Source organism: Nymphaea colorata, chromosome 1 (genome assembly GCF_008831285.2).
Source record: "Nymphaea colorata isolate Beijing-Zhang1983 chromosome 1, ASM883128v2, whole genome shotgun sequence".
NCBI classification, from domain to species: Eukaryota; Viridiplantae; Streptophyta; class Magnoliopsida; order Nymphaeales; family Nymphaeaceae; genus Nymphaea; species Nymphaea colorata.
The window spans coordinates 38,207,748-38,351,926 of record NC_045138.2 but is presented as its reverse complement, the minus strand read 5'-3'; the positions used below and the strand labels follow the sequence as shown (position 1 = coordinate 38,351,926).

Here is a 144,179-nt window from a genome sequence, read left to right as displayed (position 1 = left end):
GAGAGGGAGGGAGAGGGAAGAGGGAGAGGGAGAGGGAGAGGGAGGGAAAAGGGAGAGGGAGAAGGAGCAGAGGGTGATGGAAGGGAGAGGGAGAGGGAGACGGAAGGGAGAGGGAGAAGGAGCAGAGGGAGAAGGAGTAGAGGGAGAGGGAGAGGGAGAGCAGAGGGAGAGGGAGAGGGAGAGGGAGGGAGAGGGAGAAGGAGCAGAAAGAGAGGGAGACGGAAGGGAGAGAGAGCGGAGAGGGAGAGGGAGAAGGAAGGGAGAGGTTGCAGAGAGGGAGTAGGAGCAGAGGGAGACGGAAGGAAGAGCGAGCAGAGAGGGAGAGGGAGAGGGAGAAGGAGTAGAGGGAGAGGGAGAAGGAGCAGAGAGAGAGGGAGAGGGAGACGGAAGGGAGAGCGAGCAGAGAGGGAGAGGGAGAGGGAAAAGGGAGAGGGAGAAGAGGGAGAAGGAGCAGAGAGGGAGACGGAAGGGAGAGGGAGAGAGGGAGAAGGAGCAGAGAGGGAGAGGGAGGGAGAGGGAGAAGGAGCAGAGGGAGAGGTTGCAGAGAGGGAGAGGGACAGGGAGGGAGAGGGAAAAGGGAGACAGAGCAGAGAGGGAGAAGGAGCAGAGGGAAAGGGAGACGGAAGGGAGAGCGAGCAGAGAGGGTCGAGGGAGAGGGAGTAGAGAGTGAGAGGGAGACGAAGACGGAACGAAGAGGGAGAGGGAGGGGCCAGGGGAGTGAGGGCGGAGGCCAGCACGACCGCCTGAGGGCGGGAGTCGGGCAGGGCCGGGTCGCTGCCTGGCCGCACTATTAGGCCCGGTTTAGTTATCAGGCCGGGTTATCAAGCCCGGGCGCGGCCCGGACCAGGATTTCCCCAGCCCAAGCCCGACGCCCAGCCCTACTCACACATGACCCTCTAAAACTAACCATTATGTTGATGCATCTAATTTGCCATGCATCGACCATGTCTTGAGTCAGCCATTTATTTGCAGTGCATTTGATTGACATTTTGAACTTAATAGTAAAGACGTAGCCTCATCAAGATCCATATGCAGTTCTCATGTCTCATGGTACTGCTTCCCCTTTCGATGTATAGGGTTCATCGCATCTTTCCAAACCCAGTTTTTTCAGAGACAATGCTTTTGTCTCACACATAACCTCCTAAAACGGATCATTATGCCGATGCATCTAGTTGGCCATGCATCGGCTATATCTTCAATTCACCATTTATTTCAAAAGCGTGTAATTGACATTTTTAACTTGATTGTGGACACGTTGCCTCAACAATATCCATACGCAGTTCGCATGTCTTACGAAACTGCTTCACGTCTTGTTGTACGGGATTCATCGTATCTTTCCAACCATAGTATTTTCAGACAATACTTCTGTCTCACATATAACATCCTAAAACATGCCATTATGTCGATGCATCTAGTTGGCCATGCATCGGCTATGTCTTCAGTCCGCCATTTATTTAAAATGCATGTGATTGACATTTTGAACTTGATGGTAGGGACGTTGCCTCATCAATATCCATATGCAGTTCGCATGTCTTACGAGACTGCTTCCCCTTTAGTTGTACGGGCTTCATTGTATCTTTCATACTCAAGGTTTTTCATAGTCAATACTTTTGTCTCACACATGACCCTCGAAAACTAACCATTATGCTGATGCATCTAATTTGCCATGCATCGACCATGTCTTCAATCAGCCATTTATTTGCAGTGCATTTGATTGACATTTTGAACTTGATAGTAGGGACGCAACCACATTAAGATCCATATGCAGCTCCCATGTCTCACGGTACTGCTTCCCCTTTCAATGTATGGGGTTCATCACATCTTTACTACCCCAATTTTTTCAGAGTCAATGCTTTTATCTCACACATAACCTCCTAAAACGGATCATTATGCCGATGCATCTAGTTGGCCATGCATCGGCTATATCTTCAATTCACCATTTATTTCAAAAACGTCTAATTGACATTTTTAACTTGATTGTGGAGACGTTGCCTCAACAATATCGATATGCAGTTCGCATGTCTTACGAAACTGTTTCCCCTCTTGTTGTACGGGGTTCATCATATCTTTCCTACCATAGAATTTTCATAGACAGTACTTTTGTCTCACATATAACATTCTAAATCATACCATTATGTCGATGCATCTAGTTGGCCATGTATCAGCTATGTCTTCAGTCCGCCATTTATTTCAAAGGCATGAGATTGACATTTCGAACTTGATGGTAGGGACGTTGCCTCATCAAAATCCATATGAAGTTCGCATGTCTTACCGGACTGCTTCCCCTTTTGTTGTACGTGGTTCATCGTATCATTCATACTATAGGTTTTTCATAGTCAATACTTTTGTCTCACACATGACCTTCTGAAACTGACCATTATGCTGATGCATCTAATTTGCCATGCATCGACCATGTCTTCAGTCAGCCATTTATTTACAGTGCATTTGATTGACATTTTGAACTTGATAGTAGGGACATAGCCTCATCAAGATCCATATGCAGTTCCCATGTCTCAAGGTACTGCTTCCACTTTCGATGTATAGGGTTCATCACATCTTTCCTACCCTAATTTTTCAGAGTCAATGCTTTTATCTCACACATAACCTCCTAAAACGGATCATTATGCCGATGCATCTAGTTGGCCATGCATCGGCTATATTTTCAATTCACCATTTATTTCAAATGCGTGTAATTGACATTTTTCACTTAATTGTGGAGACGTTGCCTCAACAATATCCATATGCAGTTCGCATGTCTTACAGAACTGCTTCCCTTCTTGTTGTACGAGGTTCATCGTATCTTTCCTACTATAGTATTTTTAATAGACAATACTTTTGTCTCACATATAACATTCTGAAACATTGCTATTATGTCAATGCATCTAGTTGGCCATGCATCGGCTATGTCTTCAGTTCGCCATTTATATTAAATGCATGTGATTGAGATTTTGAACTTGATGGTATGGACGTTGCCTCATCAATATCCATATGCAGTTCACATGTCTTACGGAACTGCTTCCCCTCTTGTTGTACGAGGTTCATCGTATCTTTCCGACCATGGTATTTTCATAGACAATACTTTTGTCTTACATATAACATCCTAAAACATGTCATTATGTCGATGCATCTAGTTGGCCATGCATCGTCTATGTCTTCAGTCTGCCATTTATTTAAAATACATGTGATTGACATTTTGAACTTGATGGTAGGGACGTTGCCTCATCAAGATCCATATGCAGTTCCCATTTCTCAAGGTACTGCTTTCCCTTTTGATGTATAGGGTTCATCACATCTTTCCTGCCCCAGTTTTTTCAGAGTCAATGCTTTTGTCTCGCACATAACCTCCTAAAACGGATCATTATGCCGATGCATCTAGTTGACCATGCATCGGCTATATCTTCAATTCACCATTTATTTCAAAGGCGTGTAATTGACATTTTTCACTTGATTGTGGAGACGTTGCCTCAACAATATCCATATGCAGTTCGCATGTCTTACAGAATTGCTTCCCCTCTTGTTGTACGGGGTTCATCGTATCTTTCCTACAATAGTATTTTTAATAGACAATACTTTTCTCACATATAACATCCTAAAACATTGCAATTATGTCGATGCATCTAGTTGGCCATGCATCGGCCATGTCTTCAGTTCGCCATTTATTTCAAATGCATGTGATTGAGATTTTGAACTTGATGGTATGGACGTTGCCTCAACAATATCCATATGCAATTCACATGTCTTACGGAACTGCTACCCCTCTTGTTGTACGGGGTTCATCGTATCTTTCCTACCATGGTATTTTCATAGACAATACTTTTGTCTCACATATAACATCCTAAAACATCCCATTATGTCGATGCATCTAGTTGGCTACGCATCGGCTATATCTTCAGTTTGCCATTTATTTCAAATGCATGTGATTGACATTTTGAACTTGATGGTAGGGACGTTGCCACATCAATATTCATATGCAGTTTCCATGTCTGATGGGACTACTTCCCCTTTCGATGTATAGGGTGATAGAAATGTAGCACCAATATCTGTAACCCGAAAACAGCACTCAAGCAGGAAGATAGAGAGAGAGAGAGAGAGAGAGAGAGAGAGAGAGAGAAAATGAAAACAAGAAGAAACTGAGGAGAAGAAGCCGTAGCCAAAATGGTTTGCACGGCCTCTATTTATAATCTCATTTTCAGAATTCTAAGAGTCTCCAATCGTAGAATCCTAGGAGATTTCACAAGCTTCAAGGACATTAATTACATCATAGAAACCTAAGAGACTTCACATATTACAAGGATATTAACTACAACATAGAATCCTAGGAGACTTCCCATATAACAAGGATATTAACTATAACATAGAATCCTAGGAGACTCTTCACATGTTACAAGGACATTAAATATTTTAACACATTCTACAAGGAGGTGGAATCCTAAGAGACTCCTCTTCAACGTGCTGGTGAAGGATTTATATTTTAACACCCTCCCTCAAGTTGTGCATGGTTTTGCACCATGTACAACTTGCCTTTTAGAAACCAGAATCGTTCCTTTGTTAATCCTTTTGTAAATAAGTCTGCAACTTGTTCATCTGTACGAACATAAATAGGCTGAATTTCCTTGTCTTCCACCTTTTGTCTAACAAAGTGTTGATCAATCTCAATGTGCTTTGTTCGACCATGTTGTACGGGATTAAAGGCAATGTTAATAGCGCTTTGATTATCGCACATTAACATTGATGTTTTAATCTTTTCTCCAATGTCTTCTAGCAAATGTCTAACCCATGTAACTTCAGCAGTACCTGCAGCCATGCATCTGTATTCAGCTTCAGTGCTGGATCTTGCTACTGCCTTTTGCTTTCGACAACTCCAAGACACAAGATTACGTCCAATGAAAATACAAAAACCAGAAATGGACTTTCTTTGATCGGGATCTCCAGCCCAATCTGCATCTGTGAATGTCATAAGTTGATGTCCAGTAGTTATATTTTCACTCTTACCATAAACTAAGCCATCTCCTGCTGTCCCTTTAAGATATCTTAATATTCTTTTGACAGCATCCATGTGAGTATCTCTAGGTGCATGCATAAATTGGGATACTTGATTCACAGCATATATAATATCTGGTCTAGTAAATGTAAGATATTGAAGTGCCCCAACAATACTTCGATATTGCGTAGGATCTTCATATAACTCCCCATCTTGAGCACTTAGTCTTTGATTTAGAACACTAGGAGTTCCAACAGGCTTACAATCAGACATACCTGACTTTTTCAACAAATCCAACGTGTATTTCTGTTGTGTCAATGTGAGGCGATTATTGTGCCTATCAATCTCCACTCCAAGAAAGAATCGTAAATCACCAAGCTCTTTCATTTTGAAGTTTTGCATCATCAAAACTTTAGCTTCTTCTATGTGTTTTTCTGAATTGCCTGTGATAACAATATCATCAACATATATAAGAAGTAAAGTAAATATGTTTTCCTTTCGATAAATGAAAAGAGAGTGATCTAGAGGACATCTCCGAAAACCACATTCTTGAATCTTGCAAGAGAAACTGTCAAACCACGAACGTGAGGCCTGTTTAAGTCCATAAATAGATTTTCTTAGTTTGCAAACCCATGCATGAGAGTCTCCTTTCGTGTATCCTGGAGGTTGTTCCATATATACTTCCTCCCTTAAATCACCATGAAGAAAAGCATTCTTCACGTCCATTTGATGTAGTCTCCATCCATATTCAACTGCCAATGATATAATCACGCGAATTGTTCCCATTTTGATCACAGGGCTGAATGTCTCATCATAATCTTCTCCATATTGTTGTGTAAACCCTTTTGCTACTAACCTTGCTTTGTGTCTTTCTATGCTGCCGTCAGGTTTGTATTTAATTTTGTATACCCATTTGGAGCCCACTACGTTCTTTTCGTGTGGCCTCGGAACGATCTCCCATGTTCCACATTCATGCAAGGCATCCATTTCTTCTTTCATAGCCTTTCTCCAATGATGTGATTTTGATGCTTCATCAAATGAAGTAGGTTCTTTCTCCTTGCCAACTTTTGCCATGAATAACTGAAAATCAAGTGATAAAGAATCATAGCTAACCCACCTGTGAATGGGATGACGAATGCGTTGGGATCTTCTAAGGTGGGGCATGTTGTCTTCTTCACTGTGAGCATCTCTGTCCCTTAGTCGTCGACTGTAGATAAGACCCGAATACCGATGTGCATCGTTGCTCTGTTCATTATTGTTTTCGTGATGACTTAATGACTGTGTTGGATCTTCTTGATTTTCACTTTGAGCCATATCCGACGGTTGTATTGCTCTCTCTGAATCTTCACTTTGAGGCACATCATTTTCTATAACAGGATCTGCATTGAATAACTGTGTACTGGTCCAGGGATCATAAGATTCAATGGTCATAGGCATTTCATTTGTATTATCAAAACTATGTTCATCAAAAATGACATTTCTTGAAGTTTTGATACGTTTAGTTGTTGGATCATAGCATCGAAAACCTTTATATTCATCAGCATATCCAACGAATCTACATTGAATAGCTTTGTCTTGAAACTTGTTCCTCAAGGCAGCATCAACGTGAACATAGCATACACAACCAAAAACCTTCAAGTTCTTGTAATCAGGTTGTTTGCCTAAGAGTGTAAAATATGGCGATTTAGACATCAAGAGTGTCATAGGCAAACAATTTATTATGTATACAGCAGTATGGAAGGCTTCAGTCCACAAGGAAATGGGCACATTAGTATCATGCATCATGCTCATGGCGCTTTCAACTATATGTCGATGTTTCCGCTCAACTACACCATTTTGTTGTGGTGTGTAAGGGCAGGAAATTTGTCTAGTTATCCCTTTTTCACGTAGAAATTCAATAAAATCAAGCGAGGAATATTCTCCCCCTCCATCACATTGAAAATGCACCACATTGGATGAAAATTTAGTTTGAATCATGGCATAGAAGTTTCGAAATATGTGAGGTACTTCTGATTTGTGTTTCATGAAGTAAATCCAGGTGAAACGTGAGTAAGAGTCAATGAATAAGACATAATATCTTGACCCAGACATGGAATCAATAGGGGCTGGCCCCCATACATCAGAAAAAATAGTTTCAAAAGGTTTGGAAGCCCTTTGATTTATATTATGGAAAGGTAAAACATGACTCTTACAAAGTCCACAACTTGAACATTTTTTGACACTTGAAGTAAGAGGTAAACTTGATCTTGGAATGAGACTATCTGTGACAAGTTTTTCAATGAAATGTCGACCACAGTGTCCTAGCCGACTATGCCACAAATCAGACTCCAAAAATTGGTTAGGGCCCCTTACTTTTGATTGAAAATGGCAAGAACTTGGCACTGATGACGCATTATGAGAAAGAGAAAATGTCTTCAATCCTATATCAAAAGTGGATGAATCCTTGGGTAGACATTCCTTGAGGACGTACATATTCCCTTGACGCTCCCCTCTAGCGAACATTTTCTTCGTTTGGAGGTCCTTGACATAGACAGAAGAAGGTGTGAATTCAACAGAAGAGCTTGTATCATCAATGAGTTTAGAAATGGATATGATGTTCTTTTTGATATTGGGAGCAAGAACAACATTAGACAGTGATAGAGACGAGGATGACAATGGAATATGTGCATTTCCAATATGTGTAATAGGATGAGATTTTCCATCACCTGTTATAATGCAACTTCTACCGTAATGAGGGGATAAGTTAGTCAATTTACCTGCATTTCCTGTCACATGGGTAGCTGCACCTGAATCCAAGAACCATTCTCCCTGCTCATTTTGCTTTATAGTCATCTTTGAGAATGCGGCCATCAATAGCTGTTGCATATCTTCAGCGGTGGATTTAGAACTTTGTCCTCCTTGTTTATAATCATGTCTTACTCCTTTGTTTTTATTTTGAGGATTAAACCAACATTGTGCCTTCATGTGTCCTTTCTTGTTGCACTGAAAACAAATTGGTATTTTTCTTGAAGTATCCAAAGGAGACATACCTTGGTTATGTGGTGTTGGTAGAATGCCACGACCACCATGGTTGGAGTTCCCATGGCTCTTACCAAACTTTACATTCATAGCCAACACATTTTGGGAGTTCCCTTGATCAGTCCTTTCAATGACTCTTTTCATATTCATTTCATGTTGGAGAAGTTTACCTTGTAGTTCGTTGAAGGAAGGCAGAACAGGAAGGACCTCAAGAGCTGTAATAAAAGCATGATAATCATGCCCAAGTCCATTCAAGGTTTGCTGCACCTTTTCCTTATCAGAAATGTTATTCCCTGAGGCAGCAAGTTGGTCTGCGACGGCCTTAATACGCCCCAAATAATCCATGATAGACGTTGAACCTTTGCTCAAATTCTGAAATTCTTTCTTTAAGTACATAATTCGAGCTTCTGATATTTGGGAAAAGGTATCAGCAAGGGTTTCCCATAATTCTTCTGCAGTACAATCATCAGAAACTGAAAGTAACACTTGTTGAGATAAAGTGGACAAAATATACGCAACCAGACTTTGATCACGTCTCATCCACATAGCATGTTCAGGATTGTTGTCTTCATGAACAGCAATAACTTCTCCTGCCTCATTTTTTATTTCCTGTAAGACGGATATTGGTGGAGCCTTTGTTGAACCATCGAGATGTCCAAAGAGGCCTTGACTTCTTATGAAAGGCATGATTTGCCTTTTCCAGATCAGATAATTCTCATGGTTGAGTTTTTCGGTAATAAGGTGAGGAAGAAAACTTGAGGACATGCCAGAATGCGAAAGGTTTTCCATGACAGCAGAAAAGAATGGTATATAGGTAGAAGATGAGAGGGAAAGAAGACACGATATAACAAGATGTGTCCTTGGTAAGCAAGAAGAAAAAAGGAACAAGAATTGCGCAAGAGAAAAGTAAATTCAGGATAGAGACAAGATGAGAAAAGAGTTCTAACCAGATCAGACCTGTTTGGGCATTTCGTTTGGTAGAGATAACGTAACCTGGCTCTGATACCATGATAGAAATGTAGCACCAATATCTGTAACCCGAAAACAGCACTCAAGCAGGAAGATAGAGAGAGAGAGAGAGAGAGAGAGAGAGAGAGAGAAAATGAAAACAAGAAGAAACTGAGGAGAAGAAGCCGTAGCCAAAATGGTTTGCACGGCCTCTATTTATAATCTCATTTTCAGAATTCTAAGAGTCTCCAATCGTAGAATCCTAGGAGATTTCACAAGCTTCAAGGACATTAATTACATCATAGAAACCTAAGAGACTTCACATATTACAAGGATATTAACTACAACATAGAATCCTAGGAGACTTCCCATATAACAAGGATATTAACTATAACATAGAATCCTAGGAGACTCTTCACATGTTACAAGGACATTAAATATTTTAACACATTCTACAAGGAGGTGGAATCCTAAGAGACTCCTCTTCAACGTGCTGGTGAAGGATTTATATTTTAACATAGGGTTCATCGCATCTTTCGTACCCCAGCTTTTTCAGAGTCAATGCTTTTGTCTCACACATAACCTCCAAAAACAGATCATTATGCCGATGCATCTAGTTGGCCATGCATTGGCTATATCTTCAATTCACCATTTATTTCAAAATCGTGTAATTGACATTTTTAACTTGACTGTGGAGACGTTGCCTCAACAATATCTATATGCAGTTCGCAAGTCTTACGAAACTGCTTCCCTTGTTGTTGTACGGAGTTCATCGAATCTTAACTACCATGGAATTTTCATAGACAATACTTTTCTCTCACAAATAACATCATAAAACATGCCATTATGTCGATGCATCTAGTTGGCCACGCATCGGCTATGTCTTCAGTTCGCCATTTATTTCAAATGCATGTGATTGACATTTTGGACTTGATGGTAGGGACGTTGCCACATCAATATCCATATGCAGTTCGCATGTCTGACGGGACTGCTTCCCCTTTTGTTGTACGGGGTTTGTCGTAACTTTCATACTCTAGGTTTTCCATAGTCAATACTTTTGTCTGACGGGACTGCTTCCCCTTTCGATGTATAGGGTTCATCACATCTTTCCTACGCCACTTTTTTCAGAGTCAATGCTTTTATCTCACACATAACCGCCTAAAACGGATCATTATGCCGATGCATCTAGTTGGCCATGCATCGGCTATATTTTCAATTCACCATTTATTTCAAATGCGTGTAATTGACATTTTTCACTTGATTGTGGAGACGTTGCCTCAACAATATCCATATGTAGTTCGCATGTCTTACAGAACTGCTTCCCCTCTTGTTGTACGGGGTTCATCGTATCTTTCCTACTATAGTATTTTTAATAGACAATACTTTTGTCTCACATATAACATCCTAAAACATTGCTATTATGTCGATGCATCTAGTTGGCCATGCATCGGCTATGTCTTCAGTTCGCCATTTATTTCAAATGCATGTGATTGACATTTTGAACTTGATGGTATGGACGTTGTCTCATCAATATCCATATGCAGTTCACATGTCTTACAAAACTGCTACCCCTCTTGTTGTACGGGGTTTATCGTATCTTTCCGACCATGGTATTTTCATAGACAATACTTTTGTCTTACATATAACATCCTAAAAGATGTCATTATGTCGATGCATCTAGTTGGCCATGCATCGTCTATGTCTTCAGTCTGCCATTTATGTAAAATACATGTGATTGACATTTTGAACTTGATGGTAGGGACGTTGCCTCATCAAGATCCATATGCAGTTCCCATTTCTCAAGGTACTGCTTTCCCTTTTGATGTATAGGGTTCATCACATCTTTCTTGCCCCAGATATAACATCCTAAAAGATGTCATTATGCCGATGCATCTAGTTGACCATGCATCGGCTATATCTTCAATTCACCATTTATTTCAAAGACGTGTAATTGACATTTTTCACTTGATTGTGGAGACGTTGCCTCAACAATATCCATATGCAGTTTGCATGTCTTACAGAATTGCTTCCCCTCTTGTTGTACGGGGTTCATCGTATCTTTCCTACAATAGTATTTTTAATAGACAATACTTTTCTTACATATAACATCCTAAAACATTGCAATTATGTCGATGCATCTAGTTGGCCATGCATCGGCTATGTCTTCTGTTCGCCATTTATTTCAAATGCATGTGATTGAGATTTTGAACTTGATGGTATGGACGTTGCCTCAACAATATCCATATGCAATTCACATGTCTTACGGAACTGCTACCCCTCTTGTTGTACGGGGTTCATCGTATCTTTCCTACAATAGTATTTTTAATAGACAATACTTTTCTCACATATAACATCCTAAAACATTGCAATTATGTCGATGCATCTAGTTGGCCATGCATCGGCCATGTCTTCAGTTCGCCATTTATTTCAAATGCATGTGATTGAGATTTTGAACTTGATGGTATGGACGTTGCCTCAACAATATCCATATGCAATTCACATGTCTTACGGAACTGCTACCCCTCTTGTTGTACGGGGTTCATAGACAATACTTTTGTCTCACATATAACATCCTAAAACATGCCATTATGTCGATGCATCTAGTTGGCCATGCATCGGCTATGTCTTCATTCCGCCATTTATATCAAATGCATGTGATTGACATTTTGAACTTGGTGGTAGGGACGTTGCCTCTTCAATATCCATATGCAGTTCGCATGTCTTACGAGACTGCTTCCCCTTTTGTTGTACGTGGTTCATCGTATCTTTCATACTCGAGGTTTTTCATAGTCAATACTTTTGTCTCACACATGACCCTCTAAAACTCACCATTATGCTGATGCATCTAGTTGGCCATGCATCGGCTATATCTTCAATTCACCATTTATTTCAAAAGCGTGTAATTGACATTTTTAACTTGATTGTGGAGACGTTGCCTCAACAATATCTATATGCAGTTCGCATGTCTTACGAAACTGCTTCCCTTGTTGTTGTACGGGGTTTATCGAATCTTATCTACCATAGAATTTTCATAGACAATACTTTTGTCTCACATATAACATTCTAAAACATGCCATTATGTCGATGCATCTAATTGGCAACGCATCGGCTATGTCTTTAGTTCGCCATTTATTTCAAATGCATGTGATTGACATTTTGAACTTGATGGTAGGGACGTTGCCACATCAATATCCATATGCAGTTCGCATGTCTGACGGGACTGCTTCCCCTTTTGTTGTACGGGGTTTGTCGTAGCTTTCATACTTTAGGTTTTTCATAGTCAAAAATTTTGTGTCACACATGACCCCCTAAAACTCACCATTATGCTGATGCATCTAATTTGCCATGCATCGACCATGTCTTCAGTCAGCCATTTATTTGCAGTGCATTTGATTGACATTTTGAACTTGATAGTAGGGACGTAGCCTCATCAAGATCCATATGCAGTTCCCATGTCTCAAGGAACGGCTACCCCTCTTGTTGTACGAGGTTCATCGTATCTTTCCTACCATGGTATTTTCATAGACAATACTTTTGTCTCACAATACTTTTATCTTTCCTACCCGAGTTTTTTCAGAGTCAATGCTTTTATCTCATGCATAACCTCCAAAAACGGATCATTATGCCGATGCATCTAGTTGGCCATGCATCGGCTATATCTTCAATTCACCATTTATTTCAAAAGCGTGTAATTGACATTTTTAACTTGATTGTGGAGACGTTGCCTCAACAATATCTATATGCAGTTCGCATGTCTTACGAAACTGCTTCCCTTGTTGTTGTACGGGGTTCATCGAATCTTATCTACCATAGAATTTTCATAGACAATACTTTTGTCTCACATATAACATTCTAAAACATGCCATTATGTCGATGCATCTAATTGGCCACGCATCGGCTATGTCTTTAGTTCGCCATTTATTTCAAATGCATGTGATTGACATTTTGAACTTGATGGTAGGGACGTTGCCACATCAATATCCATATGCAGTTCGCATGTCTGACGGGACTGCTTCCCTTTTTGTTGTACGGGGTTTCTCGTAGCTTTCATACTTTAGGTTTTTCATAGTCAATACTTCTGTGTCACACATGACCCTCTAAAACTCACCATTATGCTGATGCATCTAATTTGCCATGCATCGACCATGTCTTCAGTCAGCCATTTATTTGCAGTGCATTTGATTGACATTTTGAACTTGATAGTAGGGACGTAGCCTCATCAAGATCCATATGCAGTTCCCATGTCTCACGGTACTGCTTCTTCTTTCGATGTATAGGGTTCATCGCATCTTTTCTACCCCAGCTTTTTCAGAGTCAATGCTTTTGTCTCACACATAACCTCATAAAACGGATCATTATGTCGATGCATCTAGTTGGCCATGCATCGGCTATATCTTCAATTCACCATTTATTTCAAATGCGTGTAATTGACATTTTTAACTTGATTGTGGAGACGTTGCCTCAACAATATCCATATGCAGTTCGCATGTCTTACGAAACTGCTTCCTCTCTTGTTGTACGGGGTTTATCGTATCTTTCCTACCATAGTATTTTCATAGACAATACTTTTGTCTCACACATGACCTTCTAAAACTGACCATTATGCTGATGCATCTAATTTGCCATGCATCAACCATGTCTTCAGTCAGCCATTTATTTGCAGTGCATTTGATTGACATTTTGAACTTGATAGTAGGGACGTAGCCTCATCAAGATACATATGCAGTTCCCAAGTCTCTTGGTACTGCTTTCCCTTTCGATGTATAGGGTTCATCACATCTTTCCTACCCCAGTTTTTTCAGAGTCCATGCTTTTGCCTCACACATAACCTCCTAAAACGGATCATTATGCCGATGCATCTAGTTGGCCATGCATTGGCTATATCTTCAATTCACCATTTATTTCAAAGGCGTGTAACTGACATTTTTCACTTGATTGTGGAGACGTTGCCTCAACAATATCCATATGCAGTTCGCATGTCTTACGGAACTGTTTCCCCTCTTGTTGTACGGGGTTCATCGTATCTTTCCTACCATGGTATTTTCATAGACAATACTTTTGTCTCACATATAACATCCTAAAACATGCCATTATGTCGATGCATCTAGTTGGCCATGCATCGGCTATGTCTTCAGTCTGCCATTTATTTAAAATACATGTGATTGACATTTTGAACTTGATGGTAGGGACGTTGCCTCATCAAGATCCATATGCAGTTCACATGTCTTACGGAACGGCTACCCCTCTTGTTGTACGGGGTTCATCGTATCTTTCCTACCATGGTATTTTCATAGACAATACTTTTGTCTCACATATAACATCCTAAAACATCCCATTATGTCGATGCATCTAGTTGGCCACGCATCGGCTATATCTTCAGTTCGCCATTTATTTCAAATGCATGTGATTGTCATTTTGAACTTAATGGTAGGGACGTTGCCACATCAATATCCATATGCAGTTTCCATGTCTGATGGGACTGCTTAACCTTTCGATGTATAGGGTCCATCGCCTCTTTCCAACCCGAGTTTTTTCAGAGTCAGTGCTTTTATCTCATGCATAACCTCCAAAAACGGATCATTATGCCGATGCATCTAGTTGGCCATGCATCGGCTATATCTTCAATTCACCATTTATTTCAAAAGCGTGTAATTGACATTTTTAACTTGATTGTGGAGACGTTGCCTCAACAATATCTATATGCAGTTCGCATGTCTTACGAAACTGCTTCCCTTGTTGTTGTACGGGGTTTATCGAATCTTATCTACCATAGAATTTTCATAGACAATACTTTTGTCTCACATATAACATTCTAAAACATGCCATTATGTCGATGCATCTAATTGGCCACGCATCGGCTATGTCTTTAGTTCGCCATTTATTTCAAATGCATGTGATTGACATTTTGAACTTGATGGTAGGGACGTTGCCACATCAATATCCATATGCAGTTCGCATGTCTGACGGGACTGCTTCCCCTTTTGTTGTATGGGGTTTGTCGTAGCTTTCATACTTTAGGTTTTTCATAGTCAATACTTTTGTGTCACACATGACCCTCTAAAACTCACCATTATGCTGATGCATCTAATTTGCCATGCATCGACCATGTCTTCAGTCAGCCATTTATTTGCAGTGCATTTGATTGACATTTTGAACTTGATAGTAGGGACGTAGCCTCATCAAGATCCATATGCAGTTCCCATGTCTCACGGTACTACTTCTTCTTTCGATGTATAGGGTTCATCGCATCTTTTCTACCCCAGCTTTTTCAGAGTCAATGCTTTTGTCTCACACATAACCTCATAAAACGGATCATTATGTCGATGCATCTAGTTGGCCATGCATCGGCTATATCTTCAATTCACCATTTATTTCAAATGCGTGTAATTGACATTTTTAACTTGATTGTGGAGACGTTGCCTCAACAATATCCATATGCAGTTCGCATGTCTTACGAAACTGCTTCCCCTCTTGTTGTACGGGGTTTATCGTATCTTTCCTACCATAGTATTTTCATAGACAATACTTTTGTCTCACACATGACCTTCTAAAACTGACCATTATGCTGATGCATCTAATTTGCCATGCATCAACCATGTCTTCAGTCAGCCATTTATTTGCAGTGCATTTGATTGACATTTTGAACTTGATAGTAGGGACGTAGCCTCATCAAGATACATATGCAGTTCCCAAGTCTCTTGGTACTGCTTTCCCTTTCGATGTATAGGGTTCATCACATCTTTCCTACCCCAGTTTTTTCAGAGTCCATGCTTTTGCCTCACACATAACCTCCTAAAACGGATCATTATGCCGATGCATCTAGTTGGCCATGCATTGGCTATATCTTCAATTCACCATTTATTTCAAAGGCGTGTAACTGACATTTTTCACTTGATTGTGGAGACGTTGCCTCAACAATATCCATATGCAGTTCGCATGTCTTACGGAACTGTTTCCCCTCTTGTTGTACGGGGTTCATCGTATCTTTCCTACCATGGTATTTTCATAGACAATACTTTTGTCTCACATATAACATCCTAAAACAAGCCATTATGTCGATGCATCTAGTTGGCCATGCATCGGCTATGTCTTCAGTCTGCCATTTATTTAAAATACATGTGATTGACATTTTGAACTTGATGGTAGGGACGTTGCCTCATCAAGATCCATATGCAGTTCACATGTCTTACGGAACGACTACCCCTCTTGTTGTACGGGGTTCATCGTATCTTTCCTACCATGGTATTTTCATAGACAATACTTTTGTCTCACATATAACATCCTAAAACATGCCATTATGTCGATGCATCTAGTTGGCCATGCATCGGCTATGTCTTCAGGCTGCCATTTATTTAAAATAAATGTGATTGACATTTTGAACTTGATGGTAGGGACGTTGCCACATCAATATCCATATGCAGTTTCCATGTCTGATGGGACTGCTTCCCCTTTCGATGTATAGGGTCCATCGCCTCTTCCCTACCCGAGTTTTTTCAGAGTCAGTGCTTTTATCTCATGCATAACCTCCAAAAACGGATCATTATGCCGATGCATCTAGTTGGCCATGCATCGGCTATATCTTCAATTCACCATTTATTTCAAAAGCGTGTAATTGACATTTTTAACTTGATTGTGGAGACGTTGCCTCAACAATATCTATATGCAGTTCGCATGTCTTACGAAACTGCTTCCCTTGTTGTTGTACGGGGTTCATCGAATCTTATCTACCATAGAATTTTCATAGACAATACTTTTGTCTCACATATAACATTCTAAAACATGCCATTATGTCGATGCATCTAATTGGCCACGCATCGGCTATGTCTTTAGTTCGCCATTTATTTCAAATGCATGTGATTGACATTTTGAACTTGATGGTAGGGACGTTGCCACATCAATATCCATATGCAGTTCGCATGTCTGACGGGACTGCTTCCCCTTTTGTTGTACGGGGTTTGTCGTAGCTTTCATACGTTAGGTTTTTCATAGTCAATACTTTTGTGTCACACATGACCCTCTAAAACTCACCATTATGCTGATGCATCTAATTTGCCATGCATCGACCATGTCTTCAGTCAGTCATTTATTTGCAGTGCATTTGATTGACATTTTGAACTTGATAGTAGGGACGTAGCCTCATCAAGATCCATATGCAGTTCCCATGTCTCACGGTACTGCTTCTTCTTTCGATGTATAGGGTTCATCGCATGTTTTCTACCCCAGCTTTTTCAGAGTCAATGCTTTTGTCTCACACATAACCTCATAAAACGGATCATTATGTCGATGCATCTAGTTGGCCATGCATCGGCTATATCTTCAATTCACCATTTATTTCAAATGCGTGTAATTGACATTTTTAACTTGATTGTGGAGACGTTGCCTCAACAATATCCATATGCAGTTCGCATGTCTTACGAAACTGCTTCCCCTCTTGTTGTACGGGGTTCATCGTATCTTTCGTACCATAGTATTTTCATAGACAATACTTTTGTCTCACACATGACCTTCTAAAACTGACCATTATGCTGATGCATCAAATTTGTCATGCATCGACCATGTCTTCAGTCAGCCATTTATTTGCAGTGCATTTGATTGACATTTTGAACTTGATAGTAGGGACGTAGCCTCATCAAGATACATATGCAGTTCCCATGTCTCTTGGTACTGCTTTCCCTTTCGATGTATAGGGTTCATCACATCTTTCCTACCCCAGTTTTTTCAGAGTCCATGCTTTTGCCTCACACATAACCTCCTAAAACGGATCATTAAGCCGATGCATCTAGTTGGCAATGCATAGGCTATATCTTCAATTCACCATTTATTTCAAATAAGTGTAATTGACATTTTTCACTTGATTGTGGAGACGTTACCTCAACAATATCCATATGCAGTTCGCATGTCTCACAGAACTGCTTCCCCTCTTGTTGTACGGGGTTCATCGTATCTTTCCTACAATAGTATTTTTAATAGACAATACTTTTGTCTCACATATAACATCCTAAAACATTGCAATTATGTCGATGCATTTAGCTGGCCATGCATCGGCTATGTCTTCAGTTCGCCATTTATTTAAAATGCATGTGATTGATATTTTGAACTTGATGGTATGGACGTTGCCTCATCAATATCCATATGCAGTTCACATGTCTTACGGAACGGCTACCCCTCTTGTTGTACGGGGTTCATCGTATCTTTCCTACCATGGTATTTTCATAGACAATACTTTTGTCTCACATATAACATCCTAAAACATCCCATTATGTCGATGCATCTAGTTGGCCACGCATCGGCTATATCTTCAGTTCGCCATTTATTTCAAATGCATGTGATTGTCATTTTGAACTTAATGGTAGGGACGTTGCCACATCAATATCCATATGCAGTTTCCATGTCTGATGGGACTGCTTCCCCTTTCGATGTATAGGGTTCATCGCATCTTTCTTACCCGAGTTTTTTCAGAGTCAGTGCTTTTATCTCATGCATAACCTCCAAAAACGGATCATTATGCCGATGCATCTAGTTGGCCATGCATCGGCTATATCTTCAATACACCATTTATTTCAAAAGCGTGTAATTGACATTTTCAACTTGATTGTGGAGACGTTGCCTCAACAATATCTATATGCAGTTCGCATGTCTTACGAAACTGCTTCCCTTGTTGTTGACATTTTGAATATGATGGTAGAGACGTTGCCTCATCAAGATCCATATGCAAATCCCATGTCTCAAGGTACTGCTTCCCCTTTCGATGTATATGGTTCATCACATCTTTCCTACCCCAGTTTTTCAGAGTCAATGCTTTTGTCTCACACATAACCTCCTAAAACGGATCATTATGCCGATGAATCTAGTTGGCCATGCATCGGCTATATCTTCAATTCACCATTTATTTCAAAGGCGTGTAATTGACATTTTTCACTTGATTGTGGAAACGTTGCCTCAACAATATCCATATGCAGTTCGCATGTCTTACAGAACTGCTTTCCCTCTTGTTGTACGGGGTTCATCGTATCTTTCCTACCATAGTATTTTTCATAGACAATACTTTTGTCTCACATAAAACATCATAAAACATTGCTATTATGTCGATGCATCTAGTTGGCCAAGCATTGGCTATGTCTTCAGTTCGCCATTTATTTCAAATGCATGTGATTGAGATTTTGAACTTGATGGTATGGACGTTGCCTCATCAATATCCATATGCAGCTCACATGTCTTACGGAACTGCTACCCCTCTTGTTGTACGGGGTTCATCGTATCTTTCCTACCATGGTATTTTCATTGACAATACTTTTGTCTCACATATAACATCCTAAAACATGTCATTATGTAGATGCATCTAGTTGGCCATGCATCGGCTATGTCTTCAGTCTGCCATTTATTTAAAATGCATGTCATTGACATTTTGAACTTCATGGTAGGGACGTTGCCTCATCAAGATCCTTATGCAGTTCCCATATCTCAAGGTACTGCTTCCCCTTTCGATGTATAGGGTTCATCACATCTTTCCTACCACAGTTTTTCAGAGTCAATGCTTTTGTCTCACACATAACCTCCTAAAACGGATCATTATGCCGATGAATCTAGTTGGCCATGCATCGGCTATATCTTCAATTCACCATTTATTTCAAAGGCGTGTAATTGACATTTTTCACTTGATTGTGGTGACGTTGCCTCAACAATATCCATATGCAATTCGCATGTCTTACAAAATTGCTTCCCCTCTTCTTGTACGGGGTTCATCGTATCTTTCATACACATCCTAAAACATTGCTATTATGTTGATGCATCTAGTTGGCCATGCATCGGCTATGTCTTCAGTTCGCCATTTATTTCAAATGCATGTAATTGAGATTTTGAACTTGATGGTATGGACGTTGCCTCATCAATATCCATATGCAGTTCACATGTCTTACGGAACTGCTACCCCTCTTGTTGTACGGGGTTCATCGTATCTTTCCTACCATGGTATTTTCATAGACAATACTTTTGTCTCACATATAACATCCTAAAACATGCCATTATGTCGATGCATCTAGTTGGCCATGCATCGGCTATGTCTTCAGTCTGCCATTTATTTAAAATACATGTGATTGACATTTTGAACTTGATGGTAGGGACGTTGCCTCATCAAGATCCACATGCAGTTCCCATGTCTCAAGGTACTGCTTCCCCTTTCGATGTATAGGGTTCATCACATCTTTCCTACCCCAGTTTTTTCAGAGTCAATGCTTTTGTCTCACACATAACCTCGTAAAACGGATCATTATGCCGATGAATCTAGTTGGCCATGCATCGGCTATATCTTCAATTCACCATTTATTTGAAAGGCGTGTAATTGACATTTTTCACTTGATTGTGGAGACGTTGCCTCAACAATATCCATATGCAGTTCGCATGTCTTACAGAACTGCTTCCCCTCTTGTTGTACGGGGTTCATCGTATCTTTCCTACCATAGTATTTTTCATAGACAATACTTTTGTCTCACATATAACATCCAAAAACATTGCTATTATGTCGATGCATCTAGTTGGCCATGCATCGGCTATGTCTTCAGTTCGCCATTTATTTCAAATGCATGTGATTGAGATTTTGAACTTGATGGTATGGACGTTGCCTCATCAATATCCATATGCAGTTCACATGTCTTACGGAACTGCTACCCCTCTTGTTGTACGGGGTTCATCGTATCTTTCCTTCCATGGTATTTTCATAGACAATACTTTTGTCTCACATATAACATCCTAAAACATGCCATTATGTCGATGCATCTAGTTGGCCATGCATCGGCTATGCCTTCAGTCTGCCATTTATTTAAAATACATGTGATTGACATTTTGAACTTGATGGTAAGGACGTTGCCTCATCAAGATCCATATGCAGTTCCCATGTCTCATGGTACTGCTTTCCCTTCCAATGTATAGGGTTCATCACATCTTTCCTACCCCAGTTTTTCCAGAGTCAATGCTTTTGTCTCACACATAACCTCCTAAAACGGATCATTATGCCGATGCATCTAGTTGGCCATGCATCGGCTATATCTTTAATTCACCCTTTATTTCAAAGGCGTGAAATTGACATTTTTAACTTGATTGTGGAGACGTTGCCTCAACAATATCCATATGCAGTTCGTATGTCTTACGGAATTGTTTCCCCTCATGTTGTACGGGATTCATCGTATCTTTACTACCATGGTATTTTCATAGACAATACTTTTGTCTCACATATAACATCCTAAAACATGCCATTATGTCGATGCATCTAATTGGCCATGCATCGGCTATGTCTTCAGTCTGCCATTTATTTAAAATACATGTGATTGACATTTTGAACTTGATGGTAGGGACGTTGTCTCATCAAGATCCATATGCAGTTCCCATGTCTCAAGGTACTGCTTCCCCTTTCGATGTATAGGGTTCATCACATCTTTCCTACCCCAGTTTTTTCAGAGTCAATGATTTTGTCTCACACATAACCTCCTAAAACGGATCATTATGCCGATGCATCTAGTTGGCCATGCATCGGCTATATCTTCAATTCACCATTTATTTCAAAGGCGTGTAATTGACATTTTTCACTTGATTGTGGAGACGTTGCCTCAACAATATCCATATGCAGTTCACATGTCTTACAGAACTGCTTCCCCTCTTGTTGTACGGGGTTCATCGTATCTTTCCTACCATAGTATTTTTCATAGACAATACTTTTGTCTCACATATAACATCCTAAAACATTGCTATTATGTCGATGCATCTAGTTGGCCATGCATCGGCTATGTCTTCAATTCGCCATTTATTTCAAATGCATGTGATTGAGATTTTGAACTTGATGGTATGGACGTTGCCTCATCAATATCTATATGCAGTTCACATGTCTTACGGAACTGCTACCCCTCTTGTTGTACGGGGTTCATCGTATCTTTCCTACCATGGTATTTTCATAGACAATACTTTTGTCTCACATACAACATCCTAAAACATGCCATTATGTCGATGCATCTAGTTGGCCATGCATCGGCTATGTCTTCAGTCTGCCATTTATTTAAAATACATGTGATTGACATTTTGAACTTGATGGTAGGGACGTTGCGTCATCAAGATCCATATGCAGTTCGCATGTCTCAAGGTACTGCTTCCCCTTTCGATGTACAGGGTTCATCACATCTTCCCTACCCTAGTTTTTTCAGAGTCAATGCTTTTGTCTCACACATAACCTACTAAAACGGATCATTATGCCGATGAATCTAGTTGGCCATGCATCGGCTATATCTTCAATTCACCATTTATTTCAAAGGCGTGTAATTGACATTTTTCACTTGATTGTGGAGACGTTGCCTCAACAATATCCATATGCAGTTCGCATGTCTTACAGAACTGCTTCCCCTCTTGTTGTACGCGGTTCATCGTATCTTTCCTACCATAGTATTTTTCATAGACAATAGTTTTGTCTCACATATAACATCCAAAAACATTGCTATTATGTCGATGCATCTAGTTGGCCATGCATCGGCTATGTCTTCATTTCGCCATTTATTTCAAATGCATGTGATTGAGATTTTGAACTTGATGGTATGGACGTTACCTCATCAATATCCATATGCAGTTCACATGTCTTACGGAACTGCTACCCCTCTTGTTGTACGGGGTTCATCGTATCTTTCCTACCATGGTATTTTCATAGACAATACTTTTGTCTCACATATAACATCCTAAAACATGCCATTATGTCGATGCATCTAGTTGGCCATGCATCGGCTACGTCTTCAGTCTGCCATTTATTTAAAATACATGTGATTGACATTTTGACTTGAAGGTAGGGACGTTGCCTCATCAAGATCCATATGCAGTTCCCATGTCTCATGGTACTGCTTTCCCTTTCGATGTATATGGTTCATCACATCTTTCCTACCCCAGTTTTTCAGAGTCAATGCTTTTGTCTCACACATAACCTCCTAAAACGGATCATTATGCCGATGCATCTAGTTGGCCATGCATCGGCTATATCTTCAATTCACCATTTATTTCAAAGGCGTGTTATTGACATTTTTAACGTGATTGTGGAGACGTTGCCTCAACAATATCCATATGCAGTTCGTATGTCTTACGGAACTGTTTCCCCTCTTGTTGTACGGGGTTCATCGTATCTTTCCTACCATGGTATTTTCATAGACAATACTTTTGTCTCACATATAACATCCTAAAACAGGCCATTATGTTGATGCATCTAGGTGGCCATGCATCGGCTATGTCTTCAGGCTGCCATTTATTTAAAATACATGTGATTGACATTTTGAATTTGATGGTAGAGACGTTGGCTCATCAAGATCCATATGCAAATCCCATGTCTCAAGGTACCATCATGCATCGGCTATGTCTTCAGTTCGCCATTTATTTCAAATGCATGTGATTGAGATTTTGAACTTGATGGTATGGACGTTGCCTCATCAATATCCATATGCAGTTCACATGTCTTACGGAACTGCTACCCCTCTTGTTGTACGGGGTTCATCGTATCTTTCCTACCATGGTATTTTCATAGACAATACTTTTGTCTCACATATAACATCCTAAAACATGCCATTATGTCGATGCATCTAGTTGGCCATGCATCGGCTATGTCTTCAGTCTGCCATTTATTTAAAATACATGTGATTGACATTTTGAACTTGATAGTAGGGATGTAGCCTCATCAAGATCCATATGCAGTTCCCATGTCTCATGGTACTGCTTTCCGTTTCGATGTATAGGGTTCATCACATCTTTCCTTCCCAAGTTTTTTCAGAGTCCATGCTTTTGTCTCACACATAACCTCTTAAAACGGATCATTATGCCGATGCATCTAGTTGGCCATGCATCGGCTTTGTCTTCAATTCACCATTTATTTCAAAGGCGTGGAATTGACATTTTTAACGTGATTGTGGAGACGTTGCCTCAATAATATCCATATGCAATTCGTATGTCTTACGGAACTGTTTCCCCTCTTGTTGTACGGGGTCCATCGTATTTTTCCTACCATGGTATTTTCATAGACAATACTTTTGTGTCACATATAACATCCTAAAACATGCCATTATGTCGATGCATCTAGTTGGCCATGCATCGGCTATGTCTTCAGTCTGCCATTTATTTAAAATACATGTGATTGACATTTTGAACTTGATGGTAGGGACGTTGCCTCATCAAGATCCATATGCAGTTCCCATGTCTCAAGGTACTGCTTCCCCTTTCGATGTATAGGGTTCATCACGTCTTTCCTACCCCAGTTTTTTCAGAGTCAATGATTTTGTCTCACACATAACCTCCTAAAACGGATCATTATGCCGATGTATCTAGTTGGCCATGCATCGGCTATATCTTCAATTCACCATTTATTTCAAAGGCGTGTAATTGACATTTTTCACTTGATTGTGGAGACGTTGCCTCAACAATATCCATATGCAGTTCGCATGTCTTATAGAACTGCTTCCCCTCTTGTTGTACGGGGTTCATCGTATCTTTCCTACCATAGTATTTTTCATAGACAATACTTTTGTCTCACATATAACATTCTAAAACATTGCTATTATGTCGATGCATCTAGTTGGCCATGCATCGGCTATGTCTTCAGTTCGCCATTTATTTCAAATGCATGTGATTGAGATTTTGAACTTGATGGTATGGACGTTGCGTCATCAATATCCATATGCAGTTCACATGTCTTACAGAAGTGCTACCCCTCTTGTTGTACGGGGTCCATCGTATCTTTCCTACCATGGTATTTTCATAGACAATACTTTTGTCTCACATATAACATCCTAAAACATGCCATTATGTCGATGCATCTAGTTGGCCATGCATCGGCTATGTCTTTAGTCTGCCATTTATTTAAAATACATGTGATTGACATTTTGAACTTGATGGTAGGGACGTTGCCTCATCAAGATCCATATGCAGTTCCCATGTCTCAAGGTACTGCTTCCCCTTTCGATGTATAGGGTTCATCACATCTTTCCTACCCCAGTTTTTTCAGAGTCAACGCTTTTGTCTCACACATAACCTCCTAAAACGGATCATTATGCCAATGCATCTAGTTGGCCATGCATCGGCTATATCTTCAATTCACCATTTATTTCAAAGGCGTGTAATTGACATTTTTAACGTGATTGTGGAGACGTTGCCTCAACAATATCCATATGCAATTCGTATGTCTTACGGAACTGTTTCCCCTCTTGTTATATGGGGTTCATTGAATCTTTGCTACCATGGTATTTTCATAGACAATACTTTTGTCTCACATATAACATCCAAAAACATTGCTATTATGTCGATGCATCTAGTTGGCCATGCATCGGCTATGTCTTCAGTTCGCCATTTATTTCAAATGCATGTGATTGAGATTTTGAACTTGATGGTATGGACGTTGCCTCATCAATATCCATATGCAGTTCACATGTCTTACGGAACTGCTACCCCTCTTGTTGTACGGGGTTCATCGTATCTTTCCTACCATGGTATTTTCATAGACAATACTTTTGTCTCACATATAACATCCAAAAACATTGCTATTGTGTCGATGCATCTAGTTGGCCATGCATCGGCTATGTCTTCAGTTCGCCATTTATTTCAAATGCATGTGATTGAGATTTTGAACTTGATGGTATGGACGTTGCCTCATCAACATCCATATGCAGTTCACATGTCTTACGGAACTGCTACCCCTCTTGTTGTGCGGGGTTCATCGTATCTTTCCTACCATGGTATTTTCATAGACAATACTTTTGTCTCACATATAACATCCTAAAACATGCCATTATGTCGATGCATCTAGTTGGCCATGCATCGGCTATGTCTTTAGTCTGCCATTTATTTAAAATACATGTGATTGACATTTTGAACTTGATGGTAGGGACGTTGCCTCATCAAGATCCATATGCAGTTCCCATGTCTCAAGGTACTGCTTCCCCTTTCGATGTATAGGGTTCATCACATCTTTCCTACCCTAGTTTTTGAGAGTCAACGCTTTTGTCTCACACATAACCTCCTAAAACGGATCATTATGCCAATGCATCTAGTTGGCCATGCATCGGCTATATCTTCAATTCACCATTTATTTCAAAGGCGTGTAATTGACATTTTTAACGTGATTGTGGAGACGTTGCCTCAACAATATCCATATGCAATTCGTATGTCTTACGGAACTGTTTCCCCTCTTGTTATATGGGGTTCATTGAATCTTTGCCACCATGGTATTTTCATAGACAATACTTTTGTCTCACATATAACATCCAAAAACATTGCTATTATGTCGATGCATCTAGTTGGCCATGCATCGGCTATGTCTTCAGTTCGCCATTTATTTCAAATGCATGTGATTGAGATTTTGAACTTGATGGTATGGACGTTGCCTCATCAATATCCATATGCAGTTCACATGTCTTACGGAACTGCTACCCCTCTTGTTGTACGGGGTTCATCGTATCTTTCCTACCATGGTATTTTCATAGACAATACTTTTGTCTCACATATAACATCCAAAAACATTGCTATTGTGTCGATGCATCTAGTTGGCCATGCATCGGCTATGTCTTCAGTTCGCCATTTATTTCAAATGCATGTGATTGAGATTTTGAACTTGATGGTATGGACGTTGCCTCATCAACATCCAAATGCAGTTCACATGTCTTACGGAACTGCTACCCCTCTTGTTGTGCGGGGTTCATCGTATCTTTCCTACCATGGTATTTTCATAGACAATACTTTTGTCTCACATATAACATCCTAAAACATGCCATTATGTCGATGCATCTAGTTGGCCATGCATCGGCTATGTCTTTAGTCTGCCATTTATTTAAAATACATGTGATTGACATTTTGAACTTGATGGTAGGGACGTTGCCTCATCAAGATCCATATGTAGTTCCCATGCCTCAAGGTACTGCTTCCCCTTTCGATGTATAGGGTTCATCACATCTTTCCTACCCCAGTTTTTTCAGAGTCAACGCTTTTGTCTCACACATAACCTCCTAAAACGGATCATTATGCCAATGCATCTAGTTGGCCATGCATCGGCTATATCTTCAATTCACCATTTATTTCAAAGGCGTGTAATTGACATTTTTCACTTGATTGTGGAGACGTTGCCTCAACAATATCCATATGCAGTTCGCATGTCTTACAGAACTGCTTCCCCTCTTGTTGTACGGGGTTCATCGTATCTTTCCTTCCATGGTATTTTCATAGACAATACTTTTGTCTCACATATAACATCCTAAAACATGCCATTATGTCGATGCATCTAGTTGGGCACGCATCGGCTATGTCTTCAGTCTGCCATTTATTTAAAATACATGTGATTGACATTTTGAACTTGATGGTAAGGACGTTGCCTCATCAAGATCCATATGCAGTTCCCATGTCTCATGGTACTGCTTTCCCTTCCGATGTATAGGGTTCATCACATCTTTCCTACCCCAGTTTTTCCAGAGTCAATGCTTTTGTCTCACACATAACCTCCTAAAACGGATCATTATGCCGATGCATCTAGTTGGCCATGCATCGGCTATATCTTCAATTCACCATTTATTTCAAAGGCGTGTAATTGACATTTTTAACGTGATTGTAGAGACGTTGCCTCAACAATATCCATATGCAGTTCGTATGTTTTACGGAACTGTTTCCCCTCTTGTTGTACGGGGTTCATCGTATCTTTCCTACCATGGTATTTTCATAGACAATACTTTTGTCTCACATATAACATCCTAAAACATGCCATTATGTCGATGCATCTAGTTGGCCATGCATTGGCTATGTCTTCAATCTGCCATTTATTTAAAATACATGTGATTGACATTTTGAACTTGATGGTAGGGACGTTGCCTCATCAAGATCCATATGCAGTTCCCATGTCTCAAGGTACTGCTTCCCCTTTCGATGTATAGGGTTCATCACATCTTTCCTACCCCAGTTTTTTCAGAGTCAATGATTTTGTCTCACACATAACCTTCTAAAACGGATCATTATGCCGATGAATCTAGTTGGCCATGCATCGGCTATATCTTCAATTCACCATTTATTTCAAAGGCGTGTAATTGACATTTTTTACTTGATTGTGGTGACGTTGCCTCAACAATATCCATATGCAGTTCGCATGTCTTACAGAACTGCTTCCCCTCTTGTTGTACGGGGTTCATCGTATCTTTCATACACATAATAAAACATTGCTATTATGTCGATGCATCTAGTTTGGCCATGCATCGGCTATGTCTTCAGTTCGCCATTTATTTCAAATGCATGTGATTGAGATTTTGAACTTGATGGTATGGACGTTGCCTCATCAATATCCATATGTAGTTCCCATGTCTCAAGGTACTGCTTCCCCTTTCGATGTATAGGGTTCATCACATCTTTCCTACCCCAGTTTTTTCAGAGTCAACGCTTTTGTCTCACACATAACCTCCTAAAACGGATCATTATGCCAATGCATCTAGTTGGCCATGCATCGGCTATATCTTCAATTCACCATTTATTTCAAAGGCGTGTAATTGACATTTTTCACTTGATTGTGGAGACGTTGCCTCAACAATATCCATATGCAGTTCGCATGTCTTACAGAACTGCTTCCCCTCTTGTTGTACGGGGTTCATCGTATCTTTCCTTCCATGGTATTTTCATAGACAATACTTTTGTCTCACATATAACATCCTAAAACATGCCATTATGTCGATGCATCTAGTTGGCCATGCATCGGCTATGTCTTCAGTCTGCCATTTATTTAAAATACATGTGATTGACATTTTGAACTTGATGGTAAGGACGTTGCCTCATCAAGATCCATATGCAGTTCCCATGTCTCATGGTACTGCTTTCCCTTCCGATGTATAGGGTTCATCACATCTTTCCTACCCCAGTTTTTTCAGAGTCAATGCTTTTGTCTCACACATAACCTCCTAAAACGGATCATTATGCCGATGCATCTAGTTGGCCATGCATCGGCTATATCTTCAATTCACCATTTATTTCAAAGGCGTGTAATTGACATTTTTAACGTGATTGTAGAGACGTTGCCTCAACAATATCCATATGCAGTTCGTATGTTTTACGGAACTGTTTCCCCTCTTGTTGTACGGGGTTCATCGTATCTTTCCTACCATGGTATTTTCATAGACAATACTTTTGTCTCACATATAACATCCTAAAACATGCCATTATGTCGATGCATCTAGTTGGCCATGCATTGGCTATGTCTTCAATCTGCCATTTATTTAAAATACATGTGATTGACATTTTGAACTTGATGGTAGGGACGTTGCCTCATCAAGATCCATATGCAGTTCCCATGTCTCAAGGTACTGCTTCCCCTTTCGATGTATAGGGTTCATCACATCTTTCCTACCCCAGTTTTTTCAGAGTCAATGATTTTGTCTCACACATAACCTCCTAAAACGGATCATTATGCCGATGAATCTAGTTGGCCATGCATCGGCTATATCTTCAATTCACCATTTATTTCAAAGGCGTTTAATTGACATTTTTTACTTGATTGTGGTGACGTTGCCTCAACAATATCCATATGCAGTTCGCATGTCTTACAGAACTGCTTCCCCTCTTGTTGTACGGGGTTCATCGTATCTTTCATACACATAATAAAACATTGCTATTATGTCGATGCATCTAGTTTGGCCATGCATCGGCTATGTCTTCAGTTCGCCATTTATTTCAAATGCATGTAATTGAGATTTTGAACTTGATGGTATGGACGTTGCCTCATCAATATCCATATGCAGTTCACTTGTCTTACGGAACTGCTACCCCTCTTGTTGTACGGGGTTCATCGTATCTTTCCTACCATGGTATTTTCATAGACAATACTTTTGTCTCACATATAACATCCAAAAACATTGTTATTGTGTCGATGCATCTAGTTGGCCATGCATCGGCTATGTCTTCAGTTCGCCATTTATTTCAAATGCATGTGATTGAGATTTTGAACTTGATGGTAGGGACGTTGCCTCATCAACATCCATATGCAGTTCACATGTCTTACGGAACTGCTACCCCTCTTGTTGTACGGGGTTCATCGTATCTTTCCTACCATGGTATTTTCATAGACAATACTTTTGTCTCACATATAACATCCTAAAACATGCCATTATGTCGATGCATCTAGTTGGCCATGCATCGGCTATGTCTTTAGTCTGCCATTTATTTAAAATACATGTCATTGACATTTTGAACTTGATGGTAGGGACGTTGCCTCATCAAGATCCATATGTAGTTCCCATGTCTCAAGGTACTGCTTCCCCTTTCGATGTATAGGGTTCATCACATCTTTCCTACCCCAGTTTTTTCAGAGTCAACGCTTTTGTCTCACACATAACCTCCTAAAACGGATCATTATGCCAATGCATCTAGTTGGCCATGCATCGGCTATATCTTCAATTCACCATTTATTTCAAAGGCGTGTAATTGACATTTTTCACTTGATTGTGGAGACGTTGCCTCAACAATATCCATATGCAGTTCGCATGTCTTACAGAACTGCTTCCCCTCTTGTTGTACGGGGTTCATCGTATCTTTCCTTCCATGGTATTTTCATAGACAATACTTTTGTCTCACATATGACATCCTAAAACATGCCATTATGTCGATGCATCTAGTTGGCCATGCATCGGCTATGTCTTCAGTCTGCCATTTATTTAAAATACATGTGATTGACATTTTGAACTTGATGGTAAGGACGTTGCCTCATCAAGATCCATATGCAGTTCCCAAGTCTCATGGTACTGCTTTCCCTTCCGATGTATAGGGTTCATCACATCTTTCCTACCCCAGTTTTTCCAGAGTCAATGCTTTTGTCTCACACATAACCTCCTAAAACGGATCATTATGCCGATGCATCTAGTTGGCCATGCATCGGCTATATCTTCAATTCACCATTTATTTCAAAGGCGTGTAATTGACATTTTTAACGTGATTGTAGAGACGTTGCCTCAACAATATCCATATGCAGTTCGTATGTCTTACGGAACCGTTTCCCCTCTTGTTGTACGGGGTTCATCGTATCTTTCCTACCATGGTATTTTCATAGACAATACTTTTGTCTCACATATAACATCCTAAAACATGCCATTATGTCGATGCATCTAGTTGGCCATGCATTGGCTATGTCTTCAATCTGCCATTTATTTAAAATACATGTGATTGACATTTTGAACTTGATGGTAGGGACGTTGCCTCATCAAGATCCATATGCAGTTCCCATGTCTCAAGGTACTGCTTCCCCTTTCGATGTATAGGGTTCATCACATCTTTCCTACCCCAGTTTTTTCAGAGTCAATGATTTTGTCTCACACATAACCTCCTAAAACGGATCATTATGCCGATGAATCTAGTTGGCCATGCATCGGCTATATCTTCAATTCACCATTTATTTCAAAGGCGTTTAATTGACATTTTTTACTTGATTGTGGTGACGTTGCCTCAACAATATCCATATGCAGTTCGCATGTCTTACAGAACTGCTTCCCCTCTTGTTGTACGGGGTTCATCGTATCTTTCATACACATAATAAAACATTGCTATTATGTCGATGCATCTAGTTTGGCCATGCATCGGCTATGTCTTCAGTTCGCCATTTATTTCAAATGCATGTAATTGAGATTTTGAACTTGATGGTATGGACGTTGCCTCATCAATATCCATATGCAGTTCACTTGTCTTACGGAACAGCTACCCCTCTTGTTGTACGGGGTTCATCGTATCTTTCCTACCATGGTATTTTCATAGACAATACTTTTGTCTCACATATAACATCCAAAAACATTGTTATTGTGTCGATGCATCTAGTTGGCCATGCATCGGCTATGTCTTCAGTTCGCCATTTATTTCAAATGCATGTGATTGAGATTTTGAACTTGATGGTAGGGACGTTGCCTCATCAACATCCATATGCAGTTCACATGTCTTACGGAACTGCTACCCCTCTTGTTGTACGGGGTTCATCGTATCTTTCCTACCATGGTATTTTCATAGACAATACTTTTGTCTCACATATAACATCCTAAAACATGCCATTATGTCGATGCATCTAGTTGGCCATGCATCGGCTATGTCTTTAGTCTGCCATTTATTTAAAATACATGTCATTGACATTTTGAACTTGATGGTAGGGACGTTGCCTCATCAAGATCCATATGTAGTTCCCATGTCTCAAGGTACTGCTTCCCCTTTCGATGTATAGGGTTCATCACATCTTTCCTACCCCAGTTTTTTCAGAGTCAACGCTTTTGTCTCACACAGAACCTCCTAAAACGGATCATTATGCCAATGCATCTAGTTGGCCATGCATCGGCTATATCTTCAATTCACCATTTATTTCAAAGGCGTGTAATTGACATTTTTAACGTGATTGTGGAGACGTTGCCTCAACAATATCCATATGCAATTTGTATGTCTTACGGAACTGTTTCCCCCCTTGTTATATGGGGTTCATTGAATCTTTCCTACCATGGTATTTTCATAGACAATACATTTGTCTCACATATAACATCCAAAAACATTGCTATTATGTCGATGCATCTAGTTGGCCATGCATCGGCTATGTCTTCAGTTCGCCATTTATTTCAAATGCATGTGATTGAGATTTTGAACTTGATGGTATGGACGTTGCCTCATCAATATCCATATGCAGTTCACATGTCTTACGGAACTGCTACCCCTCTTGTTGTACGGGGTTCATCGTATCTTTCCTTCCATGGTATTTTCATAGACAATACTTTTGTCTCACATATAACATCCTAAAACATGCCATTATGTCGATGCATCTAGTTGGCCATGCATCGGCTATGCCTTCAGTCTGCCATTTATTTAAAATACATGTGATTGACATTTTGAACTTGATGGTAAGGACGTTGCCTCATCAAGATCCATATGCAGTTCCCATGTCTCATGGTACTGCTTTCCCTTCCAATGTATAGGGTTCATCACATCTTTCCTACCCCAGTTTTTCCAGAGTCAATGCTTTTGTCTCACACATAACCTCCTAAAACGGATCATTATGCCGATGCATCTAGTTGGCCATGCATCGGCTATATCTTCAATTCACCATTTATTTCAAAGTCGTGTAATTGACATTTTTAACGTGATTGTAGAGACGTTGCCTCAACAATATCCATATGCAGTTCTTATGTCTTACGGAACTGTTTCCCCTCTTGTTGTACGGGGTTCATCGAATCTTTCCTACCATGGTATTTTCATAGACAATACTTTTGTCTCACATATAACATCCTAAAACATGCCATTATGTTGATGCATCTAGTTGGCCATGCATCGGCTATGTCTTCAATCTGCCATTTATTTAAAATACATGTGATTGACATTTTGAACTTGATGGTAGGGACGTTGCCTCATCAAGATCCATATGCAGTTCCCATGTCTCAAGGTACTGCTTCCCCTTTCGATGTATAGGGTTCATCACATCTTTCCTACCCCAGTTTTTTCAGAGTCAATGATTTTGTCTCACACATAACCTCCTAAAACGGATCATTATGCCGATGAATCTAGTTGGCCATGCATCGGCTATATCTTCAATTCACCATTTATTTCAAAGGCGTGTAATTGACATTTTTACTTGATTGTGGTGACGTTGCCTCAACAATATCCATATGCAGTTCGCATGTCTTACAGAACTGCTTCCCCTCTTGTTGTACGGGGTTCATCGTATCTTTCATACACATAATAAAACATTGCTATTATGTCGATGCATCTAGTTTGGCCATGCATCGGCTATGTCTTCAGTTCGCCATTTATTTCAAATGCATGTGATTGAGATTTTGAACTTGATGATATGGAAGTTGCCTCATCAATATCCATATGCAGTTCACATGTCTTACGGAACTGCTACCCCTCTTGTTGTACGGGGTTCATCGTATCTTTCCTACCATGGTATTTTCATAGACAATACTTTTGTCTCACATATAACATCCTAAAACATGCCATTATGTCGATGCATCTAGTTGGCCATGCATCGGCTATGTCTTTAGTCTGCCATTTATTTAAAACACATGTGATTGACATTTTGAACTTGATAGTAGGGACGTAGCCTCATCAAGATCCATATGCAGTTCCCATGTCTCATGGTACTACTTTCCCTTTCGATGTATAGGGTTCATCACATCTTTCCTACCCCAGTTTTTTCAGAGTCAATGATTTTGTCTCACACATAACCTCCTAAAACGGATCATTATGCCGATGAATCTAGTTGGCCATGCATCGGCTATATCCTCAATTCACCATTTATTTCAAAGGCGTGTAATTGACATTTTTAACGTGATTGTGGAGACGTTGCCTCAACAATATCCATATGCAGTTCGTATGTCTTACGGAACTGTTTCCCCTCTTGTTGTACGGGGTTCATCGTATCTTTCCTACCATGGTATTTTCATAGACAATACTTTTGTCTCACATATAACATCCTAAAACATGCCATTATGTCGATGCATCTAGTTGGCCATGCATCGGCTATGTCTTCAGTCTGCCATTTATTTAAAATACATGTGATTGACATTTTGAACTTGATGGTAGGGACGTTGCCCCATCAAGATCCATATGCAGTTCCCATGTCTCAAGGTACTGCTTCCCCTTTCGATGTATAGGGTTCATCACATCTTTCCTACCCCAGTTTTTTCAGAGTCAATGCTTTTGTCTGACACATAACCTCCTAGAACGGATCATTATGCCGATGAATCTAGTTGGCCATGCATCGGCTATATCTTCAATTCACCATTTATTTCAAAGGCGTGTAATTGACATTTTTAACTTGATTGTGGAGTCGTTGCCTCAACAATATCCATATGCAGTTCGCATGTCTTACAGAACTGCTTCCCCTCTTGTTGTACGGGGTTCATCGTATCTTTCCTACCATAGTATTTTTCATAGACAATACTTTTGTCTCACATATAACATCCAAAAACATTGCTATTATGTCGATGCATCTAGTTGGCCATGCATCGGCTATGTCTTCAGTTCACCATTTATTTCAAATGCATGTGATTGAGATTTTGAACTTGATGGTATGGACGTTGCCTCATCATTATCCATATGCAGTTCACATGTCTTACGGAACTGCTACCCCTCTTGTTGTACGGGGTTCATCGTATCTTTCCTACCATGGTATTTTCATAGACAATACTTTTGTCTCACATATAACATCCTAAAACATGCCATTATGTCGATGCATCTAGTTGGCCATGCATCGGCTATGTCTTTAGTCTGCCATTTATTTAAAACACATGTGATTGACATTTTGAACTTGATAGTAGGGACGTAGCCTCATCAAGATCCATATGCAGTTCCCATGTCTCAAGGTACTGCCTTTCGATGTATAGGGTTCATCACATCTTTCCTACCCCAGTTTTTTCAGAGTCAATGCTTTTGTCTCACACATAACCTCCTAAAACGGATCATTATGCCGATGCATCTAGTTGGCCATGCATCGGCTATATCTTCAATTCACCATTTATTTCAAAGGCGTGTAATTGACATTTTTAACGTGATTGTAGAGACGTTGCCTCAACAATATCCATATGCAATTCGTATGTCTTACGGAACTGTTTCCCCTCTTGTTGTACGGGGTTCATTGAATCTTTCCTACCATGGTATTTTTATAGACAATACTTTTGTCTCACATATAACATCCTAAAACATGCCATTATGTCGATGCATCTAGTTGGCCATGCATCGGCTATGTCTTCAATCTGCCATTTATTTAAAATACATGTGATTGACATTTTGAACTTGATGGTAGGGACGTTGCCTCATCAAGATCCATATGCAGTTCCCATGTCTCAAGGTACTGCTTCCCCTTTCGATGTATAGGGTTCATCACATCTTTCCTACCCCAGTTTTTTCAGAGTCAATGATTTTGTCTCACACATAACCTCCTAAAACGGATCATTATGCCGATGAATCTAGTTGGCCATGCATCGGCTATATCTTCAATTCACCATTTATTTCAAAGGCGTGTAATTGACATTTTTTACTTGATTGTGGTGACGTTGCCTCAACAATATCCATATGCAGTTCGCATGTCTTACAGAACTGCTTCCCCTCTTGTTGTACGGGGTTCATCGTATCTTTCATACACATAATAAAACATTGCTATTATGTCGATGCATCTAGTTTGGCCATGCATCGGCTATGTCTTCAGTTCGCCATTTATTTCAAATGCATGTGATTGAGATTTTGAACTTGATGATATGGAAGTTGCCTCATCAATATCCATATGCAGTTCACATGTCTTACGGAACTGCTACCCCTCTTGTTGTACGGGGTTCATCGTATCTTTCCTACCATGGTATTTTCATAGACAATACTTTTGTCTCACATATAACATCCTAAAACATGCCATTATGTCGATGCATCTAGTTGGCCATGCATCGGCTATGTCTTTAGTCTGCCATTTATTTAAAACACATGTGATTGACATTTTGAACTTGATAGTAGGGACGTAGCCTCATCAAGATCCATATGCAGTTCCCATGTCTCATGGTACTGCTTTCCCTTTCGATGTATAGGGTTCATCACATCTTTCCTACCCCAGTTTTTTCAGAGTCAATGATTTTGTCTCACACATAACCTCCTAAAACGGATCATTATGCCGATGAATCTAGTTGGCCATGCATCGGCTATATCTTCAATTCACCATTTATTTCAAAGGCGTGTAATTGACATTTTTAACGTGATTGTGGAGACGTTGCCTCAACAATATCCATATGCAGTTCGTATGTCTTACGGAACTGTTTCCCCTCTTGTTGTACGGGGTTCATCGTATCTTTCCTACCATGGTATTTTCATAGACAATACTTTTGTCTCACATATAACATCCTAAAACATGCCATTATGTCGATGCATCTAGTTGGCCATGCATCGGCTATGTCTTCAGTCTGCCATTTATTTAAAATACATGTGATTGACATTTTGATCTTGATGGTAGGGACGTTGCCCCATCAAGATCCATATGCAGTTCCCATGTCTCAAGGTACTACTTCCCCTTTCGATGTATAGGGTTCATCACATCTTTCCTACCCCAGTTTTTTCAGAGTCAATGCTTTTGTCTGACACATAACCTCCTAGAACGGATCATTATGCCGATGAATCTAGTTGGCCATGCATCGGCTATATCTTCAATTCACCATTTATTTCAAAGGCGTGTAATTGACATTTTTAACTTGATTGTGGAGTCGTTGCCTCAACAATATCCATATGCAGTTCGCATGTCTTACAGAACTGCTTCCCCTCTTGTTGTACGGGGTTCATCGTATCTTTCCTACCATAGTATTTTTCATAGACAATACTTTTGTCTCACATATAACATCCAAAAACATTGCTATTATGTCGATGCATCTAGTTGGCCATGCATCGGCTATGTCTTCAGTTCACCATTTATTTCAAATGCATGTGATTGAGATTTTGAACTTGATGGTATGGACGTTGCCTCATCATTATCCATATGCAGTTCACATGTCTTACGGAACTGCTACCCCTCTTGTTGTACGGGGTTCATCGTATCTTTCCTACCATGGTATTTTCATAGACAATACTTTTGTCTCACATATAACATCCTAAAACATGCCATTATGTCGATGCATCTAGTTGGCCATGCATCGGCTATGTCTTTAGTCTGCCATTTATTTAAAACACATGTGATTGACATTTTGAACTTGATAGTAGGGACGTAGCCTCATCAAGATCCATATGCAGTTCCCATGTCTCAAGGTACTGCCTTTCGATGTATAGGGTTCATCACATCTTTCCTACCCCAGTTTTTTCAGAGTCAATGCTTTTGTCTCACACATAACCTCCTAAAACGGATCATTATGCCGATGCATCTAGTTGGCCATGCATCGGCTATATCTTCAATTCACCATTTATTTCAAAGGCGTGTAATTGACATTTTTAACGTGATTGTAGAGACGTTGCCTCAACAATATCCATATGCAATTCGTATGTCTTACGGAACTGTTTCCCCTCTTGTTGTACGGGGTTCATTGAATCTTTCCTACCATGGTATTTTTATAGACAATACTTTTGTCTCACATATAACATCCTAAAACATGCCATTATGTCGATGCATCTAGTTGGCCATGCATCGGCTATGTCTTCAATCTGCCATTTATTTAAAATACATGTGATTGACATTTTGAACTTGATGGTAGGGACGTTGCCTCATCAAGATCCATATGCAGTTCCCATGTCTCAAGGTACTGCTTCCCCTTTCGATGTATAGGGTTCATCACATCTTTCCTACCCCAGTTTTTTCAGAGTCAATGATTTTGTCTCATACATAACCTCCTAAAACGGATCATTATGCCGATGAATCTAGTTGGCCATGCATCGGCTATATCTTCAATTCACCATTTATTTCAAAGGCATGTAATTGACATTTTTTACTTGATTGTGGTGACGTTGCCTCAACAATATCCATATGCAGTTCGCATGTCTTACAGAACTGCTTCCCCTCTTGTTGTACGGGGTTCATCGTATCTTTCATACACATCCTAAAACATTGCTATTATGTCGATGCATCTAGTTGGCCATGCATCGGCTATGTCTTCAGTTCGCCATTTATTTCAAATGCATGTGATTGAGATTTTGAACTTGATGGTATGGACGTTCCCTCATCAATATCCATATGCAGTTCACATGTCTTACGGAACTGCTACCCCTCTTGTTGTACGGGGTTCATCGTATCTTTCCTACCATGGTATTTTCATAGACAATACTTTTGTCTCACATATAACATCCTAAAACATGCCATTATGTCGATGCATCTAGTTGGCCATGCATCGGCTATGTCTTCAGTCAGCCATTTATTTAAAACACATGTGATTGACATTTTGAACTTGATAGTAGGGACGTAGCCTCATCAAGATCCATATGCAGTTTCCATGTCTCATGGTACTGCTTTCCCTTTCGGTGTATAGGGTTCATCACATCTTTCCTACCACAGTTTTTTCAGAGTCAATGCTTTTGTCTCACACATAACCACCTAAAACGGATCATTATGCCGATGCATCTAGTTGGCCATGCATCGGCTATATCTTCAATTCACCATTTATTTCAAAGGCGTGCAATTGACATTTTTAACGTGATTGTGGAGACGTTGCCTCAACAATATCCATATGCAGTTCGTATGTCTTACGGAACTGTTTTCCCTCTTGTTGTACGGGGTTCATTGAATCTTTCCTACCATGGTATTTTTATAGACAATACTTTTGTCTCACATATAACATCCTAAAACATGCCATTATGTCGATGCATCTAGTTGGCCATGCATCGGCTATGTCTTCAGTCTGCCATTTATTTAAAATACATGTGATTGACATTTTGAACTTGATGGTAGGGACGTTGCCTCATCAAGATCCATATGCAGTTCTCATGTCTCAAGGTACTGCTTCCCCTTTCGATGTATAGGGTTCATCACATCTTTCCTACCCCAGTTTTTTCAGAGTCAATGCTTTTGTCTCACACATAACCACCTAAAACGGATCATTATGCCGATGAATCTAGTTGGCCATGCATCGGCTATATCTTCAATTCACCATTTATTTCAAAGGCGTGTAATTGATATTTTTCACTTGATTGTGGAGACGTTGCCTCAACAATATCCATATGCAGTTCGCATGTCTTACAGAACTGCTTCCCTTCTTGTTGTACGGGGTTCATCGTATCTTTCCTACCATAGTATTTTTCATAGACAATACTTTTGTCTCACATATAACATCCTAAAACATTGCTATTATGTTAATGCATCTAGTTAGCCATGCATCGGCTATGTCTTCAGTTCGCCATTTATTTCAAATGCATGTGATTGAGATTTTGAACTTGATGGTATGGACGTTGCCTCATCAATATCCATATGCAGTTCACATGTCTTACGGAACTGCTACCGCTCTTGTTGTACGGGGTTCACCGTATCTTTCCTACCATAGTATTTTCGTAGACAATACTTTTGTCTGACATATAACATTTTAAAACATGCCATTATGTTGACGCATCTAGTTGGCCATGCATCGGCTATGTCTTCAGTCCGCCATTTATTTTAAATACATGTGATTGACATTTTGAACTTGATGGTAGGGACGTTGCCTCATCAATATCCATATGAAGTTCGCATGTCTTACGAGACTGCTTCCCCTTTTGTTGTACGGGGTTCATCGAATCTTTCAAACTCTATGTTTTTCATAGTCAATACTTTTGTCTCACACATGACCTTCTAAAACTGACCTTTATGCTGATGCATCTAATTTGCCATGCATCGACCATGTCATCAGTCAGCCATTTATTTGCAGAGCATTTGATTGACATTTCGAACTTGATAGTAGGGACGTAGCCTCATCAAGATCCATATGCAATTCCCATGTCTCATGGGACTGCTTCCCCTTTTGATGTATAGGGTTCATCGCATCTTTCTGGCCCCAGTTATTTCAGAGTGAATGCTTTTGTCTCACACATAACATCCTAAAACGGATCATTATGTCGATGCATCTAGTTGGCCATGCGTCGGCTATATGTTCAATTCACCATTGATTTTAAATGCATGTAATTGACATTTTTAACTTGATTGTGAAGACGTTGCCTCAACAATATCCATATGCAGTTCGCATGTCTTACGGAACTGCTTCCCCTCTTGTTGTACGGGGTTCATCGTATCTTTTCTACCATAGTATATTCAAAGACAATACTTTTGTCGCACATATAACATCCTAAAACATAGCATCATGTCGATGCATCTAGTTGGCCATGCATCGGCTATGTCTTCAGTTCGCCATTTATTTCAAATGCATGTGATTGACATTCTGAACTTGATGGTAGGGACGTTGCCTCATCAATATCCATATGCAGTTTGCATGCCTTACGGGACTGCTTCCCCTGTTGTTGTATGGGGTTCGTCTTATCTTTCATACTCGAGGTTTTTCATAGTCAATCCTTTTGTCTCTCTTAGGGGTGGGCATCGGGCCGGGCCGGGTACCGGGTATGGCCACAAAAAGTTAGGCCCGCAGCGAGGGAGAAGAGACAGAAAGGGGTAGCCGAGCAGATAGGAGGAGGGAGAGGGAGAGGGATGGGAGCGAGTGGGGCCAGGCGGAGGGAGAGGGAGACGGAAGGGAGCCAGGCGGAGGGAGAGGGGCCAGGCGGAGGGAGAGGGAGACTGGATGAATGGGAGCAAAGAGGGAGGGGAGCGAGCGGGCCAGGCGGAGGGAGAGGGAAAAGGGAGGAGTAGAGGGAGAGGGAGGGAGAGGGAGAAGGAGCAGAGGGAGAGGGAGACGGAAGGGAGAGGGAGCAGAGACGGAGAGGGAGAGGGAGGAGAGGCAAAAGGGAGAGGGAGAGGGAGAGAGGGAGTAGGAGCAGAGGGAGATGGAAGGGAGAGGGAGAGGGAGGGAGACGGAAGGGAGTGGGAGAGGGTGAGAGGGAGAAGGAGCAGAGGGAGAGGAAGAGGGAGAGGGAGAAGGAGCAGAGGGAGAGGGAGTCGGAAGGGAGAGGGAGCGGAGAGGGAGAGGGAGACGGAAGGGAGAGGTTGTAGAGAGGGAGAGGGAGGGAGAGGTTGCAGAGAGGGACAGGGAGAGGGAGGGAGGGGGAGAGGGAGCAGAGGGAGAGGTTGCGGAGAGGGAGAGGGAGACGGAAGGGAGAGGTTGCAAAGAAGGAGAGGGAGGGAGAGGTTGTAGACAGGGAGAGGGAGGGAGAGGTTGCAGATTCGGAGAGGGAGAGGGAAGGAGAGGGAAAACAGAGAGAGAGCAGAGAGGGAGAAGGGCAGAGGGAGAGGGAGAGGGAAAGGAGGGAGAGGGAGAGGGAGAGAGGGAGACGGAAGGGAGAGGGAGAGGGAGGGAGAGGGAAAAGGGAGAGGGAGAGAGGGAGAAGGAGCAGAGGGAGATGGAAGGGAGAGGGAGCAGAGAGGGAGGGAGAGGGAAAAGGGAGAGGGAGAGAGGGAGAAGGAGCAGAGGGAGATGGAAGGGAGAGGGAGAGGGAGACGGAAGGGACACGGAGAGAGGGAGAAGGAGCAGAGGGAGAGGGAGAGGGAGAGCAGAGAGGGAGAGGGAAAAGGGAGAGGGAGACGGAGGGGAGAGGTTGCAGAGAGGGAGTAGGAGCAGAGGGAGACGGAAGGGAGAGCGAGCAGAGAGGGAGAGGGAGAGGGAGAAGGAGCAGAGGGAGAGGGAGAAGAAGCAGAGAGAAAGGGAGAGGGAGACGGAAGGGAGAGCGAGCAGAGGAGGGAGAAGGAGCAGAGGGAGAGGGAGAGGGAGACGGAAGGGAGAGGGAGCAGAGAGGAGGGAGAGGAGGGAGAAGGGAGGAGAGAAGGAGAAGGAGCAGAGAGGGAGACGGAAGGGAGAAGGAGAGAGGGAGAAGGAGCAGAGAGAGAGAGGGAGAGCAAAGAGGGAGAGGGAGGGAGAGGGAAAAGGGAGAGGGAGAGGGAGACGGAAGGGAGAGGTTGCAGAGAGGGAGACGGAAGGGAGAGGTTGCAGAGAGGGAGAGGGAGGGAGAGGGAGAAGGAGAAGAGGGAGAGGTTGCAGAGAGGGAGAGGGAGAGGGAGGGAGAGGGAAAAGGGAGAGAGAGCAGAGAGGGAGAAGGAGCAGAGGGAGAGGGAGACGGAGACGAAAGGGAGAGCGAGCAGAGAGGGTCGAGGGAGAGGGAGCAGAGAGGGAGACAGAGAAGGAGACGGAAGGAAGAGGGAGAGGGAGGCGCCAGGGGAGTGAGGGCGGAGGCCAGCCCGACCGCCCGAGGGCGGGAGTCGGGCCGGGCCGGATCGCTGCCTGGTCGCCCTATTAGGCCCGAGCAAATCACGGTTTAGTTATCGGGCTGGGTTATCAGGCCCGGGCGCGGCCCGGAGCAGGATTTCCCCGGCCCAGGCCCGACGCCCAACCCTGCTCACACATGACCCTCTAAAACTAACCATTATCTTGATGCATCTATTTGCCATGCATCGACCATGTCTTCAGTCAGCCATTTATTTGCAGTGCATTTGATTGACATTTTGAACTTGATACTAGGGACGTAGCCTCATCAAGATCCATATGCAGTTCCCATGTCTCAAGGTACTGCTTCCCCTTTCGATGTATAGGGTTCATCACATCTTTCCTACCCCAGTTTTTTCAGAGTCAATGATTTTGTCTCATACATAACCTCCTAAAACGGATCATTATGCCGATGAATCTAGTTGGCCATGCATCGGCTATATCTTCAATTCACCATTTATTTCAAAGGCATGTAATTGACATTTTTTACTTGATTGTGGTGACGTTGCCTCAACAATATCCATATGCAGTTCGCATGTCTTACAGAACTGCTTCCCCTCTTGTTGTACGGGGTTCATCGTATCTTTCATACACATCCTAAAACATTGCTATTATATCGATGCATCTAGTTGGCCATGCATCAGCTATGTCTTCAGTTCGCCATTTATTTCAAATGCATGTGATTGAGATTTTGAACTTGATGGCATGGACGTTGCCTCAACAATATCCATATGCAGTTCGTATGTCTTACGGAACTGTTTCCCCTCTTGTTGTACGGGGTTCATCGTATCTTTCCTACCATGGTATTTTCATAGACAATACTTTTGTCTCACATATAACATCCTAAAACATGCCATTATGTCGATGCATCTAGTTGGCCATGCATCGGCTATGTCTTCAGTCTGCCATTTATTTAAAATACATGTGATTGACATTTTGAACTTGATAGTAGGGACGTAGCCTCATCAAGATGCATATGCAGTTCCCATGTCTCATGGTACTGCTTTCCGTTTCGATGTATAGGGTTCATCACATCTTTCCTTCCCCAATTTTTTCAGAGTCCATGCTTTTGTCTCACACATAACCTCTTAAAACGGATCATTATCCCGATGCATCTAGTTGGCCATGCATCGGCTATTTCTTCAATTCACCACTTATTTCAAAGGCGTGGAATTGACATTTTTAACGTGATTGTGGAGACGTTGCCTCAACAATATCCATATGCAATTCGTATGTCTTACGGAACTGTTTCCCCTCTTGTTGTACGGGGTTCATCGTATCTTTCCTACCATGGTATTTTCATAAACAATACTTTTGCCTCACATATAACATCATAAAACATGCCATTATGTCGATGCATCTAGTTGGCCATGCATCGGCTATGTCTTCAGTCTGCCATTTATTTAAAATACATGTGATTGACATTTTGAACTTGATGGTAGGGACGTTGCCTCATCAAGATCCATATGCAGTTCCCATGTCTCAAGGTACTGCTTCCCCTTTCGATGTATAGGGTTCATCACATCTTTCCTACCCCAGTTTTTTCAGAGTCAATGATTTTGTCTCACACATAACCTCCTAAAACGGATCATTATGCCGACGAATCTAGTTGGCCATGCATCGGCTATATCATCAATTCACCATTTATTTCAAAGGCGTGTAATTGACATTTTTTACTTGATTGTGGTGACGTTGCCTCAACAATATCCATATGCAGTTCGCATGTCTTACAGAACTGCTTCCCCTCTTGTTGTACGGGGTTCATCGTATCTTTCATACACATCCTAAAACATTGCTATTATGTCGATGCATCTAGTTGGCCATGCATCGGCTATGTCTTCAGTTTGCCATTTATTTCAAATGCATGTGATTGGGATTTTGAACTTGATGGCATGAACGTTGCCTCATCAATATCCATATGCAGTTCACATGTCTTACGGAACTGCTACCCCTCTTGTTGTACGGGGTTCATCGTATCTTTCCTACCAAGGTATTTTCATAGACAATACTTTTGTCTCACATATAACATCCTAAAACATGCCATTATGTCGACGCATCTAGTTGGCCATGCATCGGCTATGTCTTCACTCTGCCATTTATTTAAAACACATGTGATTGACATTTTGAACTTGATAGTAGGGACGTAGCCTCATCAAGATCCATATGCAGTTCCCATGTCTCATGGTACTGCTTTCCCTTTCGATGTATAGGGTTCATCACATCTTTCCTACTCCAGTTTTTTCAGAGTCAATGCTTTTGTCTCACACATAACCACTTAAAACGGATCATTATGCCGATGCATCTAGTTGGCCATGCATCGGCTATATCTTCAATTCACCATTTATTTCAAAGGCGTGTAATTGACATTTTTAACGTGATTGTGGAGACGTTGCCTCAACAATATCCATATGCAGTTCGTATGTCTTACGGAACTGTTTCCCCTCTTGTTGTACGGGGTTCATCGTATCATTCCTACCATGGTATTTTCATAGACAATACTTTTGTCTCACATATAACATCCTAAAACATGCCATTATGTCGATGCATCTAGTTGGCCATGCATCGGCTATGTCTTCAGTCTGCCATTTATTTAAAATACCTGTGATTGACATTTTGAACTTGATGGTAGGGACGTTGCCTCATCAAGATCCATATGCAGTTCCCATGTCTCAAGGTACTGCTTCCCCTTTCGATGTATAGGGTTCATCACATCTTTCCTACCCCAGTTTTTTCAGAGTCAATGCTTTTGTCTGACACATAACCTCCTAAAACGGATCATTATGCCGATGAATCTAGTTGGCCATGCATCGGCTATATCTTCAATTCACCATTTATTTCAAAGGCGTGTAATTGACATTTTTCACTTGATTGTGGAGACGTTGCCTCAACAATATCCATATGCAGTTCGCATGTCTTACAGAACTGCTTCCCCTCTTGTTGTACGAGGTTCATCGTATCTTTCCTACCATAGTATTTTTCATAGACAATACTTTTGTCTCACATATTACATCCAAAAACATTGCTATTATGTCGATGCATCTAGTTGGCCATGCATCGGCTATGTCTTCAGTTCGCCATTTATTTCAAATGCAAGTGATTGAGATTTTGAACTTGATGGTATGGACGTTGCCTCATCAATATCCATATGCAGTTCACATGTCTTACGGAACTGCTACCCCTCTTGTTGTACCGGGTTCATCGTATCTTTCCTACCATGGTATTTTCATAGACAATACTTTTGTCTCACATATAACATCCTAAAACATGCCATTATGTCGATGCATCTAGTTGGCCATGCATCGGCTATGTCTTCAGTCTGCCATTTATTTAAAATACATGTGATTGACATTTTAAACTTGATGGTAGGGACGTTGCCTCATCAAGATCCATACGCAGTTCCCATGTCTCAAGGTACTGCTTCCCCTTTCGATGTATAGGGTTCATCACATCTTTCCTACCCCAGTTTTTTCAGAGTCAATGCTTTTGTCTCACACATAACCTCCTAAAACGGATCATTATGCCGATGCATCTAGTTGGCCATGCATCGGCTATGTCTTCAGTTCGCCATTTATTTCAAAGGCGTGTAATTGACATTTTGAACTTGATGGTATGGACGTTGCCTCATCAATATCCATATGCAGTTCGTATGTCTTACGGAACTGTTTCCCCTCTTGTTGTATGGGGTTCATCGTATCTTTCCTACCATGGTATTTTCATAGACAATACTTTTGTCTCACATATAACATCCTAAAACATGCCATTATGTCGATGCATCTAGTTGGCCATGCATCGGCTATGTCTTCAGTCTGCCATTTATTTAAAATACCTGTGATTGACATTTTGAACTTGATGGTAGGGACGTTGCCTCATCAAGATCCATATGCAGTTCCCATGTCTCAAGGTACTGCTTCCCCTTTCGATGTATAGGGTTCATCACATCTTTCCTACCCCAGTTTTTTCAGAGTCAATGCTTTTGTCTCACACATAACCTCCTAAAACGGATCATTATGCCGATGCATCTAGTTGGCCATGCATCGGCTATATCTTCAATTCACCATTTATTTCAAAGGCGTGTAATTGACATTTTTAACATGATTGTAGAGACGTTGCCTCAACAATATCCATATGCAGTTCGTATGTCTTACGGAACTGTTTCCCCTCTTGTTGTACGGGGTTCATCGTATCTTTCCTACCATGGTATTTTCATAGACAATACTTTTGTCTCACATATAACATCCTAAAACATGCCATTATGTCGATGCATCTAGTTGGCCATGCATCGGCTATGTCTTCAGTCTGCCATTTATTTAAAATACCTGTGATTGACATTTTGAACTTGATGGTAGGGACGTTGCCTCATCAAGATCCATATGCAGTTCCCATGTCTCAAGGTACTGCTTCCCCTTTCGATGTATAGGGTTCATCACATCTTTCCTACCCCAGTTTTTTCAGAGTCAATGCTTTTGTCTCACACATAACCTCCTAAAACGGATCATTATGCCGATGAATCTAGTTGGCCATGCATCGGCTATATCTTCAATTCACCATTTATTTCAAAGGCGTGTAATTGACATTTTTCACTTGATTGTGGAGACGTTGCCTCAACAATATCCATATGCAGATCGCATGTCTTACAGAACTGCTTCCCCTCTTGTTGTACGAGGTTCATCGTATCTTTCCTACCATAGTATTTTTCATAGACAATACTTTTGTCTCACATATAACATCCAAAAACATTGCTATTATGTCGATGCATCTAGTTGGCCATGCATCGGCTATGTCTTCTGTTCGCCATTTATTTCAAATGCATGTGATTGAGATTTTGAACTTGATGGTATGGACGTTGCCTCATCAATATACATATGCAGTTCACATGTCTTACGGAACTGCTACCCCTCTTGTTGTACCGGGTTCATCGTATCTTTCCTACCATGGTATTTTCATAGACAATACTTTTGTCTCACATATAACATCCTAAAACATGCCATTATGTCGATGCATCTAGTTGGCCATGCATCGGCTATGTCTTCAGTCTGCCATTTATTTAAAATACATGTGATTGACATTTTAAACTTGATGGTAGGGACGTTGCCTCATCAAGATCCATATGCAGTTCCCATGTCTCAAGGTACTGCTTCCCCTTTCGATGTATAGGGTTCATCACATCTTTCCTACCCCAGTTTTTTCAGAGTCAATGCTTTTGTCTCACACATAACCTCCTAAAACGGATCATTATGCCGATGCATCTAGTTGGCCATGCATCGGCTATATCTTCAATTCACCATTTATTTCAAAGGCGTGTAATTGACATTTTTAACGTGATTGTAGAGACGTTGCCTCAACAATATCCATATGCAGTTCGTATGTCTTACGGAACCGTTTCCCCTCTTGTTGTACGGGGTTCATCGTATCTTTCCTACCATGGTATTTTCATAGACAATACTTTTGTCTCACATATAACATCCTAAAACATGCCATTATGTCGATGCATCTAGTTGGCCATGCATCGGCTATGTCTTCTGCCATTTATTTAAAATACATGTGATTGACATTTTGAATTTGATGGTAGGGACGTTGCCTCATCAAGATCCATATGCAGTTCCCATGTCTCAAGGTACTGCTTCCCCTTTCGATGTATAGGGTTCATCACATCTTTCCTACCCCAGTTTTTTTAGAGTCAATGATTTTGTCTCACACATAACCTCCTAAAACGGATCATTATGCCGACGAATCTAGTTGGCCATGCATCGGCTATGTCATCAATTCACCATTTATTTCAAAGGCGTGTAATTGACATTTTTTACTTGATTGTGGTGACGTTGCCTCAACAATATCCATATGCAGTTCGCATGTCTTACAGAACTGCTTCCCCTCTTGTTGTACGGGGTTCATCGTATCTTTCATACACATCCTAAAACATTGCCATTATGTCGATGCATCTAGTTGGCCATGCATCGGCTATGTCTTCAGTTCGCCATTTATTTCAAATGCATGTGATTGGGATTTTGAACTTCATGGTATGGACGTTGCCTCTTCAATATCCATATGCAGTTCACATGTCTTACGGAACTGCTACCCCTCTTGTTGTACGGGGTTCATCGTATCTTTCCTACCATGGTATTTTCATAGACAATACTTTTGTCTCACATATAACATCCTAAAACATGCCATTATGTCGATGCATCTAGTTGGCCATGCATCGGCTATGTCTTCAGTCTACCATTTATTTAAAATACATGTGATTGACATTTTGAACTTGATGGTAGGGACGTTGCCTCATCAAGATCCATATGCAGTTCCCATGTCTCAAGGTACTGCTTCCCCTTTCGATGTATAGGGTTCATCACATCTTTCCTACCCCAGTTTTTTCAGAGTCAATGCTTTTGTCTCATACATAACCTCCTAAAACGGATCATTATGCCGATGCATCTAGTTGGCCATGCATCGGCTATATCTTCAATTCACCATTTATTTCAAAGGCGTGTAATTGACATTTTTAACGTGATTGTGGAGACGTTGCCTCAACAATATCAATATGCAATTCGTATGTCTTATGGAACTGTTTCCCCTCTTGTTGTACGGGGTTCATTGAATCTTTCCTACCATGGTATTTTTATAGACAATACTTTTGTCTCACATATAACATCCTAAAACATGCCATTATGTCGATGCATCTAGTTGGCCATGCATCGGCTATGTCTTCAGTCTGCCATTTATTTAAAATACATGTGATTGACATTTTGAACTTGATGGTAGGGACGTTGCCTCATCAAGATCCATAAGAAGTTCCCATGTCTCAAGGTACTGCTTCCCCTTTCGATGTATAGGGTTCATCACGTCTTTCCTACCCCAGTTTTTTCAGAGTCAAAGCTTTTGTCTCACACATAACCTCCTAAAACGGATCATTATGCCGATGAATCTAGTTGGCCATGCATCGGCTATATCTTCAATTCACCATTTATTTCAAAGGCGTGTAATTGACATTTTTCACTTGATTGTGGAGACGTTGCCTCAACAATATCCATATGCAGTTCGCATGTCTTACAGAACTGCTTCCCCTCTTGTTGTACGGGGTTCATCGTATCTTTCATACACATCCTAAAACATTGCTATTATGTCGATGCATCTAGTTGGCCATGCATCGGCTATGTCTTCAGTTCGCCATTTATTTCAAATGCATGTGATTGAGATTTTGAACTTGATGGTATGGACGTTCCCTCATCAATATCCATATGCAGTTCACATGTCTTACGGAACTGCTACGCCTCTTGTTGTACGGGGTTCATCGTATCTTTCCTACCATGGTATTTTCATAGACAATACTTTTGTCTCACATATAACATCCTAAAACTTTTGTCTCACTTGATTGAGATTTTGAACTTGATGGTAGGGACGTTGCCTTATCAATATCCATATGCAGTTCGCATGTCTTACGGGACTGCTTCCCCTTTTGTTGTACGGGGTTCATCGTATCTTTCACAATCTAGGTTTTTCATAGTCAATACTTTTGTTACACACATGTCCCTCCAAAACTGACCATTATGCTGATGCATCTAATTTGCCATGCATCTACCACGTCTTCAGTCTGCCATTTATTTGCAGTGCATTTGATTGACATTTTGAACTTGATAGTAGGGACGTAGCCTCATCAAGATCCATATGCAGTTCCCATGTCTCATGAGACTTCTTCCCCTTTCGATGTACAGGGTTCATCGCATCTTTCCTACCCCAGTTTTTTCAGAGTCAATGCTTTTGTCTCACAACATAACCTCCTAAAACGGATCATTATGCCGATGCATCTAGTTAGCCATGCATCGGCCATATCTTCAATTTACTATTTATTTCAAAAGCCTGTAATTGACATTTTTAACTTGATTGTGGAGACGTTGCCTCAACAATATCCATCTGCAGTTCGCATGTCTTACGAAACTGCTTCCCCTCTTGTTGTACGGGTTTCATCGTATCTTTCCTACCATAGTATTTTCATAGACAATACTTTTGTCTCACATATAACATCCTAAAACATACCATTATGTCGATCATCTAGTTGACCATGCATCTGATTGACATTTTCAACTTGATGGTAGGGACGTTGCCTCATCAATATCCATATGCAGTTCCCATGTCTCATCGTACTGCCTCCCCTTTCGATGTATAGGGTTCATCGCATCTTTCGTACCCCAGTTTTTTCAAAGTCAATGCTTTTGTCTCACACATGACCTTCTAATACTAACCATTATGCTGATGCATCTAATTTGCCATGCATCGACTATGTCTTCAGTCGGCCATTTATTTGCAGTGCATTAGATTGACATTTTGAACTTGATAGTAGGGACGTAGCCTCATCAAGATCCATATGCAGTTCCCATGTCTCATGATACTGCTTCCCCTTTCGATATATGGGGTTCATCGCATCTTTCCTACCCCAGTTTTTTCAGAGTCAATGCTTTTGTCTCATACATAACCTCCTAAAACGGATCATTATGCCGATGCATCTAGTTGGCCATGCATCGGCTATATCTTCATTCACCATTTATTTCAAAAGCGTGTAATTGACATTTTTAACTTGATTGTGGAGACGTTGCCTCAACAATATCCATATGCAGTTCGCGTGTCTTACGAAACTGCTTCCCCTGTTGTTGTACGGGGTTCATCGTATCTTTCCTACCATAGTATTTTCATAGACAATACTTTTGTCTCACATATAACATCCTAAAATACCATTATGTTGATGCATCTAGTTGGTCACGCATCGGCTATGTCTTCAGTCCGCCATTTATTTCAAATGCATGTGATTGACATTTTGAACTTGATGGTAGGGACGTTGCCACATCAATATCCATATGTAGTTCGCATGTCTGACGGGACTGCTTCCCCTTTTGTTGTGCGGGGTTTGTCGTAACTTTCACACTCTAGGTTTTTCATAGTCAATACTTTTGTCTCACACATGACCTTCTAAAACTGACCATTATGCTGATGCATCTAATTAGCCATGCATCGACCATGACTTCAGTAAGCCATTTATTTGCAGTGCATTTGATTGACATTATGAACTTGATAGTATGGACGTAGCCTCATCAAGATCCATATGCAGCTCCCATATCTCATGGTACTGCTTCCTCTTTCGATGTATAGGGTTCATCGCATCTTTCCTACCCCAGTTTTTTCAGAGTCGATGCTTTTCTCTCACACATAACCTCCTAAAACGGATCATTATGTCGATGCATCTAGTTGGCCATGCATCGTCTATATCTTCAATTCACCATTTATTTCAAATGCGCGTAATTGACATTTTTAACTTGATTGTGGAGACGTTGCCTCAACAATATCCATATGCAGTTCGCATGTCTTACGGAACTGCTTCCCCTCTTGTTGTACGGGGTTCATCGTATCTTTCCTACCATGGCATTTTCATAGACAATACTTTTGTCTTACATATAACATCCTAAAACATACCATTATGTCGATGCATCTAGTTGGCCATGCATCGGCTATGCCTTCAGTTTGCCATTTATTTCAAATGCATGTGATTGACATTTTGAACTTGATGGTAGGGACGTTGCCTCGTCAATATCCATATGCAGTTCGCATGTCTTACGGGACTGCTTCCCCTTTTGTTGTACGGGGTTCGTCGTAACTTTCATACTCTAAGTTTTTCATAGTCAATACTTTTGTCACACACATGACCTTCTAAGACTGACCATTATGTTGATGCATCTAATTTGCCATGCATCGACCATGTCTTCAGTCAGCCATTTATTTGTAGTGCAACTTATTGATATTTTGAACTTGATAGTAGGGACGTAGCCTCATCAAGATCCATATGCAGTTCCCATGTCTCATGGTACTGCTTCCCCTTTCGATGTATAGGGTTCATCGCATCTTTCATACCCCAGTTTTTTCAGAGTCAATGCTTTTGTCTCACACATAACCTCCAAAAACGAGTCATTATGCTGATGCATCTAGTTGGCCATGCGTCGGCTATATCTTCAATTCACCATTTATTTCAAATGCGTATAATTGAAATTTTGAACTTGATGGTAGGGACGTTGCCTCATCAATATCCATATGCAGTTCGCATGTCTTACGGGACTGCTTCCCCTTTTGTTGTACGGGGTTCGTCGTAACTTTCATACTCTAAGTTTTTCATAGTCAATACTTTTGTCTCACACATGACCTTCTAAGACTGACCATTATGCTGATGCATCTAATTTGCCATGCATCGACCATGTCTTCAGTCAGCCATTTATTTGTAGTGCAACTTATTGATATTTTGAACTTGATAGTAGGGACGTAGCCTCATCAAGATCCATATGCAGTTCCCATGTCTCATGGTACTGCTTCCCCTTTCGATGTATAGGGTTCATCGCATCTTTCGTACCCCAGTTTTTTCACAGTCAATGCTTTTGTCTCACACATAACCTCCTAAAACGAATCATTATGCTGATGCATCTAGTTGGCCATGCGTCGGCTATATCTTCAATTCACCATTTATTTCAAATGCATATAATTGACATTTTTAACTTGGTTGTCGAGACGTTGCCTCAACAATATCCATATGCAGTTCGCATGTCTTACGGAACTGCTTCACCACTTGTTGTATGGGGTTCATTGTATCTTTCCTATCATTGTATTTTCATAAACAATACTTTTGGCTCTCATATAACCTCCTAAAACATACCATTATGTTGATGCAGCTAGTTGGCCATGCATCGGTTATGTCTTCAGTCCGCCATTTATTTAAAATGCATGTGATTGACATTTTGAACTTGATGGTAGGGACGTTACTTCATCAATATCCATATGCAGTTCGCATGCCTTACGGGACTGCTTCCCCTTTTGTTGTACGGGGTTCATCGTATCTTTCATACTCTAGGTTTTTCATAGTCAATACTTTTGTCTCACACATGACCTTCTAAAACTGACCTTTATGCATCTAATTTGCCATGCATCGACCATGTCTTCAGTCAGCCATTTATTTGCAGTGCATTTGATTGACATTTTGAACTTGATAGTAGGGACGTAGCCTCATCAAGATCCATACGCAGTTCCCATCTCTCATGGTACTGCTTCCCCTTTCGATGTATAGGTTCATCGCATCTTTCCTACCCCAGTTTTTTCAGAGTCAATGCTTTTGTCTCACACATAATCTCCTAAAACGTATCATTATGTCGATGCATCTAGTTGGCCATGCATTGGCTATATCTTCAAATTCACCATTTATTTCAAATGTGTGTAATTGACATTTTTAACTTGATTGTGGAGACGTTGCCTCAACAATATTCATATGCAGTTCGCATGTCTTACGAAACTACTTCCCCTCTTGTTGTACGGGGTTCATCGTATCTTTCCTACCATGGTATTTTCATAGACAATACTTTTGTCTCACATATAACATCCTAAAACATACCATTATGTCGATGCATCTAGTTGGCCATGCATCGGCTATGTCTTCAGTCCGCCATTTATTTCAAATGCATGTGATTGACATTTTGAACTTGATGGTAGGGACGTTGCCTCATCAATATCCATATGCAGTTCGCATGTCTTACGAGACTGCTTCCCCTTTTGTTGTACGGGGTTCATCGCATCTTTCATAGTCTAGGTTTTTCATAATCAATACTTTTGTCTCACACATGACCTTCTAAAACTGACCTTTATGTTGATGCATCTAATTTGCCATGCATCGACCATTTTTTCAGTCAGCCATTTATTTGCAGTGCATTTGATTGACATTTTGAACTTGATAGTAGGGACGTAGCCTCATCAAGATCCATATGCAATTCCCATGTCTCATGGTACTGCTTCCCCTTTTGATGTATAGGGTTCATCGCATATTTCCTACCCCAGTTTTTTCAGAGTCAATGCTTTTGTCTCACACATAACCTCCTAAAACGGATCATTATGCCGATGCATTTAGTTGGCCATGCGTCGGCTATATCTTCAATTCACTATTTATTTTAAAAGCGTGTAATTGACATTTTCAACTTGATTGTGGAGACGTTGCCTCAACAATATCCATATGCAGTTCGCATGTCTTACGGAACTGCTTCCCCTCTTGTTGTTGTACGGGGTTCATTATATCTTTCCTACCCTAGTTTTTTTCATTGTCAATAGTTTTGTCTCACACTGAGTTTCCGCATGAGTATGTCTCATTCACTGTTCGAATGAGTGTCAATATTTGCTCCAACTAATCTCTAATTTTATCCATCCTTTTGCACCAATAACGGAATGATGATACCTCACATATTCCTCATTGAGTGCTCCCAAAGACATCCATGGCGCTCTCTCTTGCATAGATGATGAGGCAGGATGTGTACAATTGTTATTAAGTCTCAAACAAAGTTGATGCTTCTTCATTGCTTGTCATCATGAATGTACCCCCCAGATGCTGCATCTACCATTTGTCTATGCTTACGAGTTAACATATCATAAAAATATTGCACCAACTACTATTTTGGATTTTGATTGTGGGGACATTGCCACATAAGATCCTTGAGTAGTTCCCACATCTCAGGGGATTACTCCCCAGTCCCCCCTCTTCTTTTACATAATTGGTTATAGTTTTTCCATATTGGTTCATTTTACCTATGGCAAAATCTTGTTTCAAAGACTCTTTATGCATCTCCATATAGTAATTCAAACATTACCCAAGGATTTCTTACTCGTGTTCTGCCTTATCTTCAATGAAAAGGAAATATCTAAAATACAAAACAAGAACATCAATATGAATGCTGATGATAGAAGGATATTCATAAAGGCAACAAACGTTACAGCTGAGTAATATATTTGAAAACTAAAAAAGCCATTTATGAAGAGCTGTTATAAGTTGCCTATACAACAGAAGCTATGGATGCTATGGATGTAAAAATATTGTCATATGGATGGCAATAAGAAGCAGTACAGAATTTTACAACAGTCAACAGTATTTTCAAGCACGGAATAGAGATAACTGCTAGATCAGCAACAAACAAGCTACAACTACACAAAACATTTTCAAATAAAAGGAGGCAGTCCAAGATGATCATCAGTCAGATGAATGACAACATGGTTCTCCAAACAAAGCATAGAATAGATACAGGATAAATGTGAAGGACCTTCAGCAACCTATTATAGAATATTACTTCACTTTGGAAAAAAAAACTCATGTAGCATGTGTACCTTTTCAAACCTCTCAGGAATGATAGATATATCCCCCTTTTCCAGTGCACTAAGGCCCCATGACTACAAACCACTGCTTACCGACGAACTATGACCTATTATATATAAGTGCTCCATTTAATTTGATTAAACTGTTTTGCAAAAAACCAATTATGTTATGATATATAGAGGAAAATTTCCTGACCTCCCCACCACACTGTGATCTTGGTACTCTTGATGTAGATGATTCCTTCTTCACATCAAGACCAGCCACTTCGAAATCTGCCCACAATTTGTTGAAAGCTTTAAACAGATCAAGTCCACTGAAATCACAAAGTAGGAGACTCAGGCATCCGTAAGTTCAATTCCATCCTTGTTAATGACATTAAGTATTGGGATGCCCAGTTTTCTTGCAAGAACATAATCAATATGATCATGTACAGGGCTTATCGTTAGCAGTCCAGTTCCAAATTATTTGTCAACATACTGGCTCAGAGGATGTCAGCAAATTAATTTTTCATGTATATTAAACAATTTAAAGGCAAACTATCCTACAAAAGTAGGATGTAGATGTACAGGTAACAAACAACTATATGATATGGAATAAGAGCAATGAAGGCATCTATTTACTTAAGAATCGTCCAATCCTTCAAAATACTAAAAGAACAAAAACTAATCTGAAGGGGTACCATTGAATCCCTTGACTGCCGCTTGGATGACATCCTTCGTGTGACGCTCATAAACGCGCAAGTTCGTGCAAGTCTCGTCGAATACGTGATCTGCACAGTCAGACCAAGAGCCCAGTTCAGCGTTTTTGCACTGTAAGAGGGAACCGCAGAGAAGAGAAGAACACTGCAGTACGGGAGCGCAAAAGGAGTTTACCGAAAGCGAAGGAGACGGACCGATCGATTGATCACTAAATAGTGAAATCCGAATCGATGGATCCACGAGCGAGGGACGAGGCAGATCGAACTATTCTCCACTTCGCTACTCTGTCTCTCGACCTTTTAGATGCCCACTTCCCTTCCAAGCAATGATCATAGCGATCGACCTGCATTGGTCTTGTGGGTCAAAATTTTTCTCAAGCCCTAATGAGAGCGCAGAAAAGCTGAAAGAGAGAGGGAGGAGGAAGGAAACTTACCAGCGGAAGGATGATGGATAGGAGCTGCTGCTCGTAATTTGGAAGGATGAATTGCAGCAACCCACCTACGCAATCTGCATCCTCCTCCATCGTCGCACCGTCGAGGATCCAGCCTCCTCTGTTTGATGGTCTGGAAATATATTTCTGGAAATATAGGAAATAGAAAAATGGAATGAGAAAAATCTTTCCAATTCCAATTTTGGTGTGTGTGTGATGACTCAGAAATATATTTCCAGAAATATATTTCTGTGTTTGATGAAAAAGAAAGACATTTCCAGATTTCCAAAAATATATTTCTGAGTTTGATATAAGAAACATATTTCCAGATAAAGTAGGAACCAAAAGAACGTGCACATCGACAAAGAACAATGACCCAATGCCTCTTATTTCACATTCATCAATTATTTTGTCAATCACATCTTAGATTTGGTCACAATTTACTTAATAAAATATGTAGTTGAAAAACTAAAGGCCTGTAAACTGTAAAGTCTCTAAAATGTTAGTGTAAAGCATCATGGACAATTCATTTTTAATGAGAAAAAAATTCACAAAGGAAGGAGGACAAAACGAGTTTCCTTCCATTATGTTCTTCAATTAGTGAGTAACATTAATAAGACAAAAGAGATAATGAACGACAAATAACTTGTCAGCATTGAACAACCTAAAAACTCTAAAATTAGAGAATTAAGAACCACACAGTTCTTTTGAGTGCAACATAACCTTCGAGCACTTGGCTATCAAAGCAATTCAAGACATACAGTATGAGCAGCTCTCTTTTGAAAGCTTAATAACTCAATGGCCGCACACAAAACAGTGTAGGGCCGCTAAACACTTGCACACCGTTAAGAGAAAAATCAGAGACATTTTCACATACAGATTACAGACAGCAGCAAGAATTTATATACTAGAAAATTTAGAATAAGCTGTTTTCAATGTTTGTTCCATTTGGGTCTATTTTCAGCTAAGTCTGCTGCACCGTAATAAGTTACTGCAATAACCGGAATAATTGTCTGCAAGAGGTGAGCCAACAACTTGTTCCTTTTTCATATTTCAGTATGTCACTGGAACAAACATTCACCTATTTGGGGAGTATAGCAGGTAAGGTCCAAACATGCCTCATGCTTATCACCATGCAGCAGACTTAGCTGCTTACGTTAACTCTCTCCTTCTCTCACTCACACAAACATACACACACATATATGAGAAAGAACCTGAAAATAGACCCAAATTAAAAATTTTCAGAGAAGCTCATATATATATATATATATCTCACACTACAAATTTCCAGGTTAATAGCTTTCTTAAGAGGTGAACCATGAAAGGTATCGGGTGCGTTGAGACCTGTCAAACAGAGAGTTGGGGTCAGTTTTGGGTGAAAATGTTAACTTGGCATCACAGACGAGCTCAACAATTTGGGCCTACAATTCCACATCTCCGGATGTCTGCTCTTCAAGTAGGATGGACTCTAACACCCTATAAATGTCAGAGGATTTAAGAACAATCTACAGTAAAGATTTTAATCAGCCTTGAAAAACTTATATACTCCACAGAATCTTGCATCTTTGGTTGCCGGTTACTGCCTCAAAATAGGGGAGCTTATCGTCAGTTTCGCTGGAGACTCCACCATAATGGTGGTCAGAGGGACACAGAGAGGGCTCCTGAAAGGTTTCCTTAGGAATACCATTTCCCCTTAAAAACTCCCCATTTGAAAAATGAAAGTTCATAGAAGCTCACGTTTGGACCGAAAAACCCAAAATAGGATGACAGGAACAAGGGGAGATAGAGAGTGTGTGTGAGAGAATTGATCTAAAACAACCAAATGCCACTCTGTAACTTTTCTCTAAGGCCTGAGTGGAACCTAGCTATGTGATGGGTTAAGATATATCATACTTGGTGTCTGCTCCAACAAGGAATGACTACAAGCAAGCATAAAAGGGAAACGACTAACAGTAAAAAGGGAAGCAACTAACAGTAAATAGGGGAACGAGGAACACAAATATCATGAACTGTCATGAAAGGGTTTTTCAAAATTAGAACCAAAATATCGTTCTCCAATCAATTGTAACAGGATTCCAGGATGCATCAACAATTGATCAGGATGCATCAACAAGTGATCAGGAGATTCACACTTCAAAACCTACAAAGGAATGCATAAACATAGGCTGCAATGGACGGTGAGAAAACGGCAGAGGAAGAGATTGAGAGAGAGACATACCTTTCACCCCTGTTATACACTGCGCTGCTGAGGAGATGCCCAAATCAAGCCCCTGGTCTGAAGGCTGTGTTGGGGACGGATGCATCTGAGGTAGCAGTAGGGAGAGAAGGGGACAGATGCGTCTGAGGTAGCAGCAGGGAGAGAAGGGGAAAGGCTTCATGAAGGCAGGTTGGGTGAAAAAAAGACGCAAGGGTTTCGAGCGAGGGTTTCCAGTGAGAGAGTGAGAGGGTGAGGGTGAGGGTGAGGGTGCAGAGGATGAGCAGGGTGAGGCAGCTGCGAAGGATGAGAAGAGGAAGACGAGGAGAGAGACGCGCCGAGAAGCCCAACGGGCTGAAAAATATTTGAAGAAATTTTTTTCCGTCTCTCAGGCGGAAAAAAGTTTCTGAAAAAAAATAGCCGGAAATGGGTTCAACGGCTATTTTTTCCTTCCCTTGTTTGATGGGAAGGAATTTTTTTAAAAAATTTGAATTAATTTTCCGGTTGAATAGTACATTTCCAATGCATCAAACGCTACCTAAAGGGAATTCGGCGGGAAAAAAGGAAAGCCCTCCTAACATAATAAATAACGGTTGAGAAGTGTTTTCTTATATTTGATTTTGTGTATGATTTATAAACTTTGTTTATTTAAATGAATTATTATATCCATTTAAATTTTTAAAAAATATATTTTAAAATATTTGGTGATTAGAGTCAGAAGTGCGAACCCAACTGCCCATCTTGTATATTGGTGAGACTTTTAATGACTTTTAAATATATTTTGAAGTTTTATTTAACTATTTTTATTTTTTAAATTTTTAATCAATGGACCGACGGCCTGGCGGGTCAATTTGGTGTACAAGGTGGCAGGAAGGAAGGAATAATAAGAGCTGTGTGACTCATCATTCATGAAACAAATTAATGAATATAAATTACAATAGTAAATGAATTATGTTGAATGACAAACTTCGAAGCATGGGATTCGATATGACCACTGTTTGCATAGCAACTTTAGGTGAATGTTATTTTGTGAAAAGATCACATTCTAGTCGTGATTTCATACATCATTATCATATAAATATTTTTATTACAACTATTAATTCTCAATAATATAATTAAATAGTAATGAAAATCCTATGAAATTATTTCATCTAATCTCAACATTCAACTCTAGAGATGAATGTATGTCATTTATGAAAAAGATGCATACACTCTTGAAGAGCTAAAATTTCAGTCCTTAAGATATCAATGGAGACATTATAAATTTTTTATTTTATTATTTCAAGTGTTATTGGAGTAAATCTGAATCCAAGTCTACTTAGCTGGTCCGCACCTCAACCACTCTTAGTGTCTGGTGCTCCAGCGTTAATCCAATTACAATCAGCACAAACCAAATCCAATTACGGCTCCGACTACTTGAATGTGGGTTCATGCTCAATCTAGATTACATATGAACCATTGATATCTGTAGACAAAAGCTTGCAATGCTTGATATACCACAAGAAATTCAAGCATTGATCACAGATAAATCCTCTAATATACTGCTCATAAGAGTAAATATAAACTTACAGTGATCAGCATAGGAGAAAATGGTTTTGTGGCTGTTTCCTGCTCAATTGGGATGGGAGGATATATTTCACACCAGTAACACGAAAACGTACCTGAAAATATGAAGCAAAGTAATGAGTCATACACCTAGATGAATGTGGCTGAATTTTAATGATAGCACTGACAACCTGACCTCTTCACCTGGTTGCAGTACCAGATCTACTGTCTCACCATCAACTTCCAAAGCCCAAACCCACAAGCCATCATCATTCCTGCAACATAAAAATGCAGAAAAGTGCATCACAGATGAAAAGCAGATTAAGAGTATTACAAGGACTACATTGATTCTTTCAGTAGATAAAGGAGATCATAAGAGCAATTGGTCCGTACAATTTAGATGGCTGTGGAAGAGCATCATTTGGTACATGTATATCTTCAAAAAAATCCCAGAGACACTGTTATACACACTCAGTAAGAGCACAGACACCACAAATAAAAAAAATTGCATTCTGTTAAAGTATAATAAAAAACAAAAACAGAAAATGCACAACACGTCCATATGAAACCTAATAGATTTAGGTCATGCTTAATCGTGTTAATGTTCAGCTTGCATGGATTAAACAGTTTGAAAAACTTTCCTGCAAAAGGTCACAATTACTATAACGATTTTTCCATGACTTTATGGGTCAATGGACTATGAAGACAGTAGTGCCACTGTTGGAGAGAGCTGAAGTTGGGGATAGAAGAGACTTAGCCGACATGACGCTTCTTAACAGATTGCTTGGGTTGATTAGGATATATTGTGTTGTGTCGCATGTCATGTTGGTGATGCTGTTCATCCATATAGTTGTTTTGGGGAATTCTGTTCCTGGTTTCTGATGCTCAGCAGCATCCCCATTTTATGATGCAAATAAATTCATATGGAATGAAAAGGTGGGAGCTATCTCCCAGCAACCTTCATTGGAAATGAAAACAGAAAACATGCAAGAAGAAAGAAAGGGTCCATATGACATCAAGCATTTAACTTACCAATTCTGAAGGTAGACAGCCACAACTGCATATCACATATCATATTCTTCAAGTTATACAAGGGAGACCAACGAAGAGGGTTTCTGGTTTCCTTACAGGGGAAGAAGAATGAAGGCAACTAAACGCAGATAGCCGTAAACAGAAGCAGTTGTCAACCAATGTCCTTAAGTAGTGTTTCCTTCTAAACATGTACGCCCTAGCCCCAGAATTCCAGAAACTGATTTCTCTGTATTGCCAAAAAACCAAAAAGAGAAGACTAAACAATAACAAACCCATAAACAATATCTCTTTGATCATAACTGTGAACTCTCTCTCCCCACCTGTACCTCAACAAGCATCCCTTCAACGAAACCTATTCATGATGGGTTCCGCAAACCCAACTCCTAAAATGATGGTATAAGGCAGAAAATGCAAAAAACCCAAAGCGGGTGCTCCTTAAATCGACTGAGATGCAGGCGAAAACGCAAGGCAGGCGACACTTTTTGCCCAATATACTTTTATAAATTAGGAAACTCCAGTTCCTAGAATAATCAACACTACAACAACAAAAACAACAACATCAACCACAAAAGAAAAATACTGAGCTGGGCACTCGTTAATCAATCGAGACGGGAACAGGAATGCCAGAAACAGAGATGGGATATGACCTCAATAATGCAAGATGACACTAAGCCACAAATAGGAAACCAAAAAGAAAAGAGCGAAAGAAAAAAGGAATAATTTTTTCCTTTTCTTATAAATTATTGATCAAACCAGAGCTAAAAACAATGCAGATATGGAAAGAAAAACAGGACACGCTTTTTTCTGCCAACAAAAAGAAGCGGAATACAGAAAATAACAGAGGGACGGAGAAAGATGATGACGGGTCTCACTCACTCGGTCGTTTTCCTAAGAAGAGTTGCAGATACAGAAACAGGATGCACAGTGCCACAACGCCGAGTTTTAAACCGAAGGGGGTCATCAAGCTCCGTCCCGCTCTGGCAGTTCCACAACGCCGAGGATAAATGTTTCCAGAAGAGACCACGCACGATGAAGCAACAGCAGGTAACGATGAAGCAGCCGCACGATGAAGCAGCTGCAGGAGGAAGACGCGAGCCCGTGAAAAAAAAAAAACGGAAATATGTTTCCACCCCTCGCGGTGGAAACATGTTTTAACGGCTCCGAAAAAAAATCCGTGTTTGATCGAACCGGAAATTTTTTAAAATTTCGAATTTTTTTTTGCTGCTACAGGACTTTTAATGAAGGAGAAAGAGAAATTGACGATGTTGAGCGCTGGGTCTGAGATGCAAACTCCGTTGAAGCGCTTGGAGACTTGAGAATTGTTTGTTTGACCGGATCGAATATGGGCCCGGCTGGCCAGGTCAGGCTCGGGCAGCACTTCTTTGTCCCCCTTCGGTCAAACTTGCTGCTCAACAGAAGACCCTAAAAGTTTGACCAAAACGATGGTCAGCAGTCAATAACTCGCTGCGTAAAATTTCTTTTATGCCCAATATCTCCTAAATAAACTGCTGAGATGCCACTCCCTTTCTCAAGACCGAATAACGTATTACCAAATTCTCAAAGTTAGATTTATTATTCTCTTTTATTTTTCTAATAATCGGTTTAATTTGATGTAAACAGATTAGGCAGTTTTTTTTGTTGGGAAAAAAGTTGAGATTGCCATAATGCCATCACCTGTTTGTATTGGACAGGAATGGCAAACGTGTAATATCTTCAAATCTGGTGGCTCCTTCTATATAGAGCAGGTTCTTTCTGGAAGGAAAGAAATGGCATAAGTGAAATATTCTGAAGTTGGAAGGGCCTTTGCGTAGCAACCAATCCTTCAGGAAGTGGGGTAGAGAGAACATCGGCGTTCAGAGATGAAGCTCTCTACCCTATTTCAAGACTCACTACCACCGGATTCGAACCATATCAACTTCTTCCCTTCCCTCCTTTCAGGCAGACGTCGGCGATCAGAGATCAAGGTCTCTACCCTACGCTCGTGCACTCTGCGTTGGCGGTCATGGCTAAGAGAGGGAAGAAGCCTCTGGTGAGAGTCATCCTCACCGAGTTCGTGCAGACAGATCCCCAGAATTTCAAGGCAACCGTTCAGAATCTGACCGGAAAAGATGCGCCGGTGAGCGGCAGCTCGACGAAGAGACCGGCGGCAAACAGAGGGACAGCAATGGAGTTCCATGAGGAAGGATTGATGAGGGCAAAAGAAGACTGCATCAATGGTGTTGGTCCGGTGAAGATGGAGAATTGGACGGCGGACGACTTCAGGTGGCTCCTGGAGCTGCCGTCGTTGGATGAGCAGGCGTCGTGGGCGCAGATGAGATCTTAACCGTCGGCGCGGCCTTCGACTGGTTATCATTCTTTCTGTATAATCTAAAATTTTGGAATTACAATTCCGGATTTTTTATTCGAGAATGAAAGTATAATTTTGGAATCCAAAAATTTTTGTTTGATAATGCAATTGATCTCATTTTATGAAAAATAGGAAACATAATCCCCGCCTCATTAAACACCCCTTGATGAAAAGTAATATAATAATAATAATAAGAATAATATAGAGACAGATGGTAAGGTGTGTCCATTTGCTATGTTTTAACATTATTAGAATTGTTCACACTAGGGCTATGCTACTTTCACCTCAAAATCTGGTGAAAATAGTCAGACATATTCCAATCGGTTTCTTCTCTCATTTTCAAGGTCAGAAAGTAAACAAAATCTTGGATTTCATGATCACCAAAAGCTTGATTGTCCTGCGTATGATAAGAATCAGTTCTGTCATAATCGGTCTGAATAAAACTGATGACAAGCAGTTTCGATTTCATGGCTTGCCCGTGTCAATTTTTAGTTATTTTTAAAATATTGTAATTTTGAATTATTCTTTCTACGTTTATTTGTATATTTTTAGAATTATTAATATTTGAATGTTTTTAACTGATTCACAAACGATTCAACTGGAACGGCCAATTCACTGAATCGACACTTCCTCTAATTCGATTCACAAACTGGCTTTTATAAGCATGACTCATCTTTTTTTTTTCCTTCTTTTCTGAGGGAAATCATCAGTCATGGTTCCACTTTCCGAGTATGACTCCAATTCCACGTATAAAAGTTTTGAAACGAAGAGTCATAACATTGTCAATTATGGAAGCGGAAAAAGAGGGAGCAGCAGGGTCACTTTCATCACGTCAGCTGGGAAAAGTTAATCTCGCCTTTGGTTCGTGGGAAAGAGGCCAATCTCTTAAGAAAGGGATTCCCTTTCAGATTTCAACGTCATGGGGTAGATCGATATACACAAGTTTTGAACAGAAACTTGGTTATCTTGGCATTGCAGGTAAACCTTAAGAAAGCCTAGTGCGTTGGCTTTATAATGCAAAGGCAATGCTTCCTTGTAGAGATGCTCTTTCATGGCTTCAGAAGAGAACGTTCCATTGATTTTGAAAAGTCTTCTTTTCTCAGTATGGCTAACTCCTCCTGTCCCTTGACGCCTCTCAATATGCTAAAATCTTGGTTATTATAATTTTTTGGGATAACCCAAATAGTTCATAGTGGATGGAGCACTTCCCCTGCACCAGTGCGCTACAACCCCTTGGGGTGGGTGATATAGTCACTTGAAAAGATGAAATAGAAGGTATTGTTCATCAAATTTGATCATCTAGGCCTCCTAATTTTGTGAACTAATTTTAGAGAAATGAAATAATTGCGACTAACTATTATGCAATCTAACCTGTCGCCTTCTTGTATCTTTCTAAAGGGCAGGTTTCAAAGACTTCCATTGTAACCCAAAAAAAGGAAACGTTCGACGGTTCTTGCAAGAGGTTTACAATAACCTCATGAACACATAAAATAAACAATAATATACATATATATATATATAGTGAGTGAATGGTAACTCTCTCGATTCATAGTCATATATATATATATATATATATATATATATATATATATATATATATATATGGTGAGTGAATGGTAACTCCGCCTATATATATATATATATATATATATATATATATATATATATATGGTGAGTGAATGGTAACTCCGCCTATATATATATATATATATATATACATGGTGAGTGAATGGTAACTCCGCCTATTCAGAGTCGCTTAGCTTATTCATAAGAGTCGTTTGATTCATCATGATGTTGGATGGATTAAGATAAAAAGCTAGGAAAAAAAGTATGTACTAGTAATAATGAAAATCTTCATCTTTCTCTTTGTGTATGATGAATTAAACTGCCCTTTTGAATGATGAAATTTATGGTTCAATGTTCACATACACAGTCATGCGTGCGTAGATGCATATTTGGTCTGTCGGTTCAAACATTGCTGACGATGCGCTGTGTCATCTTAGAGACATGTCTTTTACTTCTTTCATCCTTTTTGTTCGTGGCCATATCGACATTGATGTTGGCCTTCCAATGTCCACTTTTTTGATACACCACCAACCAGGCCATAAAAAGAGAAACCAAAATTCAAGTAGTACGTTTCTTCTTGGGCAGCAATTAGCAACACTTAGATATCACACATACGTAAGAACACGAAGTGGAGTCAAAGTAGCCCTCCCCACAATGTACAATTTTCTCTTTAAAAAAAAAACAAAGGACAAAACCCTTTTTGTTTTACTTTCTTATCTTCATGGTGGAAAAGATCATAAAGATCCGTTGATCGGTACCAGAACTAAAGCCAATGCATGAACGAGTACTGCCAAATTGTAGGACTGCATGTCTTAATGCAAATGGTGAAATCGACGGGTCGGGTTAAGGTCGGACCGTGGTCCTCCGAGTTCACTTGAAGGCTATCAGGTCTTTCCTAGCGGGTTTGGACTTGGATCCTGATTTCTGAAAGGAAACTAAGGTCGGAGTCAGCTAAGAACCTAGGGCTGTACATCAAACATGGGTTCAACGAGTTCGAATGTTGGTTGCCATTTTGGACTTGGATGAGATTACGTACCAAATCCAGATCCAAATTAGTAGTCACCGTATCCTTTCTAGTTTACCAGACCAGTCTAGTTGGATCCATAATCAACAGGTCGACCGTACTCAATCCTGACCCACTAGAAAGTCTTGATTTCTAAAGAATGGAGCCTCATACTTCCAAGGCCCCATATCTACGAATTCCTAATCCCTACAACACTTGATCAATATATTAAGCATAAGTCCCAATCAGCCATTCATACATTAAATACAATATGAGGATTCTAAATGGCAGCAACATGGGGGTGATCACATCGCAAGAGTTAAGACCAACTTTCTAAACTCGGGCAAGACAAGAGGTTAACAACCTACTGCCCAAAAAAGACCCGACACGCACCAAGGGCAGAGTTAAAAAATTTTGGTTGAGGGGCACTAATCGATCTCTCACTTAAGAGAATGAGTGATTGCAGGGCACTGACTTAAGTCTGGTGTGGGCACCACATGCGATTGGACCTAGCTGAACCTAGGTCTAACTTAATTAAAATGCAAGATTTCAGGGACTGGCATAGGCAGTCTCGCCCACACCGGTCACACAGTAGATCCGCTACTGGAAGCCCCCCTCTCTCCTCTCCAACCTCTCTTCTTTTCGTCTTACCTTCAAGTTCAAGGTAGTAGGGCTAAGTTGAGACTAGGTAGGGTAGGGTACAGAGTGTCATGAACTCATCGTTTACAGTTTAAGAAAGTAGCACCCACTATAATTGAACTAGCAACTTTATTTGACATACCCATCTACCCGAGTAGCAATTTTATGATGTCATTTTTGAGTTCATCAACTCGTAAATACCTCACCTTAGAATTCATTATCTTATTCAATCTTCTAGTTGAAAATTGCATGCTTTTATCCCAACATTCAAGTGACCAACCAAGATCTCTGCAGCTTTCTGGGAACAAATCCTAGCTAGATAGGGCCTCCTGTTCCACATCTACCTTTCTTTAGAAGGACCATTATCTTGTTTTCCTTTTGAATGGGGACTCAGAGTTGATGATGAAACATCTAAAGGTGTGCAGAAGAAAACCCTCCCACTAGGGGACGGCTGCAGTCTCTATAACACGGTAGCGTGCTTTCTTCTGGGTGGCGTTGAGGATAACATAGTCCCTCGAGACCCTCCCCCTTTCCCTTCCCTCGCCTCCACTAAAAAGCAGCTTTTATTCATAAAAGCTGGTTGAAATCTTATCAACATTTTTGTTGCTTTTCTTTTCAATGAATCTTCCACCTCTTCTAGCTCTCATGAAATGACAGGGCTGTAGATTCAGATATGAACGGACCATTAATCTTGAATGTTTTGTCACCAGTAGATCAGATTTCAACCGTATTGAGTCGTACAGTTTCAGACGCTTTTCCTCGAGAAACTTTTTATCTGATGATTCTTTTTTTTTTTCGGTGGTAAGGTCTTTGCTCTGTGCTTTCAAGTTGGTGAATAGAGACAGCTCTTGTTATCATAATCACAAGGGTTGTGAAGCAGAGAATTGGACGTGAAACTGTCACTGAAAGCCGGAAAGTTCACAACCATTATTGGACGATCAAGCATCAGAGTACAATTACTCAACGCCTGTTCTTCAGATGCCGCCGAAACTTTTCGATCTCCGGTAAAAAATTGGCAGAATTTTATTGTTTTCTTTTCTTGGCCAACAGGAGTGCAGATCCACTACGAGGAGGATTCAGTGATAATTGGCCAATCTTTAAGTAAAAAGATGGAAAATTTTTTTACGATTTGGTAAGTATAAGTGATTAAGAATGTCACATACAGATTTATAACATCATACCAACTTATGGAAATTCATCGATCATATTATATCATTATAGAAAAAGGTGTTGACGTTTTGTGACTGAGATTGATAAGAAATATGGTATCCCAATCCAACTATGCCGCATTCAATTCCTTCAAACGCGACACACGTCGCGATGGAAGAAAAGGCACTGCTCGATGAAAAGATAAGCAAGAAGACTTCGCCGAGAAGTTTCGACAACAAGTGCGGCCTTCGGCGAGTATTATAGATATAGGATCGGAAATTAACCTTGATATCGTATCTTGCCCCGTCTTTCTTGCGAACTCAGATCCTAGAGAAATTCCAGATGTCGAACGTACGCAATTTGGCTTTATAGTGTGTTTATTAATGGCGGAGCCACATTGTGGCTGATGTGGGCAATTGCCCACATCGGCCATGGAACTTGTTTTATTTCCATATAAAAACTTTATTAATTTTTATTTTTATCCCCCTCAAAATTTGGAATTTAATGTAAATTTTTTTTTCAAGCGGTTAAATGAAAAAAAAAATACAATTTTTTTGTGTAATTTTTTGTTGCACCTTTACAATATAGTTGACTGAGCTTCTACGAAATTTTCAGAAAGAAAAATGAAGTTTGATGCCAGAGAAATTGGATAAATAAATGGTCACTTCTACATTGAACCCAAAGCACTTTCCATCCAATAAATTAGCAATTCACCTTTTTACTTGTCCAATTAAACAGCCCTTGCTTTTTTCAAGTGCTGCCAAAAGAAGGTGTTCCCTCAAAACCGTCCCTTTCGGTTCTCTTAAATCAATTAAGACTAATGACCTCGTTTTTGTGAAGATTCATATGGAGTTCTTTTCCAAGTCCAAACAGAATTATTTCAAATCAACTATGATTATCAATGATATCAGAATCTGTCATGGAATAGAATTGGTATATCTGCCGATTAGGTGAATCATCCGATTCAGTGATTCAGCCGTTTCGGCTGTGAATCGGAAAAAAATACTTAAAAGTAAATGAAAATTTATAACAATTGATTAAAAACAAGAAAATTAATAAAAACAGTCCTTGAGTAGGCTACCCAAATCAAATTTTTTAATTTCCCACTGTGATTCTGATTTCACTTAATGATAGTAATGAAGAACTGTATAATTGAAACTTCCTCCATCTCTCTCTTTCTCTCTCTAGAAGGAGCCCACGTATGATGAAGTGGACCTATGTCCTCATTTATTTCCAAAAGTCAAGTGGCTCAAAATATTCCATTCCCAATAAAGAAGGCTACCAAAACTTGAGGCCCCAACTTATCCAACTTTTGAAAGTCCATTTCCCCAGCGCTGCAAGCAAAAACCTTTTATGATCCTCTAACCCTCACAAGCATAATATATTCCTGACAGGATCATGCTCCCCAAGTCATGAAGATCTGGCAAAGAATGGGATTTGTATCCAATTGAGGTTTCCCTCATCTTAGCTTAATGTGGATGGCGTTTGGGAGTCAAGACAAAAGTGACCGAGTTCAAGATCTTCAAAGTTCCAGATAAAGCAACTTCATGAATTCCGTTCACAACCACACTCCCAAACAGGATTGGCTGAGAAACCATCAGAATCGCCTGATCCTGCCTCAATTTCAGACGGTGAAGTATAGAACAAGATCGTAAATCCTATCGGCATGTATCCAATCCGGTTCGCTCAGTCTGTCTCACAGTTTTCCGGTAGGACCCTTAAAGCGGGGTCTTGCACCAAAAGATCATAGCCTGATTATCATATCATATTTATATGCTCTAAGCAAACTTATTATATGCACTATTGTGGAAGAAAGAACATGGTCACTCTACATTCTTAATTAATTTTAGTGCGTTGCACATGCTTGCAAGTTATCACACCAAGACTTTTGTCACCAATCTCTTTATAAAGCATGGTTTGAGAGGCATCACCAACCGTGCATGGTTTCTTGCCAAGAACAATTAACACCTGGAGGATTCTTATATATATATATATAATGGAGAATTTCTTAAAGGAAATTATGTTCTTCTAAGATTGAATTTTATATCTTACTCAGATAAGAGTTGTTGCCCACTTAGCTACACAGTCAGACTTAAGACCTTCAAGTTGAAGCTGATCCGCCATCGAATCCCCAGGGGGGTCTAAATTGGTAGGATCTGCATAAGCCTAATTTGCCTTTAAGAAAAAAGAAAAAAAAAAATCGAAAAGCACCCATGTGCAGATATGCACGGATTGCCATCTTAAAATCCAAAAAGATTAATTCGGATGAAAAAAAAAAACTTTAAAAGAACTATATATTATAAAGAACATTACAAAAAGGCTGACTAGATAACAAATGTGCCCCATTTTGTTGGTGAATAGCAGACTGGTACATCTGGTTGCATTTGACCTGATGTTGGCAACTTTAGCTTTCTTACGATTGATCACAATCAGCCATGTGACCCTACTGAAGGACTTGATTTTTTTTTTCTTTCTTTTACGCTTCGCTGATTTAACATTCTTTTTCGTTTGCAGGAAAAAAGTATCAGAATATGAGAAAAGAAGAGGAAAAGGAAGGAGGTGCAAAAGAACTGCATTTTGTGAAATGAAAAGAACTGCAAGTCTTTCTAGCGAAGAAAAAGGCTTTCTTGCGAGGTGAGGAAAGAGGAGGGGAGGGACTTAGAATGAGTGCAAGAAATGCAAACATGTTTAAAAAGTGGGTCGGAGGTGAAGGAAGGCAAAACAAAGGCAGAACTGTGCAGGCAATGAAAGAAAAGAATTGAAGGTTACTGGTATGTAATTTAAGGGGTCGCCGTCACAACTGTCACAAGGATGTACAGATCAATGGATATATTTAATAAATTTATTTGCATGGCCAGTATGTATTTATATGCAGGCATCTCCTTGTGCCTTTTCCCCCCTTTCATATGGCTGTTCTTTCCAATTCTTTTCCTGCACCCTCTCCTTCATTCTTGGCTACAGTTCTTCTGCTGCACCTCTCCATTTCAGGTATCTCTCTCCTTCTCTCTCTTCCTCTTCGTCAGCTTTCTTTCGTTTCTTCACCATCTTCTCCACTGGAATCCCTTTGCTTTGCTTTCTATTTGCTTTCATGCTTTCATGCCAAATTGGAAACTGTCAACCAGGTTTTCTGATCAAATGTCTCCAGCTGCTTTTCACTTGTATCTCTCTCTCTCTCTCTCTCTCTCTCTCGCTCTCTCTCGCTCTCTCTCTCGCTCTCTCTCTGCTTTCTCACATTTCTTCATCATCCCTTGAAACATTATCAACCACTCTTCTATTTGCTTTGATGATTTCATGCTATAATGAAACTACCAACCAAATTTTCAAGTAAAACATTCCCAGCCTGCCTCTCTCTCTCACACATTTCTTCATCTTCCTTCAAATCAATATCAACAACTCTTTTCCATTTGCTACTACCAACCAAGTTTCAAGTAAAATATTTCCAGCCTGCCCCCCCCCCTCTCTCTCTCTCTCTCTCTCTCTCTATATATATATATATATATATATATATATATATATATATATGCCTACTGCAAACAGATTATGAAGATACTTAGCTTACAGCCTATTTGGAACTGAGTGTGTTTGTGGGCACCATAATCAACAGTTTGTCTTCTTGATTTGTTTCTTTGGAACACACTTGCAGAGTTTGGACTGCTACAAGAAGGTGCAGCTTTGGGGATTAATTATGGACAAGTAGCCGACAATTTGCCATCACCAGACAAGGTGGTCATTCTCCTGCAGTCCCTCAAGGTCACCAAAATCAGGATCTACGACACCAACCCCAAGGTGTTGACCGCTTTCGCTAACTCCGGCATCGACCTCACCGTGACGCTCGCCAACGAGCTCGTCAGCCAAATGGTTGACCCGCAACAAGCGCTCCAGTGGGTCACGACCCAGATCAAGCCATACGTACCAGCGACCAAGATCAGTGGCATCTCAATTGGCAATGAGGTCTTCACCAGCAATGACACACAACTCATGACCAACTTGGTCCCAGCCATGGCCAGCATCTATGGTGCACTAGTCCAACTCGGGCTCGACTCGTCGGTACACGTGTCAACCTCCAACTCCCTGGCAGTCCTCGTAAATTCCTACCCACCATCGACCGGCTCGTTCCGCTCGGACCTTGCCGGTCTGATCGAGCCCATGTTGCAGTTCTTGGTTCAAACAAGTGCACCCTTTTGGATCAATGCCTACCCTTTCTTTGCTTATAAGGGTAACCCAACAACTGTGCCCTTGGGCTATGTGCTCTTTGAGCCCAATGAAGGGATGGTGGATCCATACACCAGGTTGCACTATGACAACATGCTCTATGCACAGGTTGATGCTGTGATCATTGCAATGGCTAGGTTAGGGTTTGGGGGGGTGGAGGTCAGGGTTTCTGAGACAGGGTGGCCCTCCAAAGGGGACCCAGATGAGTATGGGGCAACCATGGACAATGCTGAGTCCTACAACAGGAACTTGCTGAGGAGGCAGCTTGAGAATGAAGGGACACCTCTTAGGCCCAGCCAGAGACTGGAGGTCTACCTGTTTGCCTTGTTCAATGAGGACATGAAGCCAGGGCCAACATCTGAGAGGAATTATGGGCTTTATCAGCCTGATGGCACCATGGTTTATGATGTGGGACTGGCTGACATCTCAACTGGATCTACCTCTGTCTCTTTAGCATCTCATGGCTCCAAGGTCAGTAGTCCATGCTTCTCTTTTCCCTTTAACATTGCCCTTGTTAGGCCAAACTTAACTTGGTTTTGTACACTTACCTACATGCATACACGCACAAAAGATTTTGATGTTTCTGCTTGATTAATTTATTTGTTTTTTTATGACCTTGAAACAGGCAACGAGCGTGGACTTTCACCGCACCGTGGCATGCATTTTTCTATCTATATGTTCATTCATTGTTTTAATGAGATGGAGATTTTTAATTTAAGTTCACAAATTAATAACTTATTGCTTCGTTGATAGATGTTAGACAATTAGATGTTAGATTGATAAAGATGAAGTTCTCAACCCTTAATCTTTTATGATGGTTATATAAAAAAAAAACATAAAAGAAAAAAGTGATGGCCATTTTTGTTATTAGTATTAATTCATACCTTTTTATCTTTGTTTTTCTCTCAACCTTTGATTTAAAGAAGATCAAAAGTTGAAATTGTTTTTGGGTCTTGCATATAAGTGTCTAACATTTCTATCTCTCAACCGTTAACCCATTTAAGGTATAGAGCATGTTTTTCATGCTTTAGGATGTCGCCTCTACGGTATTTCAACTTGGATATTGGTGGCCTCCTTTTGCAACATAAAGAGTTGACATCTTACAGATTCGAAACAAAGGTTGCCCATCTACTAGCCTTTGCCCCGTCCATTGCGCCAACCTCCCTTGGAGACTCGAAGGAACTCTTGCTTACAATAACTAGGATTTTTTTTTGTTCATGATAGGCTTCATCTCCTGCAATAATAATGTAAAAAACTCAAAATCCCAAAATAGCAGTATTTGCTAGTAAGCAAAGATTGATTTTAGATATGGCACAAATCAATATAGCACCTATATAGACGTAACAAGTCCATGGTATAGATAATTATGAGTGAATAAATTTGACTGCAATTTTAAAACATGAAACCCAAAGAGATCGAATCGTAACGGTCAGACTTGCATCACTGAACTGAAACATATGAAATCTGGAAAGGTGTCAAGAAAAAATGTTTGAACTTCTTGTTTCTCAAACTGAAAGATCATGAGAGAGAACCCAAAATAATGATATTAATATTTATTAGTAATCATTTAATAACTTTTCGCTTTTATTATGAAGCGAAACTACCCTTTTGGAGGAAAACGAATCACATCCATAGTGCAATGATGAACAACTTGCAGGAAACAATTTATCATATTCCTATACTTTTCCGGATATGAAACTGTACATATGGTTGATTTCAGACTATGAGCTTTCTTTTTCTTTGTAAATATCATTTCTCCAGAATATGGAATCGTTTCTCGGTCACTTTATTTCTTAATCGCACCCCTTTATCCAATTAAAGAGAGCGATTGTAGTACCTTAGAATCTTAGCCAATTTGAAAGGGGCATTTAATGTGTTTTTTTAAAACCTTAGACAGATTCAAGTATAAATTTCTGGTTCAAAGAATATGACGAATTCTACTTTTCTACATGCTTGATCCTCGTAAGATGTTCGTTTGAAAGGGGAAAAAAAGACTTGTAGAATAATTATCAAGGCTATCTATATCAAGTGTTTTAATTAGTTTTTTCCTTAGCTGGAGTTAGTCATACCCATATCAGATTATGCCAAGAGAGGACACTTCTTGGTTACTGAATTCTTGAATTCTTCAGCTGGAAGATCTCAAGTCCAACCTTCTAACCTAATGTATGGGACTTTTCTTGGAAACTACTAATTACTTAATCAAGTTAGCAGATTTTGAAGTTACTTAATCAAAGTTATTTAAGCAAAATAAATAACCAACAAGAGCTTCATCCACCAGATTAAGGGACTGAAGACCTTAAAGTTGAAAGAGTTCCAGAGTTTAGCACCCAAATTGCATCTCGACATAAACTGGTAGGTCTCTGTTTCATCTATCTCAGCTATATATTTATATTGTTTAAAGTAGAGGGTGACGGGAATTCTTCAGGAACAATGCTTTCAACTCTTTAGCATATTCTTTCATCAGCACCGACGGAAAGAGATGGGGATTCCCCTACCTTTGGAGAAGAATAAGGACAACAACAATTCGTCAAAGTTTTCCTCTTTTTTGTTTTCTTTTCCATCTAACTGCATGGCAAGTCTCCATTCCTTTCCTTTTTCAAAAAAAAATGAAGCCTGCGGGGAGGTTAACCCCATGTATAAGCAAGAACCTGTGGAAAGGAACGAGAGTCGTCCAGAGTAAACTAGAATGCAACAGAATCTCCAGGAAAGCTTAAGCGTGCTACCACAAGAAATCTTGTATTAGTTTGGTTGGACGCTCACAGAATCTTACCATTCTCTCTACACCATCCTACGGAACAGACCGACTTGTTTAACCAAAAGCCTGTAGAGAATTAAAGCAGAGAGAGGGAGAGAGAGACAGAAAGAGTTGAGAAATGGTTGGTACTTCGACATTTTCCTGAACAAAATTGAACACCAAGAAAAGCAAAAGGATGATGAGGTCCATGTGCTTTGTGAATACTTGTGAGAGCATCATCACCTGGCCCCCATGAACTTTACAAAATGTGCTGCCAAGGCATCATCTCCTTCACTGACCAGCAGAAAGGTGGGTGGGGGAGGGGCAGCACCTTTTTCAAGTATTGCGACCATGACTCACCCTCTTTTTTTATGCTGTGGTCAATCCTTGCTGGGTTCAGGCTTTTTCCTCTGGGATTTGAATCTTTGAGAGATTTCTATGAAGGCCGTTATCAGGGAATGGGGAACGAGCAAAAGGAAAAAGGAGCTTAGCATCAAGGCAAATATCGGCGTCTCTCTCTCTCTCCCTCTTTTTCTGCGATCGGCAATATGTGGTGTGCTTGGTCCTTGGATCTTAATCTCAAGAATTTGGTGTGGCATGAATCGAAGCTCTGCACCAACGTCTAAGCTTTATCAGATAAAAGGGTCTGAGATCTGACAAGGTTCACAGTTTTTTTGGTTTTATATTGAGAAAAGAGTGTTTCCTGGCTTTGTTAACATGATAAGTTACACGACTTGGTTTGCCAGTTAAATCAGGATTTATTAGGAAATCTCTTGTTCACCACAAGATCAAGATCAATTTTAGGCAACTACCCAGCCTAAGGTTGATTACAGAATTTCATAAACCATGTTCAGTTTCATGTATGATCCCCCGAGTCCTAGAGGAATTTAATTGGAGTTTTTCATTTGTGTTAATCCCAACGCACGCATTGACATTTTTTAGTTACATCGAGCCTACAAGTAAATGCTTACATGGCATCATTGTGTCTGATGTCGATAAATGATCACTTGTTAAAGGCAAAATTGAAGGCATTAGGTTCCAAGCAGATGTAAAAGGCAGATAAGAGCTTCTAAACCGGAAAGAAATTTGTGAATCCTGACTACGGGTCATCTCAATCTTTCCATTTTCCGGATGAACTTTTGGCAACGCAGTAACCGCAAGCGACCGATACAGATTGCGTGACACGGACCTGAGAAAAGTTGAAATTAAATTTTAAAAAAAAATGAATAAAGATCTAGATATAATGGCCACTTTACATTACAAGAAAAAACATTTAACGCAGTGCCCTACAAACCACAAATTCAATAGCACAAAAGCACAAGCACCTTTTGAATTTTAGTCGTTCGACAGGCAAGTGAACGTCCAGCTTTTCTCACTTTTTCTTCAAATCATGTGTGTTGATCCTCAATTTCATCACCATCATGCCCCATTAATGTACCGACAAGTTGCAGCTACAGGCAACAGAAGCCATGGCCTGCTTGATACTGCGCACATGCATTTAGTATGGATCACTACAGCCATGGCAGATGCATGGACGATGAATTTAATGAAATTCTGAGCCTCCTCTGTTCAAGTCATTCACGTGTCATAAGTTATTTCATTGTTGTAACTCCTTTGGCTCTAACAAATCCACCCCCCTGGATCGTCTGTGGAAAGGGTACTCTTTTTGTTTGGATGAAAGAACCTTTGGAAGAAACTGCTAAATTAAAAGGCTCGTGCTCCAGTAGACGCCGAGAAAATGCGTCTGGGGCATGTGTGTGCGTGTGAACAAACAATACATGTACAAAGATGAACGTTTCAGAAACTGTGCTCCCATGCCATGATCTATGCCATGATCTGACCTTGATCTGACCTCAGGCATCAAGGAATAAGCACATGTACATCCCATGCATATATACTAATACAGATAAGAGGTACTTCTAACCAAGAAAGTATCAAGAGCGTGAATGGTTGCAGACATGCGAAACTGTAAAGGCTTGGTAGGCCTATATGATTGGTTCTGTAATACACACTCTCACTGTGATTCACACGAACAAGGACTGGGATCCAGAAAATTGGGAACATCTGGTATTTCTCAGGATTGGTGAACTTAGATGGCTGCTTGCCAGTTTAAAGCCAGCGTAACACCGTTCTTCTTTCTTTGCTTTTTCTTCTAGATGTAGGAAGAATGAAGTGTGAAAATTTTGACAAACTTGACAAAATAGTTTGCCACGTACCAATGAATTAAGCTCTTATAAAACTTTTCGTTACTGAATCAGGTTTTCTAATTCCACCCTTTATAGGGTAAGCATTCCAATTTCATCAAGGAAATCGTAATTAAGATGCAATAATAACCGGAGTCATGGAAGGAAACAAACCAATAGTCTCAGCATTGATGTTCAAACCCAAGTCATCGTATTCACACTGCAGAAATGACATGGATTACAACTGATGCTACCTCTTCCAGGAGAGAGACAGAGAGAGATGTGGAGTGCATATAGCAACAAGTTATCTAATAAAACAAAATACCAGCTGCCAAAAATAAAACGATGCTGCCTCCAAGGCTCCAATATGGGAAGAAAAAACCCCATCAACAGAGTCCCTCATGGACTTTGATTGGTATCTCTGAGCTATCTATTGATACTGTGTTGTTGCTCGAACTGCACGAGGCCTTACAGGTGTCTTGGAAGGACTTACTCTGGACCAAGATAGAGATCCATCACCATGCAGAGTTCAAAAAATATAAGAGACATTTAACTTCTAGGCAATCATTACCTGATTGGAAGTGATCCTAATATTGCTCCGCTAAGATTCAGTGCGCTCAATGCACTTTCTGCCTGAAATGGTCCAAATAAGTCAAATTGTCAAAACCAAGCAAATCACAAGGAATAGTGCAATGCTGCTCATTCTGATTGAAAGCCAATGTGACAAGAGATCAGGATACAGAACAACGAAGCAACTACGTGCATAAGATTCAACCGATTAGACCAAAAGTAAAACACCAAAACTTTTAAGCTGACGCTGACTTATGGCAATGTGGATGTTACACTGTTTTCATGACAGCATTAGCATTTGTAAGAAACAAAATGGAAGACATAAATCCTCCTGGAAGAAGCTCAACCATGATTATTGGAATTACAAACTAAGACTGAGAACAAAGTGGTAAAAGAAAATATTCCAAAATTAACAAAGCAATAGCCATTCTAAATAGCACTCTTTGCCAGGTGGAGGAAGCTGGCTCCGCACACATACATAAAGAGGCATGTTGCAGGAGGCACAGGAAGGGGAGACTCCCATACAATTGCACAAACTTGCAGTGTCAGAGATGTGTAGTTCCTTGTAATACAGAGAGGTGTCCCTTCTTAGTCATTGAAAACCATAAATTCAGTCTTTTCTTTTCTTATTCAGCAGGACTTTACAGACCATTTTGACAGGATCCTATTAATCGTACTGCAGACAAGGGAACCATCTTCCACATCACTCATTTCTACATTACATGTTTTTTCCTTGTCTTAAGTATAGGTCTTGTACTCCATTGTACAACATCTGGTTGGATCTGCAATGTTGAATAAACATCCTTCTGTCTTCTACATTACATGTTTTTTCCTTTTTCTTTCACTGGCCAAGCTTCCCAGACCTCCTACCAGTCATATCAAAACAATTTGTATAGATCTTCCTAAGTGGAAGTAGCAAAGATATTATTGTCAAACTACATTGACGTAGCATATTTAAAATCTCAATCAGAATTTCTCAGTGAACCATTAAAAGGCCTGCATCTTTCTACTGGACTTGCGGCTCATATACAAACGGCCCTGCAGATCTTATTAATCATTCTCGGGTTAAGACATAATGATCAACTATAACATTGGTAGCTCACGAAACTTGCATTTGGCTGTTGGACTGTATTCTTTTAGCAGGAGTAAGAAAGCTTTTTATGCTATGTTAATGTAATTTCAGATTGCATGCTTACAGAATGTGCATTACCTAGTCAACTGAATTATGCTAACGAGTATAAATATCGCAAGTCGAACTTTCGACTTCCATGCATCTGCTTCTTATGACTTTCTAGAGGTCATCAAAAACAGCAGATAATAGGAGATTCAAACATGCCATTCTCCAAGAAACTCAGATAAGCCAGTTTATAATTTGACAAATACTTACAGACACAAACTCAACAAACGCAATCCGTGTAGAGTGTACATGATCACCTAGAAGCCTCAAGCGGGAAACCTGTAGCAGAGAAAGAATAAAAATCTAGGGAAAGAAGGACCCATTAGTTAAAGTTCTAAAACTGATCGTATAGTAAACTAACCTCACCACAATACATCTCAAAGAAAGTTTTCACATCTGCTTGAGAAGCCTGTAAAATTTTTTATTTGATAGATCATCTGTCAGTACTTCAATTCGAATATAAGTAACAAAGTTTTCATGAGCCTCTGAAATTTCACAGCGCCAATGCATAAGGATTTCATGCATACAACATTAGGATTAAAGTGCTTGCAATTCATAAGGACTACTTACTTTCTTATCAATATTTGTACAATAGACTGTCCGTGCACACATTTCCCGTTCATCTTCAGACTGTGTCAAGATCAATAATTCATGCATGGCCAGTCAAAAAAGGTTGTATGGAAAAGCTGGAGAATTAAAAGGGCAAAAGTCTTAAAGGAGTTGCCACTACCAAACTCACCTTTGGAAGAAAAGTGGGATTAACAGGCAAGATTGCAGTTTTTGAAGGTAAAACTCTTACTGGATAATAGCCCAGCATTGTCCCTGCAAGATTTAAGGATGCTTTTGCACCTTCTGTGAACACACATTCAACTACAATTGGTAAGCAAAACTTAAAGACAATGATTACTGGCAGAAAAGTGCAAATTGCAACTCAAAGAGGTTGTTTGATCAAGAGCAACTTACTCTCATCAGCAAACTCTACAAATGCAAATCGAAGCACTGAATGAGGATCCCCACAAATACGGCAATCAAGTACCTTAAGTGGAAGTATTTTCAGGATTTAGAGACCACCAGAAAAAAAAAAACTTCTGATGGAAAACAAAAATGAAGAGGAAAGGCAAGCATGAAAAGCAAGCAACTTTTTTCTTTTCACAACTGATGTCATCATCTTGTGTTGAAATAATCACATAATAACAGTTTTCCAATTTCCAAATAAGAAAATGCAACTAAAATGCACAAGCTGTACTGGAAAGCTGGAAAAAGAGTAGTCCATGTACATGTGAGTTGACAGAAGATATACAAATTTCATCAGAAAGCATCACCCAATCTAAATCATGTTAATAATTTTATCAAATTCACAAAAAATGCATTTGTGATCTAACATTTCAATAGAACTTCACTTTGTGGGATAAACCAAATGGAAATAAGCTCTTGATTTCCATGGCCATCTTGGCACAGCAATCCAGCAAAACTTATTCTTCAGCATAGTGTCCTTTCAATAACAAAAGACTAGTTTGGTTTGCCTAAATTTTCAAAGCAACATTTCAAGTTCCATTAAGGCTAGACACAACCACATTTACAGTTCATGTTAATCACTACTAGCATAGAAAAGAACCCCCAGATTCATAAAGAATGAGCAGCTCTTGGTGCTGGATTCCTAGATGTAATCATGTAACGGTAACCTTTTTATCAGGTTGATGAAATATTGGCAGCTTTGGTGCTGATTTGCTAGATGTTTTTCTGTTAGACTAACTAAAGGTGCTTACTATTACTAATACTCCCGTTCTTTTCATCATTGCACAACGAAAAAAGTGGCTGCAGTGCTCCTGTGGTCAGCAGTTGAAGTATAGTTATATACTACTAAGGAAACACGCTAAAAAATTTGGACAAATGATTGCTTGTGTTTACGGATCATCCAATTGTACAACTCTCTTTTCTCTGTATCTTGGTCAACACAAACAAATCAGACTCGGATCAGTAAAAGCTTAATGGCAGATGCACTTAGTTTTCTCTAGTACAGATATTACTGCGAATTAATTTTGGCAGAAGCACCACTCTGGAAAAACAAGAAGCGTGAGGTGGCAGGAAAGCCTTGTGTGGGCTCTGTTTGCAGCTTTTAACATTCTTGTTAATTTACATGTGCCCAGACCTCTGGAATTAAGTAATAATAATAATAGTAATAATAATAATAATAGTAACAATAATAATAATAACAGTTACAATGATGGTGAGCGGGAAGAGGAGCAGAGAAGAGAAGCTTGGTCATATCATTCCTGCAACTCTCTTCTAGTACTACCATTTTACTGTTAACATCAATTTCTTTTTCTATTGTTATTTATTGGTCACATACTTTGTGACCCAAGTTACTACCGCATGACCTGCCACATCGCATTTTCTTATAGCTTATCATGGCATAATACTTCCTAGCATGAAAGTAGTAGAAGACAATTATCCTTGAGAATAAATCAGATAGATATAAAATGATAACTGAGTCTAGGTTAAACCAGGGAACTATCTTCAAGGTTGCCTTATGATCCTCATGCCATTTCTGAAGATTACCATTCCTTTACTGGAAGCATTCATTAAAGCTGATCAACTAATTTTCTCCATAACGATGAAGCTCTAGAACAACTTCACCGGCGAATTTTGATGCAACAGCTGAATAGCCAGAGTTCCAGTTCATCGCTATCAAGTAGCTCTCACTTGCTTGGTTATAAAATCAAGATTGAGGAAGGAAGTCACAGAAACGAACAGAACAAAAAAAAGAAAAAGCTAACTATACTTTTGAAAATGAATGAGCCAAAGTCAGCATAGTTAACAAAAACACATACCTCCCCACAAGTGCTGAATAAGACGGCAAGCTGCTCTTCAGTCACCTAATAATGAACCAAATATTCATATTAACTGGAATTCTTAAAACTCTAAAACACTACTGTCAATCCAATCGAAAATTTGAAGGAGACGTCCGCCACTCCCTTACTTGTAGATCAATGTCCGACACATAAACGGTTCTCCGGATGCTTTCTTCTTGTTGAGCTCTTGAGGACCTTCCATTGGACCTCCGCCCTAAACCGTAACCGTTCCTCTTCTGTAAGGCATAATTTAACTTGCATAAATACATAAAACAAACATCTAACTTTACTACTACTACACCAAACGTCAAACGTCTGTTTGATGGAATCTTCCATTCACAAAGCCGGTTAAGTTAGGATACTGTATATTTTGACGGTACTGCTTGCAAGACAAACTCTCTACACAGAAAAAAATGATCTTCTTAATTGGACTAGGACACAATTGGAATGCAAAAGCGACGAAGACTTGTCCCAACCATAAAATAAATAAAAAGTAAATAAGAAAGGAAAAGATAAAAAATATTTTATCCCAAGAAGCGAAATGTAAGCGACGACCGACAAATTTTATCCCAAAACAAATTCAAGTTACTGACGATCAAACTGTAGAGCTGTTGATAGAACCAGCAGAAACAGGCCCGTGACAAAAAAAAAAACATCCATAAAACGCCGATCAACCACCTTATGATCGAAATGAATCACACTCTCGCCTTATTGTTCGAGCTAATGAAGAAATATATTATAATCTCGTTCTACTGAGAGAAAAGGCTAAAACCAACTCAGAGACAACAGGAATTGACCGAGGGACGATGTTTCCCACCTTTTTGAAATTCCCGGAGACATTAGTCGCAGACTCCTTGTTGAGTTCGACGGAGTCGTCCGAATGGGACCGATGGTCGACGTGGGAAGAGGGGAAGAACTCCTCAGCCGATGGGTTCAATTTAGAGAGCAATTCAACGAGGTTCTCCATGTCCCTCTTGAACTCGGCCTTGTGATCGGAGAGGTGGTCGAGGTGGTGGTGCATTATGGGTTTCTGTTGGAGGAACTGGCGATCGGAGTTCATGGAGTCATGAGCGACGGCCATCTACGGAAGCGGCGAACGAAAGCAAAAAAAAAATTAAAATACTGGACGGTCCCGATGATCCAGAAAGGCCAATAGAAAGAAAAGGAAGAGGATGGATTCTTTTCAATTTTGCCGAAAGTGAAAATTGTGAAGGAAAGGTGGAGACTGGAAAGCAAATCAGAAAAAGAAAATGGTAGGTGAAGGAAGACAATTTGGGTTGACAATGAAACTGGGGACGGGTGTTTGTTGGTTCTCCCTCCCTCTCTCTCCCTCCGTGTGCAAGTAGGCGAGTAGGTGGAGAGAGAAGAGAAAGAGAGAGTGGGTAGAGAGAGAGAGAGCGAGAGAGCAACACGTTAAAAATGGGGACTCGGGAAATGGGAGCATTGAGGTGACGTGAGAAAGAGACAGAGAGGGTTTTTTTTTTTTTTTATTTACAGAAGGTCTTCTCCAACCAAGTTTATTTTGTAAAAAAAATTGTCAAAGATAAGATTTGAAGTTGCAGCTTAAGATTTTAGTTTTTAGGTTTACATAATTCTTTAATATTTTTCATGAAAAGCGAAGCATTTGTAAAAAAATCAGAACCAATCTTTTCTAAATACAATAAAGAGTAAGCTGAAATGTGTAAATTTTCCTTTGTAAATTTGCAATATGATATCATTGGTTTCCCATTCCTAACTTCACTTTCTTAGGTCATGATTTTTGTCTCCTGTGAGAGGTTTAGAAGGGCTTAACTTTTTGTGCACCTCTCTCCATATATATATATATATATACAGAGAGTCCTTTAGGTTTTAGATTGTCTAGTTTTAGACATAACAGTCATCTCTTTCGAGAGTCCTTTAGGTTTTAGATTGTCTAGTTTTAGATGGGACGACCCATAACAGTCATCTCTTTCTTTCTCTCCCTCTCCTTCTCATCCCTCTTCCCGTCCGGCGCTGATCCCTCTTCCCCTCCGGCGACGCTTCCCTACCGTCGCCTGCAGGCCCACCATCAACATCGGGGTGACACCGTGCGTCAGCCTGTTCAGAGACGACAGGGGAGCCGTCGATGCTCCTACCCATGATGGGTAGATGTAAAGAACTTGCCTATTTTGGCAGCATCTATCCTGCTGACAACTGCAGTCGAGACTCTCCTTACCTCTACTTTCCCTTCACCCATGATAGGTAGAGGAATGGAGGTGCCTCGGCGGCTCCTCCCATGCTGTCGCCGCCGGCAGACCAGTTGGTGATGGCCAGGCAAGCTCCTCTGTGGAGGAAAGAGAACATGAGAGAAAAAAAAAATGAAGTAAGGTTTGTAGACGGTACAGATTAGATGTACATATAAATATATATAATTTAGATTATGATATATATTTACGAAAAATGAGAGATCACCTTTAAAGTTTTAAACAAATATCTGTCATATCATATCATGGTTGGTTGTCGCAGATTTCGCTCGTCATATGATGGTATTAATGATCAATAAACTTGTCAAGAAGAGAAAATTCTGATGGACTTAGTAAAGAAAAATAGAAAGTTGGAGAAAGAGAGTCGTATGGAAGTTAATAAAGTTGGTTTAAGGGCGCTTTTATATTGAAATAGGATATGATCGTTTTCAATGAGAAGAGAAACAGGTTACGGAACCAAGAACGGAACCAAGAAACTAAGAAGAGACAGAAGTAAGATGAGGAACGTGGTTGTGTGGCTGTATCTCAGTAAATGATTGTCCATATATGTGCTTACCTTTATGTGCTTAAAATAAGAAAATTTATTTGGGATATGGAATAGTGAAAGCAACCCCTTAAAAGGGAGTGTCGTAACTAGTTGGGTAAATCATTTATACAAGGCACATCTATAATTTGATTCTCATACTCATAAGTGCTATTTTTTTTAGAAAGTTAAGTAACCCTGGTCACGAGGTCGGACCACCGGTGGTCACGAGGTCGGACCACCGGTGGGTACTCGGTACCCAACCTGACTCGAGCCCAAAAAAAGGACACTGGATTGACCCGATAATTTATCGGGTCAGCCTGGGCCCAAGCTCGAACTTGAGTTTTAATGATTGGGCTGAGCCCACATTTTGAGTGTCGGACTGGGCTCGAGCCCACTTCTTATCGAGCTAGGCCGGGCCGGGCCCAGGCTTAACGTTTCTCTTCCCCGTACTTAATGTTAACTTATCGCTCACTCGAAAAGTAACCCCTAACTATCAATCACTTCCCAAATCCAAAATATTGTTTTAACCCATCTCATTTGGGTTGAGTGTGACCTCTTACTTTAAGGGCGGACTAGGTTCACGCCTAGGCCTAACCCACACTTTGGTGGGTTAGCTCTAGGCTGGCTCGTAGGCTGATACGAATTGATTTTCCCCATTATAATGTTTACTATAAGATTGCCCACCTGCCGCCTGACATTTTAATTTGCTGATCATATGCAATTATTTAAGAAACTAAAATCTACAATGGTCGAACTATAATTTTTTAAAATTTTGATCAGTAAGATTTAAATTTTTAAAACTTGAGGGGAGGCCATGGCCCCTGCTTCAACCACTGGGTTCTCGAACAATTTAAAATTTTAAATTGTACATAAATGTTAAGTATGATTAATAGCAATTTCCATAACAAAATAAAAACGTCACATGAATATATATACATATGTATATTATATATACATGGATTTTCTGGTTGCGAGGATGCTATGGCCTCTAAACATGCAACCAAAGCATGTTTTAGACTTATAGTTCAAGTTATTTTTATTAAAGAAAATTTGATTCTTCTAATATCACAAATTAAAAAAAAATATTAGAGGCCATGTGCTTGATAACGTTTGTTGTTGGTTGTGCTGTAGACAGTATAATTTTTTATTTGTACTGCTGCTGATTGGGTAATAAAAGGATATGTAAAAGTACTCATGCTTTTAATATAGAATACATACGAGTAAGTGAATTATGACTCTACTTATCCAGTGCCGCCATTGCCATCATGTTTACTTTGATGGCTATCAGATGCAGTGCAACGGGATGGATAGTTGAGAAAAAAAAAAATGTGTGAACTAATATTTGATGATGAAAATGTTCACCAGTCTATCATAATCAAACAACCCTCGTGAATAAACTAGGTGACTTTGGATATTCATAATTACCATTCAATTTTTTCTATTTGCCTATTTATATTTGATTTTTGTTTCTCTTGTCATGTTAGTGTGTTTATAGATGAACTCGTAATTGTTATTTTAAGTTAATGTTGTTTGTATTGATATTGATATTGTTTAGTATATCTTCGATTAGATATTAGATCAAAGTATTGGATTACATGGTCAGTTTGTTAAACCAAACCTATCATTATAACAACCCGACCCACTCCCGAGCTCGGGCTCCTGATTCGACGGATCCCAACCCGTCCCCTAGCAGTTTCGGTTCCAATCCTAAAAAGGCTAGGAACCAGGACAATCATCTCATTAATAGCATCCCATTATAAGCCCTTGAAGATTCCTCACAATCTTCGATACGGGACTAAACTTCTGAGGTGTTACAATCCACCCCCCTTAAAGCACACGCGCGGACGCGTGTGGCACCCCATGTCCGAGTGTTGAAACTGCTCTGATACCACTATAACAACCCGACCCACTCTCGGGCTCGGGCCCCTGGTTCGACGGATCCCAACCCGTCCCCTAGCAGTTTCGGTTCCAATCCTAAAAAGGGTAGGAACCAGGACAATCATCTCATTAATAGCCTCCCATTATAAGTCCTTGAAGATTCCTCACAATCTTCGATACGGGACTAAACTTCTGGGGTGTTACAATCATAAATTTAATAAATTGATTATCAAGATCCAATTGAGCCGGGTCGGGTTGAGAATTGATACATATAAAACTGAATAAACAAAATTTTAAAACAATAATTGTCGTAAAAATTATTATTTTTTAGCACGTCATCCTTACGCTAAAGATTTGCAGGCAACGGTCATTCACTGTTAGGTTCCATCTCGCTTTTTAGTTTTCCCTATTCTTCACACACGATCAGGGATTTTGCTACGGAAGCTCACAACTTTTGGATTTGGATCGCACCAGATCGAATCTGAAAACTTTTTAAATCTGATTCTCTTAAAAGAAATGGGCACCTGGTTCAGGGATGGGATTCGGGTTTGGGAACGACTTTTCAGCACCTTTCCCAACCGTCCTTCAATATTTTTATTTAAATAAAACATATAGTTTATTATATAATGTTACTTGGGCCCACGAAGAGTATTTGTTTTTTGCGTTTAGATATTGGTCCAACCCATAACGAGAGCTTTTAATTTCCAAAATCCTGCCCAATTCCTTCTCGTTTACATTGACATTTGATCGAATCCTCAAGTTAATATTTAAGTAAGGTTGGCTGGTAATCCAAATAAGCACATAAAATTATAGAATTTGAGATCTGGATCAAAATCTGATGTGAGTTCGGACCTTGTTTCGGATCCGAGCCCCAACTCGGAACAGGGACCCACTTATCTAGTGGGCTGGGGCCCACAACTCTGACTTGTCGCCACGGCTCACCCTCAAACCTTTGAACGACGTAGAAGTTGCCACGTCGGAAGAGGACAGATCAAGTCCTCCGACGTCTGACGTGGCGAGTCTTCGGTCTCGCGAAGGCTCTTGTGGCGGGTTTGACTCGACGCCAGCCTTCTCATGCAAGCAACAGCCTTCTTCCCACACTGTCCTCTAAAAAATAAAAAAATAAAAAAGAGAAAATTATTTGTCAAAATGACGCGTTTGTCCTCTAGCGGAAAAGATCAACAGACATTTGCGGAGCCAGTCCACTAATTGTCGTTAAATTTTGAAAAGCCGCCAAATTTATGCCATTAAGATTAAGCAGGTGGTGGTGGATCAAGCGCCGTTATTATGTTGTTTATTGCGCGGTCTTGTCTTTACAAGGCTTAGTGCTCTCGACTCACCCACAATTGAAAAAAATAATATAAAAACAGTAATAAAAAGTAAGGGACCACTTTGTCAATTGCATAAATTATTAGCGTCTATCCTTTCCTTGCGAGGCAATAGACGTACGTACCCTTAACTTTACGGAGCGTGACAAAGTCCTCACTGTCTTCAATTATATATTTTTTTCATTTCAGTATTCTTATTTTCCTAGAACAACCAGTAAACTCCCATAAATTGAAGAAAGCGGGTCGGGAACCTTGCCAGATGGGCCAATCTATCCTCAACATCAACAATAAAGTCTTGATTGCGTAGTCATAATTTTGATGGAGAATTGTATTGAACTCGAAGAACACGTTACATGATATGTCGATCAAATGTTTTTTGTCTGTTGCCGGCAGGGAATTTTAAGCAATTTGTTGTACCCAACACCAATTTTTTATAATATATGGAACCCAAAAATGTGAGCCAAATTACAGAACGGGCTTGGTGTTTTTTCACATTTTACTGTTACCAACCTGTTCACCGTGTATAGTATGTGTTGGAAATATACACTGAAAATATAAAGAAGTCAAATATGCAACTCATAACTTTTTTTTGATGTTTTTAGACAAAGTTTAAAATCCGATTAACTTTCAAATCTTTACAATGTTCAATATGCATTAAAATTATTTTAATGTGCAATATGAAGTTTCTGGAATGCAAAATCTATGTGTATCGTTGAATTCACCAGAGGACCGATCTTGCCCATAAATATCCACAATTATGGCGTTGAAAATTGTCCATGCAACAGCCATATAAGGACATATTTGCCAATCAAATATGGAGACTTTTTTTGTGGTCGAATTTAGCCTCTCGATTATTTCTATAAAATGTTCCCTTCAGAAACAAAATCAAAAATTTTATAAACAAGTGGACGGTGAAGCCCCCAAAGTTTGTCTCTAATAACAAAACTGTACTTACAAGAGTGCCGAAAAGCTCCCTTTCTTCGAAGCCCAAAAGTGGATTCCGCAATTTGGATGCCCCAACACGCAGATTCCCAGCTCACTCAGCCCCCGAGGATACCCAATTTCGTCATTGTTTAACATAAATGACATCTAGGGGTCAACGGGTCGGGTCCGAATGGAAAAGTGTCCAGAATTGATTATTTCTTCCCGTTTGTTGCCACCAACTGTGGGGGGAATTGGTTCGGGTAAATGAATAAGTAAACTAGAATATTCAACATCACTGAAGGCGTGGGACCTCTGATGATTGGAAATTCGGACATGGGATCCGGATCCAACTCAATTTCTACGAGCTATGGATACGGGTCTTTTCTCGAAGATTGGGTTTGTCAAAGGCAAGACCGGGAAGGCTCAATCTCGTCCACGCTGATAGTCAACGACGCCCCTCAATATATTGGGTGGGGCCAGTGGGGGTATTTTAGGCATAAAAGTGAAGGCCTGTTTGAATTTAAAAAAGGGCCGCATTTATTGGGGTTCTTACAGGGGGGAATGCGGTTCTAATGGATTCCTTTTCTCGCGTTGATCCGACGGCTGAAAATGATTTACACGCCTCTCGGAGGGTTTGAGACCGTCCGATGGGACAGTGAAGCTGACGTGGAAGCATGCCTATCGTTCCTTTCTCGCCTCGGCTTCTTAGTCCCTCGAGGTGCCGTCTCTCTCTCTCTCTCTCTCTTTCTTTCTCTCTCCCCTTTTTCCCTTCTCGCGTCTCTCCATCTCTCTCTTTTTTTTCCTTCTTTGGGTGGTTTTCTTTCGACCCTCTCTACGCCTGGTTTCGTTTCCCGCTTTTCGGTAGATAAAAGCGGTTTCGGCCGAAGGTGGCCGGATTTGGTCCGCAGGGAAGCGGTTTCGGCTCGAATCTCGCGGGAGGAGGAAGCGGATCGGTCCAGAAGGGCGATATTCGGCCGGTTCGGTGGTGGTTTCCCTGCTAGAAAGGCGGGTTTTTGTAGGTACAAGCGGGTTTGTCTGCTTACTAGTTCCTCTTGGGAAGAAGGGCTGTTTTCAGTTGTGCGTCAGGGTTTTTCGTTCCTCTTGGGCTTTCTCTGTTCCCGTTGGGGTGACGCTTGATCTGATTGGGTGGATTCGGTTCGAGGTGGTTTTGTGAGCGATTTTCGGGTGGCATGTGGAAGGGTTTTGGGTCCCGTTGAGGTTTTTGTTCAGGATCTAGAGGGGTTTTGTTTCGTTTGTGGATGTTTTGTTTCTTAGAAGGGGTTTATTTGGGGATTTCTTCCACAAGCCGCTTTCTGAATGCTCGGAACTGAAGAAATTTTATGTCGCTCTGAGTTTGGAAAAAAACCGTCTTTTCCGTACTGTCCTTGTGTTGTTGAGATCCGATTGGCGGTTCTATTGATTTCTGCTTTCTTTTCGTTCGTTAATCATTTTTTTTTGTTCACGTTCCCGTTAGGGATTTTAAGTCATTTTTTGCTTGTAATTTTTATTTTTTTTGGAGAAATATTCTGATCTAGGTTTTTTAATATTCGTATATTTCTTTTTTCTTTTTTATTTTTTAAAACTTATTAATGTTTTGAGGCAGGTTGCATCTTGTTTTCGTTGTTGCTGTTCTTTTTTTTCTCCCTCAAGTTGGATCTAGAGCGTTTTTGTTTTCCTAAGGTTGTTTTGGGTTTGGTTCTGCTGGTTTTTGATCCCTCCGTTGATGCCTTGTGATTCTTTGTGGTCTCCTATTTGACTCTAGCTGTTTTGCATGTTAACAGTGTTTGTTGCCTTTTTTTCCCCATTCAATTGATTGTAGCTTCTGTTTTTTCCCATCAATTTGAAGTCCCCTCATCGCCGTTGTCGGCATCATTACCACCATTTTCATCATCGTCAGAATTAGACGCTTTTGTTGGTTTTATTTCAGGCCGATGAATTGGCATAGGTTTCGTTTTAGACACCGGGATTTCTCAATATTTTTTTTGCGGATTAGTAGTTTTGATTAGGATGTGGTCTCCAAACAAGTTTGTGTTCTTTTCTCTCTTTTCCTTCGTCTAAGGGAAGCTACTTTTTTTTCCCTCTTTTTTAACAGAGTCTGTGTTTTTCAGTTTCTGAGTGTAAATTTTCTGAGTCTAGTGACTTGTTAATTCTTATGTGTTTTCTCTTTCCTGTCTGTTTATGCTTCTAGCTTGCTCATTCTTCGCTCTTTTATTGGAGTTGCCAAAGGATTGGTTCTTCCTTTTAAGGTTGAATTGTTTTTGGCGTTTCTTACCTCTATTTTTTGGTTTTCTTTGTTGGTGGCAGCGATCTAGTAGAACTGGAGGGTGGAAATAAAGGCTTTTTCTGTGGGGATCTTTGGTGTGACTTAATGGCGACAGAAGTGCAAGCTGATAAAAGTATCCTTTCTTTTAAATGGATATGAATGGCTTGTTTCTAGTACTTGCCCAATTGATTCGTTCAATTTCCTCTATTATTTTTACGGTTCTTACAGTGTTCTGTTTTGGACCATTTAGGTTGATCATTGTCCTATTTTGTAGAATTTGGTCCGGTATACGTTTTGGTCATTGCTGTATTCTCTGTTTAATTTTCCTGCTTGTTGCTGTTTAGCTACTTCTTTCTTTAAAGAGGTTGTATGACGACCTATCTGTAACGGGGTTGGCATTTGAGATTTTCCATAGACGATGTCAGTCTCCAAAATTTTCTTATTTCAAGTTCGTGATTGAGCAATTAAACTTGCTCGGGGTTTAGGTTGATGGGTTATTGGTTTATTACCTGCTGCAAACTTGCGTGGGTTGTTATTTGTTTATCACTTATCAGTGTTCTACATTACATCGTCTGGAGTTGTGGAGCTCAATTTATTGCGTTTTTGTTGTCTTTAGTTCCCTCGTTCACATCATCTGTGAAGTTTGATGCTTGGCTGTGGTTGGGGTGCTACGGTTGATTTCAATGCTTTAATGCTTTTTCGACTGTGACACCCTTTTTAGGTGCTGTAATAGGGTTTCCAACCTTTCTCACTATTGGCACTTTAAGGATTTCTTGATGTAAAGACGTTAGTTTTGTCGTTACAGTTTTCCTGTGTGATATTCTCTTGTATAGTAAGGTAACCTGACATCTAATGGTTCCTTCATCATGGGATCCTTAACTTATTCTACAGCTTTGGATGAAAGGTTCCAAAATTTGAAGATTGATACTTCTAAAGTTGCTGATTCCAAAATGGTATGCATACTTTGTTTTTGATATTTTAATTTTTACAACTAGCTTTGCTTTCACTTATCCAAATTGTTTTTCCGCTTGTTATTCATGGTGGTCCATCATCTCGCAGGGTGCTGCCAAGAATGGAAGTCAGTGTGATGCAATCTCTTGTCTATCCTCATCTGGAGATGCTACTAGCAGCATCAAGGGTAGTGATGTCGATCAGGAATCTGTAAGTACTGAACAGTGCATGTACTATCCTGCAAGCAATTACTATGGATATTATTACCCAGGTAAGTAAAATGAAGATTTGGAGGTTTATCGTTCCACTTGGATTTTCTGTTATGGCTACAATTAGAATGTTTTTGATAAAAATTACAGGATTTGATGGCTCCTCCTTTGGGGAGTGGGATGATCAAGCCTATATTCTTGGTGGTGATGGAGTTGAATTTCAATATCCTGTAAGTCAATATGTCTTCGGTATCCATTATTAGATATGCAGACTTAAATGCTCCATTTATTTCTCTTTAGTTTCTGCAAATATGATGATTTTCTTGGCTTGTTTGTTGGCAGTTTGATCAAATGCTGAAGTTGGTTTCTTCTCGTTTTTGAAGCCTTGTTTGCTTATTGTTGGAAAACTATTTTTAAGTGGCTGTCTTAAGTTGCTGACCGTGCCACTTTTTCTTGATTATTTGTAAAAATGAGTGGGAAAAAAATGCTTACCAATTTCTTAGGCTTTGGCCCAATACCTATATTGATGCAGTCATCATCACCCTTGGTCACCTATTGCCAGAGATTTGTTCTCTTAACTGAAGCTTCTGGCAGCCGATGCTGGAGGCATTCTACTTGTTGCAAGGCGAAGTACATGCCTACTTGTTGCATGACATGCAAATGGCCGACCCTATTGTTGACAGCCTAGCTGGTTGTTCATTGCCTGGCAGTGCTACATATTTTACACGCATATCTTCCTCATGAATATTTGTTCCCTGGCGTTACTGTACATTATGTGTTGATATCCTGGACCCTTAGATCATTTGGTTTTTACACATTTGCTAATGGTGTCTCTGTAATTGTATTGCGAGATGTACAAACTGTTTTATGTTAACATTTTTTTAATATATTTTCCCCTCTATTAAATTCTTTAACGAAATATTTTCTTCTTCAGGGTGTTCAAGCGGAAAATGGGTCAGTTCTTTACTATATCCCAGGATATGGATGTGGCCAACCTCCATTAAGTCCGTACATGCCAGCACCTGTGATTGGTGTTGATGGCCAATTTTTAGGCCAACAGCCGTATTTCTCAAGCCACATGTATCCTCAACTTGCTTCTCCTGGGTACCTTCCGCCTCCAGTCCCGTATGGGTCTGAAGTTGTGCCAGCTTATTCCTGGGATCCATCTCCTTTCTTTCTTGACGGGTCACAAATAAATGGCATCAGTGGAGGTCCAGTGCCTCCCGGTCCAAAGCCCACTCTTTCTGCCCCAAATGCATCTTCCGTCTCTTCTCATGGGAAACCCACGCAGTCTGTGAAGTCAAGTACAGCATTAGAGGCTAAAGCCTCACCACCGTCATTGGATCTGCCGCCCAGCCAAGGAAGCATAACTGTGGGTGGTGTTCATAATCAACCTTTAAAGCCTGGAAACAAGGTACGGTTCTATTTCAGTGTCATTTCTATGTCAAACCCCCCTCTCTCTCTTTCTCACTTTCTTTGATTCTTCAGGTACCACAGCAGGGAGCTGGTTTTCAGCCTACAGCGGTTCTGCCTAAAGGATATTTGCCTATTGCCAAGTTCCCAGCATATGCCAGCCCTACTAAGGGAGGACTGATCTACCCACCTGGTCCTGTGGGTTTTAAATCTAGTAACCGAGGTTGGAGTGGGAATGAAAAGCTCAAAACGAGAATTAAAACATCTGGGATTGGTGACTTTGACCTGCTGAATGAACAGAACCGAGGGCCTAGAACCAATAACGGCAGGAACTCTTGGGTGTCGGATGCAGATGCAGTTGCATGTTTGGGATCTGACAATAGCAACAAGAGCAATAATCTAAATGTTGTCATAAGGAGGGACCAATATAACCTCTCTGATTTTCCTGTGAAGTATGAGCAGGCATCGTTTTTTGTGATCAAATCCTACAGTGAGGATGATATTCATAAGAGCATCAAGTACAGTGTTTGGGCAAGTACTCCAAATGGCAATAAGAGGCTTGACAGTGCATACCAAGAAGCTCAGGGTCGATCTGAAGAAAAAGGAAGCAAATGTCCGGTGTTCCTTTTTTTCTCGGTATGCCTATCTATGTTATTTTATGTTTCTATGAATGCCAGATGATATTTGGAACTTATTTATTTCTCCGCTTTGCTACTTTATGCTTTTTCTGGGAGTAAATATTGTTCCCAACCTTTGTTTCCAAATTGGCATGGATTTCCCTGCTTATGGTCAGAGACAGCAAATATGTTGTTTGACTAAATTTTTTTCATGCTCTTAGGTGTCTTAGGTTGTGTTGTATTATTCTGCTTAATTAGATACTTTGTCTTCGTTAAATAGGTCATTTTGATATTTAACTCAAAGTGGAGCGCTTAGTTATTTTCTTTGGACTGTTGTTGTTTCAGGTGAATGCAAGTGGTCAATTTTGTGGAGTCGCTGAGATGATTGGGAGGGTGAATTTTAACAAAAACATGGACTTTTGGCAACAAGACAAATGGAATGGTTTTTTCCCTGTCAAGTGGCACATAATAAAAGATGTGCCGAATCAACAGTTCCGGCACATCATACTGGAAAATAATGACAACAAGCCTGTGACAAATAGTAGGGACACTCAGGAGGTACGCCATTCGTTTCCTTCTAGACCTTTTTTTTATCGCTGTGATCGGTGTAGGAGAATTTATGGTTCCTGTTTTGTGTTGCGTGTCCACAATCTCAGGTGAAATATCCTCAAGGAATTGAAATGCTTGGACTTTTCAAAACCTATTCAGCAAAGACGTCCATACTTGATGACTTCGATTTTTATGAAAGTCGGCAGAAGGCAATGCAGGACAAGAGGACTCGCCCACCTACTCCTCATTTGGAGCCAGCACAGGTTCTCACTTCAACGAAGTTTAATTTTGTTTGCCTCGTCGAAGGATGTGGATTTAGTAGTATAGTTTTTTTTTTTTTTTTGATAAATGTCTTATTATATGTAGATAGTAAATCCATGTTGCAGTGTATCACATTCAACACAGTGACTCAAACTCGTCTTTTTATGTTGTCTTCAGCCAAAACCAGATGAAGTTGTACCAGCGACAGCAAAGCCAGGTGATTCAAGGCCCATTGCTGCCGGTGATGGTCAACCGAGGGTTTCGGCTACGTCAAAGAGGAGCAAAGACGGACAGGCTTCTGATACGGAAATAAAAGTCTGAATGGAAAGTTGCTGAATGAAATGAAGGTGGGTTTTGATATGAAGCAGCTGGAGGAGCATTCCATCACTGGCTGGGTAAATATGTCTCGATGAATCATGTTCTCTAGCGGCAAAGTGTAACATAAGGAGAAAAGGGAAAAAAAAAATATCAAGATTCAGAGCCTTCGTCTGCGTGGATCTAGTTCTTGACGGGGAGGGCTTGTACCCGGTGATCTGGTCCTTCTTTTTCTGTTTTTCTTTTTTTGGGTCCTATGCGTTTCATCTTGATTATTCTCTTTCTGTTATTCTGGTGGGTAGGAGTTAAGGATTTAGCTTCTATTAACGTGTGGGAGGGGTGGGTGGGTGCGTGAAACGAGTGATGTTTTGTCTTAGGATTTAGCACAAGGGGGGGTTTTTTGGTTTTGGGAATTATCTTGTGCTGTTGGGTTGTTTCTTGGGGGTAGGAAGAAGAAGAGGCTTCTTCCAGTCGGTTGGCGGCCTTTTTTGCACGGGAAAAGGTGTTTGTAAGGATGGAGGAAAAAAAGGCACAGCTGAAAAATGGCAGAATCATAATGATGAAAATAAAAAATTGGTGCACACCATTCTCCTTTGGCGACAAGTTTCTGATATTGGGCCCCAGAGGGAGAAGGGTGAGTTCCAATTATTGATTTTAGCCTCTCTTCTTCGCCAAGTTTATTTGTTCATTATCATTGTTATAAAGGTCTTTGGTGGTGGGTGTGCCGTCGTCTTCCACCATCCTCTTACGTTTTCTTGTTGGTTCGGTCACGGTCATTTGTTGTTTCCCTCGCTTGCTTTTCCTGCCAACTGCACAGACGGCGAGATGGAATACGCAAGGTCTCCTGTCGGCAGGAAACAAAGTGGGGTCCTCTAACATTTAGTGAGGGTTCATATCCTTCCCTTCAGGCATGGACGAATATGAGACACGTGTATGAGGGAGGTGAGGTCTTTGTTCCCTTGCTTTAAAAGGTCGGTGTTTATCCAAGTCGGTTGTCGTCTATTGCGTTGATAAAGTTGAAATGGCACAACCAGGTAGTAGTGTAATTCCGCTTTACTAAATAACCATATAATTCTGTTTACATAGCTTATCCTGAGAAATGAAATGTCGGTAAGTGTTGTTCCTCTTGGAAGCTTTTACGAGAAACTCGCATTTCAATATAGTCGAGGGGGCTGTTTCATTGTCTGGTGTTTAGATTCACGAGTTTTAAGATCTATTGCTCATCAGATTAAGGAGTTTGACGACACGGTGTCGATCTTTATTTTACCTTTTGCGTTGAAAATCATTTTATCTAAGATCGTGGGATGAGGGCCCGATTTTGGTGTGTGGATGTAGAAGAAGGGTAATAAGACAACCCCCTAATAGCCTATTCGGTTTTCTGAGGTTAGGTTTACGGTTTTAATGGTTAATGGCGAGTGAAAAAGGAAATGGTGATTGTGATCTTCTTCAAGGAGAAGATTGATGGCGGTCAGTTTAGACTGCGGCAGACGGCCATCTCAGACTTGGAAAGTCTGTTCTATGCTCGGATGTTCAGGTTTTAGATGGCATCTCGTTTTCACGCCCAGTCGCCGTTCTTGAAGTCTCAACAGTTGGCAATGAAAACAATTTGAAGGTTAGGTGAGGAAGATGGGAGTCGTGCAATTCCCGCATATCTCGAAAGTTCATGCCTAATTCTGGTCCCTACCTCCCATCAAGTTCAATCCAAAGTTTGATGACCGCCGTCTTCGATATAGGCGTCTAAAGCGTGGCATATTTTGACGTGCTCCAACTGAGGATACTGAAAGTTTCACCGACAGTAGAAAACTGTTCACAGAGAAGACTTTGCCTAGAAGTCCTTGAATTGGCCAGTTTTTAACCTTCGAAATCTGTCCAAGTTTTCCTTTGAGAAGGACAATTTCACCACAGTCCACTGTTTGCTGAACCGAACTAGAATTTCTGAACTTGATCGACATTTCATTACAGAAATGCGAAAAGAATCCAAGGATTTGATGGTACTTAGAAAGAGGGAGGGAGGGCAGTTTTTTTCCACGTTCGAATCATTCACAATGAAATATCTGAATATGAAAATAAGTTATGTTGGTCTTACCTTGAAGTTGATCAGATATAATTCACAATGAAAACCAAATCTGTTCAATTTGGTACAAAAGATGCCCCTGATCCGGCACAAGTCCGTCCTCGTCTCAGCACTGGCGGTCAGGGAGGACCCCTGGTACCAATTTGTCCTCACTATTTCGGCCAGGCTAAGACTTGTACCGTACAGCAGACTACCAACTAAGCCTCAGCAACTCTGCCAACGTAACAGGAACAAATCGACCAGTGGAGCGTCCTTGTTCCTTGCTACTCCGACGAAGTGTCTGAATGCCAGAAATTGTGTTTGGTTGTGCTGGAAAAGTTTGTCCTGCATGCTCTTACTGTTCTCCCATGGGACAAAGGTCAGGAGCTTTTGTTTCTTTCTCAGATGATATTGCTTGACCATAATAGTGCCGTGCCATCCATTGGGTGACTTTGACAACATGATGTAAAGTTAATTTTAACTTTCCAGATTAAAAATGCTGTACATGTACATACTAACACTAACGCAGCCAGAAAAATTCCTTGGAGGACTACTTGTTTAAAAATTCTTAAATTTGATGGAACACTTATATATATATAAATATTTAAGATTTCTATTTAAAAATAAAGAACTTTCAAGAGATTGGTGTGGGCAGTTTGCCCACACCCGCCACCATGTACCTACCCCACTGCATACAAACATGGATATAGTCGAATCGGCATATTCAAGTAGTATGTATCGGCTGATACACCTTACTGTTTAGAAGAAACGATATAACTTTCGTTGGTAGGAGAGTTCACGCTTCGTGGGAAACCCTAACAATGTTTATCAGATGCCCTGCAGTTGAGACCTTTTTTTCCGAGAGAAACTCCACCACTCACCTCTTTTTCTGAGTCCACTGACCCTAAATCTGACATTGTTTCTGAGTAAAGATTTTCCCAATAATACTTTAAAGTGTGTGCTTCGGGGTACTTGCTGGATTCAAATGGTTGTTGCTTTTGACCACTGTGGTTTATATTGTTTCATGTTTGAATGTCTTAAGGCCCAGTTGGAGAGAATGAGTGGTTTCCAAGGTGTTGCATGAATTGCAAATGCTCAGATTTCAATGTGTTTGGTTTCCCGTCATTGTTCAGAAGGATGTGTGTCTTCTGTCTCCTTTTAGAACTAGTCTTTCTGATTTCAGTTTTTGTTTGGGAAAACCATGAACATAGTATGGTTAAATAATGGTCAGATATACTAAAACTTATAAGTTGTATTCAACTTAAGAACATGAAAATGGCCATACGAAACATTTATCATTTTTTGGTAGAAGAAAACGAAAGGGAGATGTTCAAACAACACAACCTAAATGTCGAACAATGTGGAATTTGAATATGCTTGTGCCAACAAATTTTCGAATAAATGAGATCAAATCCGCAAACGCGGCCTGATTCAGAAACTGATATTAGCAACATTAGATTCGATACATGTCAATGTAATAAATGTAGATAGAATTATGTTCAAAATTTCAAATGTAGATTTAAAGCCAAGGATTAGCATTTCTTACATGTAATAGAACCCTAGATTTCAGCATAACAAAGTTCAGTCAAGTGGCTTCTTGAATCCAAATCCCTATTACAAGAATTTTGAATTTAAACTCTCTTTCCATTTCCCGATCATATACTCTCTCTCTCTCTCTTAATTTAATGCACAGACAAGGAGAGGAGAGGGCAGTCACACAAACCCCCAAAAAAAGAGGGCCGAGGCACAACGTCTCGGTTCTCCTACATTCAAATTTGAAAAAGCCGGGCCCACCCGCCACGTTAACCAAACGGCCCTCGAGCGTCTTCACCACCACTCCGATGGACGGCCAGGGGCGGCCGATTCTCTGTCGCCATCTAACGGTACCGATACTCCCTTTTGGCGCCTCCCATCCATTTCAAATTAGCCGTAACCTCCTCCACGTTTCTTTCCCTATGATAGAACAGCCCTCCGCTCTTCACTCACTCACACTCTCTTTTTCATTCTGTCCTCTCGAATCCTCGATGGCGAGGAGCGTGAACCCGTCTGGGGTTAGGGATGGGGTTCACCTCTCTATCTCGCCTGTTCCGGCGATCGCTCTCCGGTGGAGTTGTTTGAGGCTCTCTTGATAGGAATTGGTTTGGTGTAGGGGAGGATTCTTCTCGGTTCAGATTCTTGGGTGTTGGCGGTTTTTGTTCTTGTATTGCTGCGTAGCCTGTCTGTGCTTGTTGTGGAGATGGCGACACAGAAACGACAGAATGTCGCCCTTTCGTCGGCCTCGTCAACCTCCGCTGCCGGGAGGCGGCTTGGGATTCCGCCGGTGCAGCAGACAAAGAAACGGGCGCCTCTTACTAACCTCACTAATCGAAGCGGGATTCCAAGAGTTTCTGGGCGGAAGGCCAATCAGGTTCGGTTTATCGTCTGCCTCTTTTCTCTCTTGCTTGAGTTGTGTTTGGTATTTAGTGGATGGGTTCTGCTTCTCTGTTGTCTTCAGAAGACAGGTGTGGATGACAGAGTCTGCATCTGTTCTTGGGTGCTTCTTTGATAAGGAATGGTTCTTTTTGTTCTTGTGTTCTTGAGTTTTGCAAACTTTCCTTCACTATTGGGGAATTGCTTCTTGTAGCCTATGCGATTAATTTTCCCCTGTATAGATAAAATATTTGATAGAGAGGTTGAATATTTGGAATTCTAATTTGTTTATTGAAGTCGTGTTGTTTCAATCCAACAATGAAACGGAAGAGCATGCACCATCTAGAATGACCATATCTAATCTTTATGGATTGGCTAATCACAAAATTCCTCTCATCGTTCTTTTTCTCTGGTTCAAATTTTGCTATTTAAGTACAACTTTAAAATATCTGAAATGCTCAACGCACTTTCTTGGACATTTGGATGATATGTTTACTATTTACTCTCCTACTAATTTGTCGTGACAGTTCTATTTGTTCTACTTTCTTCCTTTTCTTGAATTATATCGGAATTATGTAAGAAGCATGATCGAATCTTGATCATGATTCATAGCAAAATTTAGAGCCATGGTTGGACTGTGAGTTTCTAAATCTGTCTTAGAGGTGAACTGATTAGCCTACTGGCCGATATAAATGATTCTGGTTCGTAGTGGCTGAGAAAGTTACGTGGAATTCATCATCTTGGCATGCACTTTTATGATAGATGTAGGTCATGCATCTTCTTGAGTTGAGCTTGTACGTTTACAATGCATTTATGTGCCGTCCACCAACAATTTTACACTCGATCGTGAACCTTATGAAAAACTATTGCATAATTGCTACTTCTTAATTAAACGTAATCCTTTTCTTCCTGTGATGAAGGGGCTTGTGGGATCAACTACTTCTACAGGAGAAAAGGGTTTGGCCGCAACACAGGCACCTGTCACTGGCATAAGTCGGAAGTCTTTACCTGCACCCTCTGTGCAAAAGCTCACCGTTGTGATTCCCCAAGATGAAGCATTGCGCCCCAAACAGAATGTACAGTTATCTGTTCTTGATCAAAATCTGGGTACAAGGAGAATGGACACGTCCCCCATGAGAAGTAGGTCTGATGAAGGTTCTGTTTCGCTTGATGAGTCGATGTCTACTTGCGAATCAATGAAGAGCCCAGATTTTGAGTACATTGACACTGCTGATTTGTCATCTGTGGCTTCCTTGGAGAGGAGAACAAGCGAACATCTTTGTATTTCAGATGAAACACATGCTCAAACTGGTATGTCATTGTCCAATTTGATTTGCTGAGCAAATTGTCCTTTCATTTTGTCTTGAAGTGAGGAAAGTGAGGAAACCATAATCTAGTGCTTGGCCTTGAAGTAAGTTTCCTTGTTCAACCTCTAAACATTATCCTCTCCCCATTTCCAGTTAATTTAGTGCAGAGTAGCAGCCTGTCGCTTGCACCCGATTCGAAAAGAGCAAAGGTTCTTTGTTGTGATGATGATTATAAAGATCCTCAGTTATGTGCTGAATATGCGTTTGATATCTATGACCATCTTCGCGTTGCTGAGGTATACCATTCACTTGAAGAAGTTTGGACTTCAATAAGGCGTTTCAAGCTTTTCTGATTATCTACGGTTGATGCATCCATTGTTTTCTGTTTTGCTAAATCTTTTTTTTTTTTTCCATGAAGTTGGCTACCCAACCCAAACAAGAGCACATCCTTCCTGCCTCTAAGCTTTGGCTGAAAAAATTTGATTATTACTAACTCTTTCTAATTTCAACTATGTCAATCTGGAAAAATCCCGTCTTCGAAAGGTGCGGCTGTGACGAAGCTGAAGTTGTGAAACATTCATTGCAAAGTAAAAGTTTTGAAAAACCTCTGTGGGCAGTTAAGCTGCTATGGTTTGCACAAGAAGTTCTGAAATTCTTCTGGTTTTCTCTATGCATGTACGTGTCTTAGTTATCACTTGTAAATTTATTGTGGAAAGTCTATCGGCTGCCCTCTGAGCATTTCAAGTTGTAGAACAGTTGGTTCGTTTACTTGAAACAGTTACTGGTGCTTGGCTTGTGTTGGAGTGGGTAAGATTGTCTTAGTTATCACTTGTAAATTTATTGTGGAAAGTCTATTGGCTGCCCTCTGAGCATTTCAAGTTGTAGAACAGTTGGTTCGTTTACTTGAAACAGTTACTGGTGCTTGGCTTGTGTTGGCTTCTTTGATACAGTTTCTCTGCTGTTGCATTCATTTCGATTTGTTTTGGCAGACTAAAAAGATGCCGGCCACTGATTTTATGGAGAAAATACAAAAAGATATCAATGCAAGTATGCGCGCAATTTTGGTTGATTGGCTTGTTGAGGTGAGAATCAAACAATTGCCAACATTTTGCTTTTTCTTTTGCTTGTCTTTCTCTCAATTGAAATGCTTACTTTTGTTAACCTGCAGGTCGCAGAGGAGTATAGACTTGTCCCCGACACATTATACTTGACCGTTAACTACATAGACAGATATCTGTCTGTCAATGTGATGAACCGGCAGAGGTTGCAGTTATTAGGTGTTGCAAGCATGCTCATTGCCTCGTAAGATAAAACATTGTTCTGATTTTCCTTTTGCAATTATTACATGTTGCTGCAGCCAAATGGGTTTCTGACTCCTAGATGTTACGAAATGTATAGCAAGTACGAAGAGATATGTGCCCCACAGGTGGAGGAGTTCTGCTATATCACAGACAATACATACTTCAGAGAGGAGGTCAGCTTACAGTTGTCAACGTCTTTCATCCTATCTGTTTCATCGTTATTTTGTTTAATTCATCTCAATCGTCCATAACAGGTATTGCAAATGGAGTCGGATGTTCTGAAGTATTTGAATTTCGAGCTGACTACTCCAACAACAAAATGTTTCTTGAGGTTTGCTTTCATGTTGTCCTTTAACTTCTATGGAAGCCGACAAACATCATCCTTAATTCATTAATGACTATGTTCGTTTATGCCCACAGGCGGTTTGTACGTGCAGCGCAAGACGGCAATGAGGTATATTAACCTCTGGTTTTGCTTCCATGATGTATTTTTTAATCTTTGAGTTCAAGTTTTCATCTTTAATTTTTTTTTTCAGGTTCCTCTTTTGCAGCTTGAGTTTCTTTCTAGTTATCTTGCAGAGCTTTCTTTGCTCGAGTACAACTTGTTATGTTATATACCTTCTCTCATAGCTGCCTCAGCAATTTTCTTGGCTAAGTTTATGCTTTCACCATCAAAGATGCCTTGGGTATGTGCTCTCTTTCTCTCTGTCTTTCATACGGTAGGATCAAGGTTGTAGACCTCTTGAGTTGTGGAACGAGTTGATATCGCCTAGTTTCTGTTTTGCTTAATGTAATTACTTCCGTTTTGACTGATTTTGTTATTGTTCCAAATCTTTTTGGGTAGACCCCTCATTTGAGACATTACACCCGTTATCAGCCCTCCGAGCTATGCAACTGTGTGAAAGCCTTGCATAGCCTCCGCACTAACAGCCAGGGTAGCAGTTTACCAGCAATCCGGGAGAAATACAGTCAGCATAAGGTACAGAAACTTTTTGTTTTCAATTTTCTGGGAAAATCGTCATTGATCATACCAATAACTTGTACGAACACATAAAATACAGATTGCGTTCCTGATAATATCCACAAGTATGGTTAGCACCGCCACTGTAAATTTAATCATTTTTATTGTCACCCTAAGTTTAGCACCGCTTTTCCTAGATTTTCATTTCTCTTGGGGCCTGTTAACCAGTTTCGCTTTCCTGTTCTTCACAGTACAAGTGCGTGGCCAACATTCACTGCCCTGCTACCATTCCTCCCGAGTTCTTCCGTGATTTAAGAGATTAAGGATTTTGGTCATATCAGGAGACCCTTCCAATACTTCGTTGGAGTATATGATGTGCCTGTCTGTTCATGTTCATATTCCTGTCTTTGTTTTGACGGGTGACCAACTTGATGGTGCCTTTTATCTGATGTCATGCATCCTATAATCTTAATGTAAAGTTGTAGGTTGCTTGATCTGTTGTTTGATGTTGTGTAATGCTTACATAAAATTTTGCCCTGAAATAATCAAGAATTCCGGGAAGGTGTTTGCTGTCGGTTAAATTTAGATGTGAAGTTCCCACAAGGGTACATTTTTATGATCTGTAATGACTAATGGGAAGCTTTTCTCGGTGTGAATTTCGGAGCAGACTGAATTTTTACTTGTACCCAGGCAGATTCTGAAGTTTTTCTCGGTTTGAATTTGGAGCGGCCTGAATTTTATTTGTAAACAGGTCGGATATAATTACGACTGTCAATTCAAATTGAAGTATGCAGGAAGGGAAGCAACTAGGCAAGCATGAACAGTCACTTAATGGATGTCAATTAGAAAAATCTATTGTTCCTCCAACCAATTGATTTTCTTTTTCGAGTCTAATCTGCATGCAGATTTTAAAGTCCTTTCATATTCAATTGTGTGTGTCGTGCGTGGAGTATGCGGTTACCATGATTTTTCAACACAGAACCGGCAAAATGTAAACACCAAAAATTCCAACATAAGTTTATACGGATAAAGTAGCTACTAAATGTAGGGCCTAATATAAGGAAAATAATTCAAACATGTTGACACTTTCTAATTGTTGATTCCCAAAATTTATTGAAAATGAAAATGTTGAAAATTCCCGAAATTTGTTGAAAATCAAAATGTTGGATCAGTGAGAAACTACATGATATAGCTGTCAGTTTAATTGCCGATGGATTGTTGCAGTGATTGCTTGAACAAAGTTCTAAGAAACTATAATAATGAATTAACACTGGGTAAAATAGGGGCTTAACCTCGGAGAACCTTCTTTTTGCAAAGAGCCATTTTGTAAAATGAATTTACAAATTTACGCTTTTCTCATGCTGCATAGTCTTCTTCCCCTCTCAACAGTCTCCACCTCCACTTGGCTGGGGAGAGGAGGGGACAGTTCCTACAAGGAAGTGTTAAGAGGTAGGCTTCCCTATCTTTTTGGAAAAAGATCACTATGTACCGGAATTGGAATCGACGCTAAGCATCAAACATTGGAGTCCGAAGACTGTAAGAACAAAAACAACGGCGAACAATCCACATCCAAACCCCCTGCCCAAAACAAAAAACACGCTTCTTCTGTCAATTAACCTGCAACGAACTTGCGTATGATTGATTATAACTGTCTCCACCGAAGCTAGGACATCCAAGACTGTGATTGTCCAGATTTCCATACACGACTCAGTCTTAGCATTGCCCTTAGCCTTCTTTTACAGCAAGCATTTCACACGACTCAATCTTCGCATGGCAGCATGCAAGCCAGTTCGGCATTTTTCCTCGTCCAGATAATAATTTGGGGATGGCCCGGCGTTTTGTGATATCGTTTTTCCTTTTTTATGTGATTGTGGGGGTGAAAAAGAAAGAGTAATTATAAAGAACTCAAGTTTGCTTTTGGGAATGTACATTATAAAAACGAAACATCTTTAAATACAACTTCGTAATTTTTGTTTATAAAGCGTGTGTTGGCGAGTTCTTTCTTCAAATTCTGACGGGTTTACAATATTCTTGAAATGGGGGAGAGCTTGAGGGAGAGGTGAATTCTCCCATGGCGAGCGCAGCACAGAGAGTCCAGGTTCTAGCGGAGTCGGGCGTTTCGCACGTGCCACCATCATATGTGCAACCGCCCGAGCACAGACCCCTGGCCGGTTGTCGGCCCACTTTTTCCGGCGTACCGCTCGTCGACCTTCGCTGTTCCGGCGACGATGTGCGTTGGGCGATTGGGGAGGCGTGCCGTAATTGGGGTGTGTTCCAGGTGATAGGCCATGGGGTTCCGTCGGAGCTGTTGGTGTCGATGAGGCAGGTTGGGGCAGCTTTCTTTAGCCTACCGACGGAGGAGCGGAACAAGTTCGCCTGCGACCCAAAGGTTCCGGCATCGGAGGGATACGGCAGCCGTATGTTGGCATCCGAGAACGACGGGGTCCTGGATTGGAGGGACTATTTCGATCACCATACGCTGCCGGAATCTCGTCGGAAACCTGATCGCTGGCCGACCTACCCACCCAATTACAGGTAGGTTTCGCGGTTTCCTTTATACTTCCTCAAAGGTGGCTTCTTGCCCGTCTTGTAAAATAAATTCCTTGGTACTGTCTGTCACTTTTGAAAATAAGCCTGCTGGTTACTGTACGTGGCATGTACAGGCGGATAATTTTCTGCTTTTATTCTCATTTTGAGTTTTACTTATTGACATGGCCGTTGGACTTTTCGGCCTTTACTCTTTATGTGTTCTCTGATTACTGTCGAAGCGTCGAACAATTGAGTAGTTAAATTTTGCATTATTCTTGCTTGTAATTTAGTGTTGCAAATCATGTCTGCAGAAAAGTGGTTGTGGAATATAGCGATCAAATGAAGTTGCTTGCTCAAAGACTTCTTCATTTGATGTCGGAAAGTCTTGGCCTGCCATCCTCGTACATTGAAGACGCAGTTGGAGAAGCATATCAGAACATCACAATCAGCTACTATCCACCTTGCCCACAGCCAGATCTTGTTCTTGGTTTGCAGGCTCATTCTGATATGGGTGCAGTGACTCTCTTGATACAGGATGATGTTGGAGGGCTTGAAGCTCTAAAGGGTGAGGAATGGATCAATGTGCAGCCGACATCTGATGCAATTGTTGTTATTCTTGGTGACCAAACAGAGGTACTTTTGATGTGTTATCTTCCTTGAATGCATTATTTATTCATTATCATATGGAAAGATATGATGACCACCGCAAGGAATTTTATTAATTTCTAATGTACGTCGTTTCCTGCTTCTAGATTTGGATGATATTGGAGTTTTAGCTGATTGTTAGGTTGCTACAGATCCCAGGAAATGGAAACTTTACAGTTCTAAAGTAATAAACAATGGGACGGCCAATCTGCAGTTTTTCATGGATAGAGACCTGTAAAAGTTTTGCAGCCATTCGCATACTTTGGATAACAAGGTGTAGGTGCAGTTCTTAGCAAAATGAATACATGTGAGAACCTGCGCTTGTATTATCATCTAGGTGCACTGAATGCAGGATGCATCACGTTCTCTTACCTTCTCGTATTTATGAGAGCAAAGTTGAAATGCTTTCTTCAATAACAGCATTCACAGGGTCTAGAGTGCTGTTCTTTTTCTTCAGGATCTCCTCTTAAAGCTGATGAAATCTCACGTAATTGTGTAGTTTGCTTTCATATGAAACCAAGCTTTTGAAAGTACTTTGAATGAGTGAATTGGTAAAATTTATTGTAAATTTTACTATTAGTATCTATAATTTTGATAAAGCTTGCTGGTATCTGGTTAAGTTAATCTTGCTATTTGTTTGTTATGAAGGTTTGTTATTTTTACAGAGTTAGGCATCTTACTTATAGATACTAACATGAAGGAAGGGCCTGTGGGACCAGGTTGTCTCTCCCTTTCGGCTGTCAAAGCTGTTTCTTCTTGATGGGCTAAACCGGATTTAGTGTTGCATTTAATGATGGGACATTGTCAGAAATGAGCTTTCTTCATTCTTCCTTGTCTATGGATTTTATAGCTGTCTGGTGTTCTTCGTTTTTGGTGTTAAAACCTTCTCCACTGCATACATTTACAATTTCTTCTTTCTTTCTAATGTCCTTCAAAGTTCTTCTCTATTTGTTTCAAGAGGTCTACCCTTTCCTTATTGTAGACATACATTTTCAAGGTCCAGATTTTTCTATTAAGAAAAGTCAAAAACTTTGATGGGCCTAAACTGGTCCATTAAGCAACTTCAATTTGGCATGGTAATAAATTGATATTATCCCTCTGAATATGCTTTTCACTTAATGGAAAAACACTAGAATCTGAGATTAGAAACTGATGTTGTATTCTGTTGAAGTCTGATCTTTTAGTTGGTTCCTTAAAATTGAGCCTCCGTGTAGTATATTTGGATACTTTGTGAATGGTTTTAGTGGCCCTTGATGTCCTCGAGTCCCATGGCACATCCTGTTAGGTTGGCTTCTAAAATTTTGTATAGCTTCTACATCGTCCTCTTTTCTCACTCGTACTGTTCCTCATTCAAGATTTGACCTTCATCCCTCAAAGTCATCTATGTATGAAATTGATAGTGAAGTGCCAATGCTACACTGGCCTATTAACTATCCGCAGAAATGGACGGCTCTATCTACCTTCCTGGATCACTTATGGCATTATAAATCATATCCCGAGATGCTTTATGCTGTAAATGAGAAGGGAACATAAACCTTCGGATTGCACTCTAGAAAAGATTCTAATGACCCAAATAACCTTAGTTCTGACTCTAAATCGAATCCCTCCTTTTGATAGATTGGCCATATTTGTATTCATTCTTGGATTGATTTTGTTTTTTATTTGGTAAAATTTCACTTTCTTCCACTCTTCTCTATATTTCCAGGTCATGACCAATGGAGTATACAAGAGTGCCGTTCATCGGGCTATTGTTAATTCAAGACAAGCACGACTTTCTGTTGCAACCTTTTATGATCCCTCGAAGCAGAAGAGAATATCTGCTGCACCAATGCTTGTATCTGAGAGCTCCCCTATCCGGTATCGAGATGTCTTGTATGGTGATTATGTTTCTGCATGGTATGGAAAAGGCCCAGATGGCAAGCGGAATATCGATGCACTTCGTATTAACCAGTGAACCTGTCTTGAAGAATTTCTTCAAGGATGCTTCAAGATCTTCATGATCTCGATCAAAGAAGTGCGGTACATTTAGCTCAGCTTGGAGTTTTCATATCTCAGGTGTAATCTGTTCATTGCAAAGGTCATCGCTGTTGGGCAAGATGCATGCAACATCACAGATCCTTACAGTTGAGACGTTTTAGTGAAGATTTGCTCTGCACATGGGTCCATGGCAAATAAAGTTCGATTCTGATATATAATCAATAATCTTTATTCCCCTTCTCTTTTGTTGTATGGCTAAAGCTAGCGTTATTTTTTAGCCAGTAGTAAAATTGAATAATACCTTGATAACTTTGGTGTCAGTTATTATAAGGTTACGAATGTGGTTATTCCAAGTTAAATTGTTATAGGCTGTGTTCAAAAGTTCCCCCTATCCTCACTTGTTCAATTAACCGCTCATCTTTGCTTGTTTCGTGTAAGGCAATTTAGTTGAATATGATCTTGCTTGGTGAGGTTTTAATATTGTCCGATAGGAAAACAAAATTGCTTGGTGAGGTTTCAAACAAGTTAAGTAAGCTCATCCATTACAGGAAGTCGTCGACATTGTCCAATGGGAAAAATGAACTTTATTTCATGTAAATGTTATTTTTACTCCACTCAAAGCCAACACATGGTGAGAAGTCTTCTTTACCGCCTCATATGAGTTAAGCCTTCAAATCGCTTGCCTGTTTTTGAAGAAAGTACACCGTAGTTGACGTACTCTCAGAAAGATCAATTCCAGCAGCGTTGTTAATATTGCCAATTCAGCGATTCGGTCGAATCGATTATAAATAGGCAAAGATATTTAAAAAACTATTTTTTGAAATAAATGTACACAAATCAAAGTAGAAGGCTCATGAAAATCGTTTAAAAGTAAGTAATATGTGGCGCTCTTGATTTAGCCCTCGAATCAAATGAGTTTGCCACCGATTCTGATTAAGCTAATTTCAACAATAAAAGATGGTTTTCGTGAGATCCCTCTGTGTTGTTTTATAAAAAATCGTCAGGTCCCTCCTGTGTTGTTTTTGGGAAAAACTTGCGTTCCAGCCAATTCTTCTCTGACCATGGATTTGGTGAAACAAGTTTTGACCTCTTTCTTCTCCCCATTACTCAACCAAAGGAAATTTAATTAGAAATAAGCAGCTTGGTCACTCCCAAAATGGAGTGAACTTTATCCCGAAGTTATGCTGGTCGCGTTTGAATAAGTTGGTAGTGGGAGAAGAGAGTCTGCGATTTTCAGTGCATTCTTGAGACACATGAGACTGGCTGTCTCAAAGAACTTTTTCCCATGTTTGAGAAGGGCTGCATTTGGGATTATGGTATTTTCGGAACCAAATGTCATACCATTTTTCGACCCCGCGACACCCATACAATCTATTTTCTCCCTCGCTCTCTCTCTCTCTCGCGCACTTTTTTTCGTCCATCTGCGGACCGATTCATTTCGTCGCTTCCGTCCCCTCCCCCGACATGAAGTAATGAAAATCCTTTTCGCCAAGACGATTCCCGGTAACGAACCCAAGCTTCTCTACGTGTGTGTGTGTGTGTGTGTGTGCGTGTGTGTCTGTGCCCGCATGGACAGGGCCCTTTCGCGGCTTATCTCAGGCTGTAGATGTGGCACCGGCCCGGGCCTTCTCTTGCTCTCTCTGTCTCTGTATTCAGCCAAAGGCAGATGGGCCAGAGCCTTTTCTGGTTCAACTAAACATGATGTGTTTGGGTAGATTTTTTCTATAGCTTTTGTTTTTCCTAACGAGCTTTTATTGAACTGTCCAATTATGGGTTCTAGTTTTGAAACTATTTGAGATAGAGTTGTAACTATTGTTAGTTTAGTGTGCCTATTGATGTCTTTGTTGCTAGTTTCATATTCCAATTCTCGCTCTTTTTTCTCTTTTTGTCCAATTTTCATCCTCTTCTGCTGATCGTGTGAATTGTTGCCTGGTTTCCTGCTTGATTGGCCTCAGTTCTATTGAATGTTCTGTTTTCCCCCCTGTTAACGGAATATTTTTGTTAATTCCTGTACTTAGTGGATTTTGATGGTTTAAGTTCAGGTCCTTTTTATCCGCTATGAAGACCTAGTTGGATCTGAGATTGATTAGTTCTTCTCTCACTGAGGAAGTGGAAGGAGCATAATTGTCATTCGAACAAAATGGGTATATATTTCCAATCAGATACTGAAACTCTTCTTTGTGTGTGTCTGTGCATGCCACACATGCAGCAGGGTGTTAGAAAAATGAGCTTACCCTCTTCCTTTCCTCCCTTTTGCAGAAGACACGGTGAAACAGCAAGCGACGGATCCTTTTGAGGTTGCATTTGCTGATCAGGATTCACCACCAGAATCTCCTATACGTGAGGCTCCAGCAACCAACACTCATGATCAAAGAACTGCTGCAGAAAACAACCGTGTCGTAGAAAAAAACAAAGAAGAAGAGGAAGAGGAGGAGGAAGAAAATGTGGACTCTGAATTAGGAAAGTTCCAGACTGGAGATCCTGACAAAACGGCTAAAATGCAGTAAGTGTTATCACGATCATTCTCATGTATCACGATCATTCTCATGATCGTAGTAATTGTTTTCACTCGTATCGTCATCTCTAATTGGAGGCCTTAATGTTAGTTTAAACTTTAAACACTGTAGCTTTCCCCTTAGGCTAATTGCACACTACCAGTTAAGATCTTCAGAAGTTTCATTGATTTGCACTAATGTTATGTATTCCATATCTAATCCCATTTCTTTTTGTTTTCAAATCATATAAGAGTTAGGCTTCTTGAGGTGCATTTAGCGGTAGTTGAAGGCAGTTAGGGTTCTTTTAGAGGTGCATTTAGCGGCAGTTGAAGGCATGTATAAGATTCTGATAGCATTTTATTTCGTTGGGTCCCTTGCGTTTTTTGTATTTTAATAAATTTAAAGCTTTGGTGATATTCTTTTTCAACTAAGCTCAGTTTGCAGATTTGGACAAGAGTTGCCTTGAACAGTTGAGTTTTGCACTTTTAGTAGGAAACTATTTACAAGAACCTATTAGAGTGTAAAAAAAATTGGACCTGGACAGCTAACGTCTGATACCAACTATGGACAATTTTTGGACCCAAATAACTTTGCTCTCATGCCACTTATAAAATATTCACATTTATTGAGGATACTATTAATGACACACACTAATGTATGCTTAACAATAATATGGTGAAAATCCATCAGAAATTCGTACACTCTCAAATGATTCTAAGTATAAACCACAAAGATCCATTAGAATAGTAATAGGTAACTACAAGAAGAAGGGGCTAGAGATAACCATGATAACCGAAGGTTGATGATTGATGCCAGAATGAAACAACTTGTTTAAAGTAACTTTCACAAATAAGCACGAAATCTACATGCTCATGTAGTCAGCTACATACTCTCACTCATACATCATAAAGTGAGTGCAACTGTCTCACTAAAGCTCACGTGGCGAGCATTTTCTCACACACTAATCGGTTATATCAATATGTTTACTCACTTGTGTGTGCATGACAATGGAGATAAACCCTGTTGTACATGTTAAGAGATTTTGGTGGAAGTTTCCACCATCTTCTATGACCAAAATAAGGACAAAAACGAATACATGTATTTTACTTATTACAGTCGACGACATCATGGCCCATCAATTGGTGTGGAGATCTCTGGTTTCTTCTTGAGCATGTTAGAAATCTCCACTCTTACAATCTTCCCCTCATGGTCGCTTTATTATTATTATTTTTTGTGCTTAGAGATTTTTTGCACGGGCTTCAATCCTTGCTTGCAAATGTCATCCTTCTTCAATGTACTCATCTCTTCTATTTATTTGACTTCCAAGTCCTTGTCATCTTTTGCTTTAATGAACCAAGTCTGTTCAATCTTTTCTACAATTGTGTCGTGTCTGACGATCTCCTTTGTGTCATGGGTTTGTTTTCTCATTCTTCAGATGGTGATGGTTGTTACTGATCTGAGTTTTGCTGCTGAACAACATTGACGTTTGTCCTCCATGGATTTACATTTTTCCTTGCCTTCTCAGGAGCATGTGGTTTTACTTGCTCTTGAACTAGCTTTGGTTGATGGATCATAACCTCAGATTTTTCATTTTCATGATTCACAACTCAATTCTATTTTTATGTTGAACAACTCGCTCAAGAATTTGAGAGTTTGAAAGCACTTTCTTTTCTTTAGCTCACCAAGACAATATCTGGTCAAATGTAGATCTCGAGAGCCTTGAACCAATCCTCCATTGGAGTCAACACAATTTCTGCCCTTTCATCAAAATTTGTCCTCGATAGCCCTTAAAGGAATCTGCAGAAACAACAAATATTCTTAAAATATTGGTGATCTAAAGTTGAATTTTTGCTATAATGGTCAGTTGATCACTTGGACATTGGTCCTAACTCTTTCGACCTAAAAGCAAGGTGGCATGTTGTTTGCACTCATCATACTATGACATGATTGGCCTATGTGGTGATTCTTTTGTTCCTCTGCCCATTGTCTTGTGGTACTTGTTGCTGCATTTTTCTTCATTCTCGTAATTTTGAAATATTGAGCAAAGTGACATGGGCTGAGAAATTCTCTGTATGTAGGCTTTGCTAATCTTTGACTAGGAGTCTATCTAAGATATCTCACTACAAATTTTGTTCACCACATTAAAATGTGAACATATCAACTTACTACCCTAAGTTTTCAGACCAATATCATTTTCAAATAATTGCAAGTTGACGTCATTAACTCAAGAAATAAGATGCCAAATGCGTCCAATTTCTCCTCTGGAGTTCGACATCTCAACTATGCTCTAACAAGTCCTTCTGAATAGATGTCTTAATAACAGATGAAGTTTTCTTGGCCTTGACTAATCATTTCTTCTTTAGTTTTTCATCAGTGGGCATGTCTATATCTAAGCCTCATGCGATGGTCTCATAATTATTGTCTGTGAAACAGTGAAAGTAAGATCCCATTCACATTTTCCAGTAACCATAATTGCAATGGTTAAACATTATTTAATATTTAATATAACTGAGAATACCTTTCAGACAAATGTACATAGGAAAGCACTTTAAGTAACTCTTCCAATAACAATGAACACTCAATAATCACAATAAAATATATGAAACATACTAAGTTGACCCATAATTGGTTTTGGATTGCCTCTAAACTTAACCCTATCTCTGCCACATTTAGAGGATTTGTTATTTAAGACGGGAAAGTTCCAATTCCGGCTAATCAAGTTGGTGGGGTCCACCTAGTTTTGTCTTTAGTCTTTATTATGGTCTGGAAAGTAGTGGAAATTTGTTACACCAGTGGAAATTTGTTACACCATCTAAGCTCAGCAACTGAGTGGGTATGGTGCTGTAGGCAAGTGACTGGGAGAGGTAGTCGACTGCATGAGGTTTGAGTGTGTGATGCTCACTGCATGAATCTTGTGTGTCCGATGTTTAATAAGTGAGTTATGCGATGTGAGCCAACTTCTTGTTTTGAATAATAACAATAATCCTTTTCAGGAGTTTTGGTGTCTTGCTTTGAAGCAATATTTTATTGGAGCAATGTTTTATTCAAGTTGTATCTCATCGTCCTTCATGTTCTGTAGAATGGATACCCACTACCCAGTTTCTAAAATTCCTAATGCATTCGCTAGATGATCATAGTTTAGTTGGATTCTTTTTTTTTTTTATCCATCAAACTGACCTTCAGGAGATTTTTCAGATTAAGAGATTAATGATGCTGATAATCTTTACCAAGTGGCATGTGTTTCTTTGTCTAACTGCCTCTTTCCGAAGTAGAAAAGTGATTGCATGCTATAACTACGTCCGATGAAATTTGTTGTGTATGGGCAAATCGTAATTAATCCACTACGATATAAGGTTTAAAATGCAGATAGTATATGTGATTCTGGAAATAAGCATGTGATTATTACTTTCTTCAGTGGTTATTTGTCTGTGTCTGTACTATATGGATTTGATCAACATTTTTTTACATTCTCAGGGCAATTTTATCACAATTTACGGAGGAACAAATGAGTCGATATGAATCCTTCCGAAGATCTGGTTTTCAAAAAGCTACCATGCGGAGGGTATAGATTCTCTAACTTTGCTAATTATTAGTTCATGGTTACCGTTTTTGTCTCCAGAAACAAGGGTTACATGTGAAGCCTCCCAAATTCGTTGTTGGAGCCATTGTCACAGAAAACACATTTTATTAAAAAAATGCAAAAAAAACATTAAAAACAAATCAGCTGAAAAAAAGGGGAAAAAACTTTTTTTTTCTTAAAAAAACACCAAAAATGAAAAAAACTTTTTTTATTGGTGTTTTATTCTCTCTCTCTCTTTTTTTTTTTTACTTTTTTTTACATTTTTTAATACCCAGACGTTTATTTTCACATTGTATTTTTAGTTCCTAACTTTTTAAAAATTTGTCGAGATTTTTTAGAGAAAAAGAACTTTGTTATATTATACCTGAGAAATTCTCGCCATTTTATACCCGAAAGGATGTTAAATTAGGAGTTTACCTTTTGGAATACAAGACCCCGCATGCTAGTGGTAGTTTCTATTACCTCTACCTCATGATTATTGGCTCTCTGAGAGAGACAGTATCTTGTCTTATTGAATTGGAGACGAAGAATACTCCACCTATGGTTTGTGTTTGAATTATATTAAATGTGAAGAGGTAAATGCTGCTTTGTAGTTTTGCGTCCTCTGGAATCATTATTTATATCTAATCTTTTTCCTGGTGCAGTTGCTGATGAGCATAGCTGGGTGTCCTATATCTATGCCAATGACAATTGTCATGTCTGGAATTGCGAAGATGTTTGTTGGTGAGCTTGTAGAAACAGGCATGTGGACCATTTCTGTACTTTCTCATTCTTAAACTACTCTCTTTCTTCCTTAGTGAACAAAATGATCTTTTCTTTTTCTTGTGGACTGCAGGTAGAATAGTAATGAACGAGCGCAAGGAAAATGGTCCAATCAGGCCATGCCATATCAGAGAAGCATATAGGAGACTCAAGTCAGAAGGAAAGATTCCTCGTCGATCCCGGCAACGCCTGTTTCCATGACTTCCCAATTTTGCAATAAGAATGAACTATTTGTACCTCTGAAGAAATTAGGGTAACCAAATGTTTGAGGACCATCTATCTCAACATGGGTAGTGCTCGATTTTTATGATCCCGGTTTCAGCTGTCTTATCAGGAAGTTTTCACTAGATACTACGTAAATAGCTGCTTCATCTTTTTCTTGGTGATGGCTTTCACGCCTAACTTTGATTTGGATACTAGCATGATGTATGTGACCAGCTTGTGCTAACGCCATTAACTGTTTTGACTGCCAGTACCTGAGACATCGAACCAGATGCCTCCAACAGGGCAAGCTAATTGAATATAGGAGAGTTGCTCCAAGGCTGAAGCAATAGCCCGAGTTCCACAAGATATGACAAGGGCAAGAAGTTCGCTGGTATCTCTGATTATACTATAGGAAAAAGAAAGGATGAAGGGCAATTGCACAAAAATGTGCTATTGGATTTAAAAAAAACATGAAACATGTTTTTCTTGAAAAATTATAGTCACAGGTATCATAAAACCTCCTGGTTCACTCCTTAACCAATTTGTTGAAATGTTATTATCACATTTTGCAACCTCCCATCACGAGTGAAGAGGACGTGTTCGAAGGGTGTTAAGACTGAAAACTTTAGCCCCAGTCTACCTTGTTACTCTTTTGCTTGAGTTTTCCTGCATCCTTGTCCTTTCTAAGGTTTGACGGTTGGATACTTGGATCTCTTTTTGCTTGTACTTGTGGCTATGTTTAAGCCTCAACGTTGACAGACACAAGAGCCATTCCCTTCCAAGTTTGTCAGCACCTATAGATGGTGTTGAGGAAAAGTAGCTCATTGATGCACGTAGTGCTGTACTGACGTTCTAACAGTCAACTAATATTCCGTTGAAAGGGCAGATCATATGATCTGCTCACCGTACTTATGACAATATTACTAGAGAATTTGATAAGGAACAGTCATTATAAATTTCTTTGAAAAAATGAAACCTCTCAGGTAGCCCTGATCCCTTGGCTCTGGCCTGGCGGAGGAGGACTTGAATTGTGAACTTCGGCTTTTTCTTCCCTTACTAACTTAGGATTTGATCCACTAGCAGCTGGTTAATTGTCCATATCTGTGCCCATTATTGGTACTGTTTTTTGGCCATAATGTTCAACTGAAGAGTTCCCTTTTTTCCTCCCTTGCATTTGATCTGCAAATTAATTCTCCTTAGTGAATTGGCTTATTTATTCCAACATATTTAAGTCGGATGATGTGAATAAATTTGCCCATTGACTGTTGAATTTCAAAAAGAAATAGTTAGCTGAACTTCTCAACAAAAGGAAGGAAACCATTTTTCTTCACATAACTGTGGACCGTCTTGTACGAAAATGACATCTTTGTTTGGAGGTTTTTTGTGTCAATCCAGCCTCATTTATTTGGTTGGTAGTGGGAATTCTTGGTGCAAATGGATGATATGGACTGGGTCTTTATGAATCTGGCCATCGGTGCAGATTTGAATTTGTATGTGAACCTGGATCCAAACACAAAATGGATGTGTCGAGCGTTCGGAACTTGTTGACACATGGGCTGTCAAACAAGCTCGGGACAAGCCTTTTCTGCACTTACAGGAGATGTTGGGTCTTATTTAAAAAATTTAAAGAAACACACTTAAGTTCACATGTTTTGATGGTATCTTTGGTTCAACTGTCTAGATAACATAGAAAACAAGCGGTCAGAGAAAAATTTTGATTTTCTTTGAACTTAACCCTAAGATATGGTTGGAATACATTATATTATACAGATCGAGCACCGAAAAAAGCACACGAATTCTCAAGCTGATGTAAAATATTAGATGTCGACGCTGAATTTTTTGTTCAAATTAATCAGCTCGGCTAGAAAGTGTACATGCTTTAACTACGACACTTTCAGAAAATTGACGCGAAAATAACTCAACAACTCCGCTCAAAACCGACCAAGCGTCCGACCCGGCCAAAGTTTGTTTCAGTTTGCAACTCAAAATAGCTACCCACATTATTAAAGTTCTTCATGAGATGATCTTAAACCTAATTAATTGTCTGGTGAGCTAGATGATTACTACTCATTGACAGAAAAAAAAATAGAAGAGAGCTGAACTCCCCTCGTTTCTTTTTTATGAGGGTTTAAAGCTGCACTTATTAGGAACGGAGCCAAGCCGGTAGGGGCCATGATCTCTCCAGTTTTTGAAAAACTAAAATTTACTGTATATTTTTTTTCTAATTTTTTTTAACAGCCTAATATCTTGGGAAATTATATAGCAGCCTAATATCTTGGGAAATTATATAGCAGCCTAATATCTTGTAACCATTTAAGACATTATATGGCAGCCTAATATCCTGGGAAAAAAGTAAAAAAAAAAAAAAAATCTGCCCTCGGCGACTGGCTGCACCGGCGGTCGAGGAAGAGGCAGTCTAATATCTGGAGAGCACCTCGAATCAGATTCGAAACGTGGGTGGGCATTCACGTTATTGTCCCAGGGTGTTTTCGTCATTCTATACGACAAAGTAACATGAAAGCATTGTCGCCACCGAATATTCAATTCCGTAAACTGAATCTTTTGCCCAGGCCAGAATACCGCATTTGATTGCCGGAATACCGCTTTTCGGCCGTGGTGGAATTCCGCCGGTAGTATCCCGAGGACAGAGGACCTTTGCTTGAATGGTGCTGAAAAAGCGCGTCCCTGGTCAAAAGCCTCCTCGCGGAAACTCGAAGACGGGACGGATTTAGCCTTTGACGAAATCAGGAGACGGAGGAAGTCTCTTCGAGATCCAGAGATCATCAAAAGGTTGTTCTGAATGACCAAAATGTCCTCTCTCCTCGAGATTGTGGAAGGAAAGGGATCGTCCCTAGTCCGAGACGGGTCGTTGACCCGATCTAAATGGGGTCCGAACTCGGCTGAGGTCCTTCTGCCCGAGCATTTGCAACTTGGTTAGGAAACTGGGGCGGGTCTTTATCCAAACCCGATCTGTTGCTTTTGAAGGATGTTTACATACAAATGCCTTCAAAATCTCAATTATTTGTGTTTTTTTTTTTAAATTAAAATTTGATCAATGGGATGCTAGATCTAAAAATTTCGAGTCATAGAGATCATGATGAAAATGTTTTTCCTTTGGAAAAATGTGATTAAAACACTATGACTTTTAGGATTAAAATGTTGAATTCTTGTCAAATTATATAGCATTTACAACTTGAAAGAATTAAAACCCAAGGGGATTTGTACATGAGATTTCCCAAACTGATGAACGGATGACCCACTTTCCCCCAACATTTTGCAGGGCACGATTTGGATTCGAACTTTCCCGTAATGGGATGTGAAATCCAGAACTAGATTTGACCCGGTTAGCCAATCGGGGGCGAAGATGGGGGCACCGAAATCCGTTTAAACGGCAATTTGTTAGTAGAGCCAGACCCAGCATGTTGCCTTTTCTGTGTTCTTGCCAATTTCGTTTTCCGCATAAAATCCACCGTTTGGGCACTCTATTTTCCCAGGATTTTGTTTTCCGCAGACCTACCTGTTGTTTGTTGGGCACAGGATTGGAATGGCGGCAGTATCAGGATTCCCAACTTTTCCTGTGGAAAAAGCTTCTTTCTTTCTTTCTCAAGAAAATACAAGATCGAAGCAAGAGATGGTGGAGAATTGGGGGCAACCCCAACTGAGACCCTATGCTTGGCGTGAGGAAGGCAGAGTTTTTTTTTTTTTTAAAAAAAAAAATTAAAAAATTAAATAATTAAGAATTAAAACTATGTTTCAACAGTTCTGTTGAATATATATATATATATATATATATATATATATATATAGAGAGAGAGAGAGAGAGAGAGAGGGAGAGAGGGAGAGAGAGAGAGAGAGAGAGAGACATAATGAAAAGCTGTTATGTTTATGTCGCATGATTTCTTCGCCTTCACTTAAAAAGAAAAAAGAGATGATTTCTTCACCTTCACTTAAAAAAGAAAAAAAAAAAGAGAAAAATAAAAAACCAAAAAGAAAGGAAGAGGAGGGGTCAGGGGGATGATGGGGGCTCAACTCCTCCTTCCTTAGTTATAGGTAATCTCTCTCTCTCTCTCTCTCTTCCCCCCTCTCTCTGTTTGTTCCATAACTCATCAGCTTGATTTTGTGCTGCCGTCTTCCTCCCTCAGTTTGTGCTGCTGCTGCTCTCTCTCTCTCTCTTCTTCTTCTTCTCTGTCTGTGTGTCTCTCCTTCTTCCACAGCTCAGTTGGCCTGTGATTTTGATTTCCCTTATGGTTCCTCCATTAACTCATTAGGCTCTCTCTCTCTCTCCCTCGGTTCTTCGCCAGCCCTGGAGTTGCTTATCCCATCTCCTGATTCTTCCTTCAACTCGCTCTCTCCTTTTCTCATATTGTTGATCTTCTTCCTCGTTACCCAAGTCCCTCTCTGTTTCCTTCCTGATATTGTTCTCTCTTCGTGCTCTCTCTCTCTCTCTCTCCCCTCCCTTTGTTCCTTCTCATTCCCCTTGAACTCTCCCCAACTGCTTTTTCCCCTGTTCTGACCATGAATAGGGCCATGGATGAGCTGCCTGGCCTGCTCAACGGGTCGCCTTCCATCCACACAAGCCGTCCGATCCCCCGATCGACGGAAAAGCGCCCTTCATCAGTGTCACCGCACAAGTTAGAGAAACCTGCTTCGTCACTACCTTTCGCTCAGGCTAACCACGGCAGCAGCGAGATCACCAACAACCACCAATACGACTCCGGCGCCCTTCCAATAACCACATCCGAGGTGGGGCCGGACTCCTGCGCACCAGCACCGCCACCGGCCTCGGAAAGGTTGAACATAGATCTCTTCGAGTGGCCAAAGATTTACTATTCATTACCGAAGAAGGAGAAGGAAGAGGAGCTCCATGCCGTCAAGAGCAGCAAGCACCCCCAGGGCCCCAAGAAGAGGGCCAAGTTATCTGAAAAGAGCTCCTCTCAGGTATAAATCAATCAATCTGCTAAACCCATCCTTCTTCTTCCCCTTCTTTTCTACATATTTTCTCTTCCTTGAGCCCCTCTTTGATTCACCCACTCGTCCATGAAGAACTGGGAGAAAAAAAAGTTGGCATCTTCCATTATCAATCATAACAGAGCATCTCAACCTGTCCCTTTGTTTCTGGATAACCCAGTACATTATAGTTATAATCCGAGCTTATCTCAGCAAGTGGGTGCATCGAATCGCCCATTTAAACCAAATTATATGGCAAAAAATAAGGCTCATGATCATATGTTCTACATCAAGTTTTGGGTTTTGGTACCCTGTTTCTACAACAGTCCTCTCTTTCAGGAAAATTCTTGTCCCTAGTCTCTTAATACTGTCAGAATTCTTCTAAAATTACCTCTCCTTTTTTTTTTTTTCCCTTAATCAGCATCCGGAGACCATCACCACCACCATCAGCAACAGCAACAACAGCCACAATCACAACAACATCAACGGTTCCAGCAAAAACCATGCCATCTACGAGAACTCGGTGGCTGCGCCGGTTGGAGGGGACGTGCTGCTTCAGTGGGGGCACAACAAGAGGTCCAGAGGGTCAAGGTCCGACGGTGGCTCAGCCCAGGGGAGGCAGGTGGTTAAGATGCCCAGGAGGACGGGTGTCGGCGGCTCCGATAAGCCGATCCAGCCGGGCCATCAGAACCACCAGACGGCGTCGGCCGCCGGATACACGCGTGGGGGCAATCTCCGGCCGTGCACGCCCGTCCGGGAGGCGCACAGCAGGTCAGAGGCCTATTACCTCATCTCTCTTGTTTTGTTTTAGGGTTTGGTGCTTGCTACCCGTTATGCAAAGTGACCATCATGGCCCTTTTCATTTCAATAATACTATGACACATGTTTGATATCCCGGTTTTTCCAGGATTTTCTGGAAAAGTGGGTGCCTCCCCCAGAATATGACCATATATGCCCGTTTACTTTTTCTGGTTAATATTAATCGGTTCCACTGTTCACCGTAGGCCGAGTCTCCGAGTATTTCGGCAAGTGGTGTACCATGTCTTCCTTGTTTCTTAATTAACAAAGAATGGGTGTCTAGCTTTTTCCTAGATAAGCTCACTTATCCCGGAAAAGTGGTATGATTGCATGCATGAGATGGTATATTTTGCTTTTCTGGTTTCTCCATTTATCCGAGTTCTTTTGGTGGCTCGATTAGGGTTTAGGCAGTCACCCTTTTCGCTTTTTCCTGTTTAAAACTCCTTGACCTCCATATCCTCGAAGGCTCATAAATTAATAACCCGCAAAACCCAATATCCCAAATTGTCCCGCTTCTTTTATTACGGGAATTCCTGGTGTTCACCTGTGTCTGCGTCTGCTCTGCGTCTGTTTTGTGTTGAGTTGTTGACACCGGGAATACTTCTAAATTTCCCTTTTGAACGACTGGAATTTCGCTCGTAAGGAAGGTTGGTTGGCTACAAAATAGTCCATGTCTTGGTCAACCCAATTTCTTAAAAACCTTGCCTTGAAAAGATGACAACAAAATCAGTAAATGTTTTAGAAAATCTCCTCGCCTTATCCTCATACTTGAGGAGTTAATAGCTTCCCAAAAAGAAAACGCGTTCTTTCAGAGAAAACCTCGGTTTTTTTAAACATGTTGAGCTGTAATGTCGCCGGAATACAATGAAATATGTTTTTTTATGTTTTTTTATGATTAATATACTTTACGTATAAATTTTCATATGTTATTGTGCCACAACTTTTTGAGACTTTTACCAAATAAATCCTAATAATATAATGAGAATTTTCTTGCCAAAATTCTGCGCAGAACGAGTTTCTTGGCCGTGATTTGAAAGTAACAGAGGCTATTCGACGGCTGAATTTATAAAAATCGATCTTTTCTTCCTCAAGAGATATCTGCCGACGTTTTCTTTTGTGAACGGTAGAGAGCAAAACCTGGTGGAAGTAGCAGGGAAAACCTTTGGCTCTTCTCCGACTCTAAGAAGTACATCGATCTGTCTATCTTCAGATTGCACCAAAAAGGAAAATTCCCACGGAAATAAATCCGAGACACCAAACGGATGGGCATAGAAAGAAAAGCCAAGTTACTTCATATCTTCCTCGCCGTCATGGTATACGGCAGATCTTAAACGAGAAGGACGCACTGCTTGCTGTAGTTGGAGTTTGGCATTTGACATCCAATCATCAAGCACTCTCTTTTGATGTAAGATTTTTTTTTTCTCCAGGCACGTTATGGTCGGATCTAGTCGGAGACTTTTCTGTATTCTTGCTACATAGAACCTGTGATCCTCGCCTGACTTCTAATATATTTGTCTTCCCGGATCATAGCCGTTCCAGAAGGAATTTCGGCCAAGACTTGTTCAGGTTCCCTTGTTTCAGACTTCCAGTGGAAGGTTTATTGACTCCTGCGACCGGTCTTGACTTTTTTTTGGTGTTATAGAGAAAAGGAGAACCGATAATCAAGAATGGGGAATTCTTTTTGCTGTAATTTTGTGTTTAGATTCAGTAACTTCATCACTAGTCTTTACCTGCCTAACTTCCAATGGCCACCCTGATAGAGTAAAAGTTGCAGAAACACTGTCAAAGAGTCCACCTGAGGTGAAACTTGATGGTGATTTTTCAACTGTGCTATGCCTCGACCTCAGGTAGTTCTGTTTCAGGTGAGGAATTTAGCGTGTGCATAGTCCGCCGCCACGAGCAGCGGCCACAGAAAATCGCCATGAACAGATGTTTGCCTTCGACCTCTGAAAAAAGGAGAGGCGGGGTGGAGTTCGGATGAACGATGAGAAGTTTTCATGTGAGCCTACATAGGCCCCCTGGATGGGGGAGCCGGGGAGGAGGCTCTCCAGATTCTTTTGAGCATGGATCTGCACATGAATATGTTTATTAATGGTATATCAGGAAGCCCTCTTTTCTTCGAGGGTCGGGGAATGGTCTTATTTTGAGCGTAAGGGCAGTGTGGTAATCCACAAAGGCAGTGGATGGGAGTCAGGCTCTCGGTTCCCTTCCTTCTCTTGCTTTTGCTTTTTTCGCCTATTTTGGGATCTCACTTTGTCTGTCACTTGTTAGAAGTAAACCCATTTCTTAGCCAGTGAGTTTTACTCGGTGTTATTAGTATTAGTTTTTTTCCTCTGCACAACCATGTCTCTCTCTCTCTCCTTCTCAATGGATGATTTTTTTCTTCTTTAATACGGTTGTTATTTGGTTTTTCAATTGAAAGGCCTCTCTCTCTCTCTTCTGTTGCTGTGTTTGACGCTTTTACTTTTGAGCTCGTTCTTTTGTGGCCGCTTTTGCCGTCTACCCGTCTCCTTCCTCACCTCCCGCTCATCTCTCTTTGCCTTTTTTTTTTTACCATGAACAGGAACCTGGACGAGCTGCCCACCCTGTTGAACGGCTCCCCATCTAGCAACAACACCCGCCCGATCTCCAGATCAACGGATAAGCGCACATCAGCGTCGCCTGATAAGGCAGAGAAGCATCCCGCAGCTTGTCCACCACTGGCCGTCCCGACCAATAACTCCCACCATCACCACCATCAGCAGCCCGACTGCAACGGCTCTGCACCTGCGGCCGAGCCAACTGCTCCCGCGGTGCCAGAGAAGGTGAACATGGATCTATTTGAGTGGCCGAAGATCTACATATCGTTGTCGAGGAAGGAGAAGGAAGATGATTTCCTCGCCATCAAGGGCACCAAGCTGCCCCAGAGACCAAAGAGGAGAGCCAAGGCGGTGGACCGTAACCTTCAGGTATAATATATACATATACAGACCATTAGCTTTTTCTTTTTTGTATCATTATTTCTTATATTTGCTCTGTATTTCATACTGTGAGAATATAATTGCACGAAGTGCTAAAGTAAAAAAGCTGCCCAGATGGGGAAGACCACTATCTTGTGCTCGTGATTTTCTGCTTTATATATTTTGTCACAAGGTTTGCTCCTCTGTGAGGATTTCTTCAACTGAATGTTGTCTCATACTGTCATAGATTACTGCAAAACTTTCTCACTCTATACTATTTGGTAGCCCGTCCTTTGTTGAAGACGCAATTTGGGTATTCTTCAAAAAAGTGTCCTCTACTACCCAGATTTATTGAATTCAATCTCTGGAATAACTTCCTGTCTTATTCACAGAAAGTGTGTGCGGGGTTTTACCTAGGGTGGAGAGTCACGGTTGGCATGACCACTTTGTGTGGTCTTATGTCAGCGCCTCTTCGTGGTTCACACTTCACAGTCTTTCCCTTGTGAACTTAGGGTTTTGGGATCGTTGGAGGGAGTGCTTTTCGTGTGAGGAGAGAACACAGGCGTCTCCTTCATGGTTTATTATTTTGTTTCCCTCATCTGGGTTCCTCAGTTGATCTTCCTGTGAACTCTGCGCCAAAGTATGACTTAAGAGTTCATTTCAGGCTTGAGATTTCTCCAATTTCTGGTGTCCTGGATGCCATTCTTATCCGATATCTGACTGTTAGACTATTCTTGCTGTCTTGAATTCAAGCTGTTTAAACTTTTCAAAAGAAACTGAACTTGCAATATATGTTTGTTTATTTATTTCTTGTGGGGTTGGCCTTGACATTATGGAAGGGAAAGGGGGAGGGCCACTGTACTATCATGGGGAGTGCCCCCACCATCTCTTTCTACCTCACGCATTTCTTGTTGGTGAATCAATTAACTTATGCCCTCTCTCTCTACGCTCTTCTCGCTTGTTTGGTGGGGAGGGGAGAGAGGAGGATTTAATGTGATGGATGGAAGCGTGTGGAGAAAGCAGGGGAGAAGGTTTGGTTGGGTAGTCCATTTTACCGCTGTACTGGTTTCTTTCCCTCTCTTTTGGGTAGCGATCAATGTGATTTTGGTGTTGGTTGAACTTTGGTGTAATGGAAGTTCGGCTTCTAATTTCTGAGTGGTTTCTGTTGGCAGTATTGCTTCCCTGGTATGTGGCTCTGCGACTTGTCCAGAGGGCGCTACGAAGTTAGGGAGAAGAAATGTGTGAAAAAGGTGACCCCTTCTCTCTCTCTCTTTCAGCTTATTATAATGTTTTATTTGGTTTTTTCCTACCTGCTTACTGTGCGAAAATTGACAAAATCTCGTGGTCAAGTGTGGTTTTTCCGATCACAGGAAATCGATGAACTCCTTTGGATGTATATCCGAACAAGTGAAACTAGGAAACTGATACTAATGAGACAAGCTGTCGGTTCGGTGAAGCGACTGTATCGGTTATGAATCGGCAAAAAAAAACATGAAAACTTAAAAATAAGAAAAACTTAAAATATTCTGAAAAACAGTAAAAGACAAGTAGTGTATGACAGGTATAATCTTTATTACTGAATTGATTTGCTACCCGATTTTCGCTTAAAATCGGCCGGTCTTGTTTGATTTGACACGCTGTTGCTTAACAAAAAGAAGGTCCAATTGAGTCTATTTCTCCAGACCGGGTTTTTCAACTTCTTGAGCAACCAAACAGCCCATGTTGGAGTTCGGAGTCCGCTTCTTTCCGTGTGCTTTTTCTTCATCTCGCTAATCAGCATCGGGCGGCATCTTGGATCCTTTTAGCCCTATAAATGCAGTTTGAAGAGAAGTCACGATCTCAGCGAAAATATCCCGAGTTCTTAGACTTCTTTGATCTTTGGAAGGAAAATCTCAGAAGAAAAATAAAAAGTTGATTACTTGTCAAGCATATTGCAAGCAGAAATTACTCATGGGTGTTCAACTATCGCTGCTTATCTGACTTGGGATTTCTTCACTGATTAGGAGTTCCGAGCTAAAGCAATAACCAGAAAGGTTGTGTCCCATGGTTTTCCTATCCCTTTGGTGCAACAGTTAAAAAGGGTTGCTTCGTCGAGAGTTTCCTCCCTCTTTGGTGTCCTTGAGAAATCGAAAATTGTCTGTACCTAGCTGCCTCTCCAAGAAAAACAAATGATCTGTGGACATTTTTAAACATACCTCGTAGAGTTTTCCTGACGCTTCTGAACCTGTCCATTTCCTTTTTCCTCTTCCGATATCCCCTTCAAAAATCGAACAATTCTGGACTTGTACAACTGGATTGAATGTGCAGTGATGATCTAGTGGACAGGGAGAGCAGGAAATCCAGGACTCCCACAGAAATGATAAGGCAGTCTCGTCCACGTGTTGGGAAGGCCTTTGTCCACAATTTTTTTATAATTTCTTTTAGACTATTTCAGAGAAACATTTTTTTATCTTGTGGTATAGCTGTGATTCATCTTAAAGCGAATCCCTTCTCCTCATTCAGCTAATTCTAAAAAACCAAAAGTGAGCTAAACTGTGCATTATTCACAGTGGTGCTAATGGTATCCGCTTGCATTAGCTGTCTTGGGATGTTCATTTTATTGGTTTGGTCTCGGTTTTAATTATAAACGTTCTTGATTTTTTTATTGGTATTGCAGAAGAGGAGGGGTCTCAAGGGTCTGGAAAGCATGGACAGTGATTCTGAATAGTTTTGCTTCGGAGGTTGCAGCAGAAGAACCAACAAGTGCATAGCTGCCCATGGATGGGAAGGAAGGAAAACAGAAGAATCAGTACTGCTTCTCCATGGGAGGAAGCGATGTTGGTAGTCCATGCTAGCTTTTGTGCATGCTTGTAATCTCTCTCTCTCTCTCTCTCTCGTTCTCTGCTATTTTAGCTGGACCAGTAGGGTCCGTCGCCCATGGTTGAGTGGTGTTTAGTTTCTCAACACCACATGTGGGCGGAAGCGCCCCCTGCTCGACTAACAGAGACAAAAAGAGACAGAAAGGCCATGTGCCTCTTTTATAGATGGCCGTGGAAGCAGTCACTGTGCTTCCTAGCAACCGAGTTTTTTCCCCGTCCGTTGATTCAATCTCACTGTGGTGGTAGAGCTTTGGGTATTTCTTCGAGTTCTTTGTACAAAGGAAGTTCAGTCAATGAAAATATGTTTATGTCTTATGCCTCTGTGCCACTCTGCTCCAACAACAGCAATATATATATATATAGACATAGAGAGAGAGAAAGAGAAAGAGGTGAAAAAAATTCATTAATAGAGCTGCATTGCGAAAACAATAAATAGCAACAAGTTAAAACTACAACAAACAAGAAAAAACTACAACAGAGAAAGAATAGAGGTCATAAATGGAGGTTTACAACCACTGCCAAAATGTTTGAATGAATAGAACGAAGCATATTGTAGACATCGGATGCCAAACTGTGGAAGAAGATATTCATTTCGAGTAATCTATATATGCCGCCAGAGATGAACAACTAAGGCCGCCATAAGAAGTGCCATTTTTTGGAGAGGAAAGCAATGGAAGGTCCAAACAAAAGGTCCCGAGCGAAGGATGTCAATAAGACAATGAATGATGGGTGATGCCAAGATGCAAGGTACAAACTATACTTCCTTACAAGCCCAAAATAAATGGAATGAAAGCAAAACACTCACCGACTCATTGGAGTTGAAGATTGCATTGCGTCTGAACTCGATCTTGAGGAATGAACCACAACAGCTGCCGAAGAATATGACACTGGGGATAGGAGAATTTAAAGAGTGGCAGTCGGTGGGAGTAGAAAATCTATCAGTGCGCGCAGCCTAGAACCATTGCGTGGAGGAAACCTTCGGGAGCGAGGAGGGTCGCTTAAATACGGCAAAAACTTTGGAGGGAAGGAGGGGGAATTCATCTAAATTTTTAAAAATATTTATCATATACAAAATTTTTGAAAAAGTATATTTCGACCCCTTTTAAAATTTTAAAACTATATTCGATCCTCTTCATGAAAAAATTCTATGAATGTCTCATTTAGATTTGGTGACAAAGTTCACCTTCAATTCAAGGAAAAACTAGACGAAATGTTGGTTTTACAGTCCTATAGACAACTTGCCAATTTGTGACTGACGGCTGGCTAAAAAGTCAGAGTTCCTTTCTCTAACGGAACCTTCAATAAGGCGACGGAAAATGGCGTCAGCAAGGGAAAATGCCGTTCATTAATGCTTACGCCACCTGGCTTCTAGCTTTTGCTATTTAAATCATACAGCAAAAAAAAGACGATTTATTTCAATTTTGACAGGAAGGAGTGTGAAACTGGAAACAGGCAAGTTTTATATTGAGAAAATGAAGTCATGAGATTGAATTTTGGCGTGGAAAATCAAACCTGTGGGGTTGGTGAGATTAAATTCTGCAATGAACATGACATGACCCCAAGAAATTTCTCTTAGCAATATTGTTAATTTCTTTCTGACATACATAAAATTTACTAAAATCTTCGCTTGGCCCTGTGAAAATTTGGAAATTATATTTGCACCCCTAGTTCGAGCTTGATTAAAATATGATAAACAGGACAGACTTTGGTACTTTATTCAAACACTGCTCTTTAAAAAACACAAAAAGAACAAAAATGTCTCTAAAAACAGGTTGGCTCAGATTCAGGTTAGTGAAGCTCAAACCATAGCTTTTCTTGGTGAGAAAACAAAAACTAAAAAATTGAAAAAATCAGAACAAAAACTAAAAAATTGAAAAAATCAGTGGTTTTGTGTTCTCAATTACCCTTCCTGAGGTGTGGTCAACAAGTTCACACACTCTTATTATGTGTATTATTTGGCAACTAATATTTGCACATATAAAGTGTTTTCATCTTTTAAGATAATCTTCAAACCAGTATTGTCAATATCGGTAATCATATCATGTGACTAATATCATTCTCAGGAAAGCAAGTAGTTTTTTGCTTCATTAAATCTTTATTAATTAACTGTCAAATGAAAAATTAAAAATAATTCGCTCATGGCTGATGCATGTGGTCGAAACACCAGAACGGTCAGAAACCAATAGAACATCAAAAATCAAGCTGAAGAGGCTGTTTAATACAATAATTAATCTTTCTTTCATGAGTTAATAAACACATTAGGTGAAGTAACAAGGAAAATTAGTGTCCTAATGGAAAAAGCAAAACAAGGATTGCACTTTTTGAAGGCGCCTTTGTTGTCACATGTATTCGCAGCTAAATAGTTAGGTGAAGTTGTTGATTCCTCCTAAAGGGTTTTGGAATCTTCCCAATTTGTCAGCGAGCTTTTGTTTTTGAAAGTTTGGACTTGGAGGCCTTTTTGGATGCAAACATAGAAGACTATTTTCCTTGTGTTTGAGTTGGGGAGGAAAAGAGTAAAGTTCAGTTGGCACTTCAGAATCGGAGGGACAATCAAGGAATTTTTTTTTTTTAAATTTTCTCTGTTTGAAATTGCAAATTTTGGCTAAGAAACTCAAAAATATCTTTAAGAAAAACCCAACTATATCCTGATTTGATGGTAATCTTAGAACATAAACAAAAAATTAAAATACAAATATATAAGCTAAAACTGTAATGTAGACAGAGAGAGAGAGAGAACTGGAAAGACTTGATCAGTTTCTAATTTCCATGCCAGAAAGGAAAAACTTATTTGGGCTGTCAGTTTTGTTCCTGACATAATTTAAAATGGTATCCAATTGGATATGTCGGATTGTTCAAGCATAGTTTATTATTTGTTTCAGAACAAATTTTATTTAGTTTAATTTCATAATAAATTACAGACCCAATTACCATTTAATTCTTAGAGACATCTACATTCACCTGGGCGTCTCACTCCCTCTTCATTCAGGTTCCAAAACAACTCTAAACCCCGTAAACAGAGGAAAAGAACGTTGGTTTTCGGCTTTTTTGGAGTATTTCCTTCATATTCACCCGAATTGGTAACAAAGTTTAGGTTCACTTTCCAAATGATTCTAAGAGAAACCCACACACATCCAATTACATGTAAAAATTCAGATTTAGACTCGTAATTTGTGATTTCAAATTTGAACTCCACATTAGAGAAATAACCAATTCATTTGATATATACCTACAATTACTGCAATCCGAATTCGATCCGTTGACATCCTTAGTTGAGATACAGTTTTTTTTTTTTTTTTTTTTTTAAGCATGCTATACTCACTAGGCACATGCAATTTTAAACAAGTATTAAAATGCCTTCATATGTTTTTCGTGAGCAAACGAGCAGGTAAGCAACCAATGACACTAAAACCTTGCCAAAAACATAATTTTGGTGCAAATTTTTTTTTTTCAAAAATGTTTAGATGATCTTTTGATGGGAACCCTTTGAGACCTGGATCGCTTAATCAGTGCCTTTCCGTGGTGGAGTTAGGTGTGGGCATGTGTAGGCAACTGCTGCGAACAGGCCCACTTATTGTTAATTGAGAACTGGGTCCAATTCTACGAATGCTCTTGGACTCAGTTCAAAGCGTAATAATTGTTCTTCAGTTAAAAATTTCTGGCTCCGTCTTTTGACGTCTATCATCCGAATCTCCCCTTTTTAAGTATTGTCATTTTCTGAACAATAGACACCCACCAGATTATTACAGCAGATAGGTTTGAGTAGGGACGTCAATAGGTCGGCAGGGTCCAGTTACCATCTTGAAACTGGATCTGTTTAGTCAGATCCGATAAAATAATATGAATCCTAATCATGTATCTTGCTCAAGTCACTAAATGATCTGAATCCGAAACAGAGACTCTCTAAAGAGCCGATCGACTCAATTATATATGAAGTTTTGATCTTACCTTTATCAGATCTGGGTTTGGTAAATTTTGGATCTAAAACATAATCTGAAATATTCGAGAGCACAATAATCTAATTAGAAAAACTGGCTGCTACCCAATGTTACTAATGCTGTTTTGCATCAGCCTGTACCGAGGAAAACCGATAAAAAGCTTCTTAATATTCTGAATTTTTATTAAGCAATTTTAATTATCTTAAAAGCGAAAATAAAAGTTAGACTGATTTAAATCGATTGATACATCAGAATTTGCCGCTTCGATTGATAGAAATTAAATTATATACGTAGGATTCAGATACTGGCATTTTCAACTTTATTTATCTATAATAAACTAATAATAAATGCAAGAAATGAATGCACGGCTCTTGCCAGACTGAAAGTGATGATCCCTTTGTATTTTTCGTTTTTTAGTAATTTTTTGTTCGGGATGGGTTAAGGGTGGCATCGAGCCGAATACCTAGCATCCGGCCTCATTTGGGTTCGGGTCTATGCTTGGACACTAAAATTAAGTGTTGGGGAGGTTAGACAACTTAATTTTTTTTATTTAATTATATATATAAACATATATATTTGTTATAATTAATTATATTAGAACACATTATATATATATATATATATATATATATATATATATATATATATATACACTAACTTAAGTATGGGATGGGTGTGTATGTGCATATATGAATGCTCAATCAAATCACAAATAATTTGAGCATTGATAAAAGAAATGAACCTTTTTAATCAAATAACGAACATTATTTGACACTTACCTGTTTCTCCATAAACGATGAACCACGGTAAAGTTCGATAATCTCATAGCGACGCAAAATCTCAGTAAATATTGATTTTCCTTCCTCTAGTTTACTGGTTTAGGAAAATCTCCGAATAAAATTGAGAAATTTGTCGAGAAGGCTGTCGAGATCTTCGGACTTCAACCTTATTGGTGCTGAGTCGTGATGTCGACGTCTTCTAGATAAAGACAACGACCTAACTGCAACATTTTCCAGTCACGGCTCTTGTAATATTTTGTTAATATTTTACTTTTTTGGTGGGTTTTCTAGTTCATGAATCATTTATTATCATTTAATATTTTCAAAAAGAAATATTCAAGAGCAAAAGATAAAAAATGGAGAATCTCACGTTAAATAATTTTAAGTTGGTAAAAAGTTAGTAAAAAGAAGACCCGAAAGTCGTTCTTAGTTTTGAGATTTTGAACTGTTGCAAGCCTTTATCAGCTAAAGTGTCATAGTTTTAATTTTATAATAAAAAATACCTACAAAAATTTTAAAAATGATTTATATTTGTTTTAATTTTATTTTTAAAAATCATCCGCCAAGTCAATCCACGTAGCTGGTGTGGACGGCCACTCCGCAGATCACCGCCGTCGATGATCGTGCCTGATACTCAGAGCCGTCGATTTCGTTCTCCCCCCTTGCGTGGGTCCCGCAAAGTTGGAGTTGGGCAGGTGGATGGGCCCCGCGGGCGGTGGTGGCCGTGCCTATTGAAAATTGGGAGGCCGGGGTTCATTAGTTCACCTGTTTTCCTCCAAAATTACGACCATACCCTCACCTGCCTCCAAAGCCCGTGCCGCACATGTGAACCTATAATGCCACTACACAGCTACCCGTTTAATGATATTTAGACATATTCCCTCATATTTGTTTACGATAAATATTACAAAATAAAGGACAAAAAAATGTATGAAAAAATTGGTGATTTCCTATTTTTCTGAATTTTTTAAAAGACAAAAACAGAAATAAATGAGTATTATGTCTATTTATTATTTAGTTGATCAAATTTTTTCCAATCATGGGGGCTATGGAGCAGTGGACGGCGGGGGAAGAGGCAAGTGGCGATCATGTAAATAGATGAAGGTAACTGTCTCATCATTTTGCCAGATCATCGCCGCCTTCTTTCGAAGATATTTCTTTTCCATGTCACTAAATCACAAAAAAATGAAGCGGTAATAAGAGTTACTTTTAAAGTATCCAACATTTCGTTATTACAATGAACTTCATGCTTTTCTTTCAAATTCACAATTTTTTTGATGTTGCAGATCCACGTGCACAATCGCCTGATCCATTGTTTTCTTCCAGTTGCAAGTTTCTTAAAAGTGCCATTATCTTCCTATATAGTAAACGCAGCTCAATTTATTTCCATTTGGCTTAAATTTATAACTTTTTGATATCATTGCACTTCTCAACTGGGCAGAATTGAGGTTTGAAAACTTCATCATCCAAACAAAATCAGATTTAAAATCCACAAATTTTAATAAACAAATATAGATATGGGATTGATATTTGCGTTTTTAAATGTTTACTTAGGAAAAACTGCTTTTGGTGTAATAAAAGTTTTCTTTGTTGAAATCTACTGTTTATTTAAATAATAGATCTATTGCAAATGTTAATTTTATAAATAAATGAATGATCCGGTCTGTTATAGAATTCTTACCCAAGGTTATATCCAAATCCCATTTTCGATGGAGACGATGTAACATCTTGTCAAAACTGTAACTAAGTGCTTTTATCTGATACGAACGGCGAAAAAACGGACTGTTAAGTGAAATAAAAATGGAAAATTATGAGTTTTATCAAAATCTTCATACGCGCAGGCGGCTCTCTGTAATTCTTGATTCGTCCCATTTTCCTTTGCCGGCTATAAAAGGCGGGGTACTTTTCCCGTTTTTTCTCTCCCCGTTTCCTTCCTCCGGCTTCACTCTCCATCTTCCTTGCTTCCTCCGATCTCCGTGACAGGTCTTCTCTGTGTCTTGGAAGCCATGGGGTTCGAGAAGATCAAGGTCGCCAATCCTATCGTCGAGATGGACGGTAATGGTTCCTTTACATCTTTCGACGTTTTGGTAGACATCAAGAACCAAGTAGTTTGTTATTTTGGTGTCTTTGTAGGTGTGAGTTTTCCTTTTTGTTTTTAGGAGTTTGTGGGGGTTATCTTTTTGTCTGTAGTTTAGCTTTTGATCTAGAAATATTCATTGTCTTTGTTTCAGTTGGGTAGTGCTGGGTTGGGAGGAAGTAGATATAATTAAGCAGCAAATGATTTCTTCTGTTATTTGTTTATTTGTCTGTGGTGTTATTTACTCTTCATTTCTGTGTTCTCCTTCAGTGACATGTTTCCTTTTGTTGTCTCAGTTTTCTCTCGCCCTGCTAAAATAAAACTTCTCGAATCTGTCTGTTTCCTTATATCTTTTCATGTGATTTGTGATCTTAGAGACTGGTCTCGGTAAGAAGTTAATCTCCTTCTCTTCGTTTGTTTTCCCCCCTTAAGGCTTCAAGATTCCAGTTACCGCTTGGGAAGATCTGCTGAAATATTTCTGTTGTATATAAAAAAAGCTTTTCGAGTCCTGTTTCTGACCGGAACTTCTGAAGTAAGAGCGGTTCTAGCGTTGATTTAGTCAGATCTGATTCTATGTGATCTTTTTATGGGTTGTGTGATCACAACGTGAAGCGATAGATTTATGGGTAGGAACCAAAAGTTGACATGTTTGCGAGCTATGAGCTATTGGTGAATCCTTGACTTGTTTGCAAGGCGGTCTGTTGTTTTGCTCCTTTCTCGATGAGAGAACATCTTTTAACTTTCTTTAAGCAATAGCCTGGAGCGGATTAAGGAACTTTTGTTCTCTCCTTAGTTGTTTGTGCGCTCTTTTTTGGTCGTCCATTTTTGTATTTTGTTAGTCATCAACCTATGGTTTTCCTTTCTCCAAATGTGTTTGGTGGGCACCGAGTCTTGGAACTGCGTCTTCCTATCTCTAGGGTGGTCCATATACACAATAGGTTATTTAGTGTTTTTACTTCTTAGTCGTACTCATTTGTTGGCATGGTTGTAGTAGACATTCCGATATTCCAAGAAGCAAACCAGATGCTTAGTGTCTTCATGAAACAGAGTATTTGTGTTGATTAGGACCTGCTTCTCTTTTCACTGGCCTCAATTTTCAGTATCTATGTGTAGCTGTTCTTACTTGTTTCTTGATGTATTGCATGTCTTTTTTTGGTTATTTGTTCCACTGATGTAGTTTTTCAATGCACTTTAGAGCTTGCTATATTTTCATGGTTCCTGGGTTTGTTTTCTAATGAATTACTTATGAATAAACGTATTTATTTTCAAGCTCTAATGTCAAACTCCTTATTTAATGTAGGGGATGAAATGACGAGAGTTTTTTGGCAAATGATCAAGGACAAGGTGATCATGATGAAATCCATGCTTCCAAATTAAATTTCTTCTTGATAATTCATTTCAATCTGTTAATCATGTGTCTGATTTTAGTGTATTGGTGGATGTGACAGCTTATTTTTCCTTTTCTGGAGCTTGACATAAAGTACTTTGACCTTGGACTTCCTAACCGCGATGCTACCGATGACAAAGTTACTGTTGAGAGTGCTGAAGCCACTTTAAAGTACTGTTCATTTTCCTAGTTCTATTTCATCATGTGCTACGGTTAATAACTAAGTGCATGAAGCTTTTACCAATATTTACTTTTTGTTTGAAACCATTTCTTATTCAACTGCATTTTATGTAAATCAAAGGAACCTATTAGGGAACTTGCTATCCTCTAAGGTTTTCATATTTTCTTTGATATTGTCCTTGTAAACTTGTATGTGGGATACATGTTAAAACTAATTTGACTATTTGAGATCTGAATTCTTTCTTTCATCAGAAACTTCTTTCCTAATATCATTGTTTTGAACCTTATTGTGGTACGAACTTTGTGCAGGTATAATGTGGCTATCAAATGTGCAACTATAACACCTGGTGTGGATCTAGTGTAAATTTAGCAATTAATTATTTTTAGTTAGTCTGTAATTGCTTGTTGTTGCACAAACATGTATTCTGGTTGTTTCTCTTACATCTTGATCATGCACACCAGATGAAGCCCGTGTTAAGGAGTTCAATCTGAAGGCTATGTGGAAGAGCCCAAATGGCACAATCAGGAATATTCTAAATGGTTATAGCCTTTTCTTCTGCTGTAATTTGTGTAAAGTAGCACAGTAATTTCTCAGTGAAATTGGTTCTTGTTTCAGGCACTGTATTTAGGGAGCCAATTATTTGCAAGAATGTCCCAAGACTTGTGCCAGGTATTGAAGATATCATAAGATATCCCACTTTGTGCTTCAGTTTTTACTGACTCTGCAGCATGTGAAACTTGCACATGAGCTCTGGTTGATCAAATCTGGGCGTAGACCCTGAAAGCTGATTTGGAACAATAAAAGTCCATGTTATAATTATAAAAAAAAAATTCCTGTGCAAATTTTTCTAAAGTATAGTTAGTTGCATTTAAAATTTTGGACAATATAGTTTGGACCCTCCAAGAAAAATTCATAGCTCTACTCCTGGTTGCAGATATTTCATGGTTTGCTTTTGAATTCATTGTTTATGCATTAACAGGATGGACAAAGCCTATATGCATTGGAAGGCATGCTTTTGGTGATCAATATCGGGCAACTGATACGGTCGTCTCAGGACCTGGAAAGCTTAAGCTAGTTTTTGGTAAGAAGATAAAATGTTCTATGAAATCATAATGTTTCTCAGTCTTTCTTCCACATTTCAGTGACATATCTTCTTATCTGCAGTTCCAGAAGGAAGCTGTGAGAAGACTGAACTAGAAGTATATGATTTTAAGGGTGCTGGAGGAGTTGCTCTGTCAATGTACAACACTGATGAGGTGTTTGATTGTTGTTGTCTTTGTTTTTCATCTCTCTTGATTTAGTCTAGTATTTTGCTGGCATGCAGTGATGTACTGCCAATTAGCCATTTTTATCTGAATTGTTTTTATGACAGTCGATACGTGCATTTGCGGAGGCTTCAATGGCCACAGCTTATCAGAAGAAGTGGCCGCTTTATCTCAGTACCAAAAATACAATCTTGAAGAAATATGATGGGAGGTATTATGATTTGTTCTCTTTTCTGACTGCTTCCTGCTTGCTAGGTACATTTGGCAATGTGGCAGCCTGTATCCATGGAAGTAATTCTGAAATATTAGCAATTGCTTTTAATCTACGTCCTCCTATAGGCAAGTCAAGCATTAATGATTAAACTATGTAATTGGCTTTCTGCTGCATCCATTTTCAGGTTCAAAGACATTTTCCAGGAGGTCTATGAGAGTGAGTGGAAATCCAAGTATGAGGCTGCAGGGATATGGTAAGGTCTATTATTCTTTTATACCAGTCTCATTTTTCTATAGGAAGTGTGAACTTCTCATACAATCTTTTAAAACGAACAGGTATGAGCACAGACTTATTGACGATATGGTTGCTTATGCACTCAAGAGTGAAGGTGGATATGTGTGGGCCTGCAAAAATTATGATGGTGATGTGCAGAGTGATTTCTTAGCGCAGGGTATGTGCATACTTAGTAGTTAGATTTTCTGTGTTTAGTGGTGCTTAGCTAGTTTGTATACCACCGCGTTCAAAAATGGCAATCATGATGGGCTAGAGTGATTTCTTAAGGCAAGGTTTCTGTGCATTTGGCAGTTAGATTTGTCTGCTGGTGCTGCTTAGCTAGTTTGTATAACAAATGTGGAACTTGGGATCTGTTACCAAACACCGCTTTTGCCCACCTTGAAGCCATGTTATTAACTATATCAAATTGCATCTTTGACATGAATAGTGAGCAACCTAAGTTGGTTGATACCGTCTCAGTCTGTAGCTCTGTTGCTTTCTTTTGTTGTCTGTCGAATATACCTGGACCTTGATAATTGCTTGTCTTCTGTTGGGGAAAATAGCTTTACTGTTCGAGGTTTCTATTGTTTTCATGATAATACAGAATGCTGCCATTCTAAGAACTGGCTTCTTGTTTTGCAGGTTTTGGATCTCTTGGACTAATGACATCTGTGCTGGTACTGGATGCACTCAGTTACCTTTATTATTTGCTGTAACTTGTTCTGACATGTATGTTGACTTTATTTTTGCTTGGTTGCCCTGTTTGAATTATTTGAACAGGTTTGCCCTGATGGGAAAACAATTGAGGCTGAAGCTGCTCATGGAACAGTTACTCGACATTATCGTGTCCACCAAAAGGGTGGTGAAACAAGTACCAACAGCATTGCTTCAATCTTTGCTTGGACACGTGGTCTTGCACACAGGTATTGATGAATTCCAATATAGAAAGTTAATTTTTGTAGTTTTCCAATGATAACGTGCTTAAAATGTGGCAGGATGGAGTAATGTAGCTGCTTGTGATACTGACACAATCTTCTTAGTTCTTTCTGAACCATGACTTTGTTCACTCATTCTGTAATTGATTTTGAACAGGGCCAAGCTTGATAACAATGAGAGGCTTTTGGATTTCACAGAGAAATTGGAGGCTGCTTGTGTTGGGATTGTGGAGTCAGGAAAAATGACCAAAGATTTGGCTCTTCTCATCCATGGACCCAAGTAAACTTCTCCAATTCGAGGACTGATATCTTATTTACAGCATTTGTGAATCGGGCAGGCAGAATGTTTTGTCGACATTCTGTCCCAAAATCTGTAACTTTATGGGGGAAATTTGTCACGACATTCTGTCCTGCATATCTCATTTTTAGTCAAAGACGTGGTGAACACGTTGCATTTTTCAACCATAGGGGTGCAACTATTTTGGGAATGTCTCATGACTTCCTGATGATTTGATGTCCGAGAGGGGCTGTTTGATGGTGGTTTAGGAGCTGATTCAACACGCCCATAGGGATTGATGCATTGTCTACATTTTTCATGGTCACTTGATCAGTTACTTTACATTACGGTGATATAAGTGATTTGAAGAGAAAAAGATCATTTCCTAATGACAATCTCCACCGTTAGATAGTGTACGGATGCCTCCAAACTGTTTTTAAAGAATAGGTAGTGTAATCGGTTAAAAACCACACCAAGTTTTAGATGCTAGGTTCAATGGCGTGGACATTATCTTATAAAAAATACTAGAGTTACTTGTGCATGATTTTGGCATTTTTTGTTTCTGAGATCATTCAACATTGATTTTGGCATTCTTTGTCTTTGAGATCTTTTATGTTGAATGAGTTGCATATATATTGGTCTTGACATCAGACATTTTTTGCTCAATTGCACAGGGTTACTCGAGAGTGGTATTTGAACACACAAGAGTTCATTGAATCAGTTGCAGAGGAGTTGAAAGCCAGACTTGGTGTCCAAGCAAAGTTGTAATCCCCACCTTTTGTTTTCTCATCTCATGTCATTTTAAGCGCAGGAACAGGCAGGAATGCAACCCTGCTTCTTAGGCTTTGCTTTTGATGTCTGTTTTTTTTTTTTGTTTCCCTTCTGCGGAAGCTCTTTCTGTTTACTTTTCTATACAAATAAAGAGTATAGGTAAATATATGGTGACTTCTACATCGATTTGCTTAGACTCTCTCTCTTTCTTTTGGTTTTGGTTTTGGATTGGAGTACGCGAAGATTTTTTTCCTTCATCTCGTTAATTTTTCACATAAATCTTCTGAAGAAAAGGAACTGATTTTTGAAGACCTTTACTTTCTCTAGATTCGTCTGATTTTTCCTTTAAGGAATCTAATGTATGTGATTGTTGGATTGCAGGTGCGCGTAGATGGTATGGCGCAATCGACTAAGTTGGACTATTGGATACCATCTGTGAGTGAAGGTGGTGTGGGCAAATGATTGATTTTTGTCATCGCTTCGTGGACGAAGAGGAATAATAGAAGCGGTGCCTATTATGTTGGTGACTTACCTTGTATTAAACATTTTGCCATGTATTTTCTTGGACACTTAATGTTCGTCTCTGAACCTCTCGTATCTACACTTAACACACGTTGGTCTAAATCTTACACTCCGATGCCGGAGCAGCGTCTGCGTGGCCCCAGAGCAGCGACAATATCCCGGAAGTGGCTCTGGCTGCTCGGCAGTGATTTTCCCGCCGCTGCGCTGGCTCCTGGACCCCGGCCTGTTGGGTCTCTCCCCGGAACCCATCTCGTGGCTAAAACCTCTTCTTCACAATGGAAGAAGATGATGGCCCGGAACAGATATGCCTCTTGGCGTATTACCAGTGCGAGTCCCACCCTTATCACCAACCAAATTGGCATATATTAATCTTCTGCACTTTTAGCCTCTTGTTTGTTCTAATTGGCCCTGACATTATGGAGCTGACGTTCGACATGAAGCCTAGTGGACCATGTCAAATCCACCTTCTTAAGGGGGTCATCTCCTATTGCACTTTTATCCACCAATTGTAAAGCTTAATCTAACCCATTTCTTTGGCCTATTGTTACCCTCATCTTAGGCCCACTCGGTTCAACCTTCCCAATTATTGGACCCGAGGATTGCCCCACACTAGGTCTACGCTTTTGATTCAAGCAAAATCTTTCAATTGGCCAGAAAGTTATTTCCTTGAATGTTTATACCTATTGGATGCTAGTTGGGATACATCTGCCTAGGTTGTGAGTTAGAGTTGAGTTATTTTTCAAAGAGCTATTCCCCATTCATAAGCTAGTCCCTCTCTCAATAGGTTCATGTGGTGTCATTGCCTAGCAAGATAGGGGTAGATTTCCCTTTTAGTTTCACTTGATTGGACGAATTAAACAGAATTAAGAAATATAATTGGCTTCCTTGTGTCGTTCTTTTTATCCTTCATCTTCATTTTCTTCTTCTGCACTGTGGACTGCATTTACAATGGAGTTTTGCATTTATGGCTTTTAGACCACCTTTCATCGCTATTAAAACAAAATCCCTTTCCTCTCCTCCACTGTTTTTGTTCTTGATCAGAAGTTGAGCATCTTAAGAATCTCTTTCCTAAAGGGTAGTTTGGTAAATGAAACATGTTGTGAGTGTCCCATGAATCTGCCCTAAAGGTTGGGACACATTCATGAACACACATACTTCTAGTGTTCCATGAATCTATCTTAAACATTGGAACAGATTTATGAAACACCCACATAGTATTGCCGAACACACCCTAAGAAAAAGGAACTTTGGACTTACTTGGACTCTATACATGGTCCATTTTACTGCTAAGGATGGAACTCTCTCCCTTATAAAGGCTTTTTGAGGGCATTAAGTCTTCCATTCATTTCTTCAAACACTCTAGCCAACTTAGAACATTCCCTCAACCGCTCAATCTTAAAAGATTGTTTGACCAAAGCTCCACGCAAACACCTTTCTTAAATTCTGGAACACACTGTTCCCATTGTTGTAACGCCTACATGTAATGGCTGCCCTATCGCCTCCTTTTTCCCACTTTCCGGTGTCAAACTGCCTGTGTGATTTTGCAATTTCATTTCAAGTCTCCAAAAATTGTTGCTTGTGGACTGCCATTGTTATTATCTCTTCCTCTTCGACTGATTTCATTTTAGATATGCATGTTTAAGCACTTGAGAGAGTGAATCCTTTTTTCGGTATTTTACAGAAAAAGTGGCTTTTAATTTGATGAACATGACAATTTTTCAATGTTGTTGGAAACCAAAGAAGTCTACATAACGTTATGGAAAGTTGATTTAATGACAGGTGCGATTGTATGAGTTCTCTCATATCCGAGTATGGCAATGGTGTTAGTCAAGTGCTTAAACAAGTCGAGCGACAGATGATGGAGTTGAATCTGATGTGGTGTCATGTATATTTTAGCCGTCATAGAAACGAACCGTTTTGAATCTCAAGATTCTCAATGCTGGAGAACATTCTGGCTGCAATCCTTCTATTCCTGCGATATCTGAAATCAACGATATATTCAGAAATATTTAATTACATGAGTTGTAAAACCATTACAATTTGATGTATATATGAATGTGAGGTGTAGCTCTAAAGAATCTAAAGGTATGACTATAAAGAATGTCTTTTCTTCTCATTTCCCCTTGGTGTTCACGCTTTGAGCATTTGAATCTGACAAATCTTAAATTTGGAGGATCTGTGTAGCGGTAAACATTTCCAGTGTTTTTCTTAATCACATTCTATATAATTGGATCCAAATTTGGACTCGGATTGGACCAGGATAATATTTGACATTTATATGTAATCGAACTAGTCCATTAGATTTCACTTGGATATCGGATTCAGATTCCAATTTTGATTATGAAGTTGCATGCAGAATCTATACTGGATTATTTATTGGATTCAAATTTATTACCAGATCAGATCGAATGGATTAAGAATTGGGTCGGTAATCGGATATATCTAAACCTCACCAACAAGCATCTCATATGTTGATGATGGTTCATATGTTCAACTAGGAATGGCCTGTTGCATACATAGGAACATGATGCTCCTTACCCAACACGTTGCTAGACATATTCTTTATGATGTATAGTTATTTGCCAACAAGAAGTTGGTTGAACTGCCTGTGTGAATTTGCAATTTTATTTCAAGTCTCCAAGAATTGTTCATACTGGATGCGAGTTTGGTTTGCAGTCATACATCAGAATCAACTAAGAACTGTGATCATATTTTTCAGAGAAATTCTCCTAATTTTTTTGGGTTCAAATCCGTTAGATGTGGTGAATGTTTGCTTTTACTCCGGAACGGGTTATTGAGTCCTTAGACTTTTTTCTCTCCATCATTGAACCCTGAACCTTGGAGATGGTTAGAGAGAAGGGTGTGTAGCAGGTCAAAGTTTCATCTAAGGTCAAGTTTGATGGCTTGAATATTCATCCTGGCGTATACAACAGCACATCCTTTAAAGTCAAGCTTGATGGTTTGAACCAGCCACCTTTATACGCATCAAGTTTGATGGCTTTAATTGGTTGCCCATGACATGAACACGTTGAATAACAGATTCAAAATCCTGCCATCCACAAACAGTTTATTTTTCAAGTAGATTGTGCATTTATTGGTTGATTGACTGATGAGGCCATTCGAGATTTCTTCTTTCATATTTGAGAGTCTACTTTTCCAAAAGCAAGAAGAAATTGTTATCTTCTTTGTTTCATGACAATTCGAGAAAATGGCATACTTAATACACACAAAAAGCGTAGCTAATGACAATGACGAAGAAGAAGAACTAGTGAATCAACCAGCAGAAAGTGCAAAGACTACTGACACGACATAATCCAGAACAATATGAAAATTCAAGTGAAAATCAAAGTAGTATGCACCGTCATAACTGAATTTCTTACAACAACAAAATAATAATTGCTCTATGGAGGTCTAATTGATGATATGAACAAGCTGACTTCAACGGGTTGAAACAAGTAGACAGAATGACTTGACTTGACTTGAATACAATTTAGATTCATCGCCATTATATTTTTAGAAGACAAGTTGTGAAATTATTGCTGTAAAGATTAGAAGTTTATGGTGGTGAGAACTTTCACGATAGTTAAGATACATTTCTACCGTTATGCTATCAAGATCGTAGTTTCCTTTTCGTCTCGTTCAAAGAACTTGAATAAAAGTGGAAGAAAAGTTGGACCCTTCTATGTCCCGCTTTTCTACATTCAGGCCAAAAGATATATCAAACATCCCCACTACCTAAAATGCAGAAAAGGTAATGGATGCCGGTTGATCAAACAAAAGAAAAGTTCACTGTATCCATTTCAGGTACATATCAGAATCAAATACGACTCGATCAGGTACAAAACCTAAAAATTGGCAGAAGTAGATGCAAAATTAAGCCAAACCAGAGAATCCCGTTGGCGTCACCAAATTTGATTTCTCAATATTTTTCGAGTAGGTAAATGGATGAAATGTCCCACGTTGAAATATATCATCCTGAGCTTTAAAAGGCCAAGCTTTGGCTGCCCAAGCAAGTTCTTGATGTAGTAGAGGAAGAGGGAGAATCGAATCCCAATCTTCTAACCTTGGTCTCCAGCCAGCCAAGTAACGTATAATGGTGATGATACCTTGGGATTCAATTTAACTGCAAGGTTTCCTAACCCTATAAATCTGC

General features: G+C 40.0%; 9 protein-coding genes across 14 annotated transcripts in view; 8 read left to right on the top strand and 1 right to left on the bottom strand.

Annotated features, from left to right (window-relative positions):
• Positions 1-71,178: 71,178 nt before the first annotated feature.
• On the top strand, positions 71,179-73,425 carry LOC116263432 (glucan endo-1,3-beta-glucosidase 11-like). Of its 2 annotated transcripts, XM_050079740.1 has the most exons (4): positions 71,179-71,232; positions 71,320-71,449; positions 72,105-73,144; positions 73,299-73,425. In XM_050079740.1, exons 2-4 carry the CDS (start codon positions 71,368-71,370, stop codon positions 73,389-73,391), a joined length of 1,215 nt encoding a protein of 404 aa, XP_049935697.1. In that variant the 5' UTR covers positions 71,179-71,232; positions 71,320-71,367; the 3' UTR covers positions 73,392-73,425. The 2 variants fall into 2 exon arrangements, with proteins under 2 accessions (XP_049935697.1, XP_031499059.1); XM_031643199.2 differs by lacking the exon at positions 71,179-71,232 and having other exon boundaries at positions 71,252-71,449.
• A 4,324-nt stretch (positions 73,426-77,749) lies between these two features.
• Positions 77,750-83,590, bottom strand: LOC116262285 (polyadenylate-binding protein-interacting protein 9-like). The gene is made up of 10 exons (XM_031641511.2): positions 83,007-83,590; positions 82,318-82,425; positions 82,169-82,213; positions 80,301-80,373; positions 80,077-80,189; positions 79,908-79,967; positions 79,699-79,746; positions 79,548-79,616; positions 78,162-78,223; positions 77,750-78,084 (listed from the first exon to the last, which is right to left on the bottom strand). The coding sequence occupies exons 1-10, from the start codon at positions 83,268-83,270 to the stop codon at positions 78,021-78,023; spliced, it is 906 nt and encodes a 301-aa protein (XP_031497371.1). The 5' UTR covers positions 83,271-83,590; the 3' UTR covers positions 77,750-78,020.
• A 6,050-nt stretch (positions 83,591-89,640) lies between these two features.
• On the top strand, positions 89,641-96,302 carry LOC116257361 (YTH domain-containing protein ECT4). Of its 3 annotated transcripts, none has more exons than XM_031634008.2 (10): positions 89,641-89,785; positions 91,372-91,463; positions 92,222-92,283; positions 92,390-92,552; positions 92,641-92,720; positions 93,425-93,904; positions 93,979-94,539; positions 94,866-95,078; positions 95,177-95,332; positions 95,508-96,302. In XM_031634008.2, the coding sequence occupies exons 1-10, from the start codon at positions 89,742-89,744 to the stop codon at positions 95,649-95,651; spliced, it is 1,995 nt and encodes a 664-aa protein (XP_031489868.1). In that variant the 5' UTR covers positions 89,641-89,741; the 3' UTR covers positions 95,652-96,302. The 3 variants fall into 3 exon arrangements, with proteins under 3 accessions (XP_031489868.1, XP_031489874.1, XP_049933880.1); XM_031634014.2 differs by lacking the exon at positions 89,641-89,785 and adding an exon at positions 89,796-90,086; XM_050077923.1 differs by lacking the exon at positions 89,641-89,785 and adding an exon at positions 89,796-90,096.
• Positions 96,303-99,643: 3,341 nt separating this feature from the next.
• Positions 99,644-104,332, top strand: LOC116248432 (cyclin-A1-4-like). Its single transcript, XM_031621217.2, has 11 exons — positions 99,644-100,105; positions 101,028-101,418; positions 101,568-101,710; positions 102,404-102,496; positions 102,583-102,716; positions 102,813-102,888; positions 102,970-103,046; positions 103,136-103,169; positions 103,252-103,401; positions 103,560-103,694; positions 103,928-104,332. The coding sequence occupies exons 1-11, from the start codon at positions 99,935-99,937 to the stop codon at positions 103,997-103,999; spliced, it is 1,476 nt and encodes a 491-aa protein (XP_031477077.1). The 5' UTR covers positions 99,644-99,934; the 3' UTR covers positions 104,000-104,332.
• A 1,321-nt stretch (positions 104,333-105,653) lies between these two features.
• LOC116246163 (jasmonate-induced oxygenase 4) lies at positions 105,654-109,192 on the top strand. The gene is made up of 3 exons (XM_031617886.2): positions 105,654-106,211; positions 106,517-106,838; positions 108,556-109,192. Exons 1-3 carry the CDS (start codon positions 105,748-105,750, stop codon positions 108,802-108,804), a joined length of 1,035 nt encoding a protein of 344 aa, XP_031473746.1. The 5' UTR covers positions 105,654-105,747; the 3' UTR covers positions 108,805-109,192.
• Positions 109,193-110,199: 1,007 nt separating this feature from the next.
• Positions 110,200-115,974, top strand: LOC116251111 (transcription initiation factor TFIID subunit 11). The gene is made up of 6 exons (XM_031625192.2): positions 110,200-110,330; positions 110,870-110,971; positions 111,087-111,330; positions 114,797-114,884; positions 115,547-115,643; positions 115,738-115,974. Exons 2-6 carry the CDS (start codon positions 110,968-110,970, stop codon positions 115,863-115,865), a joined length of 561 nt encoding a protein of 186 aa, XP_031481052.1. The 5' UTR covers positions 110,200-110,330; positions 110,870-110,967; the 3' UTR covers positions 115,866-115,974.
• Positions 115,975-119,745: 3,771 nt separating this feature from the next.
• Positions 119,746-127,725, top strand: LOC116258014 (uncharacterized). Its single transcript, XM_031635075.2, has 5 exons — positions 119,746-120,806; positions 121,237-121,586; positions 124,177-124,561; positions 125,725-125,802; positions 127,209-127,725. The coding sequence occupies exons 1-5, from the start codon at positions 120,384-120,386 to the stop codon at positions 127,257-127,259; spliced, it is 1,287 nt and encodes a 428-aa protein (XP_031490935.1). The 5' UTR covers positions 119,746-120,383; the 3' UTR covers positions 127,260-127,725.
• Positions 127,726-134,021: 6,296 nt separating this feature from the next.
• Positions 134,022-140,092, top strand: LOC116255121 (isocitrate dehydrogenase [NADP]). Of its 3 annotated transcripts, none has more exons than XM_031630891.2 (16): positions 134,022-134,179; positions 135,502-135,545; positions 135,650-135,759; positions 136,078-136,115; positions 136,231-136,308; positions 136,385-136,438; positions 136,749-136,850; positions 136,934-137,025; positions 137,142-137,245; positions 137,433-137,501; positions 137,584-137,699; positions 138,164-138,198; positions 138,302-138,444; positions 138,614-138,736; positions 139,408-139,494; positions 139,886-140,092. In XM_031630891.2, the coding sequence occupies exons 1-16, from the start codon at positions 134,131-134,133 to the stop codon at positions 139,893-139,895; spliced, it is 1,254 nt and encodes a 417-aa protein (XP_031486751.1). In that variant the 5' UTR covers positions 134,022-134,130; the 3' UTR covers positions 139,896-140,092. The 3 variants fall into 3 exon arrangements, with proteins under 3 accessions (XP_031486751.1, XP_031486743.1, XP_031486758.1); XM_031630883.2 differs by having other exon boundaries at positions 139,408-139,497; XM_031630898.2 differs by having other exon boundaries at positions 139,408-139,550.
• A 3,892-nt stretch (positions 140,093-143,984) lies between these two features.
• The window catches only part of LOC116255145 (uncharacterized), a 3,034-nt gene continuing 2,839 nt past the window's right edge, over positions 143,985-144,179 (top strand). Inside the window, exon 1 of the mRNA XM_031630910.2 lies at positions 143,985-144,109. The gene's annotated coding sequence lies outside the window, so the exon portion shown is untranslated. The remainder of the gene's footprint in view (positions 144,110-144,179) is intronic.

Coding starts and splice junctions, on each gene's coding strand:
- LOC116246163 (XM_031617886.2), top strand. CDS start 105,748: ATGGCGAGCGCAGCACAGAGAGTCCAGGTTCTAGCGGAGTCGGGCGTT. Junction 106,212..106,516: donor ACCTACCCACCCAATTACAG/GTAGGTTTCGCG, acceptor TCATGTCTGCAG/AAAAGTGGTTGTGGAATATA. Junction 106,839..108,555: donor TTCTTGGTGACCAAACAGAG/GTACTTTTGATG, acceptor CTATATTTCCAG/GTCATGACCAATGGAGTATA.
- LOC116251111 (XM_031625192.2), top strand. Junction 111,331..114,796: donor GACAAAACGGCTAAAATGCA/GTAAGTGTTATC, acceptor TTACATTCTCAG/GGCAATTTTATCACAATTTA. Junction 115,644..115,737: donor TGGTGAGCTTGTAGAAACAG/GCATGTGGACCA, acceptor TGTGGACTGCAG/GTAGAATAGTAATGAACGAG.
- LOC116248432 (XM_031621217.2), top strand. CDS start 99,935: ATGGCGACACAGAAACGACAGAATGTCGCCCTTTCGTCGGCCTCGTCA. Junction 102,717..102,812: donor GCAAGCATGCTCATTGCCTC/GTAAGATAAAAC, acceptor CGAAATGTATAG/CAAGTACGAAGAGATATGTG. Junction 103,047..103,135: donor ACAACAAAATGTTTCTTGAG/GTTTGCTTTCAT, acceptor TTATGCCCACAG/GCGGTTTGTACGTGCAGCGC.
- LOC116257361 (XM_031634008.2), top strand. CDS start 89,742: ATGCCTATCGTTCCTTTCTCGCCTCGGCTTCTTAGTCCCTCGAG. Junction 94,540..94,865: donor CGGTGTTCCTTTTTTTCTCG/GTATGCCTATCT, acceptor TTGTTGTTTCAG/GTGAATGCAAGTGGTCAATT. Junction 95,333..95,507: donor CTCATTTGGAGCCAGCACAG/GTTCTCACTTCA, acceptor TGTTGTCTTCAG/CCAAAACCAGATGAAGTTGT.
- LOC116263432 (XM_050079740.1), top strand. CDS start 71,368: ATGGCTGTTCTTTCCAATTCTTTTCCTGCACCCTCTCCTTCATTCTTG. Junction 71,450..72,104: donor GCTGCACCTCTCCATTTCAG/GTATCTCTCTCC, acceptor ACACACTTGCAG/AGTTTGGACTGCTACAAGAA. Junction 73,145..73,298: donor TAGCATCTCATGGCTCCAAG/GTCAGTAGTCCA, acceptor ACCTTGAAACAG/GCAACGAGCGTGGACTTTCA.
- LOC116262285 (XM_031641511.2), bottom strand. CDS start 83,270: ATGGCCGTCGCTCATGACTCCATGAACTCCGATCGCCAGTTCCTCCAA. Junction 80,190..80,300: donor TGTAGAGTTTGCTGATGAGA/GTAAGTTGCTCT, acceptor GTGTGTTCACAG/AAGGTGCAAAAGCATCCTTA. Junction 78,085..78,161: donor TTAGGATCACTTCCAATCAG/GTAATGATTGCC, acceptor ATCTTGGTCCAG/AGTAAGTCCTTCCAAGACAC.
- LOC116255121 (XM_031630883.2), top strand. CDS start 134,131: ATGGGGTTCGAGAAGATCAAGGTCGCCAATCCTATCGTCGAGATGGAC. Junction 136,439..136,748: donor TGTCCCAAGACTTGTGCCAG/GTATTGAAGATA, acceptor ATGCATTAACAG/GATGGACAAAGCCTATATGC. Junction 138,199..138,301: donor GACTAATGACATCTGTGCTG/GTACTGGATGCA, acceptor TTATTTGAACAG/GTTTGCCCTGATGGGAAAAC.
- LOC116258014 (XM_031635075.2), top strand. CDS start 120,384: ATGAATAGGGCCATGGATGAGCTGCCTGGCCTGCTCAACGGGTCGCCT. Junction 121,587..124,176: donor GTCCGGGAGGCGCACAGCAG/GTCAGAGGCCTA, acceptor TACCATGAACAG/GAACCTGGACGAGCTGCCCA. Junction 125,803..127,208: donor AGAAGAAATGTGTGAAAAAG/GTGACCCCTTCT, acceptor TTGGTATTGCAG/AAGAGGAGGGGTCTCAAGGG.